This window comes from Podarcis erhardii (genome assembly GCF_964252035.2).
Source record: "Podarcis erhardii genome assembly, chromosome: 11".
NCBI classification, from domain to species: Eukaryota; Metazoa; Chordata; class Lepidosauria; order Squamata; family Lacertidae; genus Podarcis; species Podarcis erhardii.
In genome coordinates, this window is record NC_138501.1 from 31,381,139 (window position 1) to 31,504,344 (window position 123,206).

The 123,206-nt window shown below is 43.2% G+C and overlaps 4 protein-coding genes across 6 annotated transcripts; 2 read left to right on the top strand and 2 right to left on the bottom strand.

The window, feature by feature from the left end:
* The first annotated feature begins 4,621 nt into the window (after positions 1-4,621).
* HEXB (hexosaminidase subunit beta) lies at positions 4,622-27,022 on the top strand. The gene is made up of 14 exons (XM_081881204.1): positions 4,622-4,934; positions 8,853-9,004; positions 12,480-12,545; positions 13,409-13,455; positions 14,055-14,165; positions 16,483-16,584; positions 17,859-17,988; positions 18,965-19,145; positions 23,261-23,347; positions 23,910-23,982; positions 24,960-25,134; positions 25,718-25,808; positions 26,577-26,681; positions 26,776-27,022. Exons 1-14 carry the CDS (start codon positions 4,651-4,653, stop codon positions 26,837-26,839), a joined length of 1,668 nt encoding a protein of 555 aa, XP_081737330.1. The 5' UTR covers positions 4,622-4,650; the 3' UTR covers positions 26,840-27,022.
* Positions 27,023-27,319: 297 nt separating this feature from the next.
* On the bottom strand, positions 27,320-46,812 carry GFM2 (GTP dependent ribosome recycling factor mitochondrial 2). Its single transcript, XM_081881193.1, has 20 exons — positions 46,341-46,812; positions 45,238-45,325; positions 44,706-44,751; positions 44,059-44,156; positions 43,114-43,239; positions 39,583-39,671; positions 38,768-38,856; positions 37,284-37,344; positions 36,956-37,141; positions 36,245-36,325; positions 34,855-35,003; positions 34,304-34,444; positions 34,113-34,212; positions 33,451-33,640; positions 32,205-32,281; positions 30,960-31,098; positions 30,675-30,860; positions 29,632-29,747; positions 28,675-28,857; positions 27,320-28,266 (listed from the first exon to the last, which is right to left on the bottom strand). Exons 1-20 carry the CDS (start codon positions 46,401-46,403, stop codon positions 28,141-28,143), a joined length of 2,334 nt encoding a protein of 777 aa, XP_081737319.1. The 5' UTR covers positions 46,404-46,812; the 3' UTR covers positions 27,320-28,140.
* Positions 46,813-46,967: 155 nt separating this feature from the next.
* Positions 46,968-52,417, top strand: NSA2 (NSA2 ribosome biogenesis factor). The gene is made up of 6 exons (XM_081881279.1): positions 46,968-47,116; positions 48,213-48,400; positions 49,127-49,277; positions 50,366-50,545; positions 50,900-51,092; positions 52,156-52,417. Exons 1-6 carry the CDS (start codon positions 47,114-47,116, stop codon positions 52,221-52,223), a joined length of 783 nt encoding a protein of 260 aa, XP_081737405.1. The 5' UTR covers positions 46,968-47,113; the 3' UTR covers positions 52,224-52,417.
* Positions 52,418-56,486: 4,069 nt separating this feature from the next.
* Positions 56,487-93,818, bottom strand: FAM169A (family with sequence similarity 169 member A). 3 transcript variants are annotated; one of them, XM_081881197.1, is made up of 14 exons: positions 93,480-93,818; positions 87,393-87,428; positions 73,075-73,212; positions 72,270-72,369; positions 70,154-70,239; positions 69,195-69,366; positions 67,372-67,551; positions 64,938-65,066; positions 64,686-64,795; positions 62,818-62,872; positions 61,315-61,447; positions 60,111-60,273; positions 59,100-59,315; positions 56,487-58,716 (listed from the first exon to the last, which is right to left on the bottom strand). In XM_081881197.1, the coding sequence occupies exons 3-14, from the start codon at positions 73,207-73,209 to the stop codon at positions 58,213-58,215; spliced, it is 1,983 nt and encodes a 660-aa protein (XP_081737323.1). In that variant the 5' UTR covers positions 73,210-73,212; positions 87,393-87,428; positions 93,480-93,818; the 3' UTR covers positions 56,487-58,212. The 3 variants fall into 3 exon arrangements, with proteins under 3 accessions (XP_081737323.1, XP_081737321.1, XP_081737322.1); XM_081881195.1 differs by having other exon boundaries at positions 93,172-93,818; XM_081881196.1 differs by lacking the exon at positions 93,480-93,818 and adding an exon at positions 92,774-92,908.
* Between the last annotated feature and the right edge of the window lie 29,388 nt (positions 93,819-123,206).

Genomic DNA, 123,206 nt, shown 5'->3' on the forward strand with positions numbered 1-123,206 from the left:
CAGATGCAGCTGATGGACTATATGCAACTGGCCGAGATGACTGGCAGAATCCGAGACCTGGGAGAAGAGAGGATTGAGGAAGACTGGAAGAAATTTAAGATGTATTTACAAAAACATTGTAATTTGGTTGAATGTTAAGAAGGATGCTAGATTATAAAAAATTGGCCACCACTAAATTAGATTCTGAATTTGATGATAAGTGAGATTAAAGAAAACATAAATTTTATGGAGAATTGCTAGATTATACTTAAATGAGTGGATATAAGATTGTAAACAAGTTGATAATTTGCTTGGAAAAACCTTTTAACGATGTAAATGGGAGCGGGAGACGTGAGGGAGTCCAAAGAAGTGATGAAACTACGTTGTGATAGAAGTAAGATTGTTTATTATTGGTGTATTTGTATTCAAAAACTTTAATAAATATTTATTTAAAAAAAAAAAAAACCTGTAACCAGCCCCTATCTATGTGTTCAGATCCCAGGGATGTTTAAGCAATTATATCTTATGAAGTGAAGGCTTAGTTGGAACTGGGGCGTGTGGTTACAGGTGTGGGTGACAATTGTGACTTACGTAACTGCATAGTTAGGGTTACCTATTGCAAAGATTATAATTAGTTAAATCAGTATTTATTGAAGTCTCTGATTCATCTGATGTCTTCTGAAGAACTATGTATTTACCCATCTGATTCATGCCATGTTTGACTTCCTGTTTATGCATGCAATTTTGTTGTATTCCAGGCCTGTCTCATTATTCTTGACCTACTTGGTGCATACCTTCTGCCTGAGATGTAGTAGCCATTCAAGGGATTAAGCTTTCGTTTCTCATGCTTCTTTGTATTCAACATCATAGCAAAAGCAGACCACCTTTGCAATGTTTAGCTTTGTTTCATCACTGGCATCCCATCCGAATCCTCACCAGATAGTTTTGTATCCAATTTGCTACCTTCTCATCAACCCGCTTTTGGATACAGGTTGGATACAGATTAGCTATAGATCAGTTGCCTCTTGAGGTGTAAGAACTGAGGGCTATCATCTCATTTAAGGGGAAATGTTTGGGGTAATACCAAATGGGAAAACTAGAAGAGCTGTTTAAGTGAATATGGGAACTCTGTTTCTTCAGACAGTTTTGGTAGGTTGTCAGGGAACTGCCATCGGAGAGTCAGGTGGTGGAAGGGCTCAAGGAGGCTAGGAGACCCTCGGATGCTGAGGAAGGAACCAGCAGGGGGAGAGGGAGAGTTCCTGCAGAAACTCAGTCGGAGGAATGGCTCCAAGATGCTTCCAGTGAGAACAGCGGGGAGGGCTCAGGACCTCCGCTGGGGACGCCTACTCCGCGCAGGAAACTGTCACGCAGAGAATCCAGAAGGAGAGTTTCCGTCAAGGAACTCTTATGTTGGCGTAAATTCCGGAAGCGCCCACTGACGGATTCTGCCAGCGATTGAGGTAGCCATGCACCCATGGCTCCGCGGACTGGGAGAGTTTAGAAACTGATGGCAAAGCTTTGAGGGCTTAAACGCTTACGCACGAGCAGCCCCCTTATCCCATTACATAGGTGAATGGTGGGTTTGTTTTAAGTTATTTACTGAGTGGCACGGTTTGGCCCATCTTTGAGGCAAGGTAACATGACCGCTTCAGGCAGCAGGATCCACAGGTGCGGCAGAGCCTGACATAGATCTTTATATCCATCTTTGGTGCACGCGCTTGTCCCTTCTTCCCTGGCAGGCATAGGGGTGCTATTTTGTGGTTCGCCTCAGGTGACAAGATGTCTTGGGCCAGCCCTGCTGGGTGGGCATTGTACTCTGCACTTCAGTCTTTGCTATATCGGATGATATGTTTCCAGGCTGTGTACAGTGGTACCTTGGGTTAAGAACTTAATTCGTTCTGGAGGTCCGTTCTTAACCTGAAACTGTTCTTAACCTGAGGTACCACTTTAGCTAATGGGGTCTCCCGCTGCCACCACCGTGCAATTTCTGTTCTCATCTTGAAGCAAAGTTCTTAACCTGAGGTACTATTTCTAGGTTAGTGGAGTCTGTAACCTAAAGCATCTGTAACCCGAGGTACTACTGTAATGCCTATGCTACCAAACAGTGAAATCTGGTAATTATCATGCCAGGCAAATGTCTGCTCTCTTGGAGGGTTGGAAATCTGAACAAAGCTTTTAATCCCATGAAAATAACCAGGGAAAACTGCCTTGTGGCCAAAATTAATCGGATAATCTAGCTTTAGGGATGCAGGTGGCGCTGTGGTCTAAACCACAGAGCCTAGGGCTTGCCAATCAGAAGGTCGCGGTTTGAATCCCCACGACAGGGTGAGCTCCCATTGCTTGGTCCCTGCTCCTGCCTGTTGGTTTCTATTTCCCTCACTGAGCAGCAACTGCAGTCACAAGACATTGTTTTGCATTCCACAGTCAAAGTTACTGTTGGATTCCCACGGGAATGGGAGACTGGATGTGACGTACACTGGTTTCCTGTTTTTCAGTGTTCTCTCGGTGTTCTTTGTTTCCGAGAGGAGTTGCTTCTCTGCTCTCACAGAGGCAAGATGCATGTTTGTATTCTCTCAGCATAGAGGGGAAATAAAGTTAAGAATGTGGCACATACTGCTTATCCTTCTGCTGTGTGGACTACTCTGCTTGGGCTCAAGATAAGACGAGCCTGTATCAGCTTCAGATGGGCTGAAGCTGGTCAAAATCTCACACTGCCAACCTAGCAGTTTGAAAGCACATCAAAGTGCAAGTAGATAAATAGGTACCGCTCCGGCGGGAAGGTAAACGGCGTTTCCATGTGCTGCTCACCAGAAGCAGCTTTGTCATGGTGGCCACATGACCCGGAAGCTGTCTGCGGACAAATGCCAGCTCCCTCGGACAGTAAAGCGAGTCGTCTGCAACTAGACCTAACGGTCAGGGGTTCCTTTACCTTTACCTTTAATCTAGCTGTAGATCAAGTCCCAAGATTCTTATTTCAACTTGCAGAGGTAAACTTGAAACCTGACTGCAGTGTTGAGGTCCCAAATCCAGAAATGAGCAAAATCAAATCATGCACTTATTGTCTTAATAATGATATTATTCTTAAGCACACCTTTCTAGATTTGGGGTATGTGTAGCAGAATGAGCAATCTAGGAACACACACAACACCTTTTGTCATTATGTCTTCAAATTTGTGCAATCATAATTGATAGAAATAACTACAATAATGCCCCAGTCCAATTGTCTTGGACATGTCTGTTGGGGGTTTTGACTTTCCCTCTTCAAGTCCTCAAACATGAAGGAGCTCTCTGGATTGAACGTGACCACGAAACAATCTCAGCCAAACAAACAACACACCCTCCTTCTTACATTTAAATACAGTACTGAAAACATATTACAAATACGGTGTGGTCCATAAACCTAGAATGGGTCACAGACGGAATGGGGCCTGGGAGTTTTTCTTCCTAAAACAGGAAGAGCCTCTGGGCAAATACTATCTAGGATGCTTTCTCAAAACAATGTGCTAATAAATGAATTCCAACTTCACAACACAATGGTGAGGGATGCTGACAGAACACTCCTCCCTGACAGCTTCCAGAGTTCTTGAATTTGACATGCAACCACGGGGGCGGGGGGAGTTTTCCATCTTATTTCTTGATTGTGGCATTATCTCTTAGCAGCTGCATGACAGGCAGTTGAAGCTTTTGCCAGTATGGAAACACGTTAGGAGAGCTGCTGATCATAATGGCTAGAAAAGGGGCAAACGTGAAAAATCTAATCTTTACTGAGACCATGTGTTTACTGCTCCAGCAGAATTGTGACTCAGTGCTCACAAATACATTTCCTTGCTTTCATTTGATCCCCTCACTTTTCATGTAACCTTCCGTATTACTTATGTTCATTGCCATAAATGTTCGCAGTCAATTCAACCCATTTCAGATGATCTGAAAGAGCAGAGAAGCCATATGCAGAAGCAGGGCCGGATCTAGGTTTGATGAGTCCCTAAACTACTGAAGGTAATGGGGCCCTTTATTCTTGGAAACTGTAGTTTGTTTTTTAAAAAAGTTAACGGTGGACAATAAATGCATTTAATCGTCTTTTTTAAACAAAAAACAAAAAACAAAACCTGAAGGTGGTTTTGTGTGCTTCCTCTGCCTTGAAGACAAGGACTGGCCCTTAAGTCAATCCATTTTAGTGCTGTAACCAGCCCTGGGAGCCCTAAATAATAATAATAGTAGTAATAATGATATTATTTGGGGGGAGGTTGCCTCCGGGTTCAAAACGCTTTTGGGTTGTCTCCAGGCAAGCCTCGTCTCCACGCCTCAGTGGGAGAGCGGCGCGGGTGAGAGAGAACAGAGCTGCCATTGTTTTGTAATCCGCCCTTCTCGAGCGTTCGCCTTTCCTTGGCCTGGGAAGTAGGGTGGCCGGGAGACGGCCGGAGCGGGGGAGCCCCTCTCCCTGAGCACACCAGGCGCTGCCCGGGCTCTGAGTTCAAACTCTGCCTGCCTCTTCCTCTCGAGGAGCAACTCTTGGGGGCGGGGACACTTCCTCCTCGGGGCGTGCAAGCAGGATGAGTAAGGCTTCGGCGCTGGGCGTTGCCGGGGAGAGCCCGGCCCCCTATCCGTCAGGTGACTGCGGCGGCGGAGAGACCTCGGCGCTCCGCTCCTCGGCTGCCTCCAGCCACTGGCGCCATGGAGCTGCTGGCGGTGATGCTGTGGGTCTCGGCGGTGCTGGCTGCCTCCTCGTCCGCGCACCAGCCGCCGGGGCCGCCCGAAGCCGAGGAGCTGCTTTGGAGCCCGGAGGCGGCGAGGCCGCCGAGCGCGGCTTCCTCCTCCGTCTCCCTCTGGCCGCTGCCCCGCTCGCTCCGCGTCTCCGCAGGCCGGCTGCAGCTGGCGCCCAAGCGGTTCCAGATCGTCCACGGCCCGGGCTCCTCGGCGGGGCCGAGCTGCTCCTTGCTGCAAGATGCGTTCCGGAGGTGAGCTGCGGGAGCTTTCGGTTTCAACTCGGGCAGGGCTGCCTCCTCGTACCCCCAGCCCAAGCCGCCCGGCTATAGCTCAGCTCTTGCAAGCTGCATCCGCTCTTGTCTTTCTCCCGCGGCATGTAACATCTGGCAGGGGACGCGTTGACCCGATGTGTAGATACAGGCCATCCAATTAAGAGCATATACATCTTCCCTCCTCCTACCACAGAAAGAAAAATCATGGGAATTGTAGCTTGCATAGATCTGCAGGTCTCAGCACCCCTAAACAACCCCTTGTGTCTCTTTTAGGAGGTGTGCTTTAAATGTGTAGCTTTTAAATTATTATTGAATTTATATAACACCCTATACCTGAAGGTCTCAGGGCAGTTCACGGAACAGAATCAAAATATAAAACCACAAAATATATAATCAAAATAAAAACAACAACCCAATAACCCCCCCAACCCAACATTTTAAAAGGGCATAGGATGTCAATCAAATCAACCAAAGCTTAAAAGGGAACTTTTTTGCCTGGTGCCTAAAGGTGTATAATGAAGGCGCCAGGCGTACTTCCCTGGGGAGAGCATTCCACAGCCAGGGAGCCACTGCAGAGAAGGCCTGTTCTCGTGTTGACACCCTCTGGGCCTCTTGAGGAGAAGGCACATGAAGAAGGGCCTCAGAAGATGATCTCTGGGTCAAGGTAGGTTCATGCAGAAAGAGGCGGACCAGGATCAGTGCAATATGCTCAAACCATCTCACTCCAGTGAGCAACGTGGCCGCTGAATTCTGCACTAGTTTCTGGACCGTCTTCAAAGGCAGCCCTATGTATAACGCATTGCAGTAATCTTGAGGCTACCAGAGCACAGACAACAGTAGTTAGGCTATCCCTGTCCAGATAGGAGTGTAGCTGGGCAACCAGCTGAAGCTGATGGAAGGCTCTCTGGGTCTTACCTTCTGTGGTGAGATGTGTCCATCCATCTCTTTTGTTACTAACATTCAGAAGCAATTTGAAAATGCTTCTGTTCACCAAGGCAACTATATATACCGTATGTGTTGTTGTGCTGCTTGGTTGTTTGCAGACCTAAGATCTTTTGGGAGGAAGACCAGGATAGAAATCTAATAGATAATAAAAGAATGACACAAAAAACCCTGACATAATGAAAAAACAATCGGCTACCCTTAAGTTGAGAGAGAACCGTCCTTTAAGTGAAAACAGATGCAATAGGGAGTGTTTGTGTATGTAGGCAAGGGAAATCTCACTGTAACAGCATCTCTCTCACCTGTAATACTTTGCCATGACAATTTGCACCTGCTTCAAATTCTCTTGCCTGGAGAATTTTTAAAGGGACAGGATTTATGCCTGTCTTCTATCTATTCACTGAGTCCTAAACTTTTTGGGGAGGAAGGGCAGGATAGAAATCTAATAGATAATAAAAGAATGACACAGAAAACATTGACATAAGAAAAAATAATCAGCTAACCTTAAGTTGAGAGAGAACCGCCCTCTAAATGAAAACATGCAAGAGGGAGTGGAGCCATTCTTACCTAATATGAATAGTTGGAGGATCTGTTCTCAACAGTAGAGTTGTACAGAATATTTTTTATTTTCTAGCATCAAAAATGAAAAAAGAGCTTATACAAATTTGGTGTTGGAGGTATCCATTGTTCTTCAGTGAGCCAGCAACCACCAGGTTCTATTTTCTTAACCTTACTTGCTCTCTTCCCTTTTGAATGGGTAGTTGGAGAGTACCGTAATTGCTGCTTGGATAACCTAAGGGCATCAGCTGAAATGATATGAGTCAGTATCTTTTGACAGGATCGAAGTTTCTTTAGTTGCCTCTTTCACCAAAGGATAAATAATGGTCATGTAAACAAGAACAGGGTTGTCGTGTGAACTTGCACAGAGATAGGTGTGCTTAGATTCATTGGCTACGCACGCCAATGAATCTTGTGTTGAATGATGGCCAGTGTCATGTGAATTATTCAACAAAATGAGCAAACACTAGTACTCTAAACACTGCTGTTTATACACACAAGGAAATAATCATCCTGATGAAGTAAAACAGCAGCTTTCAAACCTTTTCTTTTTTATTATTAAAAAAAATACACTTTATTGGTTTGCAACACATAGTTTAAAGTATCACAAACAAGGAAGTTCTCCTTCCTGATACAGTAGATAGAGCCACAAACACAAGGCAGTTAGGGAAACAAAATGGACAATGTTTTGGATTGTGGATCTTGATCTTGAGTGACTTTGGTACACCTAGTGTGGAAGGTTGTCAAGATCCATTACAACTGGACCAGGTTTGCCTGTGTTCAGACTTGCCTTGCTGTGACAATGTTGGTACCTCATGGAATGGTTTGTTTTTAGGGAGCACATCCAGTTCAAGCAGCATGCTGTCCAGACCTTATAGCCTGTCCTTGTTTTCCTTTGTAAATGGAAAAGTGCATGCCCAACACAATTGTGGGACTGCACATTCCCATAGAATATTGTGAAATTTCTGTCTCCCAAGAAAGATTGGCCTTTGGGGAAGGGCTGCGACCCCAGATCCCGTCTACAGAATCTCCACGTAGGGCCACGAAAGACTCTTGTTTGAAACCTTGGTGAGCCACTGCTATACAACCAGGGGCAGCCCAAAACATTTTACCACTGTAGGAAACATCTTGCTGCTCACAGACACTCACACACACACACATCACCTTCCTGCCTGCCACAGATCAGGGCCTTTTTGCCCGCACTGCCAACAGCCTTGTACCCTTTGTACCCTGAACTGAAATACAGTGGTACCTCGGGTTAAGTACTTAATTCGTTCCGGAGGTCCGTACTTAACCTGAAACTGTTTATAACCTGAAGCACCACTTTAGCTAATGGGGCCTCCTCCTCCTGCTGCTGCTGCTGCGTTGCCGGAGCACTATTTCTGTTCTCATCCTGAAGCAAAGTTCTTAACCTGAAGCACTATTTCTGGGTTAACGGAGTCTGTAACCTGAAGTGTATGTAACCTGAAGTGTATGTAACCCAAGGTACCACTGTAGTTTTAATCATAATTTCCCTGAAGCTGTACCCACTCTGCTGTTATGATGCTGCGGCAGCAGTGAGGGCAAGGCGCTGTGGCAGCAGTGGCACAGGCGAAGCCTCAGTGGGGCTGGTAGTGGCACAGTGGCAGGGAAGGGCAGGGGTCGGATCTGCTTCCCGAAGCTAATTGCTTCACCCAGCTTCATGCATATGGGGTGACAGCACTGAGCCCAGGCAGAAGAATTATTTGACTCTGTTTAAGAAGGCCACTTCTAGTGTTCCCGTAACCTTCTCGGTGAAACTCCTGATAAAATTTTAGGATTATCCAGAAGGCAGCTTGAAAATCTACTTGTCTAAACCATCCTAGTGAGGAGTTATTCTTTCAAAGTATGTGAAACCAGCTTGCATATTTTCATCGGCCACATACTGCTATACTGACCAACACATGGTTTTGCAAAACATGCCCATCCCTCAATTCAGACTCCGTATCAACTTGAAGTCAAGATGGGGTTTAAAAACTGCACACATCCTACTTGTGCTTTCTGTAAGCCTGTAAGTATTTCTATAAATCAGGGATTGCTAATCTTGTGCCTTCCAGATGTTGTTGGACTCCCAAACCTCATCAGCACCAGGCAGCATGGCCAGTGATCAGGGATGATGGGAGTTGCTATCCAGCAACATCTGGAGGATCACAGGTTAGCCAAGCCTGATAGGAGCTCAGTCGGTAAGAAATGTAGTCAGACTGGAATACATGGGTGTAGCCAAGGAGGGACAGGGAGGGGCAGCTGCTCCCATCAATAAAAATACATAGCAAACTTAGGTTCCCCCCCCCCAACAAAAGACCTGCCTCCCCTAACAAAGATCTTGTTGGAATATATAGATTTATGCTGTGCATAACATCTTTCTGGGTTCACTTCCAGGTACTATGAATACATATTTGGGTATTCCAAATGGCAGAATGGTGATGAGACGAAACCTCTTGTGGAAACGGAGCTATCTTCGCTTCAGGTGATTATTACTTCAGAAGATTCTGAATGTGATAAATTTCCCAGCATCGCATCTGATGAATCTTGTAAGTATCTGATGGTGTAAATATGTGTAGCGCCTTCTTCCTTCCTAGCTGTGGATTAATTACAGCGTTCTATTGATCAGGGTGGGGAAACTCTGGCCTTCCAGATATTACTGGACCCCCTCCTCCAATTCCCATCATCCTTCTTGACCATTGACCATGCAAACTGGGACTGATGGGGTTGAAGTCCAACAACATCTGAGAGGCTATAGGTTTCCCACACCAGATCATCTTATTTCTTATACTGGTTTGGCTTGTAGACACTGTTTTTTCCCCCTAGCATACACAGCTGGCTATGATAATGAACTTTTATCCTGTGAGTAATTGAAGAAAATAGATTGACTCAGTTAAAAATAAGAGTCTTGAATGTATCTCACTGGTATTAATACCTGTACTGTATTCATAATTTTGATGCATTTTTTCCCAGCAACCAAGATTGGTTTGGGTGCTAAATTATGGGTGTGGAGACTTGCATTCTGGAAAATCAGGGACAAATGCCTGACACTTGTTGGTGCTTTATGGAGTAATCCAATATACACCCAGCCACATTGCTGATTCTTCCTCGTCAATTGAAACTGAGTACACCTGTGTAACTGGAAGTTTAGAAGAACACAAGTGGAGCCTCCACAGAATATTTTAGCATGGAATGCTCCTATTCAGTGTGCCAGTCCTGAGCCATTCCTTCTTTTTATTTTATTTTTTATTTTTATTTTTTATTTTATTTTTTGCCCTGAACAATTTGCATTCCATAGTCAATGAACACACTCAATCCTCATTAGGCTGTTTGGGGTCCCTGCTGAGGGTTTGTTCTAAACATCTTTTGTAATTCTGCGAACCTTCAGGTTCATCCAGACCTGATGAGGCTTCCTTCTTTTGAATGGTTTGTGTTCTTTTGATTGCATAAGAATACACAACTGATTAAGTTTTGGAGATAGAGGCAATTATATGCATTGGGGCTGTCTTGTGGTGGATTTGTTTGTTTTGTAAAAAGCATAGCCTTTGTTTTTATGTTCATTGCTTTATGGAAACTGTTGCGTGTTTTATTTCATAAGCTCCCTGGAGAACATGATCCAAATGGTGGGCTAATTTTTTAAAAAAAACAAAAATTGCTTTGTGTTATAGTGATGGTTGCTGTGAGATAATGAGACAGTCTAGTGACAATTCTACTGATTTAAATATAGGAGGAGTATCTTGCAAGTTCTGAAGGTGCTTGTTTACATTTTCCTAGTTTTCCTGTGTTCACAAGAATGGTGCATATTTTGAGGACGGCTATACCGGGCAGACGGGAGCAGGGAGAAACTGTTTGTAAATATTACAGAATATTTGTAGGTATGCTGTGCCTACTGGATATATAGGATGACCCTGATCCAAAGAAAGTTTGTCACAGAAATGCCATTGAAATCAGTAGGGTGTCAGAATTACTGGCTTTCTGTGGACTGGAGCTGCTGAGAGCAGAAATACGGGAAGGCAAGGACTGCCTCTTTGGAAGGTTCTACTCATTTCAGTTCTCCTTTTCCTTGGCTTAGTCATCTAATGTTTGTGGTTACTGTCAGTCTCAGGGGAGGCCATTGGAAGGGGAATCTCAGGTCCTCACCCAGGGCTTTGAAGCAGACAGATAGTTGTGCTGCTTTTCCCTGCTCCAGAGCCCAGTAGGATACAAGACATTCCCCCTCCCCAATAGTTTTTGGAGACTTGGGCTGCTTCTCCCTGCTCCATGTGTACATTCAGCTTTACACGCTTGGCAGTTAAAAATAAAATAAAATAGAAAGGGGGTGGGAAAAAGACTTCGACAATCCCACCCACCATTGCACCCAGTGTGTTTGGACTATATGCGATTTTGACTTTAGGCACGATCCCCAGGACATAGCTCCCATGTAAGTTGAGGGATTACAGTGTGGCAATAAGAACTGGGGCAGCAGCAGCAGCAGCAGCAGGGGTTGTCTTCTCCTGATTTGCTGAGCTTTGGAGCAGGAAGGGTGGAATTGAACCAAACAGTTGTGCATTCAAGGATTAGCACAAGTGCAACAGGACTTCCTTCCCTCCCCTTCCCAAATCTGCTCCAGAGTACTGGGAGAGCCCCCAGAACAGATCTAGGGGGGACGTTGGTGGAGGAGAGGTGGAAAACGTTCCGTTGCGCAAAGAGAAACCCTTGCACCGATGGAACCAGTTACTTAGCACTAAGGAGCCAGTGTCATGTTGTGGTGAGAGGGTCGGACTAGGACCTGGGAGACAAGGGTTCAAATCCCCACACAGGCATGAAGTTCACTGAGTGGCTTTGGGCCAGTCATTGTTGTGTTTTTATATTCTGTCGGAAGCTGCCCAGAGTGGCTGGGGTAACCTAGTCAGATGGGCAGGGTAACAACAACAATTTCTGCACCGACTTTTGCCTCTGGCCCCACCCACCTCTGGCATGTGGCCCCCCAGAAGAGAATGTAGCCCTCAAGCTGAAAAAGGTTCCCAACCTGTTTTGAAAGATCGCTGGCTGTGCAGATGAAATGGTGTTTGGCTTATTTTAATTGAGAAGCAGGCATCATCATGACACTTAGGCAGCCAAGAGTGATGGTGCGTGCTTCTCTCTGACACAGGAAATAGGTGATTTCTAAAATAATGGCACACTTCCACTTGCATTTTTGTTCGGCAGTGTGGCTGTTTTTAAGACACTGCTCAGAGCAGGCTTGCACAACTTCATAGCCTTCTTTGTAGCCCTATCAGGGCTTTTGCTGCTGTTAGTGCAGAAACAGAGGAGTCGTTAAGCAGCATTCAGGTGGCTGCAGTATGTGGCTTGGGATGCTGTGTTGGGGCCACAAGTGATGCAGGCCTGACTTGGAGAAATCCTTATTCCTACAAGTCTTTTTATAGTTACCTGAAGACCAGAGGTGCACTAGAATTAATTTTCACCTTTCCTTAATTGCCAATGGTCAGCTTTACTTTAAAAAGGCACCTAGGACTTAAAATGACTAGCTTATTATCAGTGTTGCAATTGAACCCCATAGGTTTGGATCCTAAGATTAGCTAAACTAGGGAGTTCCTGCCACACTGGCCACCCAAAAGCTTCTCTAGAAGACTTGGGGGCCCTCTTGAACAATGTGGGGTGGGTAGAGGAAAGTTGCTTGAGATTGGGCTTAGATCCTGATACAAATTAACTTGCAGAAGTTAATGAAAGGAAAATTTCCCATGCCCTCTTTTCCCTGCAACCTCCCAAACGCCACCCCACATTCTCTGGAGGGGAGGAGCCCCTCTTGAATAAGCTTTTCATGGGGCAAGATGGTTGCCAAAGAGGAAGCAGAGGATGGCAGGCTTTCCTTCCGTGAATGTATTTTCAGTTCCAAGCCAGAGACTGCTTAATTCCCCCTGACTTCATTTGGATACAGGCGGCCTTTGTGCAGGACTGCTCCCAAATTCTTATAATTGGTTGTCTTTTAAGTAACCAATATTTTCATTACTAAAACTTATAATTAATTGTCATTTGCTCTTAAAGATCACCTCCAGGTATCAGGACCTACAGCTGTGCTGAAGGCAGACAAAGTTTGGGGAGCATTGAGAGGTGAGTAATAAAGGTCTTTTCCTTCCATCAGGCCCTCTCAGCAGAGGGGGCTCCCTTCATGTTTCCATTGCCTTCAGCAGCTCAGGGGTGGGGGTGTTGGCCCAGGAAAGGGCATTCTCCATGGCACCCCCCTAAGCTGCAGAATTCAGCAACTTACAGTCATGGCTGAAGCCGGAGTGACATGACCTGTTTTGAAGTGGTGTGTGTTGTAATCTGGGGGAACACAATCTCTGTCTTGGTTGGAATAGGAGCCCCAAATTTTCTTGTGTGTTAGAGATATTTAATCAGTGGTGGCCATCATCTTATCTTTATGACTCAAAACAAAATGAAAATGGGTGGAGCTCCTCCAAACATTTAAAAAGTGGTGAAAAAGGAAGCAAGTTGGGAGACTTACTCTTTGGGATTTTGTCCAATGTAGAGACAAGTCCATATTCCTTGCAGGGAGGTAAGAAGAGCCCTGCTGGATCAGACCAAAGGCCTTTGTACTTCAGCATTCTGTTCACACAGTGTACAGCCAAGAAACTTCTGGGAAGGCCATAGGCAGGACCTGAATGCCTGAACAACACTCTTCCCCACTCTTGATTCCCAGCAACTGCTGTTCATACTGTTCCTGATACAGGAGGCACTGGAGATAAACATTCTGTCCCACAATAAAAAAAAGCAAACATTCCCACACAGGGGCCCCATCTTCTCCCACTGGCCAACCCTTGGAAGGCCAGCCTAGAAGCTAAGTTAGAAAAAAGTGCTAGTTATTTGTGCTCTCTGGTTCTTGGCACTTCCTTGCAACATCCAAAGTAGCTGTTGGATGACATCAATTTTACTTTGCCAATTATGTTTACAGTTCAATCTGTTTTGACTTCTAGGTTTAGAAACATTCAGTCAGTTAGTAAATGAAGACGACTATGGAAGTGTGAGTATTTCTCTTCATGGTACAGTGGGCTAATTTGGAGTTTTCCCCAAGTTTGGACTTCAGCAACTGCTTATTAATTTTTTCAGGCTGCTCTGCGTCAAAGGTTGCCTCAGAGACTGTTTGGAAGCTGCGCTGTACCAGGTGGTGGGTACCAGCAGCAGATTAAATCTGTTCTGCAGCATCTGCCCTGGCTTACTATATCCTTGCTGAAATAACTCCAGTTGCCTGTTATGACCAGGAGCTAATAGCTGACTGCATGGCTACATCTGCATGTCAGACCATAGAACTGGGATTCCAATGTCATATTCTGGGTATTAGCCCATTTTCATTTTGAATTCTAATTGCATCTCTTGTTCCTTACATTTTTCTTAAATGTATTGCACTTTGAATTATATGGAATAAAAAGCAATAAAAATACTATTAAAAACCATACAGCATCTAGCACAGTGAATTACAGTTGCTACCACATGTAGAAAAATAATTAGTTTTCAAGTGGTCCTTGGTGAAAAAGAGTTTGGGAGCTGCTGCTACAGTATCATATCACAAAAATTAATTTGGGAACCTGTTGAACCTTCTCTTTCTCTCTTATATTTTAATAGCTGTTTGTCAATGAATCCGACATTACTGACTTCCCAAGATTTGCTTATCGAGGGATCTTGATTGATAGCTCAAGGCATTTTCTGCCTTTGAAAACTATCCTAATGACTTTGGTAAGTTGGCAATCGGCATGTTCTCCCCCGCCTGTCTTCCGCTACTGTGGCAAGTTTAAATGAAACCACCTGTTTCCTTACCAAGAAAAGGATTAAAGTTCTTATTTGAAATACGTGATACTAATAGCCTTGTACTTGGTGTTTCTTGGGACTTCTAGGAAGCAAAAACATCAACCCAGTTTTGTAATTGGTGGCAAAAATCAGCCAGGTTGTATTACTTGTTGCTGACTCTGAAGTAGTACTACTTTCAGTCCATTGTTTGAATCAAATCCCCCCATGGAAGTTCACACACCCCTTCTCTCCTTGACAGGCATTGAGTCTCATCCCTAACATCCCCCCCCCCCCAAGACTGAATAGGGTGGGAAATGGCGCAGGAGGCTGAGGAATTCACAGAAAATCAAGGCACAGGCACCTTCTGAGTGGGGCTTCCTTTCAGTTCAGCATATTTGTCCTTTCTGGGTCAAGGATAGCTATTTCAAGCACCTGGGTTTTACTCAGTGATAGGAAACAGGGGAAGTGCTTACTCTAAATGGCTGTGCCCTCCCGCCTCAGCCTACCGCAGTATCTGGGAAAAAGGACCTTGAATGCTTGCTTTAGCAACTATATTACTGCCAGGCAATTACAATCTTCTTCTTTACTGGCTGCTTAGTAATGGAACCATGGATGGTGAGGAACAAAGAGCATTGCAGTGGCACTTCCTTAACAGCAGATTTAATGTACCGTATTTTTCGCTCTATAACACGCACCAGACCATAACACGCATGTAGTTTTTAGAGGAGGAAAACAAGAAAAAAAATATTCTAAATGAAACAGCGGATGTATGATTTTTGTGGTTCATGCTCTGGCCACAGACATGTGATCTGACAGTGAGTTTGGAGTAGCCCAATGCAAAAATCCTGAGGATCCATGTGGATCCATGCTTTGTAACCACGTTTTTGCACCACTGCGACCCCAGGCAACAGTGGGTGCGTGATTTTTTTGGTGCAGGTTGTAGCCATGGACATGCTATGTGATCTGATGGTGAATTTGGGGTGACCCAATGCAAAAATCCTGAGGATCCATGTGGATCCGTGCTTTGTAACCACGTTTTTGCACCATTGTGGCCCCAGGCAACAGTGGGTGCGTGATTTTTTTGGTACAGGCTGTAGCCATGGACATGTAATGTGATCTGATGGTGAATGTGGGGTGACCCAATGCAAAGATCCTGAGGATCCATGTGGATCCATGCTTTGTAACCACGTTTTAAGTGGGGAGGGAAGGAAAAACACAGAAGGGACAAGGAGCACGAGAGGGGTGTGCAGAGAAGCAGCTGGCTAAGAATGCAGGAGAGGGGTTTAATGGGAGGGAGGAAAGGAAGGCAAAAGTTCCCCCCCACCCAAGCCAGCCCCCCCCCCTCTCTCTCCCACCTGCATGTTTTCCGGCTGCCTGCGAGTCCCTAGAGCACGGAGAGGAGGAGGTGGTGGGCTGGAGCCTGCGCGCAGTGTGACTAGGAAAGAATTAGAAGGAAGGACTCGATCGTTTCCTTTCCCCTCTGCTTGCCAGGAGGGCAGGGGATTCCCTGCTCTTTGTTGAGTTTGAGCAAACGCAGCAACAGAAACAGAAGCAGGTGGGCAGTAAGACCCTGAGGCAGAATGCAGGAAAGCAGCAGCTTCCGCCTTCCCTCCGCCCGCCCGCCCGATCTTATTTTTGCCTGATTTTTGCCTATTTTTGCCCCTGCGCTCCAGCGAGTCAGCTCCAGGGACCACACATTCGCTCAATAACACACACAGACATTTCCTCTTACTTTTTAGGAGAAAAAATCTGCGTGTTATAGAGTGAAAATTACGGTACCTTTATTTAGGATTGAGGGTAAAGGTGTTATGGTGTTTCAGAATAATGTAGGTGTTGGAAAAGCAATGGTAAGGTCACTTTGCTCTGATTTATGTAGGGTTGCCATATTTCAAAAAGTAAAAAAACCAGGACACCCCAAAAGTTGTTGAGCTTTTCAGGAAAAACCGAAAGTTTTTGAGCTTTTTTAAGACACCAAAGCAGTTGACTTTTTATTTTATGAAAATGCAAAACAAAAAACCCCACCATGCTTTCTCTGTTTACTTCCTGAAGATTCAGGATAAACAGCCGACAGGACGTCACTTCCGCCTTTGAAATCCCGGTATTGTTTGGAAGTATGGCAGCCCTAATTAATGGCACTGAAGAACACAATTACGGGGGAGGCGGGGGAGGAAGACTTTGCTAAGTGCTGTGTAAAAATTCCTCTTTAAAAACTACTTGCCTCTCCACGCAAGATACCTAACTGAAACACCATCTTTTTTTCTCTTAGGATGCCATGGCATTTAACAAGTTCAATGTCCTTCATTGGCACATTGTAGACGACCCTTCCTTTCCTTATCAAAGTATCTCATTTCCTGAACTGAGTCGCCAGGTAAGTAAATGGTCCTGTAGAACATTCTGAAAATTTAGTGCCCAATAAATTTATTGTTATTTTAATAAATAGCCTTTTCCATACATGAGTCTATTACGTTGTATTAGTTGCTGTTTAAAAGCCATAATAAAAGGAAGAGGAACCTGTGGCTCCCTGGATATTTTTGGGCTTCAAACCCAATCAGTTCTATCCAGCATTACCAATGCTCAGGGATTAAAGGAGTTGTACTCTCAACAGCTTCTGGAGGGCCAATGGCTCCCAGTCAGTGGGAAAATGAGAAAGTTCTTGGCGCAGACGGTTCACTAGAATAGCATTGTTGCACCTTTCTGAGAGGCGACCATGTTAAGTCTGTTGGAACAGATGCAACAAAGAGTCAGTGAAACACTGAAAGCATGGAAGGCACACCTGGGGAAGTCAGATTGCTGCCTCTGGCTCCCTAGCAGCTCGGCACTTTGCAGCCTGGCTCCAAGAACACCACTGTAATGAGCTGCTGATTTTTAAGATTCATTTCCTTTGGGAAATTTAAAATGGCGGAGAAAGGACAGAACAACACAACACAACACAAGAAAGAACGAAAAAGAAAGGAAATGAAGAAAATGGGCAAAAATGGCAGTGAAATATATAAGAAACATTATATAATATATATCTTGGATTAAAGTTTCTTATAAATCATAGCACCATTTTGAGACTTTGCCTATTTTTTGCTTTCTGGAGCAAGCTTAAAATTAATATATATATAAATTAATATATATATATGAGAATGAGAGACATTTCAGATTGTTCAGTCACCTAGCTACTTTCCCCATGGTTGGTACCACCTCCTAAATCTTAAGGACATAAGTGGAGCCCTTTTACATCAGATTGAAGGCCCACCTAATCCAGCATCCTGTTTTCCCCAGGGGACAACAGTTCAGGTTAAATAACCAAACAGTCTTGGTGATTCCCGCTTTTGCTTTGTTTGCTTTATATAATATACTGGCATGGGCTACTATTTTGAACCAGTTGTCACCCAGGCCTTTGTACAACATTATCCAGCCTTGGAGCAACAACACTCTGGCCAATACCAGCTGCAACTTTATTTCAGATTGCATCTGCAAAAGTGCAGACTTATCCCCCAGATGGGGACACTGAAACTGCTCAAAAGCTAGACTACACTGCCAGTAGTCCTTGGGTGCTGTAACACGACACTGTCAAGTGTAATCGGCTCTTCAGCCTTACTGGCATATTCTTGGCATCACATTGTAAAAGAACAACATGTGTGGACATTTTCACAGGGGGCCTATTCATACTATCATGTTTACACTCCCGCTGACATCCGTCTGGTGATAGAGTATGCTCGGTTACGGGGGATTCGAATTATCCCAGAATTTGACAGTCCAGGACATACCCAATGTTGGGGGAAAGGTAAGATGCATATTATTCTGAAATGCTATTGATACTGTAAACATGTAGGAACTGGCTTTAGTTGGGTGCATTTATGTTTTTTTCATTTTATTTTATTTTACCTACTTTGTTCTTATTTTCAAGATGCTTCTATTAATGTTATCGTATTCATTTTTATTGTATTTGCATTGCTATTAACTGTCTTCAGCACCATTTAGTTACAAAAGGTGGGGTATTGGACCTACTATAGGAAGTAGTCCAGCCAAATTATTTCACCCTCTCATTATGAAGAAAGGAAAAGAAATTGAGTGCAAGTACAGATTTATTGCGAAGTATAATTTTAATTCCAAAGCAGCTCAGTTTTCACCATGCTACATATAGCTTAATTATATGTTTCAGGGTTTTTGAGATTGGCCTTTAAATATATAACCTAGAAATGGGTTGAACTTCTTAACATTGTTGTGATAAATCTGCCTTTGTACTATATTGCTGATCAGTTCTTTTTATTTTTGTTCTGACATCTAGTAAAATAGTATTGTAAACTGTAATAGCTGGTCAGTGCAGAAAATACATAGATAAATTGACTAATGGTCTGCCTTAGGAAAAAGCAGCTTCCTATGTTCCTAGTGTAGACAACATTTCTAAAAATGCCAATAATAAAAATGTATGAAACGGGGGGCGGGGAGTATTTAGTAGGCAAACAAATGTTCAGTAGCCCGGAATGTGAAACAGAAAGTGCTAATCTCTGGAATAAAATGACGAATCTGACAAGTGAATGCAAACCTATTGTGACTGCTGGTCCATACTTTTCAGAATAGAATGCTGAAATTTTTAAAAGCTTAAAAAACATCGTGTTCTTGACCATAGTTGGGGGGGGGCATGTATTTAAGTTCTTGGAATTGTTTTTAAAACAAGCATAAGAATGCAACTTTATACGGTGCAGCAACAACAAATGCACCTTTCGAAGCTAATCTTGTTTCGACGTATTTTATTTTAGGACAAAAAGACATCCTCACACCATGCTACAATGGAGCACATCCGAGTGGGTCTTACGGGCCTGTAAACCCCATTTTGAATACAACATATGATTTCATGGCTAAATTATTCAAAGAAATTGGCAGTGTATTTCCAGATGATTATATCCACTTGGGAGGAGACGAAGTGGACTTCACTTGTTGGTACGGTATAACATGAAGAGTCTACATTGCTTATTCACCTGAAATCTGTTGAGTTGGAAACTGTGACAGGAAAGGTAATAGGATAGGCAAGGACCCTTCAAGTGTGGCTCTCCCACCCCACCCCCGCTCCAGACTGTAGCCCTTTACACTAGGTTGGGGTCCACGTTCCTCCAAGCTCGTGGCTTCTTAGACAAAGTAGAAGGCTGTACAATTGTTGTTGTTTAGTCGTTTAGTCGTGTCCGACTCTTCGTGACCCCATGGACCAGAGCACGCCAGGCACTCCTGTCTTCCACTGCCTCCCGCAGTTTGGTCAAACTCAGGCTGGTAGCTTCGAGAACACTATCCAACCATCTCGTCCTCTGTCGTCCCCTTCTCCTTGTGCCCTCCATCTCTCCCAACATCAGGGTCTTTTCTAGGGAGTCTTCTCTTCTCATGAGGTGGCCAAAGTATTGGAGCCTCAACTTCACGACCTGTCCTTCCAGTGAGCACTCAGGGCTGATTTCCTTAAGAATGGATAGGTTTGATCTTCTTGCAGTCCATGGGACTCTCAAGAGTCTCCTCCAGCACCATAATTCAAAAGCATCAATTCTTCGGCGATCAGCCTTCTTTATGGTCCAGCTCTCACTTCCATACATCACTACTGGGAAAACCATAGCTTTAACTATACGGACCTTTGTTGGCAAGGTGATGTCTATGCTTTTTAAGATGCTGTCTAGGTTTGCCATCGCCTTTCTGCCAAGGAGCAGGCATCTTTTAATTTCATGACTGCTGTCTCCATCTGCAGTTATCATGGAGCCCAAAAAAGTAAAATCTCTCACTGCCTCCATTTCTTCCCCTTCTATTTGCCAGGAGGTGATGGGACCAGTGGCCATGATCTTCGTTTTTTTGATGTTGAGCTTCAGACCATATTTTGCACTCTCCTCTTTCACCCTCATTAAAAGGTTCTTTAATTCCTCCTCACTTTCTGCCATCAAGGTTGTGTCATCTGCATATCTGAGGTTGTTGATATTTCTTCCGGTGATCTTAATTCCGGCTTGGGATTCATCCAGCCCAGCCTTTCGCATGATGAATTCTGCATATAAGTTAAATAACCAGGGAGACAATATACAGCCTTGCCGTACTCCTTTCCCAATTTTGAACCAATCAGTTGTTCCATATCCAGTTCTAACTGTAGCTTCTTGTCCCACATAGAGATTTCTCAGGAGACAGATGAGGTGATCAGGCACTCCCATTTCTTGAAGAACTTGCCATAGTTTGCTGTGGTCGACACAGTCAAAGGCTTTTGCATAGTCAATGAAGCAGAAGTAGATGTCTTTCTGGAACTCTCTAGCTTTCTCCATAATCCAGCGCATGTTTGCAATTTGGTCTCTGGTTCCTCTGCCCCTTCTAAATCCAGCTTGCACTTCTGGGAATTCTCGGTCCACATACTGCTTAAGCCTGCCTTGTAGAATTTTAAGCATAACCTTGCTAGCATGTGAAATAAGTGCAATTGTGCGGTAGTTGGAGCATTATTTGGCACTGCCCGTCTTAGGGATTGGGATGTAGACTGATCTTCTCCAATCCTCTGGCCACTGCTGTGTTTTCCAAATTTGCTGGCATATTGAGTGTAGCACCTTGACAGCATCATCGTTTAAAATTTTAAATAGTTCAGCTGGAATATCATCACTTCCACTGGCCTTGTTATTTGCAGTGCTTTCTAAGGCCCATTTGACTTCACTCTCCAGGATGTCTGGCTCAAGGTCAGCAACCACACTGCCTGGGGTATACGAGACATCCATTTCTTTCTGGTATAACTCCTCTGTGTATTCTTGCCACCTCTTCTTGATGTCTTCTGCTTCTGTTAGGTCCTTTCCACTTTTGTCCTTTATTATGGTAATCTTTGTACGAAATGTTCCTTTCATATCTCCAATTTTCTTGAACAGATCTCTGGTTTTTCCCATTCTATTGCTTTCCTCCATTTCTTTGCATTGCTCGTTTAAGAAGGCCTTCTTGTCTCTCCTTGCTATTTTTTGGAAATCTGCATTCAATTTCCTGTATCTTTCACTATCTCCCTCGCATTTTGCTTTCCTTCTCTCCCCCGCTATTTGTAAGGCCTCGTTGGACAGCCACTTTGCTTTCTTGCATTTCCTTTTCACTGGGATGGTTTTAGTTGCTGCCTCCTGTATAATGTTGCGAGCCTCCATCCATAGTTCTTCAGGCACTCTGTCCACCAAATCTAAATCCTTAAACCTGTTCCTCACTTCCACTGTGTATTCATAAGGGATTTGACTTAGATTGTATCTTACCGGCCCAGTGGTTTTTCCTACTTTCTTCAGTTTAAGCTTGAATTTTGCTATAAGAAGCTGATGATCTGAGCCACAGTCAGCTCCAGGTCTTGTTTTTGCTGACTGTATAGAGCTTCTCCATCTTTGGCTGCAGAGAATATAATCAATCTGATTTCGATGCTGCCCATCTGGTGATGTCCATGTGTTGTACAATAAAGGGGAGGGGTGCAGCTGATTGTACATAGTGGGACTTGCCAGTGGCTCAATTTGGATGAACTGAATCCTGGTCTGGGTGTCGCTAGCAGACTGGGGAAAGACTTCGCACAAGCCAGCCCTACATGGCTTCTGGCTACCTTGGAACTTCTGTGCCTACTGTTGAAAGCGGAAGAATTGCAATACTGGAGCAGACTACTGGTCCATCTAGCTCAGAGGGGTTGATACTCATTTTTACCCCAAGAGCAAATTCATCATTGACCAGCCCTCCAGGAGTTGCATGTCATTGGTGGGCGTGGCCAAAATTGCAAACCAGCTGAAGGGGGGGGAGGAGGTTATTGCCCCTTCCCCTGCTCATCTAATGGTTCATTTGAGAGGATAATCCCTTAAACAGTTGGGCTGGGAGGGGAGAGGTTTAAGCCTCTCCACCCAACCCAAGGCTTTGTTTGATTTAACCTTTCATTTTGCTGCTGCTGTCTTGGGTGGCCAGAAAAATAAATTGCCTAGGCAGCCAGATGAAGCCCCTGGCAGGAGGTGAACTACTGCTCATCTAGCTCAAGAGCCTTTCCAGAGCCAGTAGTTTGGATCACTTCATTAAGGGCATGGTTGCAGCGACTTGCTAGCATTTGATAGATGCTGGGAAGAGCAGCATCAAGTCTTAACAGAGAGAACAGCTTCAGTGATTGGTTAAAGCACAGCAGGCATAAAGCAAAACACAGCCAGGTGTCTGCCGAGTGATAAACGCTGCTCCCTGCCCCCTTCTGTCTTTTGGAGCCTACCTGGTACTGCAACCACAAACAGGTTGCCGTACCTGTCAGGTAGACAGTGTCTTAGCTTGTTGGGTCACAAATCTGGCCATTACCATGGCTTACAACCACTGATCAGCCTGCCTCCGTGTATTTATTATCCTATGCAAGTTACAAAATCTCATCATAAGCTGACTTTATCTGAATTACTTGGTTTTTGTTCCTCTTGCTCATCTATCGTGGAGATGCAGGGTCACTGCCAATACCTCAAGGTCCGCCTCTCCCCGTATGAACTGACCCAGTGCTCATCTTCTGAGTCCCTTTCTCGTGTGCCCCCGCCATGGGAGGTCCAGAGGGTGGCAACATGAGAACAGGCATTTTCTGCAATGGCTCCGTTTGTGGAATGCTCTCCCCAAGGAGGCTTTCCTGGCGCCATTCTTACATATCTTTAGGTGCCAGGCAAAATCTGTCCTCTATTACCAGGCCTTTGGCCTTTAACTATCTGTGGGTTTTTAGAAGCAGGCAGGATGCTTTTTCATGCATTCCTTTTTTAATGTATCCATGTGGGGTTTTGCGTCTGTCTGGTTGGTTGTAAGTTGCTTTGGGTTGCCCTGGGTAAGATAAAGCAACTAACAAATTTAATAAATAGTAATCATTTAGTTATTGTTTATTTTTCCTTCAGTAAAGCCATTGTCTGTGGCCATCCTCCGCCAGATATTTCCTATTCATAAGGGGTGAGAGTTCTGAATGAATGCATATTGGAGGATTCTGGTGGTCAGTGGGTAACATGTTATTTCCTAGTAAGTCTTGGTACAAAATCCCATTGGTACTTCTGTAGTATGCTGCTGATCTTGGCAAGAAGCATAATTGTGTTTTCTCTCTTCCCTTATAGGAGGTCCAATCCTGATATACAAGAATTCATGAAGAAGCAAGGGGTCTGGTTTACATATGCTAAACTGGAATCCCACTATGTTGAGAAGTGAGTTTCTCTTTCAGGCAAGAGACTGCTTATTGGCTGTTTGCACACAATGCCTAAACCGTGGCTTAGTAAGCCATGGTTAATAATAATAATAATAATAATAATTTATTATTTGTACCCCGCCCATCTGGCTGGGTTTCCCCAGCCACTCTGGGCGGCTTCCAACACAGATGAAAAATACACTAAAATGTCACATATTAAAAACTTCCCTGAACAGGGCTGCCTTCAGATATCTTCTGAATGTCAGGTAGTTGTTTTTCTCTTTGACATCTGGTGGGAGGGCGTTCCACAGGGCGGGCACCACTACCGAGAAGGCCCTCTGCCTGGTTCCCTGTAACTTGGCATATCGCAGTGAGGGAACCGCCAGAAGGCCCTCAGAGCTGGACCTCAGTGTCCGGGCAGAACCATGTCCTTGCATGTTTTAAAGTAGATCACAGCCACAATTAGTGCTAGTAACTTGCTGTTCTTAATCATTTGAAGCCAATCATGGCTGAAATAAGGGGTGTAAATGAAACAAGTAAATAGCAAGTACATAACATCTTTAAAATATTATTACTACTAGAATATTGGAGATGGTGTCTTCTCTGAACAAGAAATCCATAGTGTGGCAGGAAGTCTTTGATCATGGAGCAAAGGTAAGGTCTGAGAGATGATCTGTGCTGTTCTGCGAAAACTTGATTTTCATGTGCTAGATTAACCCAGAAGACACCTGTAGCACTATCTGAAATGTTTAAGCCTTTCAGAATTGTGTGATCTGATCTAAGGATCAATTTCATCAAGGCAATATAAGAAGCAAATACATTATAAGTCAAATGTAATAGAAATGTGACTGTCCTGTATATTTCAAAAGTACATACAATATGATGCTGGAAAGGTGACATACCATATGTGGCTGTCTCATAGCTTATGCCTTTCTAAAATTGCATCAGTCTTGTAGAACTTAATATGTCAAAGCAACCCTTAAAAAGGCAGACTCTCTCTAAGCCTGCTGTTTTTATGTTAAGGTTAATTATTTTAGGCAGTACCAGTTAAGTTTCCTTCACCATTTCATCTTAGCATAACTAAATGCTCTTGGCAAACCAGTCACACAAATGGAACATGCAAGACTAAATTGCTGTGGATTCTCATCTCTTACATGAGTGTTTCTGTTTAGCCTACCAGCTTGCCAGCCTTCTTCTCCACAGTACTTTAAGTTGTTGGTGGGGAGGAGGGGTTGAGCAAAGCAGCAGTCCAAGTGGTTTGATCACCTGCTTGTATTCTTGCCTTGACCTCCTTCAGGCTTGACAGCCCTGTCTCAGCCATCTGTATACAGTCATACCTCAGGTTAAAGTAGCTTCAGGTTGAGTGTCCACATATTAGGATTTCTAAGAGGCTTCTTTGAAATCTCGTCACGGGGGTAACTGCAAAGATGCTATAATTACCATGGAACAAGTTGATGTCACACCAATATGTGGACAAATCCCAGTGGGACTCGATATGAGTGACGTTAGTTTTCACATAACCGTATCACATAACCTGCCATGCTACTATCTGCATATGCTTTGGAGGAGATGCCTGTAGCTGAACAGATTGTTTTCATGCTGTCTGAACGCTATGTTTTTGATGTCTTCAGCTACAGTCAGACACAATAGTTGAAGTGTGGATTGGGACCTTGTATAAAGAAGAGTTAAGAAGAGTAACCAAAGCAGGGCACAGCGCCATCCTGGCAGCACCATGGTACCTAGACCTCATTAGTTACGGCCAGGACTGGAAGAAATACTACAGCGTGGAGCCACTAGACTTCCTTGGTTTGTAGTTTCCTTTTTCTTTGAGCGTTATCCAGGCATTGGTTCCAGTGGGAAAGTTGCATGGCCTTGTTGCTGTGACTCCCAGTTTTAATGAATGATAAAATTATATTCCTGTACACTCCTCCATACTCTTCTTTCACCCAAGTTATCTCCCCAGTTTGTTGGTGGAGATGGCATTCTATACTGTTAATAAGGGGAGACGAATTATTGGTGGTGGTGTTTTTTTAAAAATGAACTATTTCCTTTTTATTGATTTCAGTTCTGGCTGCAGGGGAATGAACTTTGTCACTGAAGTAGAGTTAAATAAAAGATAGTGAGCTTATAAATACAAGAATATTACTATGTTTGGTCATATGGGCTTTTAATAATAATGTATAGGCTGTATAAATAATGAATAGGCTGCAACTCAAATCATGAGGATTTATTTTAATAGTCATAACATTAAGATTTGGTATGACTTAATTAACACCTAATGACTATTTCCACAATACTCAACTTGCAAGTGTAAAATACTGTACCTGTATCAGACTGAGCCTGCTTTTAAAGGAAGACACCAGCCAATACTTCTTTTCCTTAAACACAGGGTGGCAATCCCAGAAAGAGTTGGTGCTTGGTGGAGAAGCCTGTCTTTGGGGAGAATATGTGGATGCAACTAATCTCACACCAAGACTCTGGTATAGTTAATCACTCACCTGATTTTTTTCCCCCAAAAGAAATGCTAATCATCTTGATCTAACCTTATTGATACTGACATCTGACAAAACTACGCTTGTATCATGTTTTTTAAACTTTACTTTCCCAAGTTGTCTTCCTCCCTTCTTCTTAATTCTGTCTATATTAGTGATTGGCATAGTTCCCACTTACCCATGGATACTGCATGGCACTCAGGTGTACAAAGGCCAGCTGAAAAAGATGGCAAGGCTCTTGCTTTTTACGAAATGACCAGCCTCAGCTGGTAACAGAAAAGTGAGGTTTCCTTAGAGTGACGCCCCACCCCCTCACCTGCCTGCATTGAGTTCCTGATCAACCAGCCGAATTGCAGAATTCAAGGCTGCAGTACGCAATTTAGTGCAGCCTTCTCCAACCTAGTGTTCTCCAGATGTTTTGGACTACAAATCCCATCAGCCCCGGCAAACACGGTCAATAGGCAGGGATGATTAAAGTTGTTGTTTAAAAGTCCTGGAGGCCACCAGCTTGAGGAAGGCTGAGCTAGTGTGCCACTTTTAATATTACATCTCACTGTTTTGCTCTCATTTTGCACAGAACAATGCTTGTAACGTGGTGTGCTTGATAAAACAATCTACCCCCCCCCCCTTTAAGAAATGGACTGGCATACGTTCATGTTGCAAATACTTTTATTTTGCATGGACAGTAACCAATTTATATTTAAATTAGATTTTATTTTATTTTTAAATTGTCTTCTATTCATATTCATATTCTAGGCCTCGGGCAAGTGCTGTTGGGGAGAGACTCTGGAGCAGTAAAAATGTAACTGATATTGAAGATGCTTATAACAGGCTTAAAGAACATCGTTGCCGCATGCTCAGGTAAGCAATACAATCTAGTACAGCAGGTACATCAAAACTTGGAAGTTTATTAATCTCAAAAGGCAAAGCAAGTCACACTTCTCTTCCCCAACAGGCGTGGAATAGCAGCGCAGCCTTTGTTTACTGGACACTGCAGGCACGAAGCAAGAGACCCCTAACAGCTGTAGGAGGACATTGCCAGAAGTGCCTTTTGGGGAGAAAAACCTGCACATTCCTATTGAATACTGCACTGGAGCACTCTCATTTTGAAATGCTGAAATTTAGAGAAGGTTAATTTCTTATAGATGTGGAAAAAATAAATGATGTTGAACTTTTTAAGAGAAAGTAGCTCATTCGAAAAAGGAACCTGTGCGTATGTGCTTGTTGCACTGCAGATGGCTGGGTTGATCGACATGACTTAAAAGCTTGGGCCAAAGAAATGGGTGGAGAATTATTGAGGCAAGGACACTATAATTCAAGGGTTAGAATGCATACAATAAGGAACTTGTTACCATATTTTTCGCTCCATAGGGCGCACCTAGTTTTTAGAGGGGAAAAATCAAGGGGGGGGGAATCTTATCCCCCCCCCAAAGAGCAGCGTACAGGCTGCTCGCAGCCTCTCCCTGCTGGAGGGGTTGCGCGCGGCTATGGCACAAGCCAAGACAGTGAGCAGGATGGATCCCGCTCACTGTCTTGGCTTGTGCCATAGCCGCGTGCAACCCCTCCGGCAGGGAGAGGCTGCGCGGGGTTTAAGAAGCCATAGCCCCGTGCAGCCTCCCCCTGCTAGAGGGCTGCGCGTGGCTATCCCTGAAGCCTTCCGAGCGCAGCGCAAGTTCCCGCTGCGCTCCTCAGGCTTTGGGTTCCTTTTGCTGAAGCCGGGAGAGCAAGACTCTCTTGGCTTCAGCAAAAGGAACCTGAAGCCTCCGGAACGCAGCGGTGACTCGCGCTGCACTCCAAAGGCTTCAGGCGGCTATCCGTGAAGCCTGGAGAGCAAGAGGGGTCGGTGCACACCGACCCCTCTTGCTCTCCAGGCTTCAACGAAAGCAACATGAAGCCTCCGGAGCGTGGAGGAAGCGCTCCCTCTGCGCTTCGGAGGCTTCTTGTTGCTATCACTGAAGCCAAGGAGCCTGCATTCGCTCCATAGGATGCATACACATTTCCCCTTAATTTTTGGAGGGGAAAAGTGCATCCTATAGAGCGAAAAATACGGTATTCAGAATGAGACACAAATATTGCACAGCGTTCTACGTAATCACTGAAAGCAGACGACTGCAGTAATACAGTAGCCTGGAGGAGGTAGTTGCTTCTGTTTTACTACTTCTGTGAAAATACTCTGCTCAAATTTTGTAACTAGCAAGTATTTTACAAGATACTCCCACTGTGTGGATGCTAAACTGAAGCCACATGCTTTGATGGTAGGAAACTTACAAAATCCACTGCTGCCTTGTTAGAGGCAATTCCTTGTTCCTCCATGCTGATACTACTGCAAACCACTCCTCTTAAGCAGAGCAGCTTGCTCTGGGAGGCTCATCACTTGGTAGCTTGCCAATTCCAATGTAAATGTTGCAGAGCCAGATGTCAAAGAGCGCAAAGCTGTTGAATAACCCTACAACAAAAACCAATAGATAATAATTACTTTTATGAAAGTTGATCCATACTAGGTTACACAACTACTACCTTAATTTTTTTTAAAAAATCATTCCACTGGAACCATTAAGTAGTTTAATTTCTAGAAAAGCAGCCCCCGCTCTGGTTTAACTCCAGTCCAATCAAACTGGACAGTATGAACTAGCAAGATCTACCATCGGTCTACCACAGAATAAGACAACTTTATACAGAAATCTCAGCATCATCAAAAATTATGGTTCCTACTTTTCATGAAAAGCAACAGTAGTTAAAGTTCACACTTGTAGTGTAGGCATGCTTTGCTTTGTTCAACAGAGCTGCAAAACACCCTGATAACACAAAACAAAATAAATATGCAGCATCCGTTTTGAGCACCTTACGCACATACCATCATTTCAGCCAATGGAACAGATGCAATTACAACTTGGTTGTCTTGGCGACCCTGAATTTCCTGAATGCTGCCTCTTCTCTGTGCAAGGTCACCCAGTACGGCACCAAGGTGATCTTTGCCCACTGTTATTTCCAGGTTCATGAGAGGCTCCAGCACTTGTATATCAGCTTTCTTCAGAGCCTAACAAGCAGAATAAGAACATTCTTAAAGGCAAATGCTTATTCAGTACAGTCATCAATATACATGACACTAACATATCACAAGATTAATTTGTAATCGCACCTTTGCTGGTTGTGCATGAGAATATCAACAGACGTAAAGCAAATAAATAATGGAACTGAATATACAATAGGCCTGGAACTTAACACACAATTTACTTATGCCATTGCAGCCTTGTGCGTGTCATCAAAAAATAAATAGAAGAAACCATTGGAAGGGGCTGTGCGAGATCTCACAAGAGCCTCCAGAAGCTGCTAAGCAAGGCTTTAAAAACCCTTTCTGTGGCAGGCAAAGCCTTGCTCAGCAGGCTCTGGGAAGGATGCAGTAAGCAAGGAGGGACAACGTCTGCTCCGGATAGGTAGGGGTGCTTGATCAGTGGTTTCCAGGGGTCTTCCTGGCTTTACATGATTTTGCCTTTTCACATGGACCCCTGGAATGTAGCCCCCGTGTAAAGTGTGGGCCTCCTGTACATCTGAAAATGGGCATATTATGATCCTGAAGATGCCGCCAACAGACCCCCTGTTTTTCGAAAGCCAAGCCATGAACCCCCTACTTTGGAAAGTTTTGATATCTCTATGGTAGTTTTTGTTATGTGAATGGTGCCACGGACTGCCTGGGGTCCGCAGACCACCATTTGGGAACCATTAAGGGAGACTCTGTTTAACCCCTCTGTAATTCTGTTACTTTGAATGAAGACTGCTGCAAATGACCTCAGAAAGACAGATGGACTTATACCTTTTGCATGCAACGAGAAACACAAGCAGAAACCATTGTCAGAGATGTATCGGAGTTTACAGTCACTGCATGTACCGTCACTACTACATCTTGAACTGGAAACCCCAGCAGTGGTCCTACAACATGAACATACAAAGAATGCATTAACACCAAATGAACATTTCTTAGGAAGCTAGGAAAAGGACATTTCTTAATGTCTGCATAACATTTAGTTGACACTGATAGTAGCCAGGAACACAGAAATCTGCATTACTCATTGTTAAGCCATTGGCCATCAAGCTCAATGCTGTCTACACTGACTGACACGGAATCTGCTGTTTTGGTCGTCTTACTAGCCTTGAAAAAGTAAAAGCACCCCAGTTATCACTAATGATAATCTACCTATTATTAGGTAAGGACAACCCTGGCAAACGGCACCAGACACACAAGCTTTGTTCTTTTTCTTTAAAAAGGAAGAAACTGAGTAATCAAACAAAATAGAGGAATATATTTGCATTAATTTACAGTTTCCAATTTTCTACTAACCCATATAATGGGAAAATAATAGGTATGAAGAATTCAATATTTAGTCAGGCTGTGCTAACTTGTTGCACCACCAAGAGAACACCAACTCTGATCAGAAACCAGAACTGACTGCCATGATTCATCCATCAACTGACTGGATTGAGCTACCTCAGGCAACTTTTATCCATGGTTACTGCTAAACATACTTTAAAATCTCTCTCACAGAATTATCAGGGTTGCAGAGCTCAGAGTCCAGGCCACACTGCCATATGTCTTTAGTTTATTTGTTTTAAAAAAAGAAACTTAAAAGATTTTCACATACAAATTTCAGAACACTTACTTTTTGCAGTATTTTCTTCATAACAACTCATAATCAAACCCAGAAGGAAGGGGGTAGGGACAGGCAAGTGGGGTGCAGATGGGGAGGAAGATTCTGATCATTATGTTGGATCCATTTCACAAAATGTCTTTGCTTGGGCTAGGCACTCAGAAAACAACAATTCTAATAAATTCAAAATAAGGATTGAGGTGGCTCTTACCTTGAAGGTACGATGTATGGATTCCGTTTGCTATAGCTTCACGAAGGTCTGGCTGGAGCGAGTCACAGATATTCTCCGCATATTCAATGACGGGTGCTGTTGCTGACGTTTTTCCCGCCCACGGTCTCACTCCCAATTCTACAGTTACCTGGTGGCGTTTCTCTCCTACAGTTCTGTCCACCGTATCTGTGACAAAATAATGAAAATTCCACAGATCACACTGAACTTCTTGCCAACAAAATTTTAAGTTGTTCACTTGCAGGTCCAAGATGACAGTTACATTACCTATAGCCCTAGCAGAGTTTTGGATTGTTTCTCGGTAAGCTATCTGAAGAGGTCCCAGATAGGTCTCAAGTTTATGTTCACGTCTGATTCGGTCCTGAATTATCTCAATGTGCAGCTCTCCCATGCCGCAGAGGATAGTCTGGCAAAAATGTGAAAGTATTCTTAACAGTTACATCAAAGTCATGGGGTACAGAGGTGAGCTACTTTTATCTTCTTCCAAAAAGGATAATTCAGATGAGATTAAATAAAACCTAGATCAAGGGGAGCAGCAACACAGCAGGAAGCAGATTGCATTTTTCACTGACTTCGGCCTACGTTGGCTCATTTAACTCAACTGAGAATAGTGGGAGAACTCTGCAAAATAGATTAGCTTAAACGATGTTGTTGTTAACAGATCTCCAAAGTATATGAAAAGTATACGGCAAATCCAAAATTTCAATTTGCAAGCCAGAAATGAACTATGGGTGGAGAATTAAAGGCATGGAGAATTGGAGACATGTGAAAAAGTGACATAATATAAAGGGAATATACGAGTTTATAAAATTTTCTGGATTTTAAAACAGAATAAATAAGGACAGCTTCATAATCTAAAACAGAATGCAGGTCAGTATTAAAGTTACCAGTTTGAGATACATGTTTTTTATGCCACAAAACAAGACAAAAGAACTCTCAGAATATCCTTAACACTGGTAGCATTCATGTGGCTTCATTTATATTTTTCTCAATATTTAATCACATGTTATAAACTTATGGCCTCTTAACATATCTAAACAACTCCCCAATGAAGTAAACTGGTGCCAAGTTAAGCTGTGTGCAGTTTACAGGTAAAAGGTCACAGCTTTTAATGCAGCTATAAAAAATAAAGTTGTAAAATTTGTAACACTAATGCTTGCTTGTTAAACCTCCGTTTTTGTTTCCATTTTTAAATCACATCTTAGTAATAAATGTTTCTAAGGTTATGTTACAAACCCAAATTGGTTTTAAACCAATTTAATCATAATGGCTTCCACAGAAGCAGCAGAACTGCATATTTATGAGAAGGGAAAATAATACTGTTACAGAAAACAAATTCCCAACGTTTCTCATTGGAAAGCCGTGGCACTTAGGATATATCTACATTACAGACTTGAATTGGCCTAAGACAGCGTAATAGTTGTTGCATTCACAGACATTAAAAACACAGTCAAGGAAGAATTGACATTATAATAGTGGGAGAAGTTTAGTAATTGGCACTAAAGGCCTTACCTGCCCGGTGTCTGAATCAATCTTGACTTTCAAACTTGGATCCTCACGTTGCAGGCAAGCCAAGGCATTATCTAGATCTAAAATAAAAGTATTGACTATATATTAAGTATGAAGAGCTTAATTGGGGTTTAAGTAGACTCTGCTGAGGATTTAAATAATATGTGGACATTAAAGGTAGGAGAGGGAAGAGGCAGCAGTGTTACTGTGTTCCTTCTCCCCTTCCATCAAAAAAAGGTTGGAGTAAATAGCAATATATAGGAATAGCAAAGCCTCCAAATATAGCTAAAGTATCTTTAGCTGTAATCAACCTATTAATGTTTCTGTACTGCTATACTAAAAGATTCTAGCTTCCAACAAAAGATAGGATCAAAACTCCACCGAAATGATGGAAGTAAAATAATTCAAATGCTTATGGTCCCAATGATAATTTCTCTCTCCCTCACTTCCCCTTTGAACACTATGTTGCATGGTAAGCTGGTTTTGAAACCCCTGAATCCATTTCAAGAAATCTTTTGTCACACAGGGAGCTGCCAATCACGCCCATGCTTAGGAGTACAGAACTTGTTCCTAGACCAGAACTTTCCAAACTGTGTGTCGCGACACATTAGTGTACCAGTTGCAGTGTGTGTTGTGTGAACACTCCCAGGGCTTGAAAGGAGTTCATTTAACCTCCAGTTTGCTAGTAAAACTAAATTACTGTGTCGCAAAATGATGCATGTCTAAAATGTGCGTCACCGGTATGAAAAGTTAGGAAAGCTCTGTCCCAGACCCTGAATTAGGCATTTTAGTCAATACAGCTGTCCCTTGGAAGTAGAACAGAATCTGATCCAGAAGTCTGTTCAACTTCCAAAATGTTCGGAAACCAAAGCGTGGCTTGTGATTGGCTGCAGGAAGCTCCTGCGGCCAATCAGATGCCGTGGAAGCCCCGTCGAACATTTGGCTTCCAAAAACCAAATTAAAAAACCGGAACACTCACTTCTGGTTTTCGATCATTTGGGAACCAAAACATTCAGCAACTAAGCCATTCAAGATCCAAGGTACGACTGTACTTTAAACAACTTTTTATAAACTAGCAAAGAATATTCATCCCCTCCTCCATCCTGGATCTAAATGAGAACACTGGCCCTTTTTAATATGTCTTCTTGAACACATTGTGCATATTGAGAAACCACAGAACGTTCCATTTCTTCAGGACTACGTATGAATTAAGAGTACACTATTAGCACTTTCAGTAATTGCCTCATACCTGGTTGCCTGGCCATGGAAGGCGGCTCTATGGTACAAAAGAAAACTGGCTCTGGAATCTCAATGCCGGCCAAGATAAGATTCTCTACTTCGCTGCTTCGACCGTGCTTTGACCCCACATTTCTTCCAGCTTGTTGAGCTGCAGCCATTGCTGAAGCCTTTGACGAAACAATGGTGTCGCCAGTGGCACTCTGGGGAATGCCAAAAAGCACATGGCATGCCGTTTGTCAACATGTAATTGGTTTGCATCATTAAAAAGCACAGAAAATTAGCCAATTGCCGAAGGCGGTCTTTTCCCAGGCAAAAGACAAACCAATTTGGGATGACAGCAATTAGAGCAACTTTTTGGTTTTGCTTCAACTCACCTTCTCTAATTGTTTTTCTTTGCCAGTAGAGAGAACCATATTGAAAAAACTGCGACAAAAGCTTCTTTGATGTTTAACACATTGTTCCTTACTACAAAGTGAACCCTTTGCTAGTCAGGTTATAGCTGCAGAGAGATTCCCTAACAGAACCAACAAAAAACTTACGTCGTTAAAAAATAAAGAAGTCACTAGAGAATTGGTTTCACTTTTCCCCAGTAATATTGGCAATCAGCAAAATGTAATTCTCTACAATGTTGACAATTTTTTTCAAAAATGTTTAGGATTCATATTTCTTCACCTGTTTCAATCCAACTGTGAGGGCAATATTGCCAGCCGTTAGCGAAGAGATTTCTATTTGCTGATCAGCGAAAGGAAGAAGCAGGCGACTCATTCTCTCCCTGTAAGGAATAGCTCAGATTAAATGCTGCTCCTGTTGAGGAATCCGAACAGTTACACTCACAATCCTTTCCTCACCCCTTTCTTACTCACGTGCAGTTTTTGCTAATATTATAGACAGCTGACTGAGGCTTCATTGTGCCAGAGTAAATACGGAAGAAAACCAATGGCCCACGTTGTTTGTCATGAATAACTTTAAATGCTAGAGCGCACAGGTCATCTTTATACCACTGCCTGCAAAAAGTAGTGAAGGGAATAACATTAATGGATATTTTGGATGATAAAAAATAGGGCATTTTCTCTGGCTATACGAATAATCTGTTTATTGGTGCTAGTTTAGCAGAGCTAAAATAAAACTGCTTAATAGAAAAATGAGGGGCATTGTGTACCCTGTATCCTTTTAGGAATCTGCATAGGAATTACCCAGTCCTGGGCTATGAGTGCACATTGCAGCACACCAGCTGCTACTTACAATGTGTGGTCTGTGCATGCTTCCTGAATCTATGCCTCACTAGAGCCTCTCTCTCCTCCCCAAGAACCCAGCCTATTTGTAATCTCCCATAAAATGTTAATAAACGGTTTCTTTTTCATGGCTTTCCTAACACATGCTTAAACTTATTAAAACGCATCATCTTCTTACTCACACGAAGTCGTAGCTGCGTTCATCCGGTGCAGGTAAATACCTGGTGACACCATCCAGTAATGGCTGAACACCTTTGTTTTTCAGTGCACTTCCACAGAACACAGGTACAGCTTTCTGTGCTAGGGTTACTCTTCGTACAGCAGAGTGCAGCTGCAGAGGCACAAAGATTCATAATTTTAACAATGATCTACTTAAGAGTCAAAGGAAGAGTATACAGCTCAAGCATTAACTGAGTTGCACGTTTAGATGGCATTTTGTTTTGGTCATAAGGTGTTTATCATATACATTATTCAAGGTCCTAATGAAAAAATACTTAAGTTATGAGTTTCTGCTTGATATGCATTATGTGATAGTTATCAAAGACCTCAGAAAATTTCTTTTAGGGCATATTCTTTTCTCAAGCCACCCTAAAAATCAAAGCAACCGATGAGTGCTATGGAATAGGCTTTCTGGCCATATTCCTTAGTCTTCACCTTGCAGGCATTGCAAGCACCTTCCTGAATATACCCTTGACCCTCAGGGTTTATAATATTGCTGCCCACAAAAAAACCCTATCCTTTCTATGGCTTTGTAGCTACCATTTGGTTTTATGGCTTGTGGCTCTTGTTTCAACCTAAGGATTGTTTCCCATTATAAGCAGAACATATTAGTAGGATATCATTTTAAAACATTTTACGATCAGGTCTTCCCATAAAACCATGCAGTTTCTAGAAAGAATTGTCTTCCTTATTAAAAATAAAAAATGTTTTAATACCAGTAAGACATGCAGCTTAACATTATGAACCCCAGTGCTGCCGAGGTATGCCCAAAGACCTAAGTGCACCCAATATCTTTTAAAAAACTATTTTTATTTGCACAGTGGGCCCTACCCACATCCACTGTGTCCCAAACTGCTTGTGAAACTTTTCTCACTTTCAAAAGTCATGGGACTGTATGGAAGGGGTGCAGGCAACTGTTTGCAGCCTGCCAGTTCAAAGTTCCCCTGGACTCAATGAACTAGTTGTGCAGCTCTGCATGTTGGCTTGTATCAATATTTGGTCTGGACTAAAATACTGACATGGAGCAGAAGATAACTATCCCGTCAACTGCAGGGGGGCAGTACCCTTTTATTAACTATTTCTAAATACTGTCAATACATGTCATGCACCTACTGATTCACAACAGCTTTACTCTCGTCTTCCTTCCTTCCCTGCCTGCTGCCATCTCATCACTCCCCTTACCAAATCACATTCCTGCAGGTTTGCCACAGTATCCTAGCATTCTCTACCAAGCGTTAATAATTTGGTTGCATCACACATGCAGGAAAAAGGCACTCTATCCTGTTATGTACAAACACAATAAAACTGAAATAATATGCAGTTATATAATAAACAACCCCCAGAGCCATGTACCTTATCAGCTGGCAAGGCATCAAAATTCTCACTGAAATCCCCAAGGACCAGCTCAGCAAATTCATCATCCAGGTCTGCAACCTTATGAAGAGAGGGGAAAAAATCTACACTACTGCCATTACACACTATTCAAGTTAGTCCACCAAATGTCTGTTTGACCACCTGCAAATCACCAATTGGCATGTAAAAGAATATACGAAATCTAAAAATATAGAATTTTAGAGTATTCAGCAAAGTGAAAATATAAACTTCCCTAATTCTGCTTTAAAATTTTTAGCCTCTTTATCCCCAACCCAGAGAGAACAAGGGTTGGGCAAAGGGGGGAAGAAACTCCCACAGGCAGTTCAGGTTTTCCTTGGAGAATGACAAGGCTGCAGATACCACAACATCGCTTATACTAACTAAACAGGGAACATTGTTTATAGTGAACCAAAATTCAAAATTGGGTAGGAGTGTACAAATCTGCAAATTAAAATGCAGTATGTATAAATGGAAATATAGAAGTTTTATCTCTCCCAGGAGTCAAATGTACAAAATATGATAATTAAAGTATCTAGTGTATCATTATTTAAAACATCCCAATATACAATTTTATCAGAATCTCAACTTGTATGGCCAACAGTATCAGTCACTTGAGTTTTGGTTTTCAGACATATTTGCATTAATCAAAGGTCTCAACTGTTTCATATCGTATTTACTTTAGAACTTTACTTGTTCTATTAAGGCATTTCTTGCATCCCTGGCATCCCTTAGCAATTCGGGATCATCAGTTTCTTCCAAGGGTTTCTGTTCAAAATTCTTTCCATCATCGAACTCAGTTGCAGCTCTCCAAATAATTTGGTTCATGGTCATCACGTCAACTATTCCCCTAAAGTTCTTTCCTTCTCCAATTGGCAACTGGATGCAGTGGGAAGGAGAGAACAAAAAAATAAATAAACCCAATTAGATATAGTAGTATGAAGGAAAGACCAAAGTTAAAATGCATCATGATTTGTAACTAATGCTAATTGTTTAAAAGTAAAAGTTTCTTTTACATTACCTGTAAAAGCAGAGGCTTAGCCTTCAACTTCTGCCTGATACTCTCAACTGCATAGGTGAAACTAAAGACAAATTATTACTCTTAAGAGAGAAAATCAAGTCCTTATCTTTATCCAATATGTCACTCCTCCCAACCAAAAAACCCCACCTGAGACATAGATAGGGAACTAAATAAAAACGCAGTGTTTTAGCTTAAAAACACGCCAAAAAACAAAACATCTGAGAAAGGATCCAAATGTGGAAATCTCAAGTTCAATAACAACCCTCCCAACTCATTGAAAAGTCTGATTTTTTTATCCACACACCAAAGAATTCATCTTTAAATAATATGAACTTGTGAGCCTAATGGTTCATTAAGTTAGAATGCAAGAAACCACATGCTAATAACCAAACCCCTGGCTCAGACCAGCAGCAAGGCCCATCAAACCCAGGACCTTCACCACAACATGCAGCTGTACTAACAAAGAAGTAGAACCTAGACCTGAGCATCAGCAGCCACAGCTACTGGCTGGGCAGCAGCTTGCTATACTGGCTAATAGTAACAAGCTGCTGCCCAACCCCCGTTTAGTAATAGAGGTGATAACCTGGAGTCATGGTGCAGAAATTGTGCCCATGTACACAGTCACACATACCACTCTGGCACGTGAGAAGCTGCTAGACACACAGGAAAACCAGGGCAATAAATGAACAGACCAACACTTTCACCATCCGGGAGTCCTGTTTGCAAGCAGGGTCCCATAAACATTTGAGACATTGCATCTCAAGCAGCTCAATCTTTTAAAGAATTTTCTAGGTTGCCTGTTAAGGTCAAACTTTCACAAACCAGCTTCTAATGTATAAAACGCAATACCAAAATTGAATCTGACAACAATAAAACCAAATGCAGTTAACAACCAGCATAAGCACCTTAAAAAAAATTCCAGCCAACACAAAGCCTATTTAAAAACAGCTAAGCCCATCTCAGTCCAACAAAAAGCAACTCAAAACAAACTGGGCCTTAGAGCCTTTCTGAAGACCTGAATTGATGGGACCATATGTACATTAGTTGGGATTTTCCACAAACATGATAGGACTAGGGTGTCAGTTATGCAGATTAAGTATATATTTTGCAAGCATTTAACTTCCTTATCTGAATATTTTAAAACTGTCTTGGAAGTATCCAGGTTTTTTAAATTCACACCATTCTTTTTTCAAGCTCACCTTTTCATACATACTTATATCTAAGTTATTTGTAGAATCAAAGGATGAATCAAACAAATATTGTAAAGTTACCCTGTCTGATGACCAGGAAGCATCCCAAGCAACCAGGCAAGTGAACATTTTTGTAAATTTCACATAAAAGGAATTAAAGCAACCACTGCACAGTTAACGTTCATGTGTTGTTAAGTCACACAGATCTTGATCAGAAATCACCCTAAAATATAATACAATCGATCAGCCTTTCCTTGCTTCACTGACCCTGGTAAGAAATAGACATCTTAGTACCTTGCTCCATTTTTGTCCATCTTGTTTAAGAAGCAAATCCGTGGAATGTGGTGCTTGTCTGCTTGTCTCCACACTGTCAAAGACTGAGCCTAAGGCAAAGATGGAAAGTGTCAATCCTTTCGGCAAAACGGGTGCCTGCTGTCACCTACAATTGTGTAAATAGTTATTTAACACTTGCAATGTATGAGGCATCAAAATGGGCATGGCTCCTACTCAGAAAGTTTGCAGTAAGGCAGATGAGACAAGATGTGGAGAAGTCAAGAGACTGAGCGGCAAATGAGATGGATGAGGAATGGAGGGGGTTTGATGGCAGCTGACAGGCACCTTCAAAGAACTGGAGTCTTTAAAAAAAACAACTGTAGTCAATCTTCAATATATGTCACTGAAATCAGTGTGTCATTAAAATCTTTGGGTATGGTACTTGTTGGGCAAACAACAAGGGACATGCCCATCTTGCATACTTCAAGAAGAATCTCACTGGCTGATGCTGGAGAAAGAATGCTAGTCCAACACAGCATTTCTTAAGCTATCATGCAGATGATGCCATTTTGGATCCTCAAATTAGATCCTCAGGATAAACATTCATAGCTGTGGGGTCAGCTTTGACAGATCACTGACCACCCCCAAAAGGCTCTTGTCTTGCCTTTTCCTCCATCTGATGATGTATAGCAGACATACGCTCTCCTTATAATGTGAGGTAAGCATTTGCTGGTGGAAGTGAGCATCTAGGACTTAAGTTCTCATCAGTTAAAATCATGGCTATAGAAACAGAACTAAAGTGAGGTAAAGTCACAGCACACTGTGCTCATTCTTACTTCCACACCAGCCGAGGCATCAAATACAGCCACTGCTCCATCCAGCACTCTCAGTGAACGTTCCACCTCCACTGTAAAGTCCACATGACCTAACATACAATTTACACAGAGAAGTAACAGAGATCATAAGACTAGTAATGCTTTAACAATATTAGAAAGGCAGCATGTCTTCACCTAATAACTTTTTACTGGTTTGTGATGAATAGGAACTCAGTCTAAAACCACACTAGACCCTCTTGGATGAAACGGATGATCTACACCCATTCCAGTCTGCACCCAGGCCTGGTTTGGGGACACCCTGCTGGATGAACTTCAATAGAGAGCAACAGCAGGCGTGTGATCCTATTGATTCTCCAGGATCTCTCAGTAGCTTTTGACCCGGCTGACCACTGTCTCCTCCTGTATCATCTTTGTGAAATGGGAGGACACCGTTTTACAGTGGTTTTGCTCCTATTTACAGGGTCAGTTCCAGAGACACCTCCGCCCTCTGTTAGCTGATCTGCAGAGTGCCAAAGGGGAGGATTTTGTCCCAAGTGATATTTAATATTTATATGAAGTTGTTGTGGGCTGCCATTAGGCAATCTGAGGGAAAGTGTCACCAGCATGCTAAAAATATCAGATCTATTTCTCTGGAACATCTGAATCAGGAGAGACCATGCATGTCCTAAACCGTCTTTGGGTGCAGCCATGGGATGAAAAATAACTAATAAGACTGAGATCCTATGATGGGTAAGAGATTGAATTTGATATCCTGCTTTATCACTACCCGAAGGAGTCTCAAAGCAGCTAACATTCTCCTTTCCTTTCCTCCCCCACAACAAACACTCTGTGAGGTGAGTGGGGCTGAGAGACTTCAGAGAAGTGTGACTAGCCCAAGGTCACCCAGCAGCTGCATGTGGAGGAGCAGAGACGCGAACCCGGTTCCCCAGATTACGAATCTACCGCTCTTAACCACTACACCACACTGGCTCTCAGACAGCATGAGTATTTCAGAAAGGTACCTTTTCAGTCTACCATAACATAAGCCAGCATGAGTAGATAACAAAAGCAAAAAAATACATTAAATATTCATTTATTTTAAAGCCACTTAAATGTGAGAAAAGAACAATAGTAGGCAATTTGTTAACTTTGTTTTCCTCATCTCTAAAATTTTGTTATATAAACCACCAACATGTAAGATCATACAATCCAGCTGACCCAAGTGACGTACAGAAACAGCTGTCAGTATTTCCTTATCACTTGACACACACACATTCACTCATCAGAAACCTGAAGTTACAGCCTAAGGGACATTTCAGTTATCACTATATATGTGGAATGCCCACAGACAACTACCATGCAGTTATAGAAATGAAAAAAGGCAAATGGCTGGAGGGAGAAAACATGTTTTATCTCAGAATATGTTTCATTAGTTTCAATGTACCCTGCCCTGAGATTGTTTACTTTATGAAGGGCAGCTTATAGATCATTTAAATAAATAAACAAACAACAATTGTATTGTGATCCACAAGCTGGATAGTATTTGACTATGAACCGGGAGGCAGGAAAGAGTGGACAAAAAGCAGATCAAGTGCAAGAGTATGTTGACTACTAGCTCTACAAATCTCACAGTATAAAGTTAAATAAGCACAGGCTAACAGATAGGTGTTTAAGTGGATCTACCCATGCAGAAGAATTAGATTGGAATGAAGTCTAGAATAGATTACTATTTCAGACTACAGATAGCGGAATAAACATTTTTGAATGATACTCACATAAAGCACTCCATGCAAATACATTCTAGCCCAACCCTTTGCCTGCTAGGTCAGCTTTTCTACTCTCATCAACTTTCTTGAACTGTTGTATTGCATCAACTGTTGCACAGATAATTGTGTTATGCACACCACTTTGAGCTTCTTAAGGTGAAAGGTGGGGCATATAACTAATGTACACTCACATCAGAGTCACATGCCACATGCCATGCTGGTACAATATGGGAACAGCTTGCTAGATCAGACCAGAGACTCATAAGATATAGTGATAGCCACCATCACACACACACCCCAAAATACACCGTGTTAATACCATTTTTTCCCTGGTATTTATTGGCTGAAGTATATCTAGTGCTTTGGATCTATACATAAAGAATTTGAGATCTAAGCTACTCAACTTTGCAACTATGATCCTATTATTAGTTGTGTACCGATAAGGTGACTAGTCTGGTTGTGTAACAGTTCTGGGTGGGTTTGCACTTCATCTGAAAGAGCAGAAGTGTAGCTTACGGGTGATCCTAAATAAATCACTGTCACTAGCCTGGTGAATTCAGTGGCTTACACATTACCTGAACAGAGATAGCATAGCCACTATGGTCCATGCACTGGTTGTTGTGGCTAAAGTCTTTGAAGGCACAAACTGGGAAATACTGGTTCATTCTGGAAAGTTCTGTTCTTTTCTGCTGAGGCAGCTGGAGATATTATGATTTATGTTCTGTTATCTCAAGGTTACGCTGAACCAGACAGATAAATCTGTGAGCTCAGTGGGCTGGTTTCTCATTCTTAATTTTGTATTCTAACCCTTCTGAAGAGGTTTTCTTTTCTTTTTTTGTAATGAAGTTGGAAAACCTTTAGTAAAATTTCTTCTTTTGCTAATGAACTTTGCCTCTGCGTGATTTATCAAGAACCAGACACATCCACTCCAAACAAGCTTCTGCAGCACTGATATCCACCAGGACATGAAGTGCCTTGGAATTTAAGGCCAGATTGTGTCACTGGTAACCTCGCAATTACACTACCGTAACACACTGTATGTGGAACTACCCTTGTGTCTGGTTCAGAAGCTGCAGCTGATGCAAAATGCAGCTACTAGAGTGCTTAGTGGGTTGAAAGATCTGCACTGGCTGCCTATTAGCTGCCAAGCTAAGTTCAAAGTTTTGTTGCTGACATTTAAAGTCCTAAACAATTTGGCACAATGATACTTAGCAGACTACCTCCCATGGTACAGACCAAACTGATACTTAAGATCTCCTAAGAAAACCCTACATGTCATTCCATGTCCAGTGGATTATCACTTGGTGATAGCACCCACTCTCTGAAAAGAGCCACAGAAGTAATGCTTTTAAATGTCTGTTAAAAACTTATGTCTACCCAAGTTTTCCTGGACTCTGATCCTGAAACAGACAAAATTATAAACACAACATGCATCAAACAGATGATCCAAGAACAAGCATATGGCCTTTGTGGATTTAGCCAGTGACATTATGAAACCAACTTACTTAATGATGTGAGGGTTTTTATAGTAACAGACCATAGTCAGCAGGAATTTCTCCAGCAGACAGAGAACTTTTACATTCTTGCACAGCTCCTATTCTTTTTAATTGACATGATACAGGGGAAATTCCCAGGAAAATTACACTCACTATATAAGTACATTAATTGAAAAGTGGAAGTTTCCAAGACTTCATCAAAATTTTCAAAGCTACACATTTTCAATGCCATCTGAGGTTACTTGGTCACGATTGCCTTGACTTTATCTCGCTGACTCAAAATAACATACCTGGTGTGTCTATCAGATTTATTCTGTAGCCCTTCCAGTCGAAAGTTACAGCAGCAGATTGAATGGTAATGCCACGTTCTCGCTCCTGTGCCATGAAATCTGTGACTGTGTCGCCATCATCAACATCTGATTAAGAAAAAGAATGTAGCTTTTTTCAGTTTGGCCACTGTAAAATGATCTTAGCTCTTGATTCATTTTATCAGAATGCAATGTATCGTGGGGGAAATGCTATAAAACAAAATGCCTTAGGCCCAGTTCTCCTATCTAATGTCAAAGACTGGGAAAGCTGGTTAGGATGCCAAGTACATGGCCTTGTATAAGGGCAGCAGTATTCCTGCACCAACGGAAATAGAGGTCCTTTCCACTGAACGGATAGGTGAACCATGCAAGGTGCTGGACAAACATCAGGTGGGAGAGGTAGAATGCACTGCAAGAAAATCATGGCAGGGGCAATATAAGTAAATAGCTCATCCTTAATGCCACGGTCAAAACCTCACTTTGTTATGTGTGCAAGGCTGCATTTTAAAAATGCAAATGATAACATAAGCCAAACCTTAGTATCAGTGCAGAGCCCCATACAACAAGCAGAACGGATCCTCCTACACACAAAGAACAGAAATACAAAGAACAAACAAACAAAAAACCTGCAAACAGAGCCCCATAACCTCCATGGACATGCCCATAAACTCTTCCTGTGCCAAACATGCGACAGGGCAGTGAGCAGACCTCATAGGGAAAGCACCAGGATTATTACTCAGGAACCCTGGAAAAGGGACCCCAGAAAGGGAAAAATAAAATGACAACTAGTCTGCACCAGCACAAGAACGGTGACAGCCAACTTAACCTGGGGCAGAGGCTTGAGTGGTGCAATACTTTATATGTGTGTTCTCCCTCTATAAGAATGATAACACCAGTTTTAAACCGTAGCAGATTTTGTTAACTAACCTCCTAGGTTTCTTATGTACCCAGAATAATACAGCATCCTTTCGGTGGTAGTTGTTTTTCCTGCATCTATGTGAGCCATGATGCCAATGTTGCGGATTCTGTTTAAGAAAAGCAAAGAATTCCCATTTAGCACCCAAGTATTTAAGGCAATTATAACTTTACAAATAATACATACAAAATAACTTTGCTCATCTGTACATGAACAGTCTTTAAACCCTAGGGACTGCATTCCAGTGGTGAGTAGGATCAGAGGCACAAACAGGCAGAGCAATAGATTTGACCTTTACTTTTGTACCACAGCCATGCAGAAGTCAAGAGAAGTTTGTACACACCCATTTCTTCATCTTGGCAAGTAAGAGGTATTATAGTTCAATGACATTCCAGCCAGACAAAACACAAAGAGAGTATGGAGCATGGCTGGACAGGGGGCTTGGCCTACAGAGAGTTGCAAGGGCCAAATAGAGAGACCTGGAGGGCCACATCCAGCTGCTTGGCCTGGTTCCTAGCCCTTTTTTAGTACAATATTTATTGTGGTTTTATGGAATGAAACTTTTCTGTTGAATTTTAATGTAGCCTACCCTAATACCAATGTGTGAAGGGCAAAAAATAAATAGGAAAAATAGAATATATGAAAATTAATTACTTACTTAGAGGCAGGTGGCGTGATAATTGAGCGCAAAGATTTTACTTCACCTGTTAAAAGAGAAGCGGCCAGAGCATTTATAATGTTTCCAATGAGTAGAAGTTATGTTGCACAGCACAAGCATCAGTACCAATCAGAGATCCTCCTGCACTTGCGTCTACTACTGAACATGAGGATCACACACACACACACACACACACACACACACACACACACTTTTTTCTCTGGCTGATGTGATTTTCAACACTGTCAACTCTGAAGGGTGTCTCCTCACCCCCATGAGAAAACCTGGATAACTCTGTAGACAATACCAAGTTAGACAGATTGTCTGACTTGGTATAAAGCAGTTCCCTATGTTCCTATTATCAGCTACAAAAATAATTCCATATACAGAACCTTTACATACAGCAGCAATAATACTGGCATGTAACAGTTATGCACAGAAGCATATTTTCATAAATACATCTCATTCCTTTTTATCATATTATAGTAGATATGTATAGAAAATGTAAGCTGGGAGTGGGGGAAGGAATTACCTGCTGGATAACTGTAACTTCTCTGAAGAGTCAAAGAACCTTTGAAGCATTTTACAGCTATAATTCTTGATTTTCTGCAATACATACACTTCAAAAGGGAAAATCACAATTAGAGAAAGCCAACACACCTCACCAAAATAATTTTATCTACACAATACATGTCACTGTCAGAAGACCAATGCTGATTTTTCCAGCTAGAACTAGCTAGCTAGTTTTAGATATCTTAAGCATAAGTCACAGATACAGCCTAGGTCAACCAAACATAGAATGTTAACATCCAGCAAAAAAACCTCGTAAGCTTGGTTAATTACATATTCTCCCTGAAAAAGCAGGTTCATAGATCCACCTGGCACTAGAGGCCCAGGTGTCCTCAGTAGCTATAATTGAGTTTTAACAGCTTCAACTGATAACACAATTACAGCTGTTTGTGGGCCAGGACAGCCATAATCCATGCACTGGTAACCTCCAGTTTGGATTACTGAATTGTGCTGCATGTGAAGCTGCCCTTGAGGTTGGACCAGAAGCCGCACCATATTATATGTCTACTATGGAAGGAATTGCACTGGCTGCCAATTAGCAACCAAACTAAGATCAATGTGTTGTTTTTGGTATACAAAGCCCTATGCACTTTGGGGCTAGGATATCTTATAGTGACCTCAGCCCTTATATATGCAATTAATCATTGCTCTCTGCAGTATAGGACCTCCTGTGGATACCATCTCATCAGAAGGCCTGTCCAATACAGAAAGTGGACCTTTTGTGTGGTGGCACACTTTGTAACTTTCTTCCATTACACATCAGACAGGCACTATTTATGCATTCTCTTTCTGGCACCTACTGAAGACCTTCATTTTTCAATAAGCCTTTTAAGTGAAATATATTCAATCTTTAATTGAAATATTGCAAATACTGTTTACAAATGGAATTTTTAATTGCTTTTATTGTTCATGTCACCTTGAGATATTTTTGGGGAGGTGCTTAATAAATAGAAATAAATACATGCAAAAACAGTCTACATAATACTATCTGTGTAACACTGGCTATTAACATACATTCTAGTTTTTTTTTAAAAAAAAATCGATTGGGGGGGGGGAGAGACTTACCACACTGTGTAAACATAGCACTTTGAGGGGACCCAGTAACAATTTCCTTGTATCTCGCAGCATACCTATCTAGTTTCCTGGTCACATAAGCAACTGCTACGGGTAACGGCGCAGAGTTGAGGCAAGCGCTTTAAAAAGCCTATTGAAATCGATGGCCAAGTTCTCTTCAACACAAACAGGCACCGAATTAAAACCGGTTTTTGTTTCTTTCTTTTTGGTAAGTAAACAGTCCAAACATTCGTTTTAAGAAGCGGCAGCCAAAACGCCGCCTCCGTCAGGTAACTATTGCGTGAAATTCTGCCTCACCGCCGCTCATGCTTCGCTCTTGAGAATACTGTAAAGCATAATCTCCGAGCAGAAAAGGGCTCACTGCGCATTCCTAGAAACTTCCGGTTTAGTCTCAGCGTGCCACACGCGCTACTTCCGCCGGATGCTCGCCTTTCTAGTCCTATCTCCTTACTATTCCGTTCCGGAAGGCGTTTATTTTTTAAAAAAGAAGTCCTTGGATTTCGCAAATCAGCCTCTGTCCATTTCCCCAGACTCCAAACTGAGCAGAGCAGCGGGTGGGGAGAAGAAGCGAGCGACCGGCACCAGAGGACGCCAGACATACGGGTCTCCTTCGTTGGAAGCGGAACGCCAGGAAGCGGGACGGGTTGCGAGCCGGGGCCGCTTGGCGGTGGAACCCTCCTTTTCCTTTCGGGTCCGGCGGCCGGGAAGGAGAGCCGCCGAGAGTCCCGCGCCGAGTTTAGTCCATTCCGAGGCACCGCGGCGCCATGGTGAGTAGCAGGAGCGAGGGGCTCGGCGGGCTCGGCTTCTTCGAGGGCGGGCGGGGGCGAGAGAGACCTCTTCCTTTAGATTTATCAGTCTCCACCTTACATTAAGACGTGCGACACCGGTATAAAGCTATCAATTTGCTTATCTTTAAACGAAAGCGAGGCCCACTCACTGAGGATAAGGCTAGCCGTGCTGTCTTATGTTCTGCTCTCAGCCTGCCCCTGAATACCCGCTTGTGGGCTTCCTTATAGGCATCTTGTTGGCCTTGCTGGACTAGATGGGCCTTTGGTTTGATACAATTGGGCCCTTACGTCCTTATTTAACTTAAAAACGCATCAAAATACAAACAGCTTATGCTCATTATTATAACGTAGACAAGGCACATCTCTCATTACGCTATACCTAAGGCTGCTTCCCTGGAGAAAAAACCAAGAGCAGAGGGGTGACTTACCGTTAGTTACATTAGTACATTGCTATTTTTAGGATTTTTGTATGTTAACTACTTTTTTTAGTGGTCATTTGTTTTGGTTTTCTGTACACTGTTTAAGAGTTGTTTTTTTAATATACTAAGCAGTATAGTAGTAGTATAAATAAATAGATAATCCTATCGAGCTCAATGGGATGGACAGCCAAGTAAAACTAAGCAGGATTTCTTACATCATCATCAACTGACAAAGTAGTTAAACTGGTTTGATTTTTATCTATTATTGTCTACTGCATCAATTTAAAAAATCTGAATGTCCTTCTATGGGCAGTCTTTGACCCTTGAACCCTGGGTAATTTCAGGTATGGTAACTTCAGGTCTATATAAAAACATAATAAGCTAAAATAACAGTGCATAGTGGTACAATTACATTGAAATAATTGGATCTTATTAGGATGAATAAGGGATTTTTCTTACTGAAATGTTTCTGAAGTGAAAGTGGTAATAGTAAATACAAGTTCCAACTTTCACAAAGTATTTCATAGTTATATGGTTGGTTGGTGTGTGTGTGTGTGTGTGTGTGTGTGTGTGTAAGTGTAAAAACAAAGCTCTTACAAATGTTTACTGTTGACATTTTTAAAAAACTGAACATTTAATTTCCTTGCACTTTGCAGCCACAAAACGAGTACATAGAGTTACATCGGAAGCGATATGGTTATCGTTTGGATTACCATGAGAGGAAGAGGAAGAAAGAGGGCCGTGAGGCCCATGAACGCTCAAAAAAAGCTAAGAAAATGATTGGACTGAAAGCTAAGCTTTATCATAAACAGCGCCATGCAGAGAAGATACAGATGAAAAAGACGTGAGTGGGCTTTTTTTGTTCAGCTAAACTTCTTTGGTATAGTGAAAAATTGATATAGTTCAGAAGTAGCTCCACTGGATGACAAACTAATGATTACTCCTTGAAACTTACTGTTTGCCTATTACAGTGGTGCCTCGCAAGACGAAATTAATCCGTTCCGTGAGGCTCTTCGTATAGCGGTTTTTTCGTCTTGCGAAGCAAGCCCATTGACAGCTTAGCGGATTAGCGCTATTAGCGGCTTTTAGCGGATCAGCTGATAAGCAGCTTATCAACGGATCAGCTGATAAGTGGCTTAGGAAAAGGGGGGGAGGGAAAAAACCCCGCAGGAACTCGCAAGACATTTTTGTCTTGCGAAGCAAGCCCATAGGGAAATTCGTTTTGCGAAGCGCCTCCAAAACGGAAAACCCTTTCGCCTAGCGGGTTTTCCGTCTTGCGAGGCGTTCGTCTTGCGGGGCACCACTGTACTGGGCTTTTATAAACCTATGCCAAATGTACGCTTTCTTTTTAAGCACTGTGTAACTATCTCAGACAACTGTTAGTCTTCTGTTGACATTAATTTTGCATAGCTTGTTCTGCTGAGTTAGTCATGTTCTCTGTTAGGAAAAACATTGTGACTAGTATAAAGCATGTGTTGATGTAACTATTTTTGATTGACTTTGATTCCCACCTGAAACTTTGCTTTTCAATTAAAAAAAATAATAATTTGTGGACATTCTATTTATCTAGTATTAAGATGCATGAAAAGAGAAATACCAAGCAGAAAAATGATGACAAGACCCCAGAAGGAGCTGTGCCAGCATATCTGCTGGACAGAGAGGGTCAGTCCCGAGCTAAAGTTCTCTCCAACATGATTAAACAGAAGCGAAAAGAGAAAGCTGTAAGTATTGCAGAAGTTCAGTTTATCACTATTTGTCAAGCTGTAAAAATACTGATTTTCAAGGTGGTGGCTCTGGTATCTGTTCAGGGTATGAAGTACACACATACTGTTCTCCGTTTTCAGTTTTAACCAAGCAAACTCTCCTGTGTATCCAGTGAGGAATTATTGGACTTGCCAAGACAAATCTATGACTTGTGCTAATATACTGTGTGCAGTATACTTGCAGTTTAGCAACTCTCTGCTGCATATCATACTCCAAAAGCTGATTTAACTTCTACTCATGAACGTGTGGAGTTTTTTAAAAATAAAGGTTGCATATGGTTGTACCAAAACCTAGTTGGTCTAGGTTTCTGGGTAAAATCCAGTGTTGTGCAAACTCGTTCAGTGGGACTTCTCCTCCCCATGGTAGGGTCATGCACACTGCCTGGTGCTCCAGAGCAGATGAGGGGCGAGGGGCAGTGCATTGCATTGCATTGCAGAAGGGGAAATGTCCCTAGCTATGGACTTGCACCTTGTCAGAGATGACCGCCCCCAAATAAGTTTCAACACACAGTAGCAGTATAATTCCTTTCTCTGCAAGGTAGACATTTCACGGGGATCTGGAGTAGGTAGAAGCTAAAGCACTGTACAACATTGAAAAAAATCAGCTCCTGTGCAGGTGAGGGTGAAGAGGGTAGCAGCACTCTGTGGCACTGAACTTTGGAGAAGGCAAAAGCACTGTAATACATGCTGTGCTTCTCCCGGCTCCAAAACCCAGATCACTGTGAGCAGAGCCTCATGCCATAATCAGCTTTGAAGTACATAAAAGCAATAGATCTCTTCCGTCCGTTTCAGAGCCTATGAGACTTTCTGTCCCCCATGTCCTCTGGAATGAGCAAAGTGTTGGTGGTAATAACAAACGATGATTGGCTAGTAAATCAAGCAAAAATGTGCATACACCTGCACAACTATAGTATTTTTTTCCATGTTTTCAGATGGCAGTCAATTTTTAACAAGTAGTTAGTCTTGACTAGTTAAGACAGCATGTTGTTCATTCTAGTTGTTCTCCGACTTTAGCACTCTAACCATTTCTTGCTGTTTCTTTGCAGGGGAAATGGGAGGTTCCTGTACCCAAGGTTCGTGCTCAGGGAGAAACAGAAGTGCTCAAGGTGATCCGTACAGGAAAGAGAAAGAAGAAGGCTTGGAAGAGAATGGTTACTAAAGTGTGTTTTGTTGGGGATGGCTTTACCCGAAAGCCACCTAAATATGAACGTTTCATTCGGCCAATGGTAAATGATTTGCTTGTTTGATTATTCTTTACATAAGTTGTTGCTCACTTCACGATTATCATCCTTGAGTGGAGAAAATATTAGCAGTTTCAACAATGTGGTAATAGAACATTTTTCTTTGAACTGATAGTCTTATCTACATTTCAGAACTAGGTAGCCAATAAAACCTTTTGTTATTTACAGGCATTGGATAGCACAGTAATTTACACACTAAAAAGTTAGCATTTAATACCAAACATCTAACAGAGACACCTCTAATTTTCTGCACTGTTAATTTGATTCTTGAAGCGCCATCATGGCTAGTTATGTTTTCATCTCTATTTAGTGTTACAGCAATCTTTTCTTACCTAACAGGGTTTACGATTCAAGAAGGCCCATGTAACACATCCTGAACTTAAAGCCACCTTTTGCCTACCCATTCTTGGTGTAAAAAAGAATCCCTCTTCTCCTCTGTATACATCTTTGGGGGTAATTACAAAAGGTACCGTCATCGAGGTGAATGTGAGTGAGCTTGGTCTCGTGACACAAGGAGGCAAGGTCGTCTGGGGTAGGTATTGAAATATCAGTTACCAATCTTAATGTTAAACTTATGTGTAGGGTTTTTTATTGAACTTACGTGTAGGGTTTTTTATTGCATCAATAGGGAGGGGGAATTTCCTCTCAATGCAAACAGTACCTTGAGATGAGTGATTTTCCTCAGGCCTGCAATAGGAAAACAAAATTATATTCTGCCTTCTTGCCTAACTGCCCAACATCAGCATGAAGGATACAAAATATTTTACCCCCCACTCCCATGTACAGTTCTCTCAGTCAAAGTCAGAATATATTTTTACATGTCTTGTGGTATCGTTAATTTGGCCTGAAACTACATTGTGAATGAACTAGTCTTATTTCTAGTCAAAATAAGACTAGCATCATATTACATGTTACATTAAACTGCATTGTCCATAGCTAATTGTAGGCCCCAACTCTTACATCAAGACCTGACTTAATTAGCCATTCAGTATGAAGCCTTATCATCTTCGAGCTTGGTGGAAAGGTGCACTGACAGGTGGCTATGTCTGCTGGATAACAGCCACAGAATCAGGCTAACTAAATAATGGGTTAGTTCAGTGATAACAGAGCTCTCCTCCTTTAAGATGTGAAATTTGAAGTTCCCTTTTCTTCCAACTTATTTCCTTGGGTCCTCTGTTTCAATTTCTTATCTTTTCTTTGTTTCATTTTTAAGTGCTGCCTCCTTGCCTTTAAGGCCTTTTAAGGTTTCGATTTGTCTATTTGATAAACATATCCACATATGTGGAGACGGGATTCCTTTTCATTATTTTGTGAGAGGGTGGTTTAGTGTTGTGGACGACTAACACTTCTGCACAACTTGACATCTGAACCTTTTGCATCTCTGAGATGAGGCATATTCCCATGAGAGGGAGTGAACAGTGGAAACTTCTCATCTCCACTGTAGGCCAAGGACCAAGGTTGACTAGCCAATAGGCCATGCCTACATTGAAATTGCTGTTTAGAAAATAAATGCATGAGCATATGCCATTTCTATGAACAGAAGTGCAGCTTATTCTCACTTTAGTAAGTGCTAATATAGTTCTTTCCCATTTCAGGAAAATATGCACAAGTAACCAACAATCCAGAAAATGATGGGTGCATTAACGCAGTTCTGCTTGTCTAAGTGGCATCTTACAGTCTTGGATACACACAGTTACTTTTCCAAGGAGAACCATGACTTCCTCAAAACATTTGCAGATAAAGAACTTGTTGTGTCAAATCATCAGTATGCGAAGTCAGGAAATGGATTCTAAGAACTGTTTTTCACTGAACCTTACCATCAATAAAAGGAAACCATTGTGGGCCCAAACTAACTAATCCCAATCATTACAAGTGTTTGACTTCTTGGAAGTGGCTTATTCTGCATTTAGCAGTTAGATAAATTCTAGGAGACTACTCTTGGTAAACACATGAGCAGAGGTTGGTTAGAATAGAACAGAAGGGACAGTAATATCAGATACTTAAGACTTCAAAGACAAGTGAAGTTGATATGGGAAACACAAAGTGGGGGGGGGGGGGATTCACATTACTGTCAGTGTTTGTGAATACATGAAGATGGATTGCAGGCATTGGCCATGCCAGTGCATGTGCCTGTTGTCCTGGCCATATATGTTTGGCATCAGAAACATGCAGGGCTCCTTCAGCCCAAGAAAGAACTTTTATTGTCCTAAGGTTTGCCCTCAATAGAGGAACCATACAAACGTCTCCCCTTGATGCTGGTAATGCTAGAGTGCGTAGTCATTTCCCACATTAATAAAGTAGGAAAGAAATACATCTGCCACCTATTCCTAATTTTAAGGAAATTAGAAATGTGCTAAAGATAGAATTCTTTGAAAATGCTACTCAAAGGCTAGTAGGTACAGAAATGCCAAATGTCAAAGCAAAGATCAAGCAATAGTTTGTGTGGAGCAGTGAAGTGAAAAATGTTACAGCACATTTAACAAGGCCTAAAGTTTAAATACATTTGAAAGTTCCACTTGTCTACTCACTTGTTTAACTTTAGCATAATAGCCCTATATCTTGTACAGTAGGATACAGAATAAAAATTCGTACTGAAACAAAGAAGCTCATAATAAAAGAAACAGTAAAAAATACAAATGCAGTTAAATAACAACATCAACATTATTGGTTTCAAAAGCAGCAAGACAGATCTAAATGGCAGAGCAGAGAAGGCACCCAACAGACTTTCATGACAGCCTTTGAGCTCAATTAAAAACAGCCAAGTTGCAATGGACCACTACAGTCCTCCCTATAAACCATCCCATAGAACTGGCACCAGAACCAAGAAACCTCTTGCAGCTAGTCAGTACCCAAACTTCAGTAGGTGGAGGCATACACAGCATGGCTTCAGACGTTAAAGAAAAAGAACAGAAGTGGGTACATAAAGTGTGTTTTGTAGTTTGCTAAATAGTTTGAGGTGGATTACAGGTAAGTGTTTACCTACCTTTGCCATATGCACTAGCATATATCCAAGTGCTTGTGTGATGCATGAATATTGCGCATATGGAAGTGCAGGTGGAACACTGATACCTGTGGCTTGTGTAACTATTTTAAAATAAATAATCCACTAGCTGCACATTAAATAGAAAGATTAAGCTTAAAAGCTTACAGAAGGCATTTTAAGATTTTTAGTCTGGCTAAGAATAAGCAGCCTGCAGTTTGCATCTTGGAACTGAGTCTATAGTACATGCTAACCTCATGGCTATAACATAAGAGCCTAGGTTCCCCCCTCCCCAGTCATTTGCTTTTGTGTAACAACTTGCCTCATCAAGAGTCCCGGAGACCTCACTTGCCAACAATGTTGTGGACATTTTGATCGGTCCTTAAAAGTATTTCCCAACTGGATCTTGAAGTTGCACTGGCTGCCTGGGGACAAGAAACAGCCAACATTATTTTATACAAGGAAATATTTGGGGAGGTTGTGTGTTGTCTATTAGTGGGTAGTAGAAGATGACCAGTAGCATAACTCCTAGTAGTAGTAACTGGAGTACAATTTCTACCCTAACACATCAGTTTATACAAGTGGTTTGTTTAGATGTCCTTTTTCTCATATCAATGAACTTATCACAAGGTACTGACATAAATCATACGCAGCCCTACTTGGGATTCATTAGAACTGTTTCCATTCAGCACAGGTTATTTGATCCAATGTTTAACATGATGTAGACTAGCACAAACAGTGCCAGTCTACAACTTTCAACAGGCAGCAGCTACTGCCTCCTGGATGAGCACTCAATATGGTACCCAGCAGCTGTCAGTCATGCCGGCCATGGCTGATGGGTGTCCAACCATCTGAAGGGCATCCTGTTAGCTTACTGCAGGGTTTCCCAAACTTGGATCTCCAGCTGCGTTTGGGCTACAACTCCCACCATCCCTAGCTAGCAGGACCAGCAGTCAGGGATGATGCAAATTGTAGACCAAAAACAGCTGGAGACCCAAGTTTGGGAAACCCTGGCTTTCTGAGACTACCATTGTATTAGCTATTTTGGGGGTATACATTACATACATAGGTGAGAATAAAAAGCACATTAACATTTAGAAGAGAGAAGACCTCAAGCCACTGAAACCATTGAGAAAATTACAAAACAATTTTAATTACTGCTGAAACACAAACAATGTATACTAAGAAGGGTCAAACTGAAAGACACCAAATAACACTACTGTACAACAAAATCACATGAAGAGATTGACGAACAACAATTAATGCCAAGTTTGTGATGATTCCCTTAATTCTGCAACAGTACTGAAAACAAGGAGCTGAAACCTGAACTATGTACAGTGGTACCTGTGGTTACGAACTTAATTTGTTCTGGAGGTCCGTTCTTAACCTGAAACCGTTCTTAACCTGAGGTACCACTTTAGCTAATGAGGCCTCTCACTGCTGCCGCCGCGTGATTTCTGTTCTCATTCTGAGGTAAAGTTCTTAACCCGAGGTTCTACTACTGGGTTAGCAGAGTATATAACCCAAAGTGTTTGTAACCCGAGGTACCACTGTATTGCTTTTGTTTGCGTACCGAGATAGCAGCACTGAGAAACAAAGAAACAGCAAAAAAGCTTATGTTGAGCTAAAAGGGCAAAACATTTTATTCCTAACACAAGATGAGGTCCTACATTATTTCATGCAACAGATTCAGAAGCAAAGCAGTTCTGCATGAAATAAAACCTGAAAATGGTTAAGTGAGCATGGGATGTAAAGCACATTTCAGACATTAGGAGAAACAGTAAGACATTCAAACATGTAGTAGTGAGATCCAGCAGAACTGCACAGCTAAAAACAAAGTTGAGTCCACACACTAACATTCTTTAGGCCAGCTCCTACAAACTTAAAAAGCGATTAATACTGAGTTTGAATTGTATGCAATGGTCCACATGTTTTATAGTCACATTTGCTCTGAACTACAGTGAAGAATTGGTCCTTTTCTTCCTTTCAAGGAGTCATAAGTCTTCTATGGTTGTCTACAAAACTTCAGTGCTGAACAAGTAAATAAACTTCAAGCACTTGTTCTTCATTGTTGCATAAACTTTCAGTCACATAGCCTTCTTTCAACTTTACAGACCTGTTCTTAACTGATCCTTTCAGCATAGTTCTGGTAATTTGATGTACTCTGTAGCAATAGGTACATTTTTAAAAATACAAGCTGGTGCAAAGGAACAAATATCTAGTTGTGGTGCTTACTAGATTGAGACCATCCAGCTGTGGCTCTGCAAGAAGGAGAAGTTGTAACTGCAGGGTACACAATATCCATAGAGGGTCTCCACAACTTCTGAGATCCTGGTGTCTTCCAGATGTTTTGGAAGGCAACTCCCATTTGCCACAGCCAGCTGGGACCAATGGTGTTGTCATCCAAAACATATGGAGGGCAACAGGTTCACAAAGGCTGACTTATATGTTTAGTTTATCAACAAAGCATGGTTTGAGATATATTTATCTTGGTCAAATGCATGCAAACAAGAATCACTCACGGCTAATTAACATATGATAGGCTTTTCTTCTTCTTTCTTCTTTGGCGATCACTCATAGCCGAGTAAGACTGTCTTCCATAGACACGGTTTTAACAATGAGTCCTGATAGGCTATGGCAGATGGGCAAGCCTTTCCTATGTTTGCATAAAAAGAAAAAACCTTGCCACTCCGGTTTATGCACAAAGCAGCCGCTCCTGGACCCACTTCCATGAATATTATGGTACCTTAAAACACACCCAAGTAGTGTGGAGAAGCTGAGCTCGAACTGAAGAAATATACATTTGCAATAAGATGCGACCACAGACCAGTTGAAGTTGCAGAATGAAGACAAAAATTTGACTTCACTAGCAAAGTTCCATAACATTAAATGCAGAAGGACCAATATCTGATTTGGGGGAGAACGCACACCAATTTAAAAGCACTCTTAAAACTGTTATCACTGTAATCCAGAAGCCATGACAGGGATACAGACTCGAGTCACCTCACAAAACGCAGCTTTGATTTACAGAGCAAGAAATGTAAAGTCCCACAAAATGTTTACTTTAATAATGCTTAGCCCAACACACCTAACATTCATATCCTATATTTGTTAAAACTCTGTACACAAGGTTCTAAACCCACCCCCTCATCATCCTCAAGAACTCCAGTCCTAGTGACATGGCAAAAGCTGCGGACAATTCTTAAATTGTCACGGTGTTGTATTTTACAAAAGAAGCTCTTAGTACTACAAGAGACAAGCCTTAAACGGTTTTTAATGTGCTTTGTAAGAAAGTATTTAATCAAACATTAAAAATGCTGAAGGTTCACTTGAATATATTGTTTATAAACAACAACTAATATTTCTGCACATACACTCCTAATCCACAATACAGAATGTACATTGGTAGAAAAAAGAACGCCCTGAAAAACCCACTCAACTTGGCAGTTCTATGCATGTCCCAAACCTTCTCATGACATGTTTTAAAAAACAAAAACAAAAAAACCAGCACTTTTGTCAAGACAAGAAAAAAAGTTTAAAAATAAAAAAGCCCTACCAGTCAACTGAGCTATTAGAAAATAGCCAGAAATTCTGTACAATCAGAAAGCCAAAACAGACCAATCCTCAGCACATTGAAATCAAAATCTTTCCACGCTATTCAAGTGAACCTTTTTATTAATAAACACTAAAAAAGAAATTGCTTCAAATTTAAAACGTAACATTTTTTTACGAACCTTACCAATTGCCGCTACTTATAAAAAGGTGTAACCGTACAAATCTGAGGTTCTTATCTTACCGTTAACTCTTAATTACTCTTCCGTTTCCATCTGTTATTTTAGAAGCTTCGCTAGTTAAAACAATCTGCTTTATTCACAATGTGAAATAACAAGAAGACTCCCAATATAAAACAGAATTCAGGATTAGCTGATTCATAGTTGGGAGCGGCTGACGCTTGACTTAATGAAAGTGGATATAGCATCCGTGAAGAGCCAAAGATGCAACAGGGAACAATGCTCACAACTAAGCAGAAATAATGTCAGATATTTTGCATTGTGTTAAAACAGGATTTTAATTCGCTACAAAATAATGCTCCAGGCTTGAGAAATAACTAGTCATAGCTTCTGTTCCCAATAAGCCTATGAAAGTTAACTCTGAAGTTACCAGGGTGTGTCTACTTCCACACCATAAGGGGCAGATTCACAGCATGTTCTCTAAGCTAGAACCAGAGAAGTACACATAAAAAGAACATACAGGACAAATAGGTGACACTTACTTACTTCTAGGGGAACAGCTGTTGTAAATAATGGCTTACGAATCAAAAGCCACATCAGAAGGCTTGGTAACTTACAATTTGTCGTGTAATTTGTTTGGCCTCTCCACAACTCTACTGTGGCCTGATGGAAAGCTTTTTTTGTGGCTAAACGAACTGGGCTAAAATAGGTCCTACTATTTTTTAAAAAGACTAACCGTTTACCTCCAAATTTGTTCTCCTCATATAGTGGTTAAACACACAAAACGAATAACTGAACCGGGAAATGCAGAGTGATTTCAGTGTTTGAATACACGTGTGTTCTGGTGTTCCATGTAGTTTCATATTTTGTTTTTGTTTTGTTTTTTAAGAAAAGTACGGAAAGTGATCCAGCTGGGTGGAAACATTGCTCTTCTTCCCTTTTCAAATGAGCTTTCCTTTTTTCTTGGGTGGTCCTTTGTATCCTTTGGCCTTCCTTCTTAAGGTCCGCCTATCCACTACGGGCACTTCGATTTCCACATCCTCTGAACTGCTGTCTGCGGCTTTCTCAGAGGTGGGCTCAGCTGACTCTTCAGACTGTTCATCCAGTTGGTTCTTTTGCCCTTCTGGGTGATGCGAGTACGAGATATCCTCCAGTTCAACCATCACTAAAGCGCCCTGGCCTAGAACAACGGGGGCCTCTGGAGTGTCAGAGCCTCCTTCTTCACTCTGCTCCTCCACAGAGGAAGTTGTGTTAGGAGACACATTCTCAGAGATGGTATCTTCCAGAGCCTCAGTGGTTGCTACAGAGTTCGAAAGGCCGTTGTTGGAGGGTTCTTCCTTCTCGGCTGCAGCGACGGGATCTGCATTTGGAACAAGGGTCCTTTTCCTTTGCGTTGCTTGTTGTTCCTCTTCGGGTGGAAGTTCTGCATCTGCCACACTGTCAACCTAATGGAGAAAAACAAACTCTTGTTAGCCATTTTAAGTCAAAGTCGAGGAAACTTTTTGACAATATTCTGAGGGCCACAGATGAGATTCTTAACTTTGTAATAATAATAATAATAATAATAATAATAATAATAATAATAATAATAATAATAATTTATTATTTATACCCCGCCCATCTGGCTGGGTTTCCCCAGCCACTCTGGGCAGCTTCCAACAAAGTATTAAAATACAGTAGTCTGTTAAACATTAAAAGCTTCCCTTGTACAGCATGCTACATTCCAATGGGCTGGATTTAATTATTATTATTTTTATAATATTGCCAATGATTGTATTAACATGGTGGAGAAGAAACTCTTAAGCATCGCTTATATATTTCCACTCACCTTATCAGAAACATTGTCATCACTGTCTTCAGTGGATTTTACTGAGGAATCAAGGATTAATGGGACAAGTAAGGTTAAAGTTGTTTCCTCTGGATTTTCCAACTGCAGCTTTGACTCTCCATCCACTGCTTCACTTCCTGCTTGTCCTTCAGCCACTATTGAGACCTTGATAGCATCTTCCACGAGCTCTCCGTTGAGTGGCTCCACTTCCATTTCCTATAAAACGGCATGTACACATTAAAATGGTGCAAAGCCACTTTTATCATGTAATGTTAACAACAGAATTCAATACATCGGTGACAAGAGTCTCAAATGATAAAAAGCATAGAAAACAACAAAAGAAAAAAATATTGCTTCCTGGTTGGATGCACACATTATTCAGTCAGCTCCTTTTCCACTTGTTACAAGTAAAGCTAGGTAAAGGTAAAGGGACCCCTAACCATTAGGTCCAGTCGTGGCCGACTCTGGGGTTGCGGTGCTCATCTCACTTTATTGGCCGAGGGAGCCGGCGTACAGCTTCCAGTTCATGTGGCCAGCATGACTAAGCAGTTTCTGGCAAACCAGAGCAGCGCACGGAAACGCTGTTTACCTTCCTGCCGGAGCGGTACCTATTTATCTACTTGCACTTTAACGTGCTTTCGAACTACTAGGTTGGCAGGAGCAGGGACCAAGCAACGGGAGCTCACCCCATCGCGGGGATTCGAACCGCCGACCTTCTGATCGGCAAGTCCTAGGATCTGTGGTTTAACCCATAGCGCCACCCGCATCCCTTACAAGTAAAGCTACCTTGCAACAAAGGCACATCCTTTCCAGAGTTTAGAATAATATATAAACTTGACACCATGAAGGGGTCATATGTACCCTAGTTTTTTCTAGATGCTTCTTCTGTCCAAGCAGAGAAGGCAATAGCAGGCAGAAGCCCATGACTTCCTCCTCTGTCATACTTGGCAGAAAAAGGAGTTAGTTAGTGCCTCAAACAGACAAATTGTTCTTAATATATTCAAATCACACCTCTTTATCATCTTGCTTCTCAGATGCAGGACACATCTGTGGTGCTTCTTGGGCTGGTTGTTTCTGGTTTTCAACTAACACCTCCTGCTCACTTTCAACCACATTTTCTTCCATCTCCATCACCTCTTCCGAACTTTCAGATACACGTGCATCAGGTTCTGGTCTGTGCAGCAACAAGAACAATGAATGTGAAATACTCAAGGTATATGTAATATTGAAATGCACACTTTTAATGTGAGGGACGCAGATGAAATTAGGCAGCGGATAATAAATCAGTATGACATACAGACAAACCCAACCAGTAACTTCATCCAACGAAACATTTTAAAAAATCAAGGAAGTATTTCATTTCAAATGACGCTTTATAGAAATCAATTTACTGCATTTGTTCCTATGAGCAGAAATTATTGATGCCAACTCCAGCCATGGATGAAGGAGCCTGATCCCGTGGCTTCTTCAGAGAATGAAAGGGGAATGGATCCAGTAGATCCAAGGCTGCCTCTCTCCTATGCTGCCCCCGAAACACCTGCTTTTGGGGCATAACACCAAGGGTGGTAGGCCAAGCATGTGGAGATTTATGCAGGTGAAATAATGGCTTCTACAGTGGAGATTCCCACCTTGCTAAATGAGCTCTTTTCTACTGCTCTTCTCCACTGGAAAACACCTCAACACAATCCTAACTCCCTCCAGCAAGCAGACCTTGCTCAGTGAGGCTACAACCCTATACACACTAAATTGGGTAAAGGCTCCATTCCTATTGAACACAACGAGACTTAATGTCAAGCAGTCATGTATAGGATTACATTTTCAGAATCCTAGATGGGTGAAAAATCAGAGTTAAAATTTTTATTTGGCATGCAGATTCTCTTTTAGTTCTGATAGGTTAATGATGAGGAATAAAAAATAAACATTAACAAGCCTTTCCTTGCAACAAATTTCCTTCGTTTGAAACTGTTTTTAATACTGTATTTTAAATTGTTGAAACTCTCCTGAGGATCTTATGGTGAAGGGCAAATAATCAACTGAATAAATAAATAGTATGAGTAGTAGTAGTAATAATAATAATAACAACAACAACAACAATCACATACCAAGATTTCAATCCATCTACAACTACCCAAGTATATATGCTATTCCTTTGCACAATTCAATACAAGAGAGACCCTACGTTTCTTATACAACACATATACACACATAAGTATACCTGCTTTCTGGTGTTTGAAAAACACTTATATCTTCATCTTCAACCATTTCAGGCTCTTGGAACCTTTTCCCCAACTTTGGACGTTTGAGATTATTGCCTCGTGATCGTGTAGAAAGCTGAGCAGCATTAAGTTCTGAGGGGAAGAAAAACCCCACACGCTCAGATCTGAATACAGGTAAATAATGTCACAAAGCTTGAACATGCCTAGAAACCCAGCCTGCGCTAACCTTGTGCTGGTGGCGCTAGAAATCAAGTATTTTACAGTTTTGTGTAGCCATCTAAAAATCAAGTGCTGGTTCCTAGGAATCTGAAGTGTATTTTCTTAGGCTTTTTGCTTTTTGGTACAGGCAGTGGCTCCTCCTTCAGTGACATCCACAGGAACAAAGATTTTACATATGCCTTTGCAGGTTCAGAGGGAAGCACCATAAAGAACTGCCCATTCTCCAAAGCAAATGCACTATCATCTGAGCATTCTTCAAATTAAGAATACCTTTACAGTGGTGCCCCACAAGACGAATGCCTCGCAAGACGAAAAACTCGCTAGACGAAAGGGTTTTCCATTTTTTGAGGTGCTTCGCAAGTCGAATTTCCCTATGGGCTTGCTTCGCAAGACGAAAACATCTTGCGAGTTTGCTTCCTTTTTCTTAAAGCCGTTAATACCCGGGGAATCCGCACTCCGCAAGACGAAAAAATCGCAAGATGAAGCAACTCGCGGAACAAATTAATTTCGTCTTACGAGGCACCACTGTACTCTGTGTAAGGACAGACTTGCTGATGATCAATTAAGCAAGGGCATTTGATCAGCAGCACCTATCTGCTGCTTAGCCCCTTAATTCCTATGGAAGCAGTAAGGGTGTACTTATAGTTTCTCCATTTTGGCTTGATTTCTGTTAAATAAATCATGAGACGGTGTAATATGTTATGTGCCGTTGTTCTCCTGAGGTTGTATTTACCCAGTTTGAAGACCTGCTAAGGAACAGAAGATTGTTATTATGTCCTTGTATGTAAAACCACAAAATTCAAAGAGGGTGAACTTTCTTTTTCCCGTGACTGTGCAAGTTCCACACTGTATTCGCCCCATAGCCTGTATTCGCCCCATAGGACGCACACAGATTTCCCCTTCATTTTTGGAGGGGGAAAAGTGCGTCCTATAGGGCGAAAAATACGGTATTCTGAATCTTGGTTCTTATTTAGCATGTACTCAACTCATTTGCATTTTGTGCTTTATACGATTAAAAAAAACTTAGGAATACACAAGTTACTAAGTGCTTTACTTAATTTCCCTCCTCCCCCACCACCCAGGGCTCCATTAAAGTAAGATAAAATGTGCCAATTTTTTCCATGCATGGTTTTTGACTTCTTAAAAAAGAAATCTCTCTTTGGTATTGCATCACTGAAATGCAGAGGCATTAGTTGAAGAACACAAAGCTTAGGTGGTGATGGAGCATATTGTGGACTACAAGAATGTTCTAACAGAAATCATGCAAGCTAGACTTCTTTTACCTTCAGATGTGCCTTCAAATACTTCTAAGCCATCTTTGTTTTTATGAGCATCAGCCTGGAAGAGAGAAACAACAAACTTAAAAATAAATAAATGACACACTACTGAAGATCCTTATGACATTATTGGCACATTTTCTTGCATTCGTATTATTATTCAATTATACACACCATCTGGATTTTGACAAAAGTTAATTTAATTCCCTTTGTTGTCTGCGTCAAATACTTAGGATACACGAGAGGTATTACCTTACCCTTTTCATATGTACCACTCTGAAAAACGCAAGCTGTGCCAGCTGCTTCCTTCTTTTCACAGGCAAGCTTATGAAAGGGAGTCATAGTTTCCCCTCCATCACCTACCTAAGGCAAAGCCTTCACCCAATTCACCTCTGCCCAGGTGGCTGCTCTGTGGCAACAGCCAAACGTCCCTGAAGAGTCTGTGTGTGCCAGGACTGCCTGAACTCTGGGTTCTGCCAGAGACACTTTCTGGCAAACTTCATGGCACCCACAAGCCCCCTTTTTCTCAGTCTCTATCCTAATCTCATTTCTGTTCATTGTTCCACTTCCACATCCCTCGCCCCGTATTTCTTTTCCTGATCCTTTAGAAACTGCTGCTCCCTCACCGCCCCCCAGTCTCTATGCCTTACATCGTAATTAAGCTGAAGTATGTGTATTTTATATAATCCCATTCTTTCCCGTACGTTCCCATCCCTCCAATTATTTCCCTTTCTCCAGGTCTATTTTAGACCATAAGCCCTTGTTCTTTGTGAAGTGCTGCTTGTCTAGCAGCACCTTGAGGTGGTTTGACTAAGTATGTGCCATCTAGATAGGTTAGATTGGACCTTGGGGCAACAGCCCTCTGCAGACTCTTGGGCTGTGGAATTGTTTAGGGGAAGTTGTTGCTATTATTGATGTTTATTTTTTGTATCTTTGTTTTCGATCTTATTATGATGTATGCAGAAATTGTTTAATTTGGTTGTGTACTTTCTGATGTTTTGGTTTATGACTACTCTTATTATGTTTGAAATTATGTATTTTTTCCATGTTGTAAGCTGCATTGAGCATGGTTTGAACTATGAGAAGGCAATATACAAATCAAGTTATGTATGTATGTACAGTCGTACCTTGGAAGCTGAATGCCTTGGCACTTGTACGTTCTGATTCCCGAATGCCTCAAATCCAGAAGTGAGTGTTCCAGTTTGCGAACGTTCTTTGCATGTCAAATGTCCGGCACAGCTTCCAATTACCTGCAGGAGCTTCCTGCAGGCAATCAGAAGCCGCACCTTGGTTTCCAAACATTTTGGAAATCGAACAGACTTCCAGAACAGATTCCATTTGACTTCCAAGGTACGACTGTATGTCTATGTGTATGTTTAAAGTCTTTTACCTAGCCAGTCAGTTTAAGGATTACTTTTTTCTATTTTTAATGGTTCTGTGTTTTGTTATACACAACCAAACATAGAACCATTAAAAACAGAACAAAGTAATCCTTAAACTGACTGGGTAGGTAAAAGGCTTTAAACATACACATGTTGCTGAACAACATCACATGAATGACAATGTTTTATGAGGGGGCAAAAATGTAAAAAGTCTGTCACACGCTTACACATGCAGCACCTGTTACCTCTAAGAACAGCTTAAGCACTTCACATATCCTTTCCAAACATTAATTTTTAATTATAGAAGAAGAATATCACCAAATGTAGTTGAAGTAAATTTGGGAGAAGGGGCAGAGCACCCAACCCGAAGCAAACTTGCTTTTTAGTGTTCCCTGATGTTTCTTCCCACTTCAATAAAACTGCTCAGAAGTTAAAAATAAAGGGGACACACATGTTCCAAACTAAAACAGAGAAAACAGCTTGTGTACCTACACTTAACTGTGTTTCCCTGGGCTCAGATGCCTGCTCACTTGTGGTGTTCATGGCAGTCTGCAGAAAACTTTCATCAGCCTGGGAACCACTGTTTTCTTTCTGTGAGCCTTCTGTTCTTGGAAAAATTCAGAAAAAGAATATGCAAACAGCAATTTAAAACAGCCTCTCTTCAAGGTCCACATCAGCAACCGTGTATTTTTCAGCACCTCATCCCCTCTGCTCCCCAGCCATGCTTACACCATGCCATCATACCTATGCATTTGAAACTTTCTCTCTGCAAGATGCTAGCTACAGTTTTCCGCTGGTGAATGTTGCCAGTGCCTTCAATTTCCCACAGAAGGTCATGATCCCCTGGATACCGTTCAAAGTACTTCTGGCAAGCTGGGGAAAATATTAACAAAATGGGTTCAGTACTTGCATAATTCCTTTACAAAATACTTTTCCTCCTCACCATGATGACAAACTTATTTTAAAGACTTCTCCAAGGAAGTGTCAGCTCTGTCACAGACAGTATAATTGCCCTACATAAGAATATTTTGAATTTTTTAAATATATATATATATATATATATATATATATATATATATATTACTATTTGCAACACCACACCAGCTGTCTTGTGTAAATAAGCACAATTAGTTTTCCAATAAGCATTTAGCAGCCTATATCTGTAAATCATCTGTGTTATTTGCTTTCATGAACAGCTAAGGCGGCACCTTTTAACTAATGAATGTTTTGGAAAGTTGTTTGTTCACTATACATTTGGATATCTCTTAACTTATCGTAACTAAACTTTGCATGACAGTACCTGGTCTCAAGGAGTTAGTTTCTCACTAGGATTGGATAAAACTGGATGCTATGCAGAATCAAGATGGTGGTCTGAACCTTTTAAAACTACATTGATTTTAACCCAATTTTGCATGATAGTTCCTGGTATCAAGGAGCAGGTTTTCATCTATGTTTGGATACAATTGGATGTCGTTTTGAAACAAGGTGGCAGATGGGACCTTTCAAAACTACAGATTTTAACCACCAATTTCAAAACTGCAGATTTTTGTTTGCCTTTTAGAATGCCCAAGCAATACAGGGTACAAGGCTGTTAGCACTATATACCGTATTGGCCTGAATATAAGCCTCACTTTCCCCCCCACCCCCAGTATGCAGCCAGGAGCAGCAAGGAAGGGAGTGGCTTCTATTAGGGTATTTTTTCTTTCCCCCCCCCTCCCATTTTAAAGGTGTGGCTTATATTTGGGTGTGGCTTATATTCAGGCCAATATGGTAACTGAAAGCAATGTTAAAGTAACAGGAGCTTCAGCATCTATGAAATGCCACCAGTTTAAATAACTTTTGGGAACCTGAACCTGGGGAGCAGTAAGCATATCTGCAATTCTTTCTCTTCTATTGCCACACCCAAGGGATTTCAGACCCTAAACTTTCAGGACAGCTCTTCGTGGCAGAGTGCATGTCTTATCTTAATTGTCTGGTCAGGTCTTTGAAGTATGCAAAAGGATACAGCCAAGTCTAATTCAAGTAAAGCCAACAGGAATGCAAAAGATCCGATCCAGTAACTGAGGTATGAAACACTTAAAAACCTATCTTCATAGCAACTCCCCAAGTTGAGTGCAGACACCATTTTGAGGCATGTGCCCGATTCTGATGTATACTTGATTCCCATGCTGTTTGAAAGTTATGAGCAGAGAAATTATATGAGGACCAAAGCCAATATTCCCATTCAGTATTTCTATAGGTCAAACTAGCCACTGGGACTCAAAAATGTAGAACCCACAGTATTGACTGCAGAAGGAAATGGGGTGTTTGATGGCTGTAGCTGGTTCAAGGAAGGGAGGGAACATTCAGTACAAGGATGGAGAACTTGTGGCCTTTCTGTTGTTGCTGGACTAGACATGCTGGCTTGGGCTGATGGAAGCTGGGTTTTCAACATCACCTGGAGGGCCACGGGCTTCCCAATCATGATACAGAATATATTTCATTTGTCTAAGAGAACTGCTGTATCTTGGGCTTTTCTCTCTTCTTCCTTGTCTGTGTACTTCATGCTTTCTTCCCACCACAGGCACCAACTCTAAGGGGCCCAGGTCTCTTGGGCACAACACACAGTTCCAAACTGGGCCAATTGGGATGCCTCTGACGATATAGTCAGCCAATTTGGCATGACTGTTCCCAAGATGGGAGGCGCAGGTTTTGTCCTAGAGAGCCAGTGTGGTGTAGTGGTTAAGAGCGATAGACTCGTAATCTGGGGAACCTCCACTTGCAGCTGCTGGGTGACCTTGGGCTAGTCACACTTCTCTGAAGTCTCTCCCCCACTCACCCCACAGAGTGTTTGTTGTAGGGGAGGAAGGGAAAGGAGAATGTTAACTACTTTGAGACTCCTTAGGGTAGTGATAAAGCGGGATATCAAATCCAAACTCCTCTTCTTCTTCTTCTTCTTCCTATGTTCATAAACCTTCTGGCACCATTTTGAATCAAGATGTTGGTGGGAACCATTTCAAACAGTGCTGATTTGGACACCTCTGAAGATACTACCGCCCAATTTGGCACTGTGGTTCCTGAGATCAAGGAGGTTTCTTTCTCTGTTTGGATGGACCTTTAAGCAGAACCCTAGAAACTAAAAAAATACATTATCCATATCAGTGTGGTTTGATGCAATGAGACGAATGGAAGGGCTTACCAACAAGCATGAAAGAGGTGAGTGGGAACCGCAGGCCAAGAGCATCTTCTGTGAAAGAATCCACGAAATCTTCCAGCATCAGGAGCCCAAAATCTTTCCCTCGATGTTTCTTCCTCACAAACATTGTATCAAGGACCGGAAGCTGGTAGCTCTGGGTCAGAAAGGCACCACATATGCTTCCTGCAATCATAACAGCAGCTCTGATTGGCATTCGTTCTGTTGCTGTGTCCAAGGTGTTCTTCAAAGACAACTAAGCAACCCTTTCTATCTGTCCTGCATGCATTTCTGTAACATCCCTAAAATCATTATCTGGGCAACTTATGATCTTAGCAACTTATGGTATATTTTTGGTTATGCACCTCAAAAATGTTCTATTTTCTTTTTGCACCTTCTTCTCTAAACCCCACCCCACAAAAAAGAAAAATCTTCCCTGCTGCCTAGGCATATAACTTCTACTTTGATCAGCTCATTACTTTTCTTTTGCCCTTTGGGTTCAAGTTGTATCTAAAACATTGCTGTTGGTAAAAGGTAAAGGTAAAGGACCCCTGGACAGTTAAGTCCAGTCAAAGGCAACTATGGGGTTGCGGTGCTCATCTCGCTTTCAGGCTGAAGGATCTGGCGTTTGTCCACAGACAGCTTTCCGGGTCATGTGGCCAGCATAACTAAACCGCTTTTGGCACAACGGGACACCATGATGGAAGCCAGAGCACAGGGAAACGGCGTTTACTTTCCAGCCATAGCGGTACCTATTTATCTACTTGCACTGGCGTGCTTTCAAACTGCTAGGTAGGGAGGAGCCGGGACAGAGCAACAGGAGCTCAACCCAATGTGTGGATTCGAACTGCCAATCTTCTGATCGGCAAGCCCAAGAGGCCCAATGGTTTAGACCGCAGCGCCATCACTGTGATTGCTGCTAGTCCTACATTAACACTGGCAAGTATCAACTTTTTACCTTTCTGTTCTTACCCCATTACTCTTGATTCTGGCAGTGCCAGGCTAACATAACAAACCTGGGATGCAATTAGGGGTGGCAAGGTTGGACAAACAGTATTCAATGTAACTTACTGCAGAACCTTATCCTGACTACTCCTAGTCTCAGGTGATGGCGAGGGGGCATACTTGGGCATGCCAACTTATTTGGATGATTTTATAGCAATCACTTTCCTACCCACCAAGAGGAACAATTTAAAAACAACAACAGGCTACAAATCCCTGAGACCAAGTGTAAACTTCAAATATACTTTGAAATAGTGTATTCCGTTCACAAAGGTCAAAGTATCAACAGGAACAAACACACGAAAAGACTGCCATCTGCTTACTGCTTTCCCCTAAGATGCGGTTAGCTACAGCAGGCTGGAAACCCATCTGCCCAAGTATCAAGTTTCCAACAGACATCAAGGCTATATAACATAATCCATTCGGACCCCCTAATACAGCAAGTGCAATTAGTTTCGCAGACATCCATTGTAGGCTTGTTTGTGGAATTAGATTGGCATTTGATGTTAAAATAAGTATTTTTTTTATACTGTTATGTTTTTTAAATGAACTTTATTGTCCTTTCAGTGTCCAGCAAAGCCATCATTATTTTCCCAAGTTTAATAGATGCCATTTTAATTCTGCTTTCTATTTTATGCTGCTTTTATAATGTTATGGTTTTCAGTTTGTGCATGGCCTCCATTGCCACTACCACTTATCACCCTGAACGTAAAAATGCAAGAGAACTACAAGCATGGTTCTCAAACAATGTAAAACTATGGACTTTGTTTCTCTCTGCCTTGCATTAAAAGGCATTTTGTGATTTTATTTTAAAAGGGAAATCTTACCTGGAAGCTTAACAGAATAAAAACCAATTGCCTCTCCTTTCTTCCATAGTATTTTCGCATAATCATGGCTACCATGACAGAGGAATGGGCATTCATTTTTCTCCATTTCTTGCTTGCGATAAATTAATCTATTTAGCACATAGAGGACCACTCTCTCTCCAATGGAGTTCACCTATAGTAAACACATAGAAAGAATATGACTATGATTGAAGAAGAAAAAAATATTGTTCCAAAAAGGCCATGTGGCTAAATTTTGCTGAAATCCACATCCCTACTTTCAAGGTAGCAAAGAGGGGTAGATTAATTTTTTTATAAAAATATGTTTGGGTTTTGTGGTTATGACACACTACTGTTATTCCGTTTGTTTTTATCTTCATTTGTAAACTAACTCGAGAGAACTGTAATACTTTAGATAATATAAACATAATACATACACCATAAAGCCAGGAATTAAGATGAACACCTGATGATAGGGCAGACCCACATTATAGTGTTAATTTATTTGTCAGTTGTTAAATTTGTATCCTACCTTTCCAACAAAACAGTGCTCATAGTTCAGCTATTGTCACTTTTTTCATGAGACTATGGGACCTGGAGGTCCGGGGAGAGGGCTGCTGATTACGTGAGGCAGCCTGACTCCTCACTCAAAAATATTATCTGTCAAGATTTGCTGAGGAAAAAGCTGTTATCAGCAGAGCCATCTTAAATTTGTAGTGTATACATGCTTTTAAAAAAAAGTCAGCTTCCTGCGACACATACAAGACACTTGCGCCACAACCCAAAAACATAATCAGAATTATAGAAAGCACTGCCTGCACATCTGTGTGCATGGACACACACCAATTCTGTTCCAAGTAAATATGAATTAGACACTCTGAATACATTACGCAGTATCTCTGTTTGGATTAGATGGCTCCTCAGATTACAGACACACTTAACAGAACAAAAGCTTTACTTACCTGCAAAAGTCCTTCTCTGGAAGGATCAGATGTTCTCACAATATCATCAACAGGCCACCACTGATCAGCAAGGAAAAGGGCAACAGCTTGAATGAGAAAAGAGAAATATGAAGCTAGGACAATGGTGGCGATGGTCTTAATTATGTTGAGTAAGTGTGAAGTTGCATAAAAGTAGGTATAACAATGCTACTACAGTAGTTGTTTTTTAATCTACACCTGTTAGTTGTAATTTATCTCTAAGAAGTTTCCAAAAATTAAAACGGTCGCCAAAGAACAGTTTAAAACAGGTATTTTAAAATATTCAAATCTGGTTAAAATCAACTGTAGCTTAAAAAAACCAAAAACATAAAACACATGTAACTTTTGTATGTCTGGAGAGACTTGCTTAACCAAAAATATTCTAAGCAAGTGCTAGAATGAGTGTAGTGAAGGTGTCAGTATTTTCCACTGCCGCTATTGCAGAGGGTCACGTGATGGGTGCCAGCAGAAATCAAGCTGACAAACTTCCATTCTTTGCTCTCTGTCCAGCTAGAGAGGATGTGTGAGGAGCTCACACAAAATGCCATGTTTCTTTTGTTTCTTTTGCTGTAAATAATAAAATACTTGATGCCACAATTCCTACACAATTTTGCTTTCACTGACTCTGCTAATACGCTTTATATCGTGCCCATGTATTTTGGATGCGTGCCGATGTTTTCTATGGGACTCCAGCAAGAGGCACCTGCCGGATGTCACCTTTGGGAGTTCCTAAGTGTATATGGGGGGGGGGGTCACACAAAAAGATAAATTTCTTGTGTGGAACAAGTATTCTGTCGCATCTGTAATCGTCCTGCGAACCAAAGATGTCAAGGCTGCATATATGGGGTAGGTCAATCTTCCAAATAGACTGGTCCCAAACTGCTACTTTAATAGAGGATGTATTTGGGAGGAGTGACGAGCCAACTTCTGCATCAGCTCTGACAGGCTTATGCCAGCCAGAGCAGAAGTGGGGGCTGGGTCTTCCTTTTGACAATGCCAGATCCTGGCTGCTGTAGCTGAGGGATTGGACCTCTTGGGGGATTGGAATCCAAAGATGCCAAAGCTCTATCTCCATCCTGTTGTTTTGTGAGTCTTCTTGCTTGCTACTGCTAGCAGTAGCTTTCTACCAGCTGGTCCAGCTCCCCTTCAAGCAGCGGTCCTCTCTGCAGGTGGATAGGTACCTATGTACCTAATCCTTGACCTCCTCCAAATTAGGAGCATTGGGATTGCACTCTAAGGGTTATTTTTATTCACAGTGAACACTTGTTCAACACATTATGTTTCAGTCCTCGTCACTTATTAAGCCTGAGCCAAAAGGGTTCAGCAGGAGGGGCAGTGTGGGGAGAAGAGAAGCTAGCTGGCCCTTACAGTAGCGTTGACGGACACAGGCCCTACTTCAAGCTGCAACAACAAACCATGGCCAGTTATGAGGACAAGCCAGATTGCTACCTCTTTGCTTCGGTGTGCAAGGAAAAGAAGTTCAAAGCTCCTTTTCTTGGCTTGCTCTTAAGGGCAGTTTCCTGTTCTGTCCGAACTTGGAAAACTGTGGGTTGGGTGAAAAAGGTACACCATGGTTTGAAACAACCAGGAACAGAAACTTTAAACCTCTTCTGTTCTTTTTTGGTGGAGAGGGAACGCATGACATCAAGGCTCATGCTTGTAACATCCAACCACGGTTCGTTGTTACATCTGAACCCCAGGCTCTTTGCTTCCATTCAGTAATGGCAAACTGCTCCTGCTTCCAAAATAACAGTGAAGGGGGCATAGCAGCACTATTCCATCCAACAGCTAGGGGTGTTCTCTGAGATAACCTCCTTAGGTTGTATAATCTGTCAGTGCCCACAAGGCAACACTGACGGGCAGGTCGCAGGTCTTTCCTACAGACCAAGCATTACACAGCTGGAGCTGGAGCAAGCTGAATATTTGCCTAGCCAGCTGCTCTGCACCCTGGCTTCAGTACCAACTAAAGTTATTATGGTTCTGAAATGCACAATTACAGAGAGATTCAGGAGCAAGGACAAGAAATAAGTAAGCATAGTAAAAATAAAAAGACTCAGAGCAGAACACTACAATACTGAAACAAAAATTTAAGTGAAACCTGTGAGCGAATCCTCTGGCGCAAACAAAGCAAGGACTTTGTGCCTTTCCTCTCCGCCATAAAGGGGGACGAAGCCTATTGTGGATAGACGAATTGGGATCTGGGGAGTGGGGGCAGGAAGGAGAAGAAAAACATTACCATCTTTTCATGTTCTTCTTCTGCTGTAAAACTGTTAGCACAGTCACACATTAAAATATGCTACAGAAGAGACAATAAACTCATTTGTTCTGCTGCAGTCGTCAAAGGTTTTTTTTAAAGAAAGAACCCAACCAGACACGGTCTTTCCCTCTGCTTTGCTGCGTATCAATTTACCAAGGACATGCCAGGATCCAAGAATGAAAGATTTAGCTGTGGCATTAAATTACAAAGAGAAAAGCAAAACAAAAAGTTGGAAGTTGTGAGTGATGGATGGGGGTGTCCATCTACTTGATTCTCATATGACATTGGTCTTTTTTAAAAAACAAACAGACTGGGCCCTCAGTGCCTCCAAAATAGCCTTTCTCAACCTTCGGTCCCAAGGTGTTGTTGGACTATAAATCCCATCATCCCTAGATCCAGCAGGACCAGTGGTCAGGGATGCTGGGTGTTGAGGTCCAACAACATCTGGGGACCAAAAGCTGGGAAAGGCTGATCCAGAACACACAATGTCTGTGACACAGGCCATATATACCCCATCTGACAAATACTGGGAGAGTAAAAGGCTCTGAGTAACAGAGTATTGAAAGCCATTATAAATGTACAGCTAAAGTCCACTGTTAACAGACATATAAAACACCAAGATGCCAAGCTAATTCTCAAATCTTACTTTGATGTTACTGGCAAGAGACAGGAACTCTGGGTTTTCTGGATCCCCACACCTGAGATCAGACATATAATCTTCTCCGGAACTTTCCAGGTCTTCATGACTGTAGTTTTCCAGTAAGTCCACAGGGAAGGCCATCCCCTTGAAACAGAGGACATGTTTTATTGCTATTGCAGGCAGACAACTAAATCACAAGAATCCAACTTTTATTTGATTTCAACTCTAAGGCCACAAAATTTAGGAGAGGACCTCAATTATATCCCAATCTAGTCCAGCAAATACAAGCACACCTACTCACATATATATGAACTGCAAAAATTTTTGTGACATTATTTTTCCTTTCAATATTTTGTGCCTCATGTTCCACCATGGACAAACATGCTGGCTGCAATCAGGCTACTTAGGCTTTCAAAAAGCATTTTATGAAGTCCCTAACCAGCAGTGATTAGTATTTAACACTAATCACTGTATTTACTAGTAAACTCAACAGAGGGAAGATTTGTTTACATTTTTATATCCGGAGCTCATGGCAATTAAAACTAATGAAATTAACACAAATATGATAAGAGGATGTGCACTGATTGCTTCCTTTTGTTTAACCAGCAACCAGGCAGCAAGAGTAAATACAGCCTCACAATGGAGAAAAGTAAGAAGCGAAGTCTCCCAATGATCTGTACTGGGACTGTTGTCATTCAATTTCCTCATAATTAAGTCAAAGTAAGCAGGTGGCGCTGTGGGTTAAACCACAGAGCCTAGGACTTGCCGATCAGAAGGTCGGCAGTTCGAATCCCTATGACGGGGTGAGCTCCCATTGCTCGGTCCCTGCTCCTGCCAACCTAGCAGTTCGAAAGCACACAGTGCAAGTAGATAAATAGGTACTGCTCCGGCGGGAAGGTAAACGGCGTTTCCGTGCGCTGCTCTGGTTCGCCAGAAGTGGCTAGTCATGCTGGCCACATGACCCAGAAGCTGTACGCCGGCTCCCTCAGCCAATAAAGCGAGATGAGTGCCGCAACCCCAGAGTCGGCCACAACTGGACCTAATGGTCAGGGGTCCCTTTACCCTTTACTTTTTTAGGCGCCCAAATTTGTGGAGGACTCCGAATAATCCAGGATGGTGAAAATCCAAGCAAACTGCAAAGACCTTCAAATAAGGACCTCTCCAAACAGAGCAGACAGGCAACCACAAGGCAAATGAGATTCAAAGGATGCATACTGAGATAAGGTGGAACTGCTCAACACCTACTTTGCCTCTATCTTCACCCAAAAGGAAAGCAGTGCCTAAAGCTAGTGGTAAGAGAATAAATGATGCGGGGAGGGGAGGGAGCTGCAGCCCAAGGCAGGAAGAGAGGTGGTAAGGAAACACCTAGCTACTTTAAATAAATTCAAATCTCCAAGCCTTGATGAGAAGCACTGTGAGGTTCCTGATTAGCAGTGGGTTAGATTAGATGACCCTCAGGGTACCTTCTAACTCTACAATTCCATGATTTTATACTGGGGCGGGGAAATAAAAACGCTATCCTCACACATGTACTGACGAGATTTGCAGTTCACTGTTACTATATCCGCTCAAGTGAAACAGCTCAGCAGAACAATTCTTTTGTCATTTCTCAAAGCTGGCTGAATTTATGCAGCTCCCCAAAATGAAATAGTTATAGGAATTCCAAGGTCTCAAATATAGAATGTTGATAATTGCACAAGGTAAACACACATACGTAAGTATATAAAGCACATGTCTAAAATAGTATAGGAGAGCAATCCAAAAGCCATCTTGGCTCTCCTAAAGACACGTAAGTATTTCCTCTGCCTCCTTAATCCCCCTTGCCTGAGAACACGGAGGCAGAAGGGATTTCCCTCCTAGATCTATGAACCTCCTTTGTATTAATTGTCATCGTTTGCCCAGATGCTCTGCATTGAGGGATGTCTGACCTGCATTCTGGTTGTCTTATCAAATGCTGGTGTTTTGTGTAAACTGGCTGGAACTATGTAAGACTTGCTAAATCTTCAGGAATATCACACCTTGGCCTGCCTGAGCCACAGTAACCCCACCTTATGTGAGATGTAATTTCTGACTCTTCGTAGAGGGGGTGTCCTTTTTCTCCACACCAAAATGCAAACCCTTAAAAGGGATGTTTCTTCGCGGTTCTGGGTCTCTCCTGCCTCCTTGCTAGGAGGGGAGGGAACTCAGTTGCAACAGAAAAATAAAAGATCTGCCTTGCTTTCACTGCCACCATCTATTCATCTCTGACCCATCATGGATTTAGGGGACTCTGTCCCTTGGGGAGTAGGGCAGCAAAAGCCAACCACCCCTATTTTTCTGTATCAAAAGCAAGGAGGAATAAAACCTTAGCAAAAGTCTGCAAACGATACGCCATAGACAACTTGTAATATCCTGTTATCCTGATAGCTCACTCCCACACATGGTACACTTAGGCAGGGGGAATTGTTATTATGGTTAACACAGTGCCTACACCTAGTACAGCTGTAATTTTGATATTTCATTGATAATGTAAGCTACACAAAGAACATTTTTAGGCAGCATATATGCCCTTGCTTACAGTGCATAGTGTGCGTATACGCTTATTATGGACAAATGGTTCACACAAAGTTTTGACGGATACCAGAAGCTACTTCTCCCAACTCCAGCTGAAGGCAGAAACTACAATGGCAGCTTTGCATTTAGGAAAATGACACGGCTGCTAAGGATGACCCAAATCCTATGTAGGCCCATTTCCATAAAAAGACAATTAAGGTAGGATTAAGGAGGAAATCGTTTGCATCACGTAGCACCTGGAACTAGTGATGGTATGAAGCCTGGGAGGCAGATTAACAGCTTCATGACATTTTATTCGTAACATCCTGCCCTTCTTCCAAAGAGAATAGAGCAGCTAAAGGAATGGTGCCCAAACAGTCTGGCTGCTTGCAGTGTTAAGACCTGCTCAGTTTTAGTAGTGTAACTCGGTCATGTATTTTCAAAACTGTACTCTAAACCTAAACACTCAAGGCTGAAGTTCACTAGAGTGGAACAGCGCAGCTGAAGAACGGGAAGCAAATGAAAATCACTCTGCACTGTATACAGCCAAACTAAAGGACATCCAATAAAAAAAGTGGGAGAGGGTAAGAACCAGCGTGTTACAGTGGAAGTTTCCATCAGGCTTACGCAACAGTGAAATATGTGAACCACCTGCCCCATCAAAAACCCTCTAGGTCATCATCATTCCTGACATTTTTAGAATAAAGCAGAACTGAAGCAGAAAATGAGCAGCAGCAACTGCTTAACTGCTGCACTCTGGCTTCATTTTCAATTACGGAAACATTCCAGGAGAAGAAAAATTTTGTGCTTCATTTGTGTGTTTGTAATGAACCAGAAGAATTGATGCTTTTGAATTATGGTGCTGGAGGAGACTCTTGAGAGTCCCATGGACTGCAAGAAGATCAAACCTCTCCATTCTTAAGGAAATCAGCCCTGAGTGCTCACTGGAAGGACAGATCCTGAAGCTGAGGCTCCAATACTTTGGCCACCTCATGAGAAGAGAAGACTCCCTGGAGAAGACCCTGATGTTGGGAAAGATGGAGGGCACAAGGAGAAGGGGGCGACAGAGGACGAGATGGTTGGATAGTGTTTTCGAGGTTACCAGCATGAGTCTGACCAAACTGTGGGAGGCAGTGGAGGACAGGAGTGCCTGGCGTTCTCTGGTCCATGGGGTCACGAAGAGTCGGACACGACTAAACGACTAAACAACAACAACAAAATGAACCAGAAGTTTGCATTTGCATTTCAGGAACACAAGTCAATAGTTCTTCCTCAGCTTCTGCTTCCTTCACAGAACCAGAAAATCCAAATGAATTCCTGTCATATATTTCATTCCAATACCTAGTGTAAAAAATGGTTAAGTTCTCTCATTTCAATCTTTCACAATTCTCAGGTCAAATACACTGGCTTTGCTTCCAGGATTTGGTGAGACAAACAAGACTGACCAGACAACACACACCCCTTTCTAGGAAAGGTGTTTCATTGTCACGATCATCAATAATCTTAATAGGTACTGTTTTACCTTAAACAGGGCATAGGGTTTTTCCATTCCTGAACACTATCCATTACAAAAGTGAACTCACTGCAATAAACAAATTTCATCTGTGACTTTTATGCCTGTTTGTAAATATACCAAGGACTTCTGAAAGTAAAAGTGTAAGTCTGCATTCAAAAGCTGACATCTGGTCCATACTGATGCGTATCTGTCACTGCTTAGCTTTCTTTTGAAGTTACATAATAAGCCTTTAAAATATGGAGAATATTAAAATTAGCGCTCTCTCATTCTCTCTGATAGGAGAGAAGAAATGCCATGGTGCATCTGTAACAGTGAAACCAGATGCCTTCATCTTCCCCAGCTGCAATAAAACATGTCTCTTTAGTACTGGCCTCTACAGCCACAGCAGGCTCTGTAAGTCTCCTAACGATTTGACTTTACCCCCAATGGTGCATTCTTCCATTGTCTCTTGAGACAGATGGATGCCAACAATGATCCATGATAGATGATAGCTAGACAGCTAGATGGATGGATGGATGGATGGATGGATGGATGGAGATAGATGATAGATGATAGATGATAGATGATAGATGATAGATGATAGATGATAGATGATAGATGATAGAGATGATAGATAGATAGATAGATAGATAGATAGATAGATAGATAGATGATAGATAGATAGATAGATAGATAGATAGATAGACAGACAGACAGACAGACAGATGAGCCAGACAGAAGCAGCTGGAAAGCATCTTGCATCATTTCTGACAACTGAGGACAGCCCAGATTCCTCCTACAACACCCAGATAGCTGCTTCTCCTTCCTCTTGCTTTAAAACCTCTTTGCATTGCATGACAGTAAAACTGTCAGATCAAATCCTCGTCATGAGCTCGGGGTTGTGCTCTGTTCATGAGATAACTACCCGATCGGTCAGTGAATATTCTGGCTGCCTGAACAAACGCGATGTAGCCTTAAGCAACACAAATTGTCGCGGCCATTCATGCAGAACGGAAATTTGAAAAGGGAAGAGACAATAATTCCAATAAATCCCAAACACAACCCATTATTTAATTAGGAGTACGGCGCTTTTGTATGAAACAAGCAGGCACTCTCATTTTTATCACACCGTTAAGAGGGGAGAGAGAGACGCCACCGTGCGCGCTTACATAACAGCATTAAAAGGTTCTTTGTGCTAAGACCCCAAAGTCGTGCCTGCTTTCACTGTAATAGCTACAGACCTTCCACACACTCCGTGGCCGTGCAAAGTGACTACGCTACAAGCAGCACGTCCTTCGCTAACAGAATGTGCCATTGTTGTGGCTTCTTAGACTGAATTTAATGCAGCACAAAATAAGCAAGTATGGGCACCCTGATTCACTCCAGCATTTTCAATGTCAATATGGCTGATTACAGGAATATCCTGTAATACAATGATGAGCTATACAATGATGAGCTAAAGGGATTTACCTAGGGGAAAAACCAGGGCTGTGGCTGAACAAGAGGGGGAAAGGGCAGAATGTGACAAGCACAGAATTCAGCTTTGTGGGACACAAGGCTAGCCCATAAGGCTGCAACGTCTGTATGAGTAATAATAACTGCTGAAGTCTGAGAGCAGAGAGGCGCTGAATAACATTTGTTCGGGTTGGGAGATTCAAGTATCCTTTCCACTTCTGTGACAATTGTGCAAGACAGCAGCAATCGCAGAACAGTTTGCAAAAGTAAGAAATTGTGCAAACATGATCCATAATTTGCCGAACAGGCTGCAGATTCCAGCTCATCTTAGCTTAAATTTTTAATTTTAAGTGCATTATATTAATTGCCACAAAATCTTTTTTTTAAAAAAACTGTGAACGCAGTTCAACAAGCGCATCTCACAGGCAGCCCATTAATGACCCAACTGCTGTCACTGAAAATAAATGGGAGTTGCCTGGTCATTTATGTTACTCCTACTGCATTTCAGTATCACATGAGAAAATGAAAGAAATATAATAAATACAGCATGTTCAAAGACTGCTCAGCCTAGAAAAGTGGTTTTCCAGCTGTGTTTGGAGGAACTTTGGGGTACCTCACTGGCACAGTCAATAACGGAAGACAGGCACTACTATCCGTCTTCCACTGAAGCATGCAGCTGCCAGGAAGTCTTGGGAATGTGTACATTCTAGGCAACTAAGTCAATAACTTGTCCAGTATAGTTAACTCTCTTCAAAGCTCCGAATGGTCTCAGAACAGGGCAGGTTCTCAAGCTGCATGATGCAGCAACTTTGCTAAAGCTAAGCAGGGCAAGAGACAGCCTGGCAGCCCCTATGAATCCCGTCTTGAGTTCCATCATACCAGAAAACCAGGGTGTAAACATAGTAAATAAACACTTTGCCCTCGGACAGCTCCATCAGCAGAGTATGAGACTCTTAATCTCAGAGTTGTGGTTTGAGCAAAAGGGAGTTGGACTAGATGATCCTCAGGGTCCCTTCCAACTCAACAGTTCTGGGATTCTATGATAAACATATATGGGTGTGGGATTTGTAGTACAATATACCGTATTTTTTGCTCTATAGGACGCACCGGACCATAGGACGCACCTTGTTTTAGAGGGGGAGAACGGGGGGGGGGAATTCTCCCCCTCTCTGCTCAGCGCCCCTTCAGTGAAGCGTCAGGAGAAATGGAGCCCCTTCCATTTCTCCTCCCGCTTCGCTGAAGGGGCACTGCACAGAGAGGGGAAACTGTGCAGCGCCTCTCCAGCGAAGCGAAGCCTGGAGAGCAAGAGGGATCGGTGTGCACAAACCCCTCTCACTCTCCAGGCTTCAGGCGGCTATCCGCAAGCCTTCGGAGCGCAGCGGGAACTCCTGCTGCGCTCCGAAGGTTTGCGGATGGCTGCCTGAAGCCCCCGGAGTGCAGCGGGAGTTCCCGTTGCGCTCTGGGGGCTTCAGGCGGCTTCAGCGAAAGCAATGCGAAGCATCCGGAGCGTGGGGGGAGCTCTCCCTAGGCACTTCGGAGGCTTCGCATTGCTATCTCTGAAGCCAAGCAGCCTGCATTCGCTCCATAAGACGTACACACATTTCCCCTTAATTTTTGAAGGGGAAAAATTGCGTCATAGAGCGAAAAATATGGTAACTGAAGGCTGCTGCAGTTCTAAACTTGACCACTCATTGCACTGAGAGAGCTAGAGGAAGGATAGGGGATAGATGCCCTTAATAAAAAGACCCCTAGCTCTGGCAGGCAAGGCTATGGTCATATGCAGTACAGTACAACTAAGCTTATGCAACCCTGCAAAAGTTTTGTGGTGGTCACACTGCTTCATTTGCAATCAGTACATATCCCCTACTCCCTGCTGAAAACTCACAACTATCTATCCATCTATCTAGCCAAATAATATTTATTAGTTTTCCATTTTTAAAAAAACAAATCAATGCCAAATTACATCAAATTTAATACAATTTCCCCAAAAAGTTGACTTCCCACTCCTAGTCATAGTTACGGTCCATAGTTTTCCCCACTGCTGTTTGATATTACATATTTATCTCTTATATTCAATTTACAATTATAAATTTTTAATTAATTAATTAATTTTTTATTTAACAATATAGAATACCACAAATGTTTGGGTTTATTTTCACCTCCCTTTTGCTGCATTATATCCTCCCGGAAAGGAACGATGAGCTCACATTGGGGAAGGATCGCAGAACAAGGTAAAGAAGAATCAACCCAACACTAATGCACCATGATTGTGTCATGACTCAAGATTATGTCTCAGGAGGCGCCTGAAACAAAACATAAGTCTGGAGGGACCACCCCTACATTCCCAAAATTTTAAAGTTCTGATTCTCAGCCTAACTTTTAAGCCTTTACTCTCAACTTGCCAGAAGACATGCCATTCTCTGGTTCCTACATCACTTACTACCACCAGCATCCTATTTACTTAATAATTCATAAATTTATAGCCCACTTTCCCACTGAAGGCCCTTCACACCACCTCACCTGCCTCAGAAGATAAAGGAGGAAGGTCCTCAGTACACCGATATCACCTAGTCACAAATGCCCAGGCAACCTATTCCGGCACTTTTGTGTAGACACTAAAAATCATGGGCTGGGGCAGAGTAAGATCTTCCCTAGATCTTCATACAGCTGAATGCTACAACAAGATTAGTTTCCACCGTCTTGTTTGTCAGATTTAAAAATAGGTTGTCAACATCCACCAAGAAGCCCAGATTAATGTACCAACCATATTATTTGTAATCTCTTCCCAAGGAGCTTACGCTGCTCTGTATTAGAAAGTGAGACAAGTTATAGCTTCCGATCTGAATTCAAAGGGAAATTAATGAAGACCTGGTTCCTACTCCTCCTCGCCCTCAGTTTCAACAGATTTTAAATTATGTCAAGGCACAACTATTTATGAAACCTGAGAAATAGCAGCTGCCATGCTTCTGGCTCACATGAAGGTTTCATGTTTTTAAGAAAAGTTTGTTGTTCTTCTGAAAAACAAAGTTTGGCAGAAAAAGCCTCTGACATATAACACTACAAATATATATCATGTTGAATTGCAAAAGGAAAAATAAAACGGGCAAGGGTCAAACGTTTATTCAGCAGCAAACAAGGGGAAATGAATCGTGAACCAACTAAATGGCATATTTCAGAGCCAAACTAGATGAGACAGCAGGAAGTCTGACCAACCACAATTTGTTTTTTAAGCTAAGAGCAGCATTGTTGGGGGTCGGATCACAGAATGGCTGGGTCGCGATGCTGGAGGAGAGGAGCTAACTTCTACAGTGTAGAATACACCAATTGCCCCAATCAAAACTCTTTCCTGAAGTTCAGGGTCCAGCTAAAGACTCTGGGTTATCGGCCAAATCCCACATGCCGGAAGGTTTTCCCAATAGAATTTGCCCCACCTCCCAGTCACTTTTAGGATCACCAGAGAAGGTCCAATCAAGATGGCGTCAACGCCAAGGGATAGCCGAGGAAGAAACACAACATGATTCTTACGCTTGTTATCAACTTCTCCCACAAGCGTGGAATCCAAGCTGTCCCTGAAAATAATTAAGCCTGCAAGCTTACAGTGCCAAAGAGAGCGTTCCAGGGGCTATAGCAAACATCGGAGGTCATTCTTCAAGGGGGGAACTGTGGCAAGGGAACATCAGAGGTCGTTCTGCAAGTGTGGAAGGGGCAGCAATCGTGGCAAGGGAAGTCTAGTGTCAGACGCCTCCTCCATAGAGCTCTGACATCCGTAGGTCCAAAAGGGGGCACTGCGAGGAGAGGGCTGGGGAAAGGGCACAGCTATCTCCGTCGCCTGATTCACCTCCAAACCAAAAGGAAACACACAGCATCCCTGGAGGCTGGTGTCATTGATTTCCCATCCATTGTTCCCAATGGGAGGGAAATCAATACAGAAGGAGACAGAAAAGGACAGAGGACCACAAGAGCTCATACTTCTGCCCTGAAAGCACAAACCCCGCAGAGCGATGGATGTGGCACTTCAACAACAGCCAGCTCTCTCTCCCTCCCCTCTTCAGGATTGCAGACTAGCACTGTGATCCAAAAAACCATCACACCATACTGGAGCAGACGCAGGGTGGATAAAAATAAATGACTCAAAAAAAGAAAAATGATTTTTTTTATTTAAAAAGGATTTTTTAAAAAAATGCTTTTGGATGAAAAATCTTCCTAAAGATAGTTTTCTATTTAAGTTACATTATAGTCCAAAGGCTATTCATCAGGAAATAAGTGTATGTTTTAAGTTTTTCAGGTGTGCTAAAACTCAGTCTAAGTTGATTTTTTTTATTGTTTAACATATCAGTTAACAAACATGGATACATATGCTATAATGTTATTGTTTTAGTTAAATAAATAGTTTAAACTGTTATTAAGGAAATGATTATTTTTCTCCTTCCAACAAAGTATGGCAGAAAAGCTGTCCAAATATAAACAGTTAACTTATTAAACCTCACAGTAATTTCATAATTATCTGTCTATGCATTTCTAGTAGTATAACCAAATCAGTAATTCTTGATACAACTATAAAAACTACTCTGAAAATTTATTATTCCAAAAATGAAACCTTCATCTGGTTGTAAATATTAAGATTATAGCAGCAAGAACGAGCCTTTCTGTGAAAAAGAAAAGAAAAGAAAAAGATTTAAATCAAGTGTTACTGACTAGTGATTTAAATTGATTTGATTTAAATCAAATCCTCCCTGAGCAGAAGTGTCCCTCTCAGCTTCCGGCATGCTGGCAGGTTCTTCGTCAGAGGAAAGTCTCACAACAGGTAGTGATAAAGGGGGGTATCAAATCCAAATCCAAACTCCAATAGGGAGGGGCAGGGCTGAGCTGGCTTCCAGGGATCTGTTGGGTTCCAATCTGGTCTCACTGTCATTGTATGATGACATTAGGCCTGATCCAGGCTTGATCACTGTGCTAGCCTGGAAATGGCATAGGAATTGGACCCAAACAATCGCATTCTGCACACCTTCCACCATGGTCAGCAAAGTCTGCAGATATGGCAAATAAGCTCTACCACCCTGTGGGGGTTGGGGTTAGGACTGCCACACAAGTAGGGCTGGGCGATATATATCAATATATCATCCAAAACTGGTTTGAAGTCCATATCGTAATACTGGTTTCATAAATTTTGACCTGGCAATATCATGAGTACAGTGGTACCTCAGGTTACATACACTTCAGGTTACAGACCCCGCTAACCCAGAAATAGTGCTTCAGGTTAAGAACTTTGCTTCAGGATGAGAACAGAAATCGTGCTCTGGCGGCACGGCAGCAGCGGGAGGCCCCATTAGCTAAAGTGGTGCTTCAGGTTAAGAACAGTTTCAGGTTAAGAACGGACCTCCAGAACGAATTAAGTACTTAACCCGAGGTACCACTGTATGTATGTGTGTGTTACGCAAAAATCACAATGTGGGGAAAACAGTGTAGCTAGCAAATGCTTCTCTCGATTCCTGCAGCCCCTATTAACTCTGTCAGATCTTCCTTGCCTCATGCAGGTGGCAGCGAATCACAAGAGCAGGCGCTGGCAAAAATCACGATGCAGGAAAAACCATGAAGCCAGACAAGGCCTCTACATAGCTCCTTCCTTATTTTATACATTGTGATACGTCAATATATTGCTGTGTTTAGCTAGTGATATATCACATTGTTGAAAACCATGTATCGCCCAGCCCTACACACAAGTGTTCTCCACGCCATCAAGATGAGCTAAAAAATCCACAGAGAAATAACATCTTATTTGATTCATTCCTTCTGATCCTTTAGCATTATTTCCTACCACATTTCCAAACTTCCTTCGGCCACCATGAAAGTTAGCAATTTATCATCATACACAGTGGGAGAACAAGAACTCACAGGACTTTTACATTGTAGAGGATACAAAACTGCCCTAATGAACTTTCACACAGCTTGTAAGCTACAGACAGCCCATCTCTGGGAAACCATAAGGCTTTCAAGCAGAAACCATATGGGTCAAAATAAAAAATTGACATCTTTTTACGGCTCAAGCAGAACAATGACCTTCTGTCAGATCAAAGTCTAACTCAAGGCAATTGGCCCCCCTGGGAATGCTCTGCCTAAGAACTGCCACATGTGTTAGAAAATGGCACAGGGAAGTAAAAAGTTCTGCTGGCTCATCTCATCCGTGCACCAGGTTAAATATCCTGCTAGATATTTTAATCCAATTTAAATTGGCCAATATTTGAAATGTGCTGCTTTGAGTGTTTTTAGCATTATAAAATCAACAGGTCGAATTTTACAAGGCAAAATTAATCTAGATGGGACAATCTAACGTCACTCAAAGTAGTTTATCATTATTTAAATATTTATAAACCGCACTTTGGTATAAAATATGGCAAGGCGGTATATAACATACAACTTAAAAACACAATACTGGTTTCATGATCCCACAAAGTCTTGTGCAAGTCTCATGTCAGTTGTGAAACAGATTAAAGGTATCTGGAGCACATATGTGAAACCTAAAATAACAAAAACGCAAAATTGATTTAAATGAATTATAAGATTTATATACATATATACTGTATACAATTTTCTCCATTCTCGACGTAGTCTATATGAGAAACAACAATCATGTAGTAACCAGAATTAATTACTCTCATGAAAGCACACAGCTCTTTCAGTCTTCAGAATAGTTTAAATGCCTTGAATACCACAAAGGCAGGTTAACAGGGCCAGGAATTGATAGGAACACAGGGACCTTTCCAGGGTCAGAACTTCTACAGATATGCCTCCTTTAAGGGCACACAATTTAGAGTTGCATACACTGCATTGGTAGGGAAATAACTCCCACAGCTCTTTGAAAAACTGAGCCCCTTTAAAGGCACAGGAAAGGGAAGAACGCTGTGCATTAAAAGTATATCAATTCAGATAATGGTTGTCAACTGTGCTTGCCAATATCAAGCAACATCAAAGCGAAGCTTCCAAATTCTTTGAACTCTATGTTGTGTTGCTGGTGTAGCACTATGGTGCGGAACCCTTTTTCAAGCTGAGGGCTGCTTTCTTTCTTAGTGTGTTTCAGGGGGCCACGTGGCAAGGGGTACAGCCAGAGGCAAAAGCTTGCAAAGCAATGGATGTGAATTCTACCTCTGCACAGTAGGCTAGTTTGCATACACACACACACGCATCCCTCTCCATCCTCCACCGAGGCAACATCTGGGACACATGGACTTCAACAGAGTTAATTTGCTAGGATGATACTGAACCAGCCGAAGCTACCATTGCAATGCAATCATCTCAGGTGCGAGAACAAGAGTGTCCAGAAAAGTTCTTCCTGCTGCTCAAATATGCTGCTGGTTGCAGTCATCTGAAAGCAAATGCTTTCGTCACTTGTCAACTTTACATGGTCAGAATGGTCTTTGCCATCACGTTACGTCACGAGCAATGGCGCAATCAACAAACACTTCATGGGTAGCAGCCCTGTTGCACTTCCAATGGAGCCTGGCACTCTTTGGTGTTCCAGTCAATGCACACATGTGTACCTGGACTAACGTTTGTCAGGATACTTTTAACTGGGAGCAACAACCAAGAGAAGGATGAAGACAAACATATCCAGCTGGGACAGCTCAGTAGATACAGCACGAGACTCAATCTCACGGTTCTGGGTTCAACTTGGGCAAACGAGTCCTGCATTGCAGGGGGGTTGGACTAGATCACCCTCATGGTCCCTTCCAACTCTATGATTCTATAATATAAAAGAGAGCTCACACCACATTCCTCACCCACAAGGTGAGCCTGGTAGCCCCCGCTCCCATTGACGGTCCAGCTGATACAAACTGAATGCTTGTTCAGATGCAACTTCTGCATCTCCTTCAAGGCTTAGACAGGCAACCTGCTTGTTATAGTTGTGTTTTTGTTTTTAAGCATAACTGCATATTTATCCTTGTTTTAAAAACTGTGGCTTGGATCCTAAGAAAAGCTGCTGTACTAAGGAAATTCACAGGAAGTTTCACGTGCTCTCCTTATGCCACTGACATCCGTGCAGCGCGAAAAAACCCCCTGACAGGCTGAGGAGACGGGATGCAGATGTGATGCTCTGCCCACCTTCGCACAATTCTCCGCTGCCCCACCACATCGTTCAGGAAGGTCCCCTGACCCTACATCAAAACTTTTCAGGGGACTGTAAGTTATCCTTCTGTGACTTTCCTTAAGCTAATTTATATTAGGTTCCAAAATGGTGGTCTCCCCACTATACCCACCTTCCACCCTCAAGGTACAAGCACTGCTCCAGAGATTCAGGGCAATTAAGTGCCTTGATTCCATACATTATGGGTTCTTCGGGGAGGAAGGCTGGGATAGAAATGTAATAAATACACAGGGAGTGCCAGTCAGTCTGTCAGTGCTGCCTAACAGCTGGCTTCCATTGAAAACATCCAGAGCACATCTGAATTGGAATCACAGTTCCCAGCCCACCACAAAGGAAATTTCAATATGCTCCAGAGGAGTTTGCTTCCAAGGAAGCAAGCTTAGAATTCAAATGGCAGCAACTTTTGCAATGAGGCCCTTTTAGTTTTTAAAAATTTTATATACTTTTTTTCATATATAAACAGCCCTTGTTCTGCATATAACCTTAGCAGATTTTGTACCACACACCCACACTGCACAAAGCTGCCAGATAGATAAATGACCAGTTTACAAAAATGCTTGGTATCCTGCCAAGCATGGGGTACCTCTGTTGTACAGCCATTTATTTTATTATTTTTAGCAATTGTTGTTCCCCACACAATGGAAGCTGGATATAAACAGATTAGAGAAAGTAAGAGAGTAGTAAATGCTAACAAATACTCACAGTCCCTGGGGATTTGATGTGGTCAGACAGTTTATGCTGGGAAAAAGAAAAGCAGAATTATTAGGATCCAGAGGTGTAATTTATTGAGATGAATGGAGGTATGACATACCTCTTGTCAAAGGTATTCTGCCAGACCTATTAAGACAGCTTAAGACTCACACTTCCTAACAATGAGCTTTGTTTTCTAGCTCATTGGTTTGCAAAATTCTGAGCAATATGAGGCATTCTATGACAACAAGATTTGAAGCCAGCTCCCCACCCCCACCCCCGGATTCTGATCTTCCCTTGCAACAGGAGCTATTCTATGGCACTGGTCGTAAACTGGTAGATTAGGACCCACAACTGAATTGCATCCTGATTTCACCGGGGTAGCAACAAGAGAACTGTCCCCCCCCCCCAACCCTTCTCTGCATTCCATCTTTAGAAGTACAAAGAAAGGGTCTTTTCTGTGGTGCACCCTAACTGTGGAAAACATTCCTGAAGGAGATACAGTGGTACCTCGGGATAAACACGCTTCAGGTTACACACTCCGCTAACCCAGAAATAGTGCTTCAGGTTAAGAACTTTGCTTCAGGATAAGAACAGAAATCGTGTTCCGGCGGCTCAGCAGCAGCAGGAGGCCCCATTAGCTAAAGTGGTGCTTCAGGTTAAGAACAGTTTCAGGTTAAGAACGGACCTCTGGAACGAATTAAGTACTTAACCTGAGGTACCACTGTATGTCTGGTGGGAAGTGGGACACTCTCTCTCCAACGCATGTTCTGGATGTAACTGGATCCCAGATCTGAAAATGTTGAAGGCTACTGGTTCTAAGGTACACCCACAATTTGCATTGCCAGGCTAGAGATTTTGAGGGCAAATTTTGAATGTATGCAATATTTCTTTTATTATCAACCCTAAAGCAGAAAAACTTCAACAATGTCAAATAATATAATAATAATTTATTATTTATACCCCGCCCATCTGGCTGGGTTTCCCCAAGCCTTGCATCGTTTACAACTTAGCACATAAAATTGTACTAGTTGGCATATTTAGGGAAATCTACAGATGTTTACTCCACAATAAGGCACACTCTACGCAATGGAGCTCATTTCTCGGTAAGCGTGCATAGAATTGCAGCCTTGTAAATGCCTTAAGTTTTGTACATGCAAAATTGAAAATATACCATCCCGCGAGAGAGGGAGCTGCACACTGCTGCACCCTATGCTCCCCCAGAGTATCTGTGTCAGTCCTTTGAGAAGAGAGGCGGAAAGCTCCACTGCAAGGGGTCAGCCATATCAAAAGGACAGCAGATACAGGGTGCTTGCTTCTAATAATAATAATAATAATTTTTATTTATACCCCGCCCTCCCCAGCCAAGGCCGGCCTCAGGACGGCTAACAAACAATAATAAAAACAAGTTGAATGATTACAACTTAAAAACAAAATTAAAATACATTAAAATATTGAAACATTAAAATATTAAAATGTAGCCTCATCGCAGGAGGAGAAGGAAAGGAAAAAAGAAAGAGGGGGAGGGAATCAAATTGGCTCCAAGCCAAAGGCCAGGTGGAACAACTCGTGTCTTACAGGCCCTGCAGAAAGAAATCAGATCCTGCAGGGCCCTGGTCTCATGAGGCAGAGCGTTCCACCAGACCGGAGCCAGTGTTGAAAAGGCCCTGGCTCTGGTTGAAGCTAATCTAACTTCCTTAGGGCCCAGGACCACTAGGGTGTTGCTATTTATGGACCTTGAGGCTCTCCGGGGGGATATCGGGAGAGGCGGTCCCATAGGTACGAGGGTCCTAGGCCGTGAAGGGCTTTAAAGGTCAAAAGCAGCACCTTAAATCTGACCCTGTACTCCACCAGGAGCCACTGCAGCTGGAAAAGCACTGGGTGAATATGCTCCCATGGCAGAGACCCCGTGAGGAGCCTCGCTGCTGCATTCTGCACCCGCTGGAGTTTCTGGGACAGCTTCAAGGGCAGCCCCGCGTAGTATCTCCACACTAGACCAAAGGTCACCAGGAGGAGGTGGCAAGCTGCAGCTAAGGCTCTCTTAGCTCTTCTCATGGCCTTGGCAGTATCGTCTAGGATGCATCTTGGAGTCAAGTCTACAGAATTCTGAGGAATTAACCTTCTCTCCGGCAGTATTTTGTCTTGCACAAATAAATCCATACTAAACATTTTGAGTAGATAAAATTATTATCCTAGAGAGCATTTCACTCCTTCCAAAACAAGCAAAATATCTCATAGAGGGTAGGGGGTTTTTTGCATTTCCCCAAATGGCCATTTGGTGGTGGTTGGGAAATCTGGAGAGGAGGAGAACAAGTCCTTCCTTCCTACCCACAATTTTCAAGTCCCCCCTCCCCAAACAAGCAGGCCTCTCTGGCACACCCACACAGACTGAGAATCTCCTCTAAACTAGGGTGATTGGGTGCAAATGAGGAAAGGGCTCAGGCTCCTTTAGTAACTGTGCAGAAGAGGGAGCTGCAACACCTCCTCAAATCCTCCCTTCTTCTGCACCTGGCCCTTCCTAGAGCAAGGTTCTTAGTGGGAGAAGGAAATGCCTCTCCTGAGCTTCTAAACAGCAGTTCTCTTTTAAGGGTAAGTTATTGCTCACCTAAGCCCCTACTCTAATGCCATTCACATGCTTTAAAATGGTGTCAGCAGGCGGTGATGTAAACAACACCATCAATGTGCATGGTGCTTTAGGGAATACAAGAGGCCAGGTCTTCATTGCAGCACTGCCAGTAATTGCAATGCAATCTGAAACAGCCAATGCCCTGTTATGAAATCAGTTTGCATCCATCCAAGTCCCAAAGTCTGGGGAACAGAGATGGATGCATGCTAAAGTAATTCTCAATTAAGAGCCCCAGTAATTCCTAGGATTCAAAACAGAATTTTGCCATGGTGCAGAAGTTGTCCAACTTAGTCAGAAACCAATTCCCCAAGGCTGTAAGAATTATGAGGCTCCTCAACTTTGAGACATAATGTGAAACAGATGATTTGGCTGAGCCAAGTTGATAAAATGACAAAGGGCACGTACAAGACCCATGAGAAGGGTGTGAGGGATTCTATGGCATCGGAGAACTTTGTGAGGGAGGATGGGACACAAATTGTTTGTCACCCTTGAAATCAACCCAACGGAGCATGGGGTATTAGACATACTGTACTATAAGTACCGTAGTCACTCACCACCAGACAAATTGGAGAAGCTCAAGGCAGGCCACTTTGGAAACACATTCTTAATTTATAATGCCTCTGCATGGTGCTTCCCTTCACAGCAATATGCACAAAGGCAGGCACACGAGGGACACTATCATGTCTTTTGTTAGTAGCACACCTTAATTTATTTAGACCAGCAAAAGCAACATGGCACACAAAAATATCTTGCTAGAATCAGGTATAAAATCCCTCAAGAACAGCTGAGAGTATAACAGCAAAGACGTAATAAACTTGCTACTACAAACATACACACAAAGCCCCAAGAGCCCAGACCTCCCTAGAAACTCTCCAGCACACACTATGGGAATCACCACTCCTGGTAATTAACCTAAATTTGAACTGCACTCCTGAACTTACTTGCCTGGGAATGAAGCCGACCAGATTTGTCTCTAAGTAGGATTGGACTGTGCTGTAACCATGTGCAGGACTACCCATTCCTATAAGCCAGGGTGCCCAAACTTTTTTCAAAGAGGGCCAGATTTTATGAAGTGAACATGCGTGAGGGCCAACCAATGTTGTTGAGCTTTTTTTTAGGATTTAAGTTGTTGAGTTTTTTGTTTAATTTTTTTACAATTTCACCCCAAAGTTGGCCCCCAAAATGGACTTTGGACATGCCTGCTATAAGCCCTATACAGTGGTGCCTCAGGTTAAGCACTTAATTCGTTCCGGAGGTCCGTTCCTAACCTGAAACTGTTCTTAACCTGAAGCACCACTTTAGCTAATGGGGCCTCCTGCTGCCACCGCGCCAACAAAACCCAATTTCTGATCTTATCCTGAAGCAAAGTTCTTAACCTGAAGCACTATTACTGGCGTAGTGGAGTGTGTAACCTGAAGCGTATGTAACCTGAGGTACCACTGTATAAATCACAAAGTTAACCTGTGACTTGTCAAAAGATCCTGCCGAATACTTTCATGTAAACCAGGATAGATAAAAGGTAGATCCTCAGGATCTACAACTCTGGGTGATTTGCAGTTACTTCTTACTCCGTATAATTTAACGCAAGTGAAAATACATATTTCTCTGGCATGGCTAGTCTTGTTCTAAGTTCCTCTCCTATAAAATATGATTATTAAGTGTTTGCTATTATGCCAATAAAGGCTGAATGAATGAAATGTGTTTGCCTTTGACTAGGTCTTTGTGCAGTTCTACTGGCCAGCTTTAAGAGTCCTATGTTTAAGTAAGTCCCTGATCTGTAGTAACTGAGATGTAGATTGTACTCATATACAGTACTTTTTTCCTCAGTGTATAGCTTACAGGACATGCTGCCAAGTACTGGGGCACAAAGCCCTACATAGCTGGGAAGCAGGAAACCGAAAAGATAGTCTCACCACTTCACTTATATGCCCAATTGATCACTGTGCTCTGCAGGAGAAGGCCCCCTGTGGATACCATGTTATCAGGAGGTTCCTTTCTTGGGATATAGGAATCAAGTCTTTAATGTGGCAGCAGCCTCTGGAAAGCCTTCCCATTCCATATTAAACAGGCAGTCTCTGGTTTTTGTGTGTGTGTGTTTTTGGCACCTACTCAAGACCTTTTTTCACCAAGCCTTTGAAGTTGAATATCTTTACATCCCAGTCTGCATTGGAACTAATTTTAACTGTTTTTATATATGTAATTGTTTTATGCATGGAAGTGTTTTTATTGTCCTTACACTTGTCTTTATGGTTGTTAACTGTTTTATTTGGTATATACAGTAATTGTTTATTTTTTTTTAGTTGCTGTTACCCACCCCGGGGACCTTATGGTAAAGGGAAACCCAATACTGTAAAATACACAGCTGCTGACTCCGCCGTTCACACTAAGTGTACATTACTTTGAATTTCTTGCAGAAACAGACCTCACAACCCTGAAACCGACCCACCCCCGAAGTAAACAATCCAGAAAAAGCAAACCTCTCTCACACCGACATTTTAAAAATGCACAGATGTTTGCAAATACCTCCTCAGAGTCCACCCCCCCTTCCCTCCAACAGGCTTAAAGCGAGCACTGGGCAAGAATAACGCGCACCAACAACCCTCCCACCACAATTATTGGCCTACATACAGTATCACAGTAAGAAAAGGCAGAAGGGGGAGGGGCGCCAGCCGCTGGAACAGAAAAGGGAACCTTGCCAATTAAGGATTATTATTTTTTCCCCCTCCGGATTACACTTGAACCCCTCGAAACCCCATGCGCCCGTTACCTTTGCCGCCGCCCTCGGTGACCCCACGCCCAGCGCTGCGCCCCGAGCGCGGGTTTAATTCATTCTCCACAGCTGAGGCCGGCAAGAAAAGGCTGCAAGGCGCACGCCGCGCTCCGGAGAGGGGACGTGGGCGGGCGAAAAGCCGGAGGGGGCGGCCGGGCGCCGGTGTGAGGAGGCACCTTTGGTCGTCCCTAGTGGGGTCGGAAGCCCCCCGTGCTGCGCCCAGGTTCCTTCGGGCACCCGAGGGACGCAGGCACTCGCTCGGCTAGATGCAGGCGCAGCGCAGGAAGGCCTAGAGAACATGGAGAGGGGGGCTTAGAGCGCACGCCAAGGGGGAGCGCGGGGAAAGAGGGACGCGCGCCCACGCCAGCGGCCGGCTCTCCGCTGCCCTCGCCTACCTGGCTTTCCGCGACGATAAGCGCAGTCACTTCCTTTCGAGGAGGAGAAGGAGGGGGAAGGACCCCGACCCCCAAGCTGACCACCACTCCCACCCCGGGCTGCCTAGCAACAACTATGAATCCCGGATCCGGTGCTTGCCAGGCCTGGATTACTAGGGAGAGTGGAGAGCAGGTTGTCATCAGCCGAAGGCTGCCCCATCTCCTTCCACGCCCCCTGCATTCTGCACTCACTCACCTCCTCCGGGGCTGCAAAACGGACCGGGCGTGGCGGCGGTGGCTGGGCCGGCTAGGAGTCCACCTAGGCTCACCTTCTGCTCCTCTCGCCGTTGCTACTGGGCGCCTGATAGCATCATCGGCGTCCCTCCCCCTGCCGCGCTCGCCTCTCCTCTCCCTGTTTCTGACGCACTCATTCTGCAACGTCTGGAGCTTTCAGCTGCACCCACTCCAGCGCGCTTGCAGCTCTCCCTCCTCAGTGCATCGCCCAGCCGGCAAAAAGCTGCTGCTGCTGCCGCCGCCACCGCCGCTGCTCCAACAACAAAAGAAATCCGGGGACAAACGAGACCTTGTGCCTAAAATCAACTCAAGCCTTCCTTTTGTCGTGCTCCAAAGACGGCACAGCTGGGCGAAGGATTTATGAATGCAAAATGAAGGGGGACGTTGGCACAACACACCACCTACCTTTCCTTCCAAAAGGCCCCCAATCTATTGCTGCAGCCGTGCTCCACTACAGCAGTCGCTGCAAATATTCCAGAGAACAATATGACTGATAGCTGCCAGTGATGGGCAGGCGGCAAAGAAACGCAAAGATGGAGAAAGACATTTGGAGAGGGTTGGCGGCATCGCGATCTCTTGTTTGGGTATGGCAGAGTAGCAAGGGCTATAACGTCAATGACAGCCTTTGTTGAACGTGCCGTAGGCAAATGCTTAGAAATTGATTGGAAAGATGATTTTACAACAAAGGGGAATTTGGAGCTGGAAGAAGGGAGGTTCATGTATGTTACTGCAATAAAGAAAAGAAAGGGCAGGCATTAGTGATGGTCCATGTATTGTAAATAAGCCATAAAACTGGCATAGGATAACACAGAAGGAAAGTCTCCGTTTTATTTAATAAGAAACAGTGTATTTAATCATCTAGGCTTCTGGACTGCAGGTCTTTGACTGTGTTTTGCAATGTCTCCCAGTGCATTTGCACAGAAGTAAATATCACTTTGCTCAGTGGGATTAGGTCCTTGTAAATCTGCAATCCATACATGCTTATTGTGGAGTAAATTAAATGGAACCGCTGGGACTTGCAGCTTGATTCTCCATATTTACTCAGAAGTCAGGTAAATCCCGCTGAATGCAATGGAGTTGACTCCCTAGTAAATATGCATGAGCCTCAGTTACAATAAATACAATAATATACCAGGGATACTCCAGAAAGGAGAGGATATAAACAAATACAGATTGAGGGAGGGGAAAGTGTGGGAAGGCAGTGATTTGGAGGAGAGCATCATATGGACCATGGAGACTTCATGGAGGTCGAGGAAGCTTGCTATTCACATTAAATGACATACAGATGAGTCCCTGAAGGGCCAAAGGTTCCCCAATCTGCTTCGTAGTTTTACGTCCCTGAAAATGTGAAATAAACTATAATTCTAGAGAACCGTCTTAAGAATTTTGTAAAGATAAATAAGTAAAGATATATTAATAGGATCCTGTTCCAGATCAGAGGCAGTCTCTTTCAAAGTTATACACCTTTATCTTTAGCTTTGCATTTTGTGGAATTGTACCCAGGTAAGCACCACCTGTCCTCTTCTGATTAAGGTGTCACAAAGGTGTCTCACCTTCTTCACTGTGTCCACACACAAGCACACCTACCCACGAAGCTGAAGTTGGTTCCTAGTTACTTATTTGCAAATATATTTTCAAAATAGAGCTCAGCCTATGGTTGCAAAGCAGCTGAGGCGTACATGATTTGTTACTTAGTTTATAAATTGATTAAGAAGGCTTTGTTGATCCAAAGTCAATTTTTTATTTATTTAATGGTATTAGTGCACTACACCTCAAAGTGTTATCAGATTAAATGTATGACTTCCCAACTTCCATATGGACCTTTAAAGAAAGCATTGCCTTATTTGAGTTTTTTATGCTACCTTGTTCCTTATGATGTTGCCCTGATGAATATACATGCACACTCAGAGTTCATTCTCTATGAAGTGTGTATTCAGAATTTCTAAGCATTGTGAACAACTTTTTTCAGGACACTGTTCTACTGCCAAGCAGAAGTTTTTCCTAGCATTTAGCCAGTCCTCTTTCTTGTAATTTTGACCTTTGGTTCAGGCCACACGATCTGGAACAACAAGACAAATTTGCCCCTTCAGCTACAGGCACGTACACAATGCTTGTGAGATTGCTTCCCCCCACTGCATTTCAAGTCATGTTTTACATTGCTGTACACACCATTATCTGATTTGTTTCGCTGTACTTGCGCACACACACACACACACACACACACACACACACACAGACACCTCAACCGAACTCCTAATTCAGTGAACCCATCACACGTTCATGCATTGACATGTAAAACAGATGTGTGAAATGCAAACACGTTAACTTCAGCTTGTGTTTTCAAATTGGATGAAAGCTGGTTTGAGGGGAAACGCATCAAACAATATTTCTTGAGAAATTGCAGGATACATATGGTTGGTTGGTGGGTAACATCATGTGTACTTGGTTTCAAAGACCAGCAGAGGGAGCACACTGGAGCTGCAGCAACGGCAATGTGTACAGAACCTATACCTCAGCCCTTCAAATATTTAAAGGTGGTGATCATCTTGACCAGATATCCCCAAACTCGACCCTCCAGATGTTTTGGGACTACAATTCCCATCATCCCTGACCACTGGTCCTGTTAGCTAGGGATGATGGGAGTTGTAGTCCCAAAACATCTGGAGGGCTGAGTTTGGGGGTGCCTGATCTTGAGTATTAAGTCTTCAGCAAGTGTTCATGGAAAATAAAGGAACTAGCACACAAATTAGCTGTCAAAATGATTTGAGCATCCACACATATACTAATCACATGGGTTTTGGTAATGCTGAGCCTTTTTAAAATTTCGCTTTCCCAGAGATATGCTAGGCCTTCAGACACATACCACATTCCATTCATACCTATACCATGCCACTTACTTTATCATTCTTTTGCAGCCATACACAAACACGACTCATTCACCTATTCTCAGATTCCATTCCAAAGATCCAAACTGTTCTTCACGACTTGCTATCTTTCTGTTCAGAGGAAAATAGATAAACAGATGTGCTAGATGAGAACTCCATGCAGTCTTATACCTCAAGTTTGAAGTTGAAGTCTTCTAAGAAAGACAATACCACCTGCTGTTTTTGTGTGCTTAAGGTGTGTGAAAGCTCATGTCTCGGGGTTGTTCATGATCCTGCTGCCAGCATGTGGCAATCATGGTCCTGAGAGTCGCCCCAGCTTCTTCTGAGGAGGAAAAAACTTAAACACGATACAGAGTGCCCAAAAATGGACCAGAGGCAATTGTATTTCATCCAGCAGAGCTTTACTTGCTACTGAAGGCAAATAAGCATAATGGTCACAAATCCAGTCCAGTACATTCAGGATTGGCACAGTCCATAAGAATCCAGTTGCAGCACTTACAAAAACCTGTAAACTTATAACAAGACTAAACCTTAACACCAAGCATACTATGTTCAGAATACCACACCAGAAGGAAGAGCGATAGAGAAAGTAAAACCCAGGCTCCTTCTGGCCTATATTTATAGTCAGCATGACGTTAATTGGAAGAGATAAGAGAACCAGTTCAAGCCAGCTGTACTCAGCTTCTCTGAAGGTTTAACCCAAACAATCATGAAGCATCTTTCATACAGAGCAGCTTTCAGAACCCTCTTGAATTAATCAGAATAGGAAAGATTTCTACACATCAGATCAATACTTTCTGTACTAAGAAATGCAAACTGACACTGAGTCAGTCCGTTCTAACTTCCAACCTCATGAGCATCTACCAGCAAGACATTTCTATGCTTGCTGATCCCATATGTATAGCTTTCAGCCTGCCTAGGAAGGTCTGGGGTGGGGTGGGGAACCAAAGACCTCTATACAGTGGTACCTCTGGTTACGTACTTAATTCGTTCTGGAGATCCGTTCTTACCTGAAACTGTTCTTAACCTGAAGCACCACTTTAGCTAATGGGGCCTCCCGCTGCTGCTGCTGCTGCTGCTGCTGCGCCGCCGCCGCCAAAGCACAATTTCTGTTCTCATCCTGAAGCAAAGTTCTTAACCTGAAGCACTATTTCTGGGTTAGCGGAGTCTGTAACCTGAAGCGTATGTAACCTGAAGCGTATGTAACCCGAGGTACCACTGTATACGTTTTTGGGTATGTTGGGAGCTGCCTTGAGAGGGGCAGGCAATTCTGAAAGGCAATCTATAAATGCAAAAAATCATCGTCATCATCATCCCATCAGGGGTGATTTATAAAACCCAAAGTGAGATCTGAGCATGTTTTCAACAAACTCAGCAGTGGCTGACCAATTAAGCAATAGAGTAAGTGCTTTAAAATCAATGGTGTTAACTTCGTTGGTTTTGATGGGTCTGCTTTGAATATGACTTAATTGGATCTCACCAATGAATGTTGAGGTGGGTCACATGATAAAATAAATGATATTCTGATTGCTCTGCTTGGCCATATCAATTTCCAGCGCACGTTAAGGTCCACAGGAAACAATTAATTTAATTCCGTGCTTAAAACTTCTGGCCACAAGGTGGAGCTATCAGCTTAACAACTCTTCTTCCCCGGCAGTATTAATGTGCATTGAACTTCCTGCCCATTAGGGTTAATTTTAGTTCACAGACCCTTATGAGTGAAAACAAAACAAATTCCTTCCAGTAGCACCTTAAAGACCAACTAAGTCAGTTCTTGGTATGAGCTTTCGTGTGCATGCACACTTCTTCAGATACACCTTATGAGTGAGTTATGCATCCATCAGAGGATTATTTGAAAGCCTATCTAAGAAGTGATCCAAGTGAACCACGCCAATGTGGTGTGGTTGCTGCTTCTGTTGGATCAAATGCCACACTACTAGCTTTTATATACAGATATATTGTGATATAAGCTTTAGGGACTAGTTCCCACTTTGTTGGTTGCATGATATTGGCCTAAATTGGCATGGAGTGCATGTCAGCATGATCACCTACTAATACTGGTCTGGTGTCCAGATATTAAAGTGACAGAAATGGGCCAGAATTCATTCTTTCAAGTTAGCTGGCAGCCTTATTCCTCCTCCTATTTATTTATTATAACCCATCTTTCATCTAAAAAGCTCAAGGCAGTTTTTGGTTTCACTATGCTTTTGGAAATTAGAACTTTAAAGAGAGCTTGAAGTAGACACCAGAACAGCAAGAGCAACTTCCAGTGAACTGTCATAGCTCAGCTAAGCTACACAATCTTAGGCCATCATACTATGCACCACCATTCGAAAACTGAATTATTGTTTAACTAACAAAAATATATTGACTTATATTGATAAGGAAAATAATTGACATAAGGAATGAGCAGTGCTTTGTCACATAAGGCACTCCATGGGATTTAGGATTTAGTTTTTGTGAATCACTTGCAATAATGAAGTTGATCTGCAGATGGGGCACATGTCTTCTTTTCTACGATTACCAGTGAAAGCAGGCTTCCTCAACCTCGGCCCTCCAGATGTTTTGAGACTACAATTCCCATCATCCCTGACTCCCTGACCACTGGTCCTACTAGCTAGGGATCATGAGAGTTGTAGGCCAAAAACATCTGGAGGGCCAAGGTTGAGGAAGCCTGAGTTAAAGCATTCTACTTCCTAATTCTTATATACAGTGCTATTTTTCTAGAAAAAGCACCCCAAATGCTTCCCTTGTTCTATTATAATGGCAATGGTGCCCACCTGAAAGATGCCAGAACTGAGTTCCAGCTGGAAAAAAAGCCTTGCTTATATATATTTTCAAAATGCACAGCCCCATTCTTAGGGTGCTTCCCAGACTGTCACTATTTTTGGATCGGATTCAGTCACCAGCAAATCCGGTTTGCTCAATTATAGTCAATTGGGCGCTATTGCGCCACAAACCCACTTTCCCCAAAGATAGTATATTTTTGCCATAAGGAAACTGAAGGGAAAACTGGAAATTTTGCGGTAACACTTGATCCTATATATTTTGGAAATGCATTTGGACACATCTTAAGATATCATAACCAAATTTTGCATGATGATTCCTGAGACCAAGGAACAGGTTTTCATCTATGTGTGGATATCGTTGGACATCATTTTGAATCAAGATGGCAGGCAGACTGAACCTTTCAAAACCACTGGATTACCAACTGGTTTCAAAACCACAAATACTTTGGCTCCTTACAATTCCTAAGCAATGTGGGTGTGAGGCCGGCTAGTGCTCAATAAATAGGGTGTCTGGAAACAACCTTATGCAAATTCAACAAGTCCAGACTGCTTAAGGTTAGAAGAGGGTGGTGTCATCTTGCCCTTTGTAGAGCAGGTGGAACATTTTGCACAAATCTTGGTATCTTTTTATGTGAACCATCCTGAGACCTCCAGTATATAGGGCAGTATATAAATAATAATAATAAATAATAATAATATCTATCTTGCTCATGATACCAGAAAGCAGCAGTATTACTTGTCCTAATAGTAAAAGCAGTACATGAATGATGGACCTGTTCCCCTCCTCTTGAAGTTTAACTCCCCTGAGCTTTGTTTCTCTGGGCACTTTTCTCTCATTTTGGCTCACTTCTTGTGAGTGGATAAAATTTGCCAGAGCAAACAACTTCAAGACACCCAGAGGTGTCTGGAGCATAGGCAGCAGAAGTTAGGGGCGCACCTGGACCACCAGCCAAAACTGATGGGAAGGCATTCTGCGCCACCCAGGTCACAGCAGCAAAGGATCCAGGAGGACCTCCAGGCTACAGTGGGAGTGTTGTCTGGAATGGGACAGGGTTCCCTGCCTAACAACAGAGCCGGCCTTCTACTCAACCCTCTGTATTTGGTTATATGTGGCATCATATTCTCTTTGGAATGCTGCTTGTGAATTTTTTTTCCAGTATTATTTAAAGTTGTCAACAGCCATTGTGATGCCTTGTGTTAGAATTGCATACCTGTGAATTACATTTTCTTTTCATATATGAGAAAACAGGATTAGGATCTGTAGATGGGTTATTGGACGCATGACAGTAGATCGTAACATTATATTGTGATTCTATTAACAACTCCATAATGATTTCCCTTAATACCAAAATGATAAATAGATAGATAGATATAGTTTCACATGCTGAAATAAAAAAGAATACTTTAATCACCTGCTTGTGATGCATTGTGTGTTTCTCTGTTTGGAAATATTCAATTAGTAATATGTATATTTTAAACTTCCTGGGTTTCAGATGTGCAGCATGGACCCAATTTATGCCGTAAGTAAATCTGCAGATTAAATAAATGCCGAAAGTAAGTTAGAAAGATTATCAGTATTGTATAACACTTCTTGGGAATGTGTTGTTGTTGTTTAGTCGTTTAATCGTGTCCGACTCTTCGTGACCTCATGGACCAGAGCATGCCTGGCACTTCTGTCTTCCACTGCCTCCCGCAGTTTGGTCAAACTCATGCTGGTAGCTTCGAGAACACTGTCCAACCATCTCGTCCTCTGTCGCCCCCTTCTCCTTATGCCTTTCATCTTTCCCAACATCAGGGTCTTTTCCAGGGAGTCTTCTCTTCTCATGAGGTGGCCAAAGTATTGGAGTCTCAGTTTCAGGATCTGTCCTTCCAGTGAGCACTCAGGACTGATTTCCTTAAGAATGGATAGGTTTGATCTTCTTGCAGTCCATGGGACTCTCAAGAGTCTCCTCCAGCACCATAATTCAAAAGCATCAATTCTTCGGCGATCAGCCTTCTTTATGGTCCAGCTTTCACTTCCATACATCACTACTGGGAAAACCATAGCTTTTACTATACGGACCTTTGTTGGCAAGGTGATGTGTCTACTTTTTAAGATGCTATCTAGGTTTGTCATTGCTTTTCTCCCAAGAAGCAGGCATCTTTTAATTTCGTGGCTGCTGTCACCATCTGCAGTGATCATGGAACCCAAGAAAGTAAAATCTCTCACTGCCTCCATTTCTTCCCCTTCTATTTGCCAGGAGGTGATGGGACCAGTGGCCATGTTCTTAGTTTTTTTGATGTTGAGCTTCAGACCATATTTTGCGCTCTCCTCTTTCACCCTCAATAAAAGGTTCTTTAATTCTTCCTCACTTTCTGCCATCATGGTTGTGTCATCTGCATATCTGAGGTTGTTGATATTTCTTCCGGCAGTCTTAACTCCGGCTAGGGATTCATCCAGCCCAGCCTTTCGCATTCAGCCCAGCCTTTCGCAAGACTGTAATGTACAATTGGGAATGTACCTTGTACCTAATCATAGCCGGCATCTTGGTAATTAAAGGGATGGAGGTAAATATAAAAGCAGTCTTTCTGTGATGTTTCTTGAGACACTGTCAGAGTGTACAAATTCCTCTGCTACCATACTCTAGATATTTAGGTCACCGTCCAGCTCGTTTAATACCATGTTCTTGAACAACTCCTACTCATTTTGTGGAATAACTTTTCTAAGAACATGATTGTGTCTTGCCAAATGCAAGGTGGTTCTTTTAAAAGAGATTCAGAAGCAATACAAAACACAAGTGAGTGAGAAGAAGAAGTCCATTCGACTTCTGAAAACGTTTGAAAATCAAGGCACAGCTTCCGATTGGCTGCAGGAGCTTCCTGCACTCAATTGGAAGCCGCGTCGGACGTTCGGCTTCCAAAAAACGTTTGCAAACTAGAACACTCACTTCCGGGTTTGCAGTCTTCAGGAACCAAAACGTTCAAGAACCAAGGTACAACAATATAAACATACTAAGCATGCACTTCTACTTGCCACTTGGAAGCCCTCAAGAAGTGGTGAAGTGACTCCCCCAGGTGGCCTCAGTTTGCATCAGTCCGTGCATGAGCTTCTGAAAAACTCTGCCCAAACCATCCAGATTTTCTAGGTAGCCACCTCCTCCCAGTGCCTCACTTTAACCATTTCCAACATCAAATAAGTTTTCCAGCACTATCCTCCCAGACTGATTAAGGTAGCTGGGGGGGGGGGCTTCACCTCCTCCCAACTGATTAGGAGATAAAAGACTATTCTCACACCTTCAAAAACTTAACTGCTGCGAGGGAGGGGTAAGGAACAGAGGCAGGAAGGGTAACCATGTTAGAATCACTAACTCCTCGATATACATTTTGTCTTCTGGATGAATTTCCTATACAGCCTGTTTTCGAACATTATTTGCATAGGAGCTCGTGTTTAACTTAATTCTCTCTAGCCTTTACCACATCATTGTCCCATTTAAAAAGCTGATCTTAAGGAAGCGGCTATATTATTTATGTATTTATTTTTAATTTACCAGATTTTTAGACTGCTCTTTATCTCTCACACACAGTGATCTCTGGGGTGGTTTCCAACGTAACAGATGCCTTTCAATAAAATTTTATTGAACGATGTGACCAAACCTTTTAGTTTATTTATGGCTTATTCCATTTTTTTGTGTTTTTTTACGCTGAACTAAACGTTTCAATAAAAATATTTTGAATATATAACTATAATATAATATAATACAGCAATATAAAGCATTTTTAAGAACAGATAAATAAAATTCAGTGTGTAAACCAAGCATTAGGAAAACACAGCTAATTAGCTTAAAAATGACAAGAGCCCTTGAGCAATACTGGACAGTGGTGTAGCATGAGAACGCGGCCACAGGGGCAGTTGTCCTGGGTGCAAAAATTTGTTAGGGGCGCAAAAATTTGACACGTGGCACTCCTTCAATACAGCTGTGTGCTTCCGTCGCTGGGCTCCATTGAAAACAGCTTCTCCATGTGAACCAGGAAGTGACTTCTCCAGAATGACTCTTCTTATCTCTGCGGCTGTGATCTTCTGGGTGATGCGGACCTCATTTCCCTCCCTCCTACCCCCTCTGCATGGCCCTGGGCGCTAGCAACCCACTCTACACCACTGACACTGGAAGATACATTTTTTGAGCTTCCACTTAATGATTGGTCCAAACAATTGGGAGCAATTACAATAACAAATAAAGTAGTGTTTTAAATACAGTGTGTGAACCAGGCAACATGTCAGGTTCCTTACTATGTGTATGACTACATCAGTCATACTCAGATTTACCCAATTGAAAAAATAATGACAAGACCAAACTAGGCCCATTTATTCCAGTGTCAGTAAAACTTAGACCCAACCCTAGTGTAAAATAAACAGGTGTGTCAACTTAGCTGTTCAAAATAAGGTGACAAAAATATTGTGTGTATTTGCTTAATTTATTATAAAAGAACTGCAAGATGGGAAGTGGGAGTGAACTGAGCAAGAAGAACAAATAGTCCTGCATTTTGGGGTTTCTATATTTACTGAGACATTTTTGCCAGCAGGCACACTGACACCTGCAGACACCCCAATGGCAACCCCTGCTTTAAGGGTTCAGTAGGCAAATACTGGGTTATGTGAAAAACTGGATCAAGAGAGAGCTAGTTAAGGGTTATCTGCTACTACGCCCACACATCCCTCTCCCTAAATTTGTATTGGGGCTAGTGGTTGTCTTCGGTTTTGCATCTCAGGGGCTGCCATTCCTAAGTCCAGGTGGATGACTGCAGAGAAGTGATTGCTGGGCTGAACTTCTTACTAAAGATCCTGAATGCACAGGGCGTTTTCTCCTTTAATCCATGGAAACTGATGGCAATCTCCTCACCTTCCCATCAAGGGAAGAGGCGAGTGTGGAAAGGAGAGGTGGAGCAGGCTGCTTAAGCAATTAGCTCTAATTATTTACACGCAGAGACACATCGATACAATGCTCCTATTAGGAATAGCCACTTTGCTTGATTGCAAACATGCATGGCCAGCGATTTCAATAACAGCTGAGTTTAGATCTCGAGATAGATTTCTGGGAGTGAAGCAGATTAAGCCCTGCCTAATTTCAAATAAACATGTGTAGGAGTGCATTATAATAATTTCCTAATCATTATTAAATGTGTATCCATAGATAACCCTTTTCTGCAAGCGCAGCTTTTACTCAGTGCTAGATGTTACACAGTTTCCTCCCCTGCTTCCTGCATATTTCCTTTCCTTTGCGAAATAATGTGATCAATCCTCTTCTCAACTCTTTCCAAAGGTTTTTTATTTTCTCCAGCTATGATTTAAAAAAAACAAAACTCCAACTTTGAATTAAACTTGCATTCAATGGTGTGATGCTCCCATTATCTTTACTAATATATAGATATCTGAAAAACCACACATCAACAATGCCAAACTGCGAGCAAGACAGCCGCACAAACCAACACCTGAATGTATCAGACAATAAATAATCTATTGCTGTTCTTGTTATCAGATATTAGGCTGAAACTCAGTAACGCTCATTTTCCACAACAACTGCTAAGCATTCTGCGTGTCCTCAAGAAAGGACACCAAAGGGTGCCAAGATCTCCCTGGAAATGTTCATTGCACTGTTTGTATATTGCTACTAAGGGCACTGGAAACAAATTCCATTATGAAACATACTGCAAATGAAATCTGTAGAAATATTGTCTCAAATTCTAAAACTATAATTCCCGCTTCATTCTAGGGCTTGTGCTGTAGTATTGCTTTATTTGTTATCTGCTCGCCTTTGGCAAAACTGCAAATAACTTATGTTTGTATACAAGGAGGATAATTTTTTTAAAAAACCAGGGTAGACATCTGTTTTGCTGCACTGATATGACCTCACAGCCAGAATATTGCATGACCCAGTGACCCTCTAACAATCTCCCCCACTGCTCTGACAGGTTCGTGTCGCAGCAGTTTCTCAAGAGCTCTTGGACAAGAACCCACTCATCTCAGGTTCTTATTTCTTCCATGACGGAGCCCTGCCTGAAAGCTTTCGCGGCTGTTTAGTCGAATGCTTCTGCTTACATTTGAAGGCCCAGGAATAGGGAGCCTCTGGTGCCCCAGGTTTTGGTCAAGTCTATACACAGTGGCGAAGCAAGCCAATCAGGAACCTGGGGTCGTGGCCAGCTGGGGCAGGATGCTCCGCAGGGCCTCCAAGGAGTCTGCCTGCCTCCTCCACCTCAGCCGCCCTACAGCTGGGGGGGGGGAGGCAGTGGCGGAGCTTCATGCTCTGGCACCAGGGGGGCGGAGAGCAGGCGGGGGCAGGGCTGGTGCATGTCCCGGGGGTGTGGCACGCATCCTGGGGGTGTGGCATGCCGTCCACAGGGGCGTGGTACACTGCCTGCGGGGGCGGGGTGCCCAGCACAGGCGGGGGTCTGCTGCGATTGCACTCTGGGGATTGTGCTGCCAGGGGCGGTGTGCTCCCCCTGCACTCCTCTTCCTCTGCCAGTGGGGGGAGGCGGAGGGTGGATCGTTTGGGGTAGCGCGGAGCCTGCGGGTGCCCAAACCAGGAGAGACGTGTGGCTCTCAGGCTCGGGCACGCTACAGGCCCCGCGGTGAGTGCCACCCAGCATTTTGTCACACACACCCCAGTGGTGACGCCCAGGGCAGCCTGCACCCACCACACACACCCCTTCCTCTGCCCCTGTCCATATGACCTGTTTAGTGAGCATTCAACCTGATTTGTTTGAGGCGAGGTTATACAGCATTGTTCAAGAATTATGCTATTTCAGTGCAATTTCCAATTACTTGGCGCAAAATGTTCAATCCTTAGGGAAAGCTGGCTTCTGGCACACGACCTCCCCCTCAGCTTTAGGCTGCACACACACTATATCTTTAGAGCACATTAAAAGCACTCCCCCTCCTCAAAGAATTCTGGGCCCTGTAATTTAAGGGTCGCTGGGATCTGTAGGGGGTAAACTTCAGTGCCCAGAACTCTTTGAGGGGGTAAATGTGCTTTGAATATATAGTGTGTATCATGCCTTTAATATGCAGCCTGAATTTGCCAGGATGCGACTGAATCCCAAGCGAAATAGTGACAGTCTGGACGTGTCCATTGCCGGTCGATAGCTCTCATCTTCCATGACCGTTGGCCACACTGGCTGGGCTTAATGGAAATGGAGACCAACAAGCAGCTACCGGTACAGTGGTACCTCAGGTTAAGAACTTAATTCATTCCGGAGGTCCATTCTTAACCTGAAACTGTTCTTAACCTGAGGTACCACTTCAGCTATTGGGGCCTCCCGCTGCCGCCGCAGCACGATTTCTGTTCTCATCTCATCCTGAAGCAAAGTTTCTGGGTCAGCAGAGTCTGTAACCTGAAGCATCTATAACCTGAAGCGTCTGTAACCCAAGGTACCACTGTACTTCATGGTTCCCGTGCCACTATTGTGCTACAGGACACAAGTCTCTCCACCCACTCACATAACCTTAGAATATATGTTTTCCCTTATGATTTAAAATGCTTCCTAGAAATCCACACATACACCACTGAAGTGCAGCATGTTCATACAAGTTCATACAATGTAACTAGACAAAGGCAACCAGTGGCGTAGCGTGGGGGGTGCAGGGGGGGCCGGCCGCACCGGGCGCAACATCTGGGGTTAGGGCAAATCCACAGGTTAGGGGGCGCAAATCCACGGGTTAGGGGGCGCAAATCCACGGGTTAGGGGGCGCAAATTACTTGCCTTGCCCCGGGTGCTGACAACCCACGCTACGCCACTGAAGGCAACCCCTTTTCTCTCAAGAAAGGGAAGAGACTGCGAGCCCGTGCACTAACCCCCCCCCCCCGGCCTGGGAGCCAATGCATAAATAATGAGACACGACAACAGATGTATGGGATAAAATGGGAGAGATGGGTCGGCTGGAGCCCTGCAATACCTGGTCCTTGCTCCACCCCACAGCCGGCAGCCAATTGGGTACCAAGGGAGGGGGCGGAGCAACAGCCAGCAACCAAAAAGGGGGTGTCACCCTGGCACAGGAAGCCCAGGATTGCAAACCCCACCCACTGCCTTGATGAGTGAACAGTAATTATAGAGTTTTACTTATTTATTTATGCAGGGATGTGAGGGCATCTGGACTGGAGCCAAATGTGGCCTTATCCAGACCTCTCTGCCCAGACCACACCCTTCCCCACCTATGCTCCGCACCTTCCTCAGGTGCTTTTGCCTGGCTAGATGTGTTATTAACTGTAATAATGAGCCTTGCTAATGCAGAACGTAGAAATCTCAAGCTTTTGCCTGGCTGGAATGTAGCCTGTTGGACAGTAAAAGTCATATCCTTTGCTACTCCCACTTTTGCCTCTGGCATGATGTGGCTCTTGGAAGGCTGGTCCACAAGGGAATGTAGGCTCTCTGGCTGGGCGAGATTCCGTACCCCCCCCCCGTTCAGTTCATTGAGAGGAGCACCTACACTTCCACTCCCTTCCAGTGTGGTGTAGTGGTTAAGAGCAGTAGACTTGTAATCTGGTGAACCGGGTTCGCGTCTCCGCTCCTCCACATGCAGCTGCTGGGTGACCTTGGGCTAGTCACACTTCTCTGAAGTTTCTCAGCCCCACTCACCTCACAGAGTGTTTGTTGTGGGGGAGGAAGGGAAAGGAGAATGTTAGCCGCTTTGAGACTCCTTCGAGTAGTGATAAAGCGGGATATCAAATCCAAACTCTTCTTCTTCTTCTTTGAGGGCTGCACACTGGCGGCTCTTTTGAGCACGAGTGAGCAATTCCCACAGTCTTTTAAAAAATTCCACGAAGAAATGAACAAACAGATTTTTTATTATCTTTTACCCAGCAAGGCAACTTCTCCCACCTGTTCCAAAGAAGAACACAAAGGGAGCAAACCTCTTTAAAACATAATATGAAAAGCTACACTCTTCAAACCACTTCTCTTGAAAAACAAAACACAGGCCTGCTCTGAAGTTAGACAATTAGGTGAAGCAGCCTGCCTTCCTTATGTAAACCTGCAGGCCTGTGTCAACAGATGTATCCACATTAGGAAGAAAAGCTGCAGATTCTGCCAGGAGAATAATTCCCCTCTCTTTAATGCTCACAATTAAATTCAAATAGGAAGCTGTTCCTTCAGAAGCACGGCAGAGTTTTTCTCAGTCTCTGTTGCCTACAAGGAAACCATTACTCTACACCAGCTCCCCACAAACTGCTGCTTTCCAGATATTTGAGACTACAACTCCCATCAGCCTCAGCCAGTGGATGGAGTCCTTATGCCTTCATTTGTACCCATTAGGACCCACAGTACAGAGTGAGCTTTCCTCAGAGCAATGAAAAAGAGTCAGAGAACATGTCCTCCAGAACTTCTCAAGAGCTTGCTCACTATTGTGTGACATTTTAGATGTTCACACTAAAGCGGATTTTGGGTAATTTTTCTAACCACAGCTGCATTCCCATTTTTGTGCATCTCTGAGGAATAGAGGGTCATTGAGCAGTAGGGGGAAGAGCAGGACAATGTGGATTTTGTTCAGGGTTTGAGGGTGTCAGGGTGTCAGGGAGAAAAGTAGGAACTGTGAACCCTAAGCCCCTGAACTAGGGGGGTAGCTCTAAGCCCCTAAAGTTTAGGAACCTGAAAGCCAAATCACCTAAGAACCCGCATTCCAATGCACAGCCTCCTAAATTTTGCTATATATGCTTGATTTGATTTGAAGAAATTCTGGCCTTCTTTTCAAAGCAGTATCACATGCAAAATATGATGAAAAGCGGTAAATATTGTTCGTTACTTCAGTTTCTTTGCTAATTAATTGCCTGTTGGTATAGCATAATTTTATACAGTACTTTAACCAAAGTGGTAGTAGCATGAACCAGCTCCCATCTAGTTTAAGACATTAAAACCCACATAAATTCATGTTACTTTTCTACACATTGTTGGTTAGGTAGAGCTTTCCACAAAAGTAGTTATTATATTGTGACTACTTAGGATCAAAGAAACCACAATGGCACTGAATAGCAAGGAATAGCACTTTTAATCTCTTGCCCCACTCCTGTTCCAATTAGCTGTTGCCTGCAGGTCCTTTCCTGGAGATTACAGTGGTACCTCGGGTTACAGACGCTTCAGGTTACAGACTCTGCTAACCCAGAAATAGTACCTCGGGTTAAGAATTTTGCTTCAGGATGAGAACAGAAATCTTGTTCAGGCAGTGTGGTGGTAGCGGGAGGCCCCATTAGCTAAAGTGGTGCTTCAGGTTAGGAACAGTTTCAGGTTAAGAACAGACCTTCGGAACGAATTAAGTTCTTAACCTGAGGTACCACGGTAGTTCAAAAAAATCACCTTAATCCCACCAGCTACAATGGGACTTAAAGATAAAGGTAAAGGGACCCCTGACCATTAGGTCCAGTCGTGACTGACTCTGGGGTTGCGGCACTCATCTTGCTTTATTGGCTGAGGGAGCTGGCGTACAGCTTCCGGGTCATGTGGCCAGCATGACTAAGCCGCTTCTGGCGAACCAGAGCAGCGCACGGAAACGCCATTTACCTTCCCGCCGGAGCGGTACCTATTTATCTACTTGAAATCTGACGTGCTTTTGAACTGCTAGGTTTGCAGGAGCAGGGACCGAGCAATGGGAGCTCACCCCGTCGTGGGGATTCAAACCGCTGACCTTCTGATCAACAAGTCCTAGGCTCTGTGGTTTAACTCACAGCGCCACCCGCGTCCCACTACAATGGGATTTAGTTTGGACCAAAAAAACACATAGGATTGCACTCAGGTCTTTTAAGGTGCCTTGGGCCTCTCCTTCTTTTGGATTTCTTGCTACAGACTAACAGGGTTATCCTGGAACAAATAAGTGAGTACTCTTAAGTAATTAGGTAAATGTATGGAGGCTTTACAGTCTGTTAATCCAGACTGTACATAGCATGTTTGAGGAAAAGATCAAGACTAAGGAAAGATCAATACCTTTTAAAAGTAAGTTAGCAAATATGTAGCCTTCTTAGGCCGCGTACACATTATAGTGTGGTCCCACTGCTGGGGTTTGAAGCTGTGTACACATGACATCAGCTGTGATCCATATTTGTGCTGTAGTTTCTCAGAGAAATACTTCTGTTTGATACCTTTTGCTTAAACCAGCTTACATCCAATTTGAAAACGTGAGCCACATTCACGTTGCAGGTAAGCTGAAGTGTATACATTTGAGACAGCTGTCCCATATGCACATGCACAGTGGACAGCTTTGTGAATAGGAGTTTTAGGAAGGGGTTGCAGGCAAAGAGGAACCAAATGGTAATACGAATGGGGTTAAGACATCACTGCCCCCTCTCTGGTGTGGACAGGAATATTCAAATGCAGCTTGAAACACTGCGAGCGGTGGTGAGCGACTTCGCTGAGTTTTAAGCCACTAATGTATGTGAACATAGCCTTAGTGTTCGTAAAAGAAAAGATCAGAATGAAAACAAAAGTTACACGGAATCTGTGAACACAATCACAGGACCTGTTTAGACACACTGAACTAATTATGTGCATAACAAAAAATATCTCAAGAGTTTTGAATTCAACTAGTTTTGAATTTCTAATGCAGTTTTCCACAAAGGAGTGAGGGATTCTGTTTGGAGCGTTTGTGTGCCAAACTCCAGAGCCATTAGCAGAATCATCGAATTAAATTGTTTTCTGGAGGCTGGCATTTGTCTTGAAGCTTGCCACTTCTCTTTCGCTTTTAAAAAATGTGTAATGATCAATGGACAATGCAACCATTCAAGTGTTTCCAGTCTGCCCATTTGCTCATGAAAGCAGGAATTGTACACAGTTTAATGCATGGGGGGGACGGACGGACATGCAGCCCATTATTGCTAGATACACACACACAAACAGCAACTTAGAGCTGGAAAGTCTCATCCTGCTACAATACATATTTTCTCCCTGAGTGTGATATTCTTCTGCAGTGCCCTTGCTTTATCTAATCCTGACATAATTTTGAAGGAACTGTCAATGCATTTGTATGTTAATATACAGTAAGCCCTCAACAGTTGGGACTAGGGTTTGCCGATTGGAAGGTCAGCGGTTCGAATCCCCACAATGGGGTGAGCTCCCATTGCTCAGTCCCAGCTCCTGCCAACCTAGCAGTCTGAAAGCACGTCAAAGTGCAAGTAGATAAATAGTGGGAAGGTAAACGGCATTTCCATGCGCTGCTTTGGTTTTGCCAGAAGCAGCTTAGTCATGCTGGCCACATGACCCGGAAGTTGTCTGCAGACAAACAACAGCTCCCTCAGCCAGTAAAGCAAGATGAGCACCACAACCCCAGAGTCGTCCGCGACTGGACTTAACGGTCAGGGGTCCCTTTACCTTTAAGCCCTCAACATAACTTACAAGCTTACTGTAAATCATTTTGAAATTTTCCCTCTTGTTATGTACTGAGTTGAATAGGATCCAAACTGCAGCAGTCTGATTGGTCCTAGAACAATAGGCTCCAAAAGGCAGCAGTCTGATTGGTCCTAGAACAATAGGATTCAGAATGCAGCAGTCTGATTGGTCCTAGAACAATGCAGCAGTATGATTGGTTAGCAGGAACCACCCAATCATGCTCCAGATAGAAGTGAATCCACAACCTGATTGGCCTACAGTAGAATCCTGGAATTAGCCAATCATGTGCAGCCCATTGTGTAAATAATGTATATAAAGCAGATACTTTGAGGGGACATTCATTCATTCCTCCTCACCACTATGAGCTGAATAAAGAGCATGAAATCACTTTGCGACTCTGAGTATATTTCACTGGCGACGAGGATGGGATCCCGCTGAGCTGACTGCCACACACAGCACCGCAGCACCGCCACCTGCCGCACCGCTGCCTCGCACCGTGTATCCAGGCTTCAGCTCCGGGACACAAGGAACTCAGAATGGCAACTGACAGCAGCTTCTCGCCATTCAACCCAGCATCTGGAGACTGGGAAGCGTACGCCTCCCGTTTCACCTTCCTCCTAGAAGCCAAAGGGGTTACCGATGAAGAAGACGCCAAGAAGAGGGCAATATTCTTCAGCGTCTGCGGAGAGGAGACATTTGAAATCGCCCGGGCTCTCCTTGCGCCTGAAGACGTCGCTACTGTTCCATACAAAACAATAATGGAACAGCTGAAGGGGCACTTTTCGCCACAGCCCTCAGTGGTGGCTCGTCGAAATGCCTTCTACGCAAAGCGGCAAGCCCCTGGGGAAACCATAACTGGGTTTGTGACCTCTCTCCGCCAAGCTGCCCGGTTCTGCAACTTCTCAGAGCTGGAGAACATGCTTCGTGACCGCCTCGTCGGTGGCCTGAAGGATGAGAAGCTGCAACGACGCCTCTACGCTAAGAAGAACCTAACGTTCCAGGTCGCTCTGGAGGAGGCCCTGGCAACGGAAGCTGCTGAGAGGTCGACGCAAGAGGCACGGCTGAGCCAGCCGTCCCAACCGAGGGTCCACCACGAAGACCTCACCAACGACTCGGGATCCGACAGGGAGGAGGTGCACCGAGTACAGCAGCGCACTCAAGCAGCCCACATACCACAGCTGCCTCGACGAGAAGGAGGGAACTGCGCAAGCTGTGGAGAAAGTCACGAGAGGAGGACCTGCCGTTTCCGCAACGCAGAGTGCAGGCAGTGCAGAAAATTGGGACACATCGCCCGGGTGTGTCGGGCTCGGCCCACCCGAAGCCAGGCATCAGATGACCAATCCAAGAGCCCCAGGTCCCGGGGCCCAACGCACCAAGGCAACTCGACGGAGCTCACAGACTTCCAGGTATACCAGTTGCCCCACCCCAACGTAGAGAAAATTTATGTAGAGGTACAGATAGAGGGGGCCCCATGCCGCATGGAGCTTGACACGGGTTCAACTCTATCCATAATCTCGGCAAGGACCTTAAGGAAACTGTGTCCTACTGGGGGTCCCAAACTCAGGCCGGCCCCATTCACCCTCCGGGACTTCCAGAAACGTAAGGTCCCCACAATGGGGGTGGGGACCTTCAGGGTGCAATACCGAGGGCGGACGCGGCAACTGGACTTGCTTGTGGTCAAGGGCCCCTACATTAGCTTACTGGGGTTGGCATGGTTTGGACCACTGGGACTAGCCATCACCGGGGTGAACCACATGAGCTTACAAGTGGACGTGGACGCCATATGCAAGGAGTTTCCGGGGGTTTTCGATGGGAAATTGGGACAGTATACGGGCCCCCCCATTGCTCTACAGCTTGACCCCGCAGTACGACCAGTCAGGCTCAAGGCCCGCCGGGTCCCATTCGCCCTGAAACCCCGTATAGACGAGGAATTGGACCGACTCGTGGAGCAAGGAGTGCTGGAGCCGGTGCCTAATGCCCCCTGGGAAACCCCAATCGTCACACCCGTCAAGCCTAATGGTTCGGTCCGCATCTGCGCAGACTACAAATGTACCATAAACAAGGCCCTCATGGCCCATGCATACCCAGTGCCAGTGGTCAGCCATGTCCTTGCCACCCTGGCTGGGTCGAAAATTTTTGGCAAGCTGGACTTGGCCCAAGCATATCAACAGCTGCCAGTAGATGAGGCCACAGCAGAGGCACAGACGATTGTGACGCACAGAGGAGCGTTCAGGGTAAAGCGGCTGCAATTCGGGGTCAGCGTGGCACCAGGCATATTCCAGAATCTAATGGACTCTCTCCTTAAAGGGATTCCTGGTGTCACCCCCTTCTTTGATGATGTGTTGATTGCCGGGCCCACACCAGAGGAGTTTGAGGACCGCCTCCGCACTGTTCTGCACCGTTTCCAGATGGCGGGTCTCAAGGTGAAGCGGGAAAAATGTCTACTAGGAGTGCCTCAAGTGGACTTTCTGGGATTTATGGTGGATGCAGAAGGGGTTCACCCGACTGGGGACAAGGTACGGGCCATTTGTGATGCCCCAGCGCCCAAGAACAAGACTGAACTTCAGGCCTTCTTGGGATTATTGAACTTTTACCATTCCTTCCTTCCCCACAAGGCGGCGGTAGCGGAGCCCCTACACAGACTCCTGGACAAGCGGGCCCCTTGGGTGTGGGGCCAGCGCCAGGAGGCCGCATTCCAGGCAGTCAAGGACTTGCTTGTCTCAAACTCGGTCTTGGCACACTTCGACGAGAGGCTGCCGGTGGTGCTAGCATGCGACGCCTCGCCCTATGGCATCGGCGCTGTCCTGGGACACCAACTCCCGGATGGAAGAGAGGTACCGGTAGCATACTTTTCCCAGACACTCAACGAAACCGAGCGGAACTACTCGCAAATCGACAAGGAGGGTCTGGCAATCGTGAAGGGAGTAAAAAAATTCCATGATTTCTTGTACGGGCGGCCCTTCACCGTGGTGACTGACCACAAGCCGTTGCTTGGCTTGTTTGCCCCCGAAAAGCAGACCCCCCAAGTGCTGTCTCCTCGCGTCCTCAGGTGGTCAATTTTCCTTGCCAGCTACCAGTATGCACTGATTCACCGCCCTGGAAAGGCGATGGGCCATGCAGACGCCCTCAGCAGGCTACCACTACCGGAAACAGGCCCCGACCCAGCACCTGCACAAGAGGTTATGAGCCTGGAGCTGCTTCCTGACCGCCCCATTCAGGCACAAGAAGTTGCACACCATTCCAAGAAAGATAGGGTCATCTCCCGGGTCCTGGACTGGGTGTGGAGGGGATGGCCCAGCCGCAGCCCCGGGCCAGAATTCGCCGGCTACACAACCCGCAAACATGAACTGTCAGCCCACAAGGGGTGCCTGTTATGGGGAAGCAGGGTTGTTGTTCCCCAGCCCCTCCGCAAAAGGGTCCTCACAGCCCTACACGAGACACACCCAGGGGTAGTAAGAATGAAGGCCCTTGCCAGGAGTTATGTGTGGTGGCCGGGGATCGACGGAGAGATAGAGGCTTGGGTCAAACACTGCCAGGCCTGCCAGGAATCCCGCCCAGATCCCCCAAGGGCCCCAGTCCAGTCCTGGGAGTCCGCCCGAGCACCATGGTCACGCCTGCATGTGGACTTCGCTGGCCCCTTTCAGGGGAAAACATTCTTCATAGTGGTGGACTCCTACACCAAATGGCTGGAAGTCGCACTGGTACCGTCCACTTCTACGTCCGCAGCCATCCGGGTACTACGCAGGCTGTTTGCAACCCACGGGCTCCCTGACACTCTCGTCTCAGACAACGGGACTGCATTTACATCAGGAGAATTTCAAACCTTCACAGTGCAGAACGCCATCCGCCACATCCGTTCGGCGCCATTCCACCCTGCCACCAATGGCCAAGCAGAACGCATGGTGCGGACCACCAAGGACACCCTTCGCCGCATGACGCAAGGGGATTGGGAGTACCGCCTTGCCACATTCCTTCTAGCACAGCACAGCACCCCCAGCTCAACGACTGGCCGGAGCCCCGCTGAACTACTAATGGGTCGGCGCCTTGCAATCAGATTGGACCGCCTTCACCCCGATAGAGCTCAGGATGAGGTAGTGGTGGGGGAAGGCAGGAACCCCCGGACCTTCGAGGCCCAGGACCCAGTGTACGCAAAGAATTTTGGGGCAGGCCCTGCATGGGTACCTGCCACAGTCACCAGGGTCACGGGCCCCGTGTCGTACGAGGTGCTAACAGATGGGGGGCAATGCTGGCGCCGCCACTGCGACCAGATACGGCGACGATTCCCGGGAGAAAACCAGGAGGAGGAGGACAGGTCAGAGGAGTCCCAAGGGAACAGTGGGGCAGTGAGGCCCATAGAGCAGCAGGGGCAAGCAGGAGAGGCAGAATCAGTAAATACAGAGAGGACCCGCGAGGCCGAAAGGACACCGGAACCAGAACCACGACTGAGCGAGCCGGTTGCGCCAGACCAAACAGCCCCATCCTTGGAACACGAGCCAGAACCTGAACCCCGGACCAGGGAACACCCCAGGCCGCAACGCACACGTAGGCCACCGGCGTACCTTGAGGACTATGAATGCGACCTTCCGGGCAGGACTGGAACTTAGAGGGGAGGGGTGTTATGTACTGAGTTGAATAGGATCCAAACTGCAGCAGTCTGATTGGTCCTAGAACAATAGGCTCCAAAAGGCAGCAGTCTGATTGGTCCTAGAACAATAGGATTCAGAATGCAGCAGTCTGATTGGTCCTAGAACAATGCAGCAGTATGATTGGTTAGCAGGAACCACCCAATCATGCTCCAGATAGAAGTGAATCCACAACCTGATTGGCCTACAGTAGAATCCTGGAATTAGCCAATCATGTGCAGCCCATTGTGTAAATAATGTATATAAAGCAGATACTTTGAGGGGACATTCATTCATTCCTCCTCACCACTATGAGCTGAATAAAGAGCATGAAATCACTTTGCGACTCTGAGTATATTTCACCTCTGTAGCTCTTAACAAAGATTGGCTTTAAAAAAGGAAAGTTAACAACACAAAATGCAAAGATATGCAAACTAATCAGTGTGTGCAGTTCATCCACCCATCTGTCCTAAGTTTTATAGCACACACAAAGCTGAGAATGCAAGGAGTGTCATTAACCCTTTCAAACTCACCACCCTACTGCAGCCATAATGGAACCCCTCCCCCCATTTCAAAGCTGCTATTTGCTTCCCTCCAGCACCAAGTAGCAGCTTTGAAGGGGAGCAGGATTTTCATGAGGACTACAACATAGAGAAAGGATTAGAGTGTCTGCCCTTCCCATGCCCCTATGCCATAGCCCTATCCTTATTAAACCCCTCAAAAAATATTCTGCTAAAAAAAGACCAGGCACGTATTAAAGGCAACCACGCGTTTCATGCATCATGTAACTTGTGAGTTGCCTTTGGTTTGAAAGGGCAATTCCAGGCCAGCCTTGACATTTACAACCCTTCTGTGCACAGCTTATGTTTCTCCTACGTGGCCTGACAATCCGAGAGAAATTATTACCCTAGTTTAGCAGTGCATAATAATCCTTCCAGACTGAAGGTGCCCTGAAAATGCCTCAGGCAACATTTTAATAAGCTTTTGCCGGATTTTCATACACATTAAAAGCAGAAGCCTAATGGATGTTTATTATACTTTCTCCAAATAAATGTATCTGTTGTGCCTTCTCTAATTTCAGCCTATCAAATGCTTTGAGAGCAGTGATCCTCTAACCTTCTCTCTCTCTCCATATTTGCAAGCATTTTATGCAACACCAGCAGTGTAAAGGCCTTGAGGGGCTAAAGAGACATGGGAGGGCATGAAGGCCAGGGGAAATTCTCCGCCTTGTTCTCCTTCTGCTGCACCACTGAGTGCGACACTTCCTTCTTTTAACACAAACAGGGCCCAAAGGTGGCAGGGAGAGAGGTCAAAGGCTGCAATCCTCTATACACACTGTTGTACACATGAGGGAGGGGCCAGATATGTCTGCAGATTACCTGCTTGTTTCTCCACCAATCACAATTTACAGAACTCCTGTTCATGATGCAGTCATCTGCGTATGCACAACGAATGTCTCAGAATGTACACACCTCAGATTAACTGCAGGGTGAATGTGGTTTAGGTTTTCCTGAAGCTGGTTTGAGGCAAAATACACAGAACAGCAGTATTTCTTATGAAACAGCAGGATATCTCTGCATTGTGTGTAAAGTTGTGCACACAATGATTCAAATTCCAGTGAGCCAGAGTAAAAGGTACAACGATGTGTACGCAGCCTAATATATTCACTGTATATTTGTTTACCTATTTTCAGAAGGTATTGGTTTTCCCTTGGTTCCCATATCAAACATAGCCAAGGATGATTAATTGGTTGTAAGTCCTTTGAACATAGATATGAAAAAAGAAATCAAATATTTACCTAATTGAGAGTTCTCACATACAACATGTAACATAGCCCTGCCTGTTACAACAAATGCAAAAAAAATAGAGGGAATGGCTTGTGGAATCTTAAGAACCTTACTGCAATCCTAGGCAAATTTGCTCAAACGGAAGTCCCACTGTAGCTGATGGGATTTACTCCTTTGCTTAGGATTGTAGCCTTAGCCTACAATCCTGGGCAGGCCTACCTAGGAGCAAACCAGTGAATGTAAAAAAGAAAAAGTGTCGGTAGGTCAGCAACCAGGTAGGGCATGATGTTCAGCAGAAAACCAATGTGGGGCTACCTTCCCCCCCCCCAAAAAAGTAAGTCACCAGGACAAGCACACTTGCTCAAACACTTGACACGACTAATCCCATGTGTAACATGGCCCTTAAGATCCATCAGAAAGAAGTATTTTCCACTCACTCTTGTTTGCTTAACGTTGTGCTGTCCCAATCTCCACAGCAGTGTGAGATTCCAGGGATCCAGGTGTTTCCTCAGGGTTTGTGTTTCCTTTTGGAAATGAAGCATAGCGGAAACTGCAGTGTCTTTATGCTAAATAGTTTATTTACACATACAACCTGATCCTACGATGGAGGGTCCCTCGCATTCACAACCCAAGAGGGCCCTGTTTCTCCCATTGCTGCAGCCTCAGACCCAAGTGACAAATAGTCAGCCCACATTTGTGTTCTGACTCCCCTCTTAATCTGGCTGCCATTTGCAGACTAAAACCTCTGCCTTGCCTCTGCTAACTAACACAGAGCTGAAGGAGGGGCCCCACCCCTCTGCCATCTTTGCTAATGGCTCACATCCCTGCCTGTTTGGTTAATGACTTAGCCAGTGCTTTTTTTCTCAGGGGATGAATACCCCTAAACATTTTGTGAATCTAAGTTTGGCCTCATGGAAGGGCAGTATTTCAATAAGAGCAGGAAAATGAGAGTGCCCCTAAACATTTTTTTAAGAAAAAAAGCGCTGGACTCAGCTATTATAAGGCTGGCCTGGCTATTCCAGGGATTCAGGGGGCAGGATTAAATTCTAACCTTTTACTGGTTTCAGGAAATGTGGGGATTCTGTGCATAACCCACAAACTCATAACAATATAATGAGCAGCTGTCTTATATTTGTATTCTTCCTTTATTCTGTCATGGAACCCCAATGAACATACATGCAATTCCCTCCCAGGCAGACGGCCATTCAGATATTGACCACACCTCCTTAGTGTCTTAGGGGTGGCCTCATTCAGACCTTACTAAAGCATGAAACAGATTTTTGCCTGGTCTAGTTCATCTTTGGGAAACAACGGTCAATTATCTCTCAAACAAGACAAGCAGCTGTGGGAGCTCCTAAAGTCTTGCTTGAGAATAATCTTGGATAAATCATAAAAGGTTCTGTTGAGAGTGAATTAGTGTTGTCATGTCAAATCAGGATGAGAAAATCTTGCAGTAGGGCCATTCACAAAAGGGAAAACAATGTCCACATGAAGCACTGCAATTGTAGAGTCCAAAACGGAATGAATAACACCACTTTGGATGCACTTAGCACAAGAGGAAAATAGGGGGTGGGTGTTATTAAAGAGCACAGAAAGAACCTCATAGTGACACGGCGATGTGGCAGGCTGGCTTTCCCAAGGCTGATGTCCAAAGATAATTCTTTCACATACATTATTGAAACTTTTTGTTTCCCAAAATAAACACCCCATTAGCTGTTCCATTATATACAAAGTGTGTGTCACTTGAGGAAGCATGCATTAAAAAGAATGAATCAAGTCACAGAATCATAGAAACACAAAATGGTAGAGTTGGAAGGAACCCCAAGGGTAATCTAATCCAAACTCCTGCAATGCAGGAATCAAGTGTTTATTCATGGAAAGCTATACATCCTGTGTGGGAGACACTGGGACACGCCAAACATATGAGCTGCTGAGAGATCTTCATTTTGTTATTTTTTTTATACAATATTTAGTGGTGAGAGCTTCCTTTGTGGACTTTTGTATACACCGCTCAAGATATCATCACCTGATTGCCTAACACCCAGTGATTCACACAGCTGAATGTGTGAAATGTTGCTATTAAAAACCATGGAAGTGAGAGATTATTCATAGAAAGTTATTAATATATGTGATGCCAGGTTCCCTAGGTGCAGCAGTAGCACTAAGAATTTCAGTTACTGAGTGACAAGCAACTCACACTAAGAATCTTTTAATCTTTTAATCTTTTAATTTTTTTTAATTTAATTAGCACAAGGCCAAACAATAGAACTCTGTCATGAACATCCCAGCACTTCAAGCTGCTGTGCTGTCATGAGCTCAGGAGCTTGGCAAAACTTTGCTTGTTTTGTGTCATCTCTAATAAAACTGTTCCAAGGGTTTCCTGTTATGTTGGGCTAGGAACTCTGATTCAGAGATTCACAACTGATCACAGAAGGTGGAAAGTAATTGGAGGGAGTGGTGGTCAGTGAGCACTATTGGCTCAGAAAGAAAGTATGCAAAGGTCACAAAAGGGTTAAAGGGTCAGGCTGCTGATCAGAAAGCACTGCTGGATCTTTAAACCCTCTCAAAAAGCAGGAAACCCAGCAACAACAATTTCTCTCCCTATCCTCTCTTACCTGCTGCAGTGAGTAGGACCCTAGGTATGTCACATAGTAAGTATTTTGGTGGGAGTGAATGGACAGAAGCAGCCACTAATGAAAGGGGCAGGGGACCAAAGTCAGCGGTTAGCCAAGCCAAGGTTACAGCTGGGAAATCTGTTCAGAAGAGAAAGAAGCTTAGACTGGGAAATAGAGAAGATTATGAAACTAAAGGCAAGCAGATAGATCAAGCATGTAGAATGGGATGCACATAGCCAGCGCTTGAGTGTCACAAAATTTTACAAAATACATGGAACATGCTTGGGTTTTGGTTTTTTTAAAATGTCAAATCTTGATCTCAGAATTGAAATGTTGAAACTGAAATTTCATGTCATACTTCAAAATCCAGCTCAGTAATCAATGAATGACATATGGAGCGTACCACATTCTAGCATACTGAGTTGTCAAATACTGATTGCTCCCTACTCCTACTCCCTACTTCCTAGGGACTCCTTTGTATTGAACTCAGATTTTGAAAATTTGAGCCAAGCCTTCATCTCTCAACATGAAAGAATTAACTCCAAATCTTTACAAGTTAGCTTTGCACAGGAGCAAAATCCAGTTATGAAAATTAGGAGTTATCAGCTCCATGAAACATAGTTTAAGAAGCTTGTCTTACTCTATTTTATACAGTTTGAAATAGTGGTGGAAGTTGCTATTTTCAGGGGCATTGTTTTGAATCTGGGAAGTCTGAACTGAAAGTCAGGAAGAGGATGTTGGAAGGTTAGGAGCATATAAGTCTGTGGCACAGAAGAACAATTATTTAACTGAGCACTTCCTTTCCTAACAACAAACTGTCTTGTTTCTGACCCTTCAGTGGCAACTGTGTTTTCAAAGGTCTTCCCAAGCCACAAACCTTAAATACCGCATAAGAAAGAAGAGGGTTAGATTGTCAGGTTTGCCTTACTAAAGTCTTAGCCATTTCATTTATGCTCTTAAAAACGTTCCAAAGCATCGATATTAATGTCATCATGGGATTAAAAAGCAAAGTTACACCACTAATGCACAAGAAATGCCTTTCATCTCATCAGACCAATTTTCTTATTCAAATAAAACACTCTAATACGGTAGTCTTCAATAGATTTTCTGAAACCAAGGTGACAATTCAATCCTAATATTTTCAGTGCTAATATTTGTGTGGTTCTCTTTTACTATCTGTTTAAAAACTCTTTCATTCCCAAAGCAAAGTAAATACTAAAATTCCATTTTCTTCTCCCTCACCATGCTAGGCATATTTTAGTTCCATTATAAAATATGTGCCCAAATCCGTTTTTTCTGTCATAAGCGATACTTTGGTTGCCAAAAGCCTTCTTTCACTTCGTGGAAAGGAAGTATAAATATCCCAATTTGTTTTCCATTTGGACTGAAGCTTTTAAGTACTAAATGTTGAATCTGATGGTGTTAATGAGAATTTGACATTAACTTTTGTAACACTCAGTTGGGTTGTAATCAGAGGATGGCAGCAGCCAGTGGGCAAAGTAAATGAAGGAGTGTTCCATAGATCTGTTATTAAAGCTTCTGGATTCATTTCTAAAAAGGGGAAGTCCCACTTTAGCCAAAAGATGACCGTGGTTTCAATTGTGATATCGTAAGAATGTAAGGAGAGCTTGCTGGATCAGGCCAGTGGCCCATCTAGTCAAGTATCCTGTTGGTCAACAGTGGTCAACAAGGTACCTGTGGGATCCTGGCTAGCAGGACCTGAGCACAACAGCTCTCTCCTCTCCTGTGGTTCCCAGCAACTGGTATTCAGAAGCATAGTGCTTCTAGCCGCGGAGGCAGAAGATAACCACCCTGCTCACTGATAGCCTTTACCTCCATGAATTTGTTGAATCATTTAAAGTTGGTGTGTTCCATAGTTTAACTAGGCACTGTTTGAATAAGTATAGTGGTACCTCGGGTTAAGAACTTAATTTGTTCCGGAGGTCCGTTCTTAACCTGAAACTGTTCTTAACTTGAAGCACCACTTTAGCTAATGGGGCCTCCCGCTGCCACTGCCGTGTAATTTCTGTTCTCATCCTGAAGCAAAGTTCTTAACTATTTCTGGGTTAGCAGAGTCTGTAACCTGAAGCGTCTGCAATCTGAAGCGTCTGTAACCCGAGGTACCACTGTGCTTTCATCTGTCCTGAATCTTTCATCTTCATTGGATGTTCAGAAGGTCTAGCATCATTAGAGATAAAACCTTTTCTCTATCTATGCATTGCTTTATATACTTCTTTCAAGTTACTTCTTAATTACCCTTTCTGTTGAAACTAAAAAACCCCAAATGTTTGCAACCTTCCCTTTTACAGGACTGGCTCCATCTCCTTGACCTTTTCGGTTGCCCCTTTCTGAACCTTTTCACAACCTCACAATGTCCTTTTTGAGGCAAGGTGACCAGAGTTGTACACAGTATTCAAACTGTTTAACGGCATTATCCTGGAATGAATGGCTGGCTTATAGAAGGACTGGCCACCAATGTGGCTGCAAGCCAGCTCAATCCAGGAATTTCCCCAACTGAATGAACTAATAGAGGTGGCGGCCAATGGACCCCACTGTGAGTTACCTCCTCTGAGTTAGCTCTCAGAGGCAGCTAAAAGAAAAATGCAAGGGAGAACATGGGGTGAATGGAGTGTTATCTACCCATTAGTTGTGGTTTTCACTTCTGCATTTAAAAGTGAAACAAAAAAAGCTTAGAATTAGCATTATTTATAGGCCTTTGAGATTT

Excerpts from the sequence above, each read along its gene's own strand:
- GFM2 (XM_081881193.1), bottom strand. The coding sequence starts at position 46,403 with ATGCTGCGAGATACAAGGAAATTGTTACTGGGTCCCCTCAAAGTGCTA. Across the intron at positions 43,240-44,058 it reads GTACATAAGAAACCTAGGAG|ATGTTGATGATGGCGACACA; the intron begins GTTAGTTAACAA and ends TTTCTTAATCAG. Across the intron at positions 37,142-37,283 it reads CTAAGCCTCTGCTTTTACAG|TTGCCAATTGGAGAAGGAAA; the intron begins GTAATGTAAAAG and ends CACTGCATCCAG.
- FAM169A (XM_081881195.1), bottom strand. The coding sequence starts at position 93,351 with ATGACAACCTGCTCTCCACTCTCCCTAGTAATCCAGGCCTGGCAAGCA. Across the intron at positions 64,796-64,937 it reads AGAAAGTTTCAAATGCATAG|AAGGCTCACAGAAAGAAAAC; the intron begins GTATGATGGCAT and ends TTCCAAGAACAG. Across the intron at positions 59,316-60,110 it reads AGAAGCAAGATGATAAAGAG|GAAATGGAAGTGGAGCCACT; the intron begins GTGTGATTTGAA and ends GCCGTTTTATAG.
- HEXB (XM_081881204.1), top strand. The coding sequence starts at position 4,651 with ATGGAGCTGCTGGCGGTGATGCTGTGGGTCTCGGCGGTGCTGGCTGCC. Across the intron at positions 14,166-16,482 it reads AAACTATCCTAATGACTTTG|GATGCCATGGCATTTAACAA; the intron begins GTAAGTTGGCAA and ends TTTTTCTCTTAG. Across the intron at positions 16,585-17,858 it reads TTCCTGAACTGAGTCGCCAG|GGGGCCTATTCATACTATCA; the intron begins GTAAGTAAATGG and ends ACATTTTCACAG.
- NSA2 (XM_081881279.1), top strand. Across the intron at positions 49,278-50,365 it reads AGAAGCGAAAAGAGAAAGCT|GGGAAATGGGAGGTTCCTGT; the intron begins GTAAGTATTGCA and ends GTTTCTTTGCAG. Across the intron at positions 51,093-52,155 it reads AGGAGGCAAGGTCGTCTGGG|GAAAATATGCACAAGTAACC; the intron begins GTAGGTATTGAA and ends TTCCCATTTCAG.